This window comes from Mobula hypostoma, chromosome 21, assembly GCF_963921235.1.
Source record: "Mobula hypostoma chromosome 21, sMobHyp1.1, whole genome shotgun sequence".
Taxonomy (NCBI): Eukaryota; Metazoa; Chordata; class Chondrichthyes; order Myliobatiformes; family Myliobatidae; genus Mobula; species Mobula hypostoma.
Genome location: NC_086117.1, coordinates 41,466,586 through 41,610,764, shown reverse-complemented (window position 1 = coordinate 41,610,764; position 144,179 = coordinate 41,466,586). Strand labels below are relative to the sequence as shown.

The following is a 144,179-nucleotide window of genomic DNA, read 5'->3' as shown; positions in this document are numbered from 1 at the left end:
ATACTAGAAATTGTTGAATTCAATATTAAAGTCCTAGGGCTGCCACATGCCTATGTAAATAATGAAAAACTTACCCCTGAGAAGCCCCTTGTACCTACTTGCAAGCACCTTAAAACTATCCCCCTTCGTGTTAGCCATCTCAGCCCTGGGAAAAAGCCTCTGGCTATTCAAGGGAAACAAGAAGATGTAAATGGACACAGCCAGTCAGGAAGTAGAAGAACTGATTGTGAAGGTGTTGTGATTGGGTCCTGAATTACCCCTATGAACTATGCTCGTTTACCCCTATTAACTGTGCTTTTGAAAAGAGAGAGAGAGAGAGTTATTTAACACCAACAACTTGTTTTTAAAAGACAGAGAGAGAGAGATGGAGATTGCTCACAGGTTGTTTATACTGTCTTCAAGAATATTTGCCTGCTTGTACATTTCTTACACAGACAAAGGAAGGAAGATTTATTTGAGTGACAGTTGATGCTCAGCACAGGAAGACAAAATAGAAGGTCAGATGATAGACCTGAGGCACATGTTTGTAGACACTGAATGAGCTTTGTTGTGCCCACAGAAAAAGTGGGTTTTTGGAGGATCGATCAGGCAGATCGACCAGTGGCTCTTGCAGTGAAAAGAAAAGGGAGTGACTGGTGGGGAGTTATCCATCTGTCCACCCTTGGCTGGGTGATAGTTCCACCACAGAAAACCGGTCCTCCTTGTTGAAGTCACAGTCGGTGACTTTTAAAGGATTTCGGAGGAAAACAAGAATATCGACGGCGTCAGCTCACCTGAAGACTCAAATCTCTCCCTCTCTCTCTCTCCATCACTACTCAACTCAATACCATGAACTGAACTGAACTTTACTCATCATTGTAAGACTATATCTTTTTACCCCTAGACTTGAAGAAGCTTGATTTTCATATATATTCCACACTTACTTTTATATAATCATTGTTAACCTGTTTGATTTATCTACATTCATATTACTGTATTGCATAGTTACTAATAAATATTATTAGTTAATAGCAATTCTGGACTCCAAAGTGTTTTCTATTTCTGCTGGTTCTTTATTCCCATCACGGGGTACGTGACAGTATGAAGAACTAAGATACTGCAGAGTTTATTCCCAGGTGTGGTCCACTCCTATGCTCAGTTTTTATGGTCCTTTAACACCACCACTTCAAACATAACAGTTATTGAATAAAGATCAAAAATGGATTGGGAAATGGAGATCAAAAGACATACAAAGTCAGTCTTTTCTAGTTGACAATTGGACGAATATACATTGATTCCTGCATTTGATGGTTCAAGTTATGTAGCAGGATCAGTAATCAATCATACAGTGTTCTAGTACCAATTGTTTGGCAACAATAAAGTATAAAGTATAAAAGTACAGTGTGTGATGGCTTAGAAAAGCAGTTGTGTTTGCATTTTGTACATTGATGTGTGAGATAACTCAAGCTCAGACTGAGAAAAGTCACTGACCCAAAACGTTGACTGGTTTCTCTTCCCACAGCTGCTGCTTGGCTGGCTGCATTCTTCCAGCATTTTGTTTATGAGTCATTAGGATTTTTTCTTCAGAGTGAAAGGTTTATATAATTCACCTTAAGTGGAGCTTTTAACTCAGTCAGAAAACACAAGCAATTCTCGATCCTAAATCAGCAACAATGATAATAACTGCATGAAGAATGCAAAGCTGGGCCTTACCTTATCTCAGTATGATTACACAATCAAATATACATGTTCTAAACAAGATGCATGGCTGGGTTTCCATATCAGAAATCAAACATACTGTCTGAAAGCATAATCTTTAATTATTAGTATAAAGGATCAATTTCTAGTTGCAGTTATAGAGGTACTGAGAAGACACAAAGATGTGAACAGGTGAGTAAAAGGCAACAAAACTGTAGATGTAAATAAAGACAAGGGTCTTTCAGCTGAAATGTTAACTCTGCTTCTCCTCCCAAAGATGTGGCCTAATGTGCTGAATATTTACAGCTTTTTCTGTTTAATACAATCAGGTATCATTCCAAAATGTTAAAGGAAATCAGCTTAAGATCACACAAATGTCCAGATATACTAGAATTGATAATACATATTGTTGATATAGAACACCAAATAAGTATCCTGGTATTATAAGCATGAAAGCAATAGCCAAAAGATCAGTTTATTGACTAGATTAGATACAGATCTTGAAGATGTGGTGGACAACTCCACCATCTGTTGCAGAGCAAAGCCAGCAAAGACACCATTATAGAAATGAGTGAACAGCCTATGTTTTGGACTGTGACCTGAAGAAGGGTCTCGGCCCAAAACATTGTCTGGTCATTCATTTCCATGGATACTGCCTGGCCTGCTGAGGTCCTCCAGCGTTATGTGTGTGTTGCTTTGGATTTCCAACATCTGCAGAATTTCTTGTGTTCACCTTTGTAGAGTTGGCTTGGCTCTTTTCGAAAGAGTGCCACGTTAGTTATTGCAAGTAGTGGACCAATGGTTTCTTAGTATCAGTTGTTGCACTATGCATTGCATGTCACAACCGCGGACTCCACTGCAGAGTCTGGACATCCTTGCAGGTGGTCAGTCAGCAACCACACTTGTGAGTATGCATGTTCCAGTCAATTAGTGTTTCATTGTGGTTGTATTTAACCCCCTTCCTCTCATTTCAGTCTGGTTGAGAATTAAACAAAGCACAGCATCATCAACGCTCACTGCTTACCGTGTCCTTGTTCCAGGATATGAGACGACCATTTCGATTGGCACTGTAAAGGAGCGGTATTTATTCAGTATTTAGTTACTGCTTCTGAGCTGCAGTGTTGGCGTTAGCTTTCAGTTGAGAGTTTTCGTTAACAACCTTGTTGGCCTAGCGTTTATTATTTTTCCTTTTGTTCTGCACAGTTATCATTAAAATTCAGTGAACTGTTCATCCGCTTCAGTGTCTCTCCCTCTGCACTCTGCCCATCACCGGTCATCCATGTCAATATAAGGATGTGATTGCACTGGAGAGGGCGCAGAAGAGGTTCACCCGGATGCTGCCTGGGGTGGAGTGTTTCCATTATGAAGGAAGATTGGACAGGTTGGGTTTACTTTACCTGAAGTAGAGAAACTGCGGTAGCACCTGACAGGTGTACAGGGGCATGGAAAAGGTAGATAGAAGGAAACATGTCCACTTTGCAGAGCCAAAAGGGCAAGATTAAGGATGAGGAGTAAGAGTTTCAGAATGTATCTCAGACATCCCACCCTGCAAAAACTCATTTCAGGGAGGTAGCACCAGCAATTTGCGGGAGACTCCCGGAACGTCCGGGAGAGGTGGGATGTCTGCAATAGAGTAGCTCCTTAGCAGCTAGCCAGCTAGTTTAAATAACGTTAGCTATACTAATGAAAAAATGACGCCTGTTAAACTCACCTCAACATGTCTTTTACAGTCTTAACCCATCATGGGCAATAGAAAAGTCACTGTTGCAAACAGTGCAGAGAACAACACTGTCATTATTTTTTACCCCTATTAGGCAGGGGTACACTTTAGTGTAGTCTGGGGTAACGTACATTTTATATTTTCTTTTTTTGGAACACTCTGCCATGGTGTTCTCGTGCTCGCTCTCTCTCTCCCGCGCTCTCTCGCTCTCTCTCGTGCTCCCTTGCTCTCTCTCATGCTCTCTCGCTCTCTCTTGCTCTCTCTCTCTCGCTCTCACGCTCTCTCACTCACTCGCCCTCAAAAAAATTGATTTCCGGGATATTGTATATAATTTGCGGGCATCAGGGAGCCACTATCAATATGCGGGAGACTCCCGGAACTTCCAGGAGAGGTGGGATGTCTGGAACGAAGTAATTCAAGCAACCTGTCAGAGGCTCCTCCTAGATTCCTGGCACTTGGAGATGGGATGTTGGAGTGATATCTGAATCATTCAGTATGAAAAAAATAGAAGATTGAACTCAAAGTGTAGATATAAATTACTTAATTCCAGCAAGTGATATGCAAGGAAATACTATGGTTATGTGAATCTGTGATTTCTAAAATCTGATCCAGTGCAGGATGTGGAAGAAGTAGATTGATACTGAGGTGACTCCATCCTCAAAAGTTCAAAGTTAATAGTAACATTTATTATCAGAGTAAATGCACGTCACCACATACAACCCTGAGATTCCTTTTTCTGCACGCATACTCAGCAAATCTATAGAATAATAACTGTAAACAGGATCAATGAAAGGGCACGGACATAGAAGACAACAAACTGTGCAAATGCAAATATAAATAAATTTCAATAAATAATGAGAGGATGAAACAACATGATAAAGAGTCCATAAAGTGAGATCATTGGTTGTGGGCAACCTGCTCTTTTATACAGCGGTAGCCCGTCCTTTTCGTACAGGTCATACCTTCCCCAAGGTAAGTAGTCAGAGTCTTTTTCCCAGGGAGAAAGTGTCAAATATTAAAGGTCATAAGTTTAAGGTGAGAAAGGGAAAGTTTGAATCAAATGTGCAAGGTAAGTGTTATACACAGGGAGTGGTAGGTGCCTGGAACTCATCGGCAGGGCAGGTGATGGAAGCCCTTATGAAAGTAATGTTTAAGAGGTACTCAGTCAGACACAGGAGCGGGCAGGGAAGAAAGGAACGTGGCTCGTGCGGACATCTGGGAATAGTTTGGACTAGCAACGTGGTTGGCACAGACATTGCGGAGTAAGGTCTGTTCCTGTGATGCACTGTTCTAAAAAGCAAGACTATGGATGCTGGTTATCTGGTACAAACAAAAACTACCAAGAAAATCCAGTAGGTCAAGCAGCGTATGTGGAAAGGAAATGAAAGAGCTAAATTGCTCTTTTGTACTGCGATATCAGGACTGGGCATTATGGCTTACCCTTCCCCTCTTCCCATTTTCCTTCATTTATACATTCTGCCCTGCTGGGCAAATCCTGGTAGACCAGACTATGTAACATCAACAGATTTCAAAACACTGGCAAAACATTACATAGGGAAAGGAAATGAAGTGCTGACTGAATGGCTTGCATTATTGCAGACATTCCTTCTGTTTCAACTGTTGCCAACTCCTGTCTTTTCTGCTACCTAGACTAAATTACGTTAATTCTTTCTGCGTTCTGATGAAAGGTCTTCAACCTTTGCCTTTCCATGGTTCTGCCTGAGCTTTTGAGTATTTCCAGAACTTTCTGTTCTTATTTGTGCATTTTACTGTATTTCTGGAACTACCTACAGTCGGTTTGCAAACCAAAGCAAGTCACTGTTCAGAATACAGGGAATTAGGATCTGGTTTTATGTGCTTAATATCATAATAGAATATCTTTATTGTCATTGTTGTGGAGCAATGAAACACAGTTTAGCAGCTCAACGTTTTGCAGCATGACAAAGAATATATACATAAAATAAACTCTAAACCTCAGGAGTACAGTACAAAATTAATAATAATATTGGGGGGGGGGTAGGACTATTGCACACCTGCCATTCCTGGAAGTGTGATGCATTTAGCTGCCGCCGTCTTAGGAGGGGGGCAGGAGGAGGGAAGGGGGTGTTATACATTTCACTGCTTGTGGGTAGAAGCTGTTAAGGAGTCTCTTTGTTTTCGTCCTTAATGTTCTGTATCTCTTCCCAGAAGGTAAAGGGGAAAACAGGTGATGTCCAGGATGAGTAGGATCCTTTGAAATACAAGTAGCCTTCTTTTGAAGTCTGCCAGTATAACTCATTTGAATTGGCTTTTCAATTCTGTATGTCCCAGAGTCTTTGTGGAAGCTTATATTAAAACAATATCCTTTCATGTACAGCCACAAATTCATGGAGTAATATAGCAAGGAAACAAGCTCTTTAGCTCAATTGGCCATACCAACCATGATGCCCATTTGTCCTCATTTTGCCAATACCCCTCTCCCATCCATGTACTTATCAAATGTCTTTTGAATGTTATTATTGTACCTGCCTCAACCACTCATTCTGGCAGCTCATTCCTTATATGCCCCAGCTTCTGTGTGTAGAAGATGCCCTCCCCATTTCACTTTCACCTCCCACCTTAAGCTTATGCTCTCTACTTTTTTAGTTCCCCTTCCCTGGGGAGAAAACGACTGTAGCCATTCAAAGTATTTGCTGCTTTACAAATTAAATTAAACTGTTATGTTTTGTAACTTCAAAACATTAAACTGATTCAAAGAAGACATGGGGGCCCTGAATGTGAGTCTAACTTCATGTTTGCTTTCAGAGAGGCACGCACAGATCACATGATGAGGTATGCAATTCACATTTTTTTTACACATAACCCGTAATGAATTATTTAAAATAAACAAGAATCCTTAATCAAATAATATATATCAAAGGTTACTCAAATAGTAATGAAATATTAAATACACAGCACTCCTCCCTCCTTGACTATAAGCTCGAACACAATACAGAATACATCTCGCCTATATACATAGTATACTATATAATACAACTGCTGTATATAATACAATCAGCATGGTTTCCTTAAGGAAAAATTCTGCCTGACAACTCTGATGGACTTCTTTGAGGAAATAATGGAGGATAGACAAAGGAGAATCGATTGATATCGTGTACTTGGATTTTCAGAAGGCCTTTGACAAGCTGCCATACATGAGGCTGCTTAACAAGATAAGAGACTATGGTATTACAGGAAAGATATTGGCATGGATAGAACATTAGCTGATAGGCAGGAGGCAAAGAGTGGAGGTAAAGGGAGCATTTTCTGGTGGGCTGCCAGTGACTAGTTGGCAGGGGTCGGTGTTGGGACCGCTTCTTTGTCTGTTATATGTCAATGATTTGGATGATAGAATTCATGGCTTTGTGGCCAAATTTGCAGATGATATGAAGATAGGTGGAGAGACAGGTAGTGTTGAGGAAGCAGAAGGCTGCAGAAGGACTTGGACAGATTGGGAGAATAGGCAAAGAAGTGGTAAATGGAATATAGTGCTGGGAAGCGTATGGTCATACACTTTGGAAGAAGGAACAAAAGTGTAGACTATTTTCTAAATAGCAGAAAATTTAAAAATCCAAGGTGCAAAGGGACTTGAGAGTCTTTGAGCAGGATTCCGTAAAGTATAGCTTGCAAGTTGAGTCAGTGGTGAAGAAGGCAAACGTGATAGTAGCATTCATTTCAAAAGGACTAGGATATAAAAACAAGGATGTAATGCTGAGGCCTTATAAGGCACGTATGAAGGCACACTTAGAAGTTTGTGAGCAGTTTTGTGCCCCTTATCTAAGAAAGGATGTGCTGTTACTGGAGAGGGTTCAGAAAAGATTCACAAGAATTGATTCTAGGAACAAAAGGATTATTACATGAGGAGAATTTGACGAATCTGGACCTGTGCTCACTGGAATTTAGAAGACTGAGGGAGGATCTCATTGAAACCTATCAAATGTTGAAAGGCGTAGATAGATGGGATATGCAGTGGATGTTTCCTATAGTGGGTTAGTCTTGGACCTGAGGGCACAGCCTCAGAATAGAGGGATGTCCCTTCAGAACGGAGATGAGGATAAATTTCTTTATCCAGAGGGTGGTAAATTTGTGGTACTCATTGCCACAGATGGCTATGGAGGCCATGTCATTGGTCATATTTAAGTTCTTGATTAGTCAGGGTGTGAAAAGTTACTAGGTGAAGGCAGGAGAATGTGGTTGAGAGGGAAAATGAATCAGCCATGATGAAACGATGGAGCAGACTTGATGAGTCAAATGGCCTAACTCTGCTCCTATCTCTTGTGGTCTTATTGTCCTATGGTCATAGTTGTCCAAATCATCGAATCCATCCCCACCCCCGGTTTCCTACATGGAATAATTATTAGCTTTGGTTTGTTGGCTACCTGGATCTCTAACCACAAGAACATAGTCATTTCCTAATCCAACTGTGTTAAATTCAGAAAGTCATGTTTCTGTTTCCATGGTAACCTATGTATATCTTTCCCATGCCAACAACTCTCTTCCCCACTCCCTTCACGTCCAGCCAGTCCTTTGATCCTGAAAACTGACAGGTTGTGTTTACTGAAGAAAGTGCGTTGAGTTTACCATTTAGTTGACAGAAGTCTGTGGAACCATTGAGCGCACGCATCATGGTGTTTTGCAACCAATAAACAAGCACCTCAGTCTAGCAGAGGACCAGAGAACTCCGGGTCTTCAGAACAAGGCAGGGCATTGACATTAGGATCTGATGGAGTTTCATTCATTTAAAAAATGCTGACTTCCTTTGGACTCCTCCCTGGGTACACCATGTACCAAATAACAAGAATCTCAAGGGACCAGGGATGGGAGGGAGAGAAGGGATGATGTGTCCGGTAAATTGGGCAAAAGAAATTTGGAAAGTTTAAACATTTCAGAAACATATTTAAAAACTCTTCAAGATAATTGCTCCTTGAGTTGAACAGCTAACAAAATAATAAGAAAACAAATTAATGTTTCTGCAACAAGAAAGGGAATGGAAGAAGCCAAACTGCCTACCCAATTCCCCCTCCCTATTCCATGGAAATTCCCAAAAGCAACAGCAGTGTTGTGGCTCTGAACATTACAATAAAAAGCCTATAAAAACATAATGGAAATTAGGAGCAAAGAAATAGAGGGTACAAAGAGTTTGCTCAGTCTTCAGTTTCTTCCTTTAACACTTCACAATTGCAAATTTCCTACTGCCGTCTTTGTAATGGACCCAGCCAATAGGAACTGGATGGGGTCACTCAGTCCCTGGACCCAGCTCTGCCATTTAATGTCATGGCTTACCTGACTGAGTTCTCATCCCCACATTCCCATCTACTTGTGATAACCTTTCGTCCTCTTGCTTATGAGCAATCTCTTTACCTTTGCCTGCAAATGTTTTGAGGATCTACTTGCGCTGTTCTTCGAGGAAGAAAGTTCCAAAGATTCACAGACAGAAATTGCACTTCGCTTGTCTTAAATGGGTGACCCTTTATTTTTAAACAGTGACCTTTAAGTTCTAGGTTCCCGCACAGGAGGAAACACCTTCTCCAAATTTACTCTCTTATAATCTGCCAGAATCTCCTATGCTTCAATCAAGTGCCCTTGTAACTTAAGTTGTTATGAACTCAGCCTGTCCAAATTCTCCTCATAAGACAACCCTGCCATTCTAGATATTGGACCTCAAAACCTTCTCTGATCTGCTTCCAATACATTATCATAAGAAGGCTAATACTGTACTGAGTACTCTAGGTATGATCTCACCAGTGCCCTTTATAAATGAAGCATAAACCTCCCTAATTTTGTATTCAGTTCCCCTTGGAATAAACTCTAACATTCTGGAGACGCTTGAGACTTGCTGGTTCTGGCATCTGGAGCAAAAGAAACAAACTCCAACAATCTGTTTTTTTAACTCTAACATTCTGTTAGCTTTTCTAATTACTCGTTGTATGTGAGTACTAGCCTAGTATCTTTAGTGCTTGGGCATGTGGCCAAGTGGTTAAGGCATTCGTTTAGTTACCTCAAGGTTGTTAGTTCGAGCCTCAGCTGTGGCAGTGTGTTTGTGCCCTTGAGCAAGGCACTTATTCACACATTGTTCAAGTCTGTGTGAAGAGTGGTGCCCCACGCAGACTTCAAATCTGCACCTTGTAAGGCATGAAAATGCCCGACGCAGGCGTCTCATGGTCTGAGTTGACGTTCCCTCCCTTTAGTGCTTTTCTCTTAATATTTACTGCTGTCACTGTAGAAGGAGATCTGATAAAGGTACATGCTGACGAAATGCTGCTGAGATGATGTGATTGAACTCTGCATGCCAGTGAACTGGGTTTATCACTACTGAGTCAATTAATGCTGACTTGAAGTAGTGACTTGAGGAACAGGTTACAGCCATCACGTACTCACTGGTTCATCAAAAGATGCAAACCTAATTGACCAAAGTGGTTCAGGTACTTCCAGTCGTGCTGAAAATGTTCCCATTGCACTTGTTCCCTCTTTGCTGAGCAGGTGGCACAGCCTCGCAGTAGCTGAAATTCTCCTGCGCACATAGCCTTCGTTGAAATGCAGCTGGAATTTTCTTTTATATAATGCCAATACAATTTTGAAATTATGTTTTTAATGTTGAAATTATGCTAATATAATTGTGAAATGCCCTATAATTAATTATTATTGATAAATATAACTATAATTATAAATATAACCATAATTAGGGGATCATTGCTTACTGCCGCCTACGTGCAGGAGGGAGAGGAGCTGGGGGGAGGACTTTGGGGTTCTACTGTTTAACTGTCATTCATTTTTTGGGACATTCCTCTGTTTTTGTTGATGGTTGTGAAGAAAAAGCATTTCAGGATGTATATTGTATATATTCCTCTGATATTAAATGTACCTTTGAAACCTTTGATTATTTTAAAATAATAAATGTACCACAACCTTTACTTTAAAACATTTTAGAGCTTCAACATATTTACATTGTCAGTGTTTCAAGTGACGATGCTGTTACAAATTGCAACAATAAACACAGAATGGAAGTTGGTAGCTCAATGTTAATAAACTGCAGATGCATATTATGAAAAACAACATGTAAAGTGCAGTGCACTTTTCAGGCTGTATAAAAATTTCCTGCTCAGAGCAATAGCGAGTCCACTCAGCTGTAAAAAAAAAAGTTGAAGGGAATATTGGTCCATTGAAAGGTGACTGTTGGGAATCTAACTAATTGCTCCCTGTGTTGTGCAGCTGTGTTGTAGAAGATTGAAAGATTTAAATACCTAGTTTGGAGCATTAAAGCTCTAGTACCCCATGGAAGGAAGATGAGCTGGTCAGGAGGATTACCCATCTGCCTGGACAATGTTGCGATGTTGCTTGCTCCAAACAGTATGGAAGGGAATACCCCAGCCTCTGATGTGGTTATAGAATGGTGTTGCTCCCTAAGATACCAAAATTTAATACAAGAAAGAAAAACTGCAAAGGTTTCAGTCCATGGTTATCATCATATATTGGTTATGGAGAGGGGACACTGCCCTTTGGTCGCTGGGCGATCGCTCTGCTACAGAGAGGAGAGACAGCCTTTTTTTTTCATCACCAGAGGGATCACTCTGCTATTGAGAGAGGAGACTGCCTTTTTTTTCATCACCGGAGGGATCACTCTGCTATTGAGAGGGGAGATTGCCTTTTTTTTCATCACCGGAGGGATCACTCTGCTATTGAGAGGGGAGACTGCCTTTTTTTTTATCACCGAGGGATCGCTCTGCTATTGAGAGGGGAGACTGCCTTTTTTTTTAATCACCGAGGGATCGCTCTGCCATTGAGAGGGGAGATTGCCTTTTTTTTATCACCAGAGGGATCACTCTGCTATTGAGAGGGGAGACTGCCTTTTTTTTTATCACTGGAGGGATCGCTCTGCTATTGAGTGGGGAGACTGCCTTTTTTTTAATCACCGGAGGGATCACTCTGCTATTGAGAGGGGAGACTGCCTTTTTTTTATCACTGGAGGGATCGCTCTGCTATTGAGTGGGGAGACTGCCTTTTTTTTTATCACCGGAGGGATCGCTCTGCTATTGAGGGGGGAGACTGCCTTTTTGATTGCTGGGGAATCGCTCTGCTATTGAGAGGGAAGACTGTCTGTTTTATCACTGGTGGGATTGCTTTGCTACCAGTGGGGGGAAAGGCTACCAATGTGCCTAGAGAATGTTACCCAAGTTTTCTGCGTTTTGGATGCACTTGAAATATAGACTTTTTTCCAGTCTTATAATTCTTTTTATTTTATGTTTTTCACCTGATCTTTCTCAGGTTTTTTTGTGTGTCAATTTGGGAGTCGATGTGCCTGTTCCGTTTTTGTTCAGTTTTTTGTGCGGGGAGGAGGGATTTTGGTGTTGATGATCGTGCTGCCATCCTTTTCTTTCTTAGGTTCATGGTTAGCTGGAGAAGAAGAATTTTTCAGAGCTGTATACTTTGATAATAAACGACCCTCTGAGCCTTTGATCTTCAGTCCAGAATCTAATTAATTCACTTACATTTGATATGCAACCCATCTGGGTACCTCGATCTCAGTCCAGCACCAAGTTTACATCACTTTAAATCCCACACATTGACTCTCTCAAACTTGTTACTACCTGTAATGTATTCCCCAGCCTCCATTAAATAAACTCAGCTCCTTTTTTTGATTCTAGTTTCTTTCTCATTCTGTATCTAAGCACGTGGACCCCTCAATTATAAACCAATCCTAAAGCAATGAATTATCCCCAAACACCCCATCTCCTTCCACATAAATTGGGTGTAAAATTGCTAATTATGAGTCATTCCAAAAGCAAATGTGGGACTGGAAGCAGCAATACCCGAGGAATGTAGCTGGTGTGAATAAGGTTATTGACGATGCCGTGCAAAATATTTGTGTCACACATTTACTGCCAGGACAAATCATCGCAGCCTCACACCGTGTATAAGCATTCTGTCCATTGTGCTCCAGCTGGCCAATAAAAGAGCTATACTTAGGTTTCATTCTCTTGAACCTTTGTCTGGTCAGTTATGGCTCCTTAAGTGACCGACCAGGCACTTTCTTGATATAGTTAAGTGTTTCTACCACAACTGTCCTTTCAGGGAGTTCCAGATTCCGACTACAATTTTGGTGAAGAAAATTAGTTATCTAATTGTTTTATCATTTTATGCACGATATTCTTCCTGTGTGGTCTATCTAATCAACATAAAGAGAACAAAATGGGTCAGAAGCAGGCCATTCAGCCCATCAAACCATCTCTACCATTGCATGATCCTCATTTTCATGCCTTTTCCCATAGCTCTAGTAGCCAGAAATTGACTCTGAAATCAGTGACTGAGTTTTGTGGGGTGAAGGGTTCTGAAGATTCTCCGTACTGTGAGTGAAACACAAGCTCTTTTCAGAATCAGGTTTATTATCACTGTCATATGTCATGAAATTTGTTGCCAAGACATGAAACAATTGCTATAAGTTACAAGAAAAATAAATAAATAAAGCAAACGAGAAATATTAAAGTAGTGTTCATGAACTATTCAGGGGTGTGACGCCAGAGCAGAAAAAACTGTTGCTAAGGCGCTGAGTGTGGGTCTTCAGTCTCCTGTACCTCATTCCTGATGGTAGTAATGAGAAGAGGACATGTCCTGGACAGTGAGGGTCCTTAATGATGGATATCCCATTCTGTAGGCACCACCTCCAGAAGATGTCCTGAATTATAGGGAGGCTTGTGCCTGTGATGGAACTGGCAGCCTTCTGCAGCCTCGTTCAATCTTGTGTATTGGAAGGTCCATTTCAGGCTGTGATGCAAATAGTCAGAATGCCCTCAGTCTTAAATGGCTTATCCCTAATTTTGATACTATGATCAATGGGTCCTCCACTGGAGGAAACATCCTCTCCACTTCCACTCATTCCAGCCCTCTAAATTGTCTGTATGTTTCAGCGGAGTCACTTCCCGTTTTCCTAAACACATATTCAATTTCTCCTTGTGCAATGGACCTGTTGTTCGGAGGCCTGACTGGTGAATCTCTGTTACCTCTTCTCTTTAGCAAGTGTATCCTTCCTTAGAGAAGGAGTCAAGTTTAGTCCAGGTATAGACTCACTACAGCTCTGTATAAATGCAATAAAGCATCCCTCCTTTTTGAGTCAAATCTTCCAGCAAAGAAAGACAGCATACCATTTGCCTTTCTATATGCCTGCTAGCTTTCAGTGGCTTGTGTATAAAACCCAAGTCCATTTGAACATCCACATTTCCTGTCCCTCACTATTTAAAAGAAAACTACATCACTGTATTTCAACTAAAGTGGATCACCTCAGATTGATCCATATTGTACTCCATCCACCATGTTGTTGCCCATTCGCTCTGCTTGGCCATACCCCATTGAAATCTCTTGCTGCCTCATCACTATTCAGATTCCCTTTTAGTTTCATGTCATTGAGATGTTACTCTTGATTCCCTCAGCCAAACATGTGCTTTGATCCCTGTGGTATCCCACTAGTCACAGACTGCCAACTAGAGAATGATCTGTAAATTCTTCTCCTTTGTCCTGTTTTTGCTGACAAACTTTTGAACCACTGCAGTGTACTACCGCCAACTCCACATGTGTTAACACTGTTCACCAGCCTCCTGTGTGAGATCTTATCAAAAAAGCCTCCGAAAATCCCTTCTGGTATTTATGAATGGGACACAGTGCTCTAAGTATGGCTTCGTATTTCTGTGCATGTACGTTTATATATATGTGTGTGTGCATCTGTTTGCATCAGTACACACACACACACACACACACACACACACACACACACACACACACATATATTTGTATACATGCTTGTGCATCAGGGTGCATATGTACAGTAACTGCATGTGTTTGTGTGTCCATGCTGTTCTGTGCCTGTGCATACATGTGAGTTTAGTGTGTATGTGTATGTCCTCACTTGTGTAAGCATGGGCTTGTGTTCATATATGTACAATATATATGGGACTATGCATGTGTGCATCCGTTAGTGTATGCATGCATTATGTGCCCATGTTTATGTGTGCATTCGCATGGTGTGTACCTGTACACTCATCTGAGTGTTTATCTGAACATTTATTTATTATATCCATCCTCCATCTGGTGGAGCTGTTCCTCACACTCAACAATTTCTCCTTCAGCTCTTCCCACTTTCTCCAGACCCACGGTGTAGCCATGGGGACATGCATTGGCCCCAGTTATGCCTGCCTTTTCCTCAGCTACGTGGAACAGTCCAAGTTTCAAGCCTCAGTGGTAATGCTCCCTCACTCTTTCTGTGCTATGTCAACGACTGCATTGGTGCTGCTTCCTGCACCCATGCCGAGCTCATCAATTTCATCAACTCTGTCTCCAACTTCCACCCCGCCCTCAAATTTATGTGGTCCATCTCTGGCCTTTCTCTTTCTCTCTGTCTCCATCTCTGGAGACAGACTGTCTACTGATAACTTTTATAAACCTACAGACTCTCACAGTTATCTTGCCCATAACTCTTCCCGCCCTGTTACCTATTTTGTCCTGTTTCTCAATTGCTCGATCTCTGCTGCATCTGTTCTCAGGATGAGGCTTTCCGTTTCAGAATGTCCTCCTCATTTAAAAAACAGGATTTCCCTTCCTCCATTACTGATGGTGCCCTCACCCGCATCTCCTCCATTTCCTGGAAATCCACCCTATCTCCCTATCACTATAACAAGAATGGAGATTCCCCCTGCCCTACCTTCTGCCCCACCTTCCACCCCACGAGCTTCTGCATCCAGCTGGTCATTCCCTGCACCTTCCATCATCTTCATTGGGATCTTATCACCAAGCACTTCTTTCCCTCCTCCCCCACCCCCTGCTCCTACACTCTCAGTGACTCTCTCGTCCATGCATCCCTCACCACTGATCTCCTTCCTAGCCCTTATCCCTGCAAACAGGAAAGGTGTAACACCTGCCCCTTCACCTCCTCCCTCAACACTATTCAAAGCCCCAAACAGTCTTTCCAGGTGAGGAAACATTGTATCTGGTTTTCCCGGCGCGGCTCCCTCTGCATTGGTGAGACCTGATGTAGCATGGGAGACCGCTTCACCAAGCATCTTTGCTTTGTCTGCCACAACAGGCGGGATCTCCTCGTGCCACCCACTGAAATTCTACTTCCTATTCTCATTCCAACATATCGGTCCATGGCCTCCTCCACTGCCACGATGAGGCCTCTCTCGAGTTGGAAGTGCAACACTTCGCATTGCATCTGAGTCGCCTTCAACCTAATGGGCTGAACATTGATTTCTACTAACTTCTGGTAATTCCTTCCCCCTTCTCCCCTCTCTTTCTCAATTCCCCATTCTAACTCCTCTTTCACCCTTCCTTTCTCCTCACTAGCCCATCACCTCCCTCTGGTGCCCCTTCTCCTCCTCTTTCTCCAATGATCCACTCTCCTCACCAATCGGATTCCTTCTTATTCAGCTCTTTACATTTTCTACCTATCACCTCCCAGCTTATCACTTCATCCTACCTCCCCCTTTACCTGGCTTCGCCTATCACCTGCCAGCTTGTACTTTCTTATTCTGGCTCCTTTCCCCGTCCTTTCCAGTCCTGATGAAAAGCTTCATCCTGAAATGTCTACTGTTTATTTCCTTCCACAGATGCTGCCCGACCAGCTGAGTTTCTCCAGCATTTTGTGTGCTGCTCTGGATTTCCAGCATCTGCAGAATCTCTTGTGTTTATGAGGGTCTATCTGTTCGAATTTTTGTGTACATATTGAGTGTGTGTGTGTGTGTGTGTTTTGTGGATGTGCGTTGATCATAGAGGAATCCCTTCTGATGAGGCATTGTCATGGTCACAATAAAACACATCCAGGCTGGAAGGGAGACGTGTTAAAAATGATGGAAATAAATATCTATTGGCTTTCCCTCTGAATTTACCCTACGGACAGTCCCTTCTCTGACAAGGTTGACCACTGCTGCAGTTCAAGCTGGCAGGTGACAAGCATTCCTTAGAGCCTAGAGAGTGACTATTAATAGACTACTGGATCAGTGGGTAAGTGGGAAGGGGGGGCGGATCCATAGCCCAGGCCGGTGATATCACTGGCCACCATCCACATATGCACATTATCTAATCAAGTGGTGTCAGTTTACAGCGAACATGACGAGCCCTTCCCAATCCTTTTCCCTCCCAGCGCTTGAGCACCAAATCATGCCTTTGTTTCACATTACGTTACCGGTGTTCCCAACTGAGTTTGATTTCAGACGGAACGTGGGCCCAGCTCTCTTTCATGCCAAGAAACCTCACAAACATAGTGGTACTCCTACTCCTCGCGTGGGCCCGATTACATCAGCCCATTTTAAAAATTGACTCCATGACATAGGACCAGAATTATGTCGTTCACCCCGTCGGGTCTGCTCCATCATTTGATCATGCCTGGTTTATTTCCCCTTTCAGCCTCGTTCCCCTACCTTCTCTCCGTTACTTCTGCGGCCCGTACTAATCAAGAACCTATCGAACTCCACTTTAAATATACCTAAAGACTTTGCCTCCACAGCCACCTACAGCAATAAATTCTACAGTTTCACCACCCTCAGCTTAAAGAAATTCACCCTCATGTCCATTGTAAAGAGGTGCCCCTCTGTTCCCGGGGCAGAAATAGCTGATACCAGTGGGCATAGTTTTAAGGTCACCGGACAAAAGTACAGGAGGAATGTCAGGATTTTTGAAACAGAGAATAGTGGGTGCATGGAACACACAATAGTGGGTGGCGGCAGAGGCTGATACATTAGGGACATTTAAGAGACCCATGGATGGTAGGAAAATAGAGGGCTATGTAGCGGGGAAGAGTATAGTTGACCTTGGAGAAGATTAAACTAAGCAGAATAGTTCAGCACTGACTAACACACACAAAATGGAAAAGAGTACAGTCGACGTTTCAGGTCGAAACCCGGACTAGGTGGGGTGCAGGGCCTGTTTTGGTGCTGGAGTGCTCTATGACCCTATGACCTATAAAAGGTCAGCACAACACTGTGGGCTGAAGGGCCTGAATTTGACTGCACAGTTCTATTTTCTATGTTCTATACATTGCACTTACACCTTCTCCAATACTGCACTGCCCACAACTCCTCCTAAATTGAGTCCAGGTTACAGGAATAGCTGGAGACTATTCAGCCACTTATAACTGCTGAAAGCATTCATGTAAATGTCATTCCCAGCATCAGACTCACAGAATGGTCATCATTTCATTTTTGTTTGTAGGAGTACTGACGAAAAATTAATTCTGGTCTCCTGCGTTAAATAGTGACCATACAACAAAGATATTCCATTGCCTAGTAATCAGTATGAAAGTCCCTGAATACACATTGTATTGCGAGGATAGGCAGGAAGGCAGAGGGGGTGGTATGACTCTGTTGGTAAAAAATAAAATTAAGTCATTAGCAAGAGGTTACATAGGGTTGGAAGGTGTTGAATTGTCAATAGAACTAAGGAACTGCAAGGGTAAAAAGACCCTGATGGGAGTTGTATACAGACCCCCAAGCAGTAGTAAGGATGTGGTTGACAAGTTACAACGGGAGATAGAGAATGAATGCCAAAAGGGCAATGTTATAATAGTCTTGGGGGATTTCAATATACAGGTAGATTGGGAAAATCAGGTTGGTACGGGATTCCAAGAGGGGAATTTCTAGAATGCCCATGAGATGGCTTTTTAGAGCCCACTCGAGGATCAAAGCCAACATAAAAGCCAAAGAGAGGGCATATAATTTGGCAAAAATTAGCGGGAAGTTAAGGGACTTGGAAGCTTCTAAATATCAACATAAGGCAACTAAAAAAAGTCGTTAAAAAGGTACAGATGGAATATGAAAGTAAGCTAGCAACTAATATTAATGAGGATACCAAAAGATTCTTCAGATACATAAAGTGTAAAAGAGAAGTGAGAGTGGACAATGAAATTGTGGACAAACTAAGTAAGTATTTTGTAAACACAAGGAATTCTGCAGATGCTGGAGTCCTGACGAAGGGTCTCGGCCCAAAACGTCGAATGTACCTCTTCCTAGAGATGCTGCCTGGCCTGCTGCATTCACCAGCAACTTTGATGTGTGTTGCTGTAAGTATTTTGTATCAGTCTTCACTGTGGAAAACACTAGCAGTATGGTGGAAGTTCCAGGTGTCAGGGGTCATGAAGTGTGTGAGTTACCATAACTAGAGAGAAGGTTTTTGAGAAACTGAAAGGTCTGAAGGTGGGTAAGTCACCTGGACCACATGGTATACACCCCAGAGTCCTAAAAGAGGTGGCTGAAGAGATTGTGGAGGCATTAGCAATGATCTGGAATGGTTCCGGATGAATGAAAAATTGAAAATGTCACTCCACTCATCAAGAAGGGAGAGAGGCAGAAGAAAGGAAACTATAGGCCAGTTAGTCTGACCTCAGTGGTTGGAAGATGGTGGAGTTGATTATTAAGGATGAAGTCTCAGGGTACTTGGATGCACATGTTAAAATAAGCCATAGTCAGCATAGTTTCCTCAAGGGAAAATCTTGCCTGACAAATCTGTTGGAATTCCTTGAAGGAATGACAAGCAAGATAGATAAAGGAGAATTGGCTGAGGTTGTACTTGGATTTTCAGAAGGCCTTGTCAGGGTGCCACAAGAGGCTACTTAACAAGCCCATGGTATTACAGGAAAAATTTGAGATGGATAAAGCAGTGGCTTATTGGCAGGAGGCAAAGATTAGGAATAAACTGAGCATATCTGGTTAGCTGCTGGTGACTAGTGGTATTCCATAGGGGTCTGTGTTGGGACTGATCCTTTTACATTATTTGTTAATGACTTGGATGATGGAATTAATGACTTTGTTGCAAAGTTTGCAGACGATTTGAAGATAGGTGGAGGGGCAAGTAGGTAGTTTTGAGGAAGTAGAGAAGCTACAGAAGGACAGACAGATTAAGAGAGTGGGCAAAGAAATGGCAGATGGAATACAGTGTCGGGAAATTTATGGTCATGCACTTTGGTAGAAGAAATGAAAGGGTTAACTATTTTCTAAAAGAAGAGAAAATACAGAAAACTTAAGTGCAAAGGGGCTTGGGAGTCCTTGCGCAGAATTCCCTAAAAGTTAATTTGCAGGTTGAGTTTGTGGTGAGGAAGGCAAATGCAATGTTAGCAAGAAGACTAGAATATAAAAGCAAAGTTGTAATGTTGAGACTTTATAAAGCACTGGTGAGGCCTCACTTAGAGAATTGTGAGCAGTTTGGGGCTCCTTGTCTTAGAAAGGATATACTGAAACTGAAGAGGTTTCAAAGGTGGTTCACAAAAATGATTCCAGGATTGAATGGCTTGTCATATGAAGAGTGTTCGATGGCTCACTGGAATTCAGAAAAATTAGGGCTGACCTCATTGAAACCTATCAAATGGTGAACGGCCTTGATAGAGTGGATGTGGAGAGGATGCTTCCAGTAGTGGGAGAATCTAAAACCAGAGGACACAGCCTCAGGATAGAGGGGCATCCTTTTACAGCAGAGATGAGAAGGAATTTCTTTAGCCAGAGGGTGTTGAATCTGTGGAATTCTTTGCCACAGGCAGTTGTGGAGGCCAAGTCTTTATGTATATTTAAAGCAAAGGTTGATAGATTCTTAAATACAAAATACTCTGCTGATGCTGGGGTCAAAGCAACACTCACAACACGCTGGAGGAACTCAGCAGGTCGGGCAGCATCTGTGGAAATTATGAGTCGACGTTTCCATGGATGCTGCCCCACCTGCTGAGTTGATAGATTCTTGATTGGTCAGGATATGAAGGGATACAGGGGGTGGCATGGCAGGAGACTGGGGCTGAGTGGAAAAGTAGATCAGCCATGATGAAATGGCGGAGCAGACTCGATGGGCCAAATGGCCTAATGCTGTTCCTATATCTTATGGTCTTATGGAATATCAAAGAGGCAACTTAAAAAATCTTGTTTAAATCATAACTGATCATTAACTTAGTGGGCACTATGGTAAATCCTCTTATCCAAAACAACCCATCAATGTCAGCTATGTGATGTTTACGTCACCTCTGACCTTCACAGCATTTTGGAGAAGGATATTTCAAATGCCCATTGCCCTTTCTGGCACTGTCCATGAATGACCCAATTTTAGTTAGAATATGTCTGGGTGCATTGGGTTCAAAGATATTTGATGGCTATTTTTGGCCTTGCTGTCTCTATAATCTGTGGGTAACAAAGAAACTAAAGGCAGGAAAAACATTGGATTCTTTATTTAATGTTTTTATTTTATTGAGATATATTACTATGGGTAATATCGGATTAGAGTAGTAAACATATGGAGAGAACAGAGAATGGATGGAGGCTCCCAGACTAGAGACACTGACTCTGTTTCCCTTTACACAGATTCTGAGTGGCTTCTTGTTTGTTTTTGTTTTTACCTTACAGAGAACAGGGGACAATTTAATGAAAATACCAGTAAAATGGCCTCAGGCTATGACATTTGAAGCTTTCTATTGTCTTTGCACCGTATCGCCTTCATTCTTGTTCTCATGTCTTAATTACAATTTTAAATCTATTCTTTTACAAACTGCATAAACCAAATCTCCTCCATTATGTCTTAATTCGTGACCTTTTTTCCTGCATTGTTCTTCAGCCTCTTGGGGCTTTTATGTCCCTTTTGGAGATGAAGGCAATTCATGGGAAAGAAAATCTGACTGGCTGGAAACCAATCTGTTTTAACCTGGAGCTCAAAATCATTGTAGGAGACACACCAAGTGTGAAGATTTTGCCTTTGAAAGCTCAGTGTGCCATTAACACATTCACCCTTGGTTAAGGGGACTATACCTCCAGTCTCTTATTTGTACACTAGACAGTGTAATGCCATCAGGTTTGCAATGTCACCCAACCTGACTCAAATCTTCTGAAGAGAAGGGACCAAAAGGAGTGGCCTGCTGGGAGGGGACCTTATATCACATTTACGTGGAGTCTGTGAGGTTGCAGCCCCTATGTACCCATATGAAGGGGCTGTTCCTTGCCTTCTGGTTCTATCTTAGCCCCAGCCTTTAGGTATTTGTCCACTGTGGAGGAGAATAGGTGGGCTAGAAGGAAGACATCCTGGTTGCCTTGCACCAGGTCTGGCCAAACTGGCCACTTTTGCTCATGAGGGCCAGGCTTCAACCAAGCTGACTGCTTGACCACCTTCCAGAGTTGGGTTTGTGTCCGGGTATCCCTGGAGAAATGACACATGGTGTCCACAGGGATGTGCTGGCATTGGAAGGGTTCCAGAGGAGGTTTACAAGAATAACCCCACGAATAAAAGGTTTGAAAATATGACAAACATTTTGATGGCTCTGGGCCTGTACTTGCTGGAGTTTAGGAGAATGAGGAAGGATTTCAATGAGACCTATTGAATATTGAAAGGACTAGATAGAGTGCAAGTGAACAGGATATTTCCAAAAGTGGGATCAGAGGGCACAGCCTCAGAACAGAAGGGTGTCCCTTTAGGACAGATGTGAAGAGGAATTTCTTTATCCAGAGGGTGCTGAATCTGTGGAATTCACTACCATGAACAGCTGTGGAGGAAAGTTATTAGGTATTTGTCATTTGTGAGAGTAAGAGTTCGGCACGGACTAGAAGGACCGAGATGGCCTGTTTCCCTCCTGTAATTGTTATATGGTTATATGGTATACTTAAAGCAGTGGTTGATAGGTTCTTGATTAGTAAGGGCACCAATGGTTACGGAAAGAAGGCAGAGGAATGGGGTTGAGAGGGAAAGTAAATCAGCCATGACCGAATGGCAGATCAGCCTCGATGGGCCGAATGGCCTAATTATGCTGTTGTCCCTTATGGTCTTATTGCACTATGGAGGTGCTCTAGGATTGTTGGGTGCAGCAGGGAACCAATTACGTCCTCGATCAAGATGGTAACATTTTAATTTGGCTGAAGTTCAGTCACTGTTGTAGTTGCTGTGGTGTTCTTGCAATAAACATTTTTTAATATAAAAAAGAGTGATTTGCCTGGAAATATGTATTCATTCACAGAAGAGCAAGAGTTAATGGGAGGCTCTATTTTTAAAAGCCCCTGAGTAGCCTCTCACAAGCAGTGACTGGTGTGGCCGGTCCAATGGTCACACTGTGTGTCTAAGGCTTGGCCACCGCAGGTCTGCCATAAGGTTTAAGCTGTGCCAGGAAACTCTGCTGCCTGGTGTAAACAAGGGGAGCCAGGTACAGAGCAACTCAAACACCCAGGCAAGTTCACAGGGCTTTGATTCTGACACTCTCCAGCTGCAATGAGCAAGGTTAAATTGTCACAACCTTGCGTGAATTTCATGAAAGCATGGGATATAAATATCTTAGAGTACATACTGTGGTTTACCAACAAACAGCAGACTTGACTCAGACCTCCCAACATTCTGGGTTACACCACAAAATTCCTCTCTGCGACGCATTTTTCCACGGAACTCTTTGCAAGTCGATGTATGTGCAAAGCATTTCCTTATGTGCATCATAAAAGTGAGATTTACTTTGAGGTGTGTTTTCCCGTCCCCATTTCAGACAGGCAAGGTTACACTGAAGAATAAACAAGACAAGACCTAATGGAAAATAAACGGATGGTAGGGAAGAGACATTTGAAGCAAGGATCTCCATGTACATCCTGAGAATTACAGTGAACCAGGATAGAATATTTCTATTAGATACAAATACAGGAGTTAAGGAGTTGGTGCTACAGTATGATGTGCCCATGGGATCTAATGATATTACCTTTTACAGACTCAGACTCTTCTCGGCTATTCCCCACTATAGATGCTGCTTGGTAGCAAAATGCAATTGAACCCTGTGACAATATTTCCTCTTTACATCTCTATTATGCCATCACCCCTGAACAATATCTCCGTGACATCCTGTAATAATCCCTCCTGTTATAAAGTCACCCTGTGATATTACCTTTCTGTGACCATATCTCTCTATGATTGTATCTCTCTCTGACAATATCTCCCAGTAACAAGATCCTCGGAGGGGCCGAGGCATGCAGGAAGAACTGGCTAGAGTGGACTGCCAAGGTAAAACAGAAACTGGGACTGTGGGGAGGGTGCTCCCTATCGATAACGGGCAAGAACCTGGTCATCAGGTGTGAGGTGCTCTCAGGGCTGCTGTACTTGGCACAGGTGTGGCCCGTCCCCTGCTCCTGCAGCTCTGAAATCACCCGAGCCATCTTCAGATTCGTCTGGGGATCCAAGATGGAGCGAGTCAGACGGGCCGTCATGCACAGGTCCCTGGACAGTGGGGGCAAGAACGTCGCCAATGTCGCCCTCACCCTGATGGCCAGCTTCACGTGTGGCTGCATTAGGTTGTGCGTGGATCCCAGATATATGGGTACAAAGTACCACTGTGTGCCCAGGTTCTACCTGTCACCCTGGCTGCGAAGGATGGGTCTGGCCCCTTTCCCACGCAACACCCCAGTCAGCTGGTCGTTGCCTCCATACCTGTCCTTCGTAGAAAAGTTCTTCCAAGTCAACGCCTTTGACCACAGGGCCAGCAGGCAGTGGTCGGCACGTAATGTCCTGCAGGCACTGCAGGAGAAGGACGTGATGGACACAGTGGGGTGGTTCCCTGAGCAGACCATCCAGTTCATCTGGCAAAGTGCCTCATCGCCAGATCTCACCAACAGGCACAAAGATCTCGCCTGACTGGCGGTGAGAGGGGCCCTCCCAGTCAGATCCCTCCTGTACACCTGGAATGTCGTCTCCACACCTCGCTGCCCACGGGAGGACTGCAATGAGGTGGAGTCAGTGACTCACCTCTTTGCACACCGTGGGATCGTGAAGAAGGTGTGGAGGAGACGGAAGGGACTATGTCAAGATTCATGCCCGGCAGCTGCGTAACCGTGGACTCCCTGATCTACGGGCTGTTCCTGGGGACACACACGGAGACAAATATCCGGTGCTGCTGGCAGATCATCAATTCGGTGAAGGACGCTCTTTGGTCTGCCCAAAACTTGATGGTCTACCATCACATGGAGATGTCCGTGACTGAATGCTACCGGCTGGCTCACTCTCGCCTGCAGGAATATGTGCTGAGGGATACACTCAAGCTTGGTGCAACCACCGCGAAGGCCCGGTGGGGAAGAACCACAGTTTAAAATTCGTCACCCATGGGAGTGGGAGGGGTCGGGTGAGGAGGAGAATAACCCTCATCAGCGGTGTGGATAGATGAATCAACTTGGTGCCCCAGGAGTGACTGGAAATGTATAGACCATAAAAGAACTTTGATAAAGAAATTAGAGTCAATGCCTGGTTTTTTATTGTTAATATTTTTATTGTAAATAAGTCTTAATTCTTGACTAAGGTTTGAGAGTCAAAGAACGATTTATTGTAAACACCTTTCATTTGACTATGGACTGAAAGTCAACGCATAATTTTATTGTAAATAACTTTATTTATTGAATAAGGATTCAGGGTCAACAAATGCTTTTTTTCTATGTAAATAACTTTATTTTGTAATATTTCTGAATAAAATATACTTTTGGAAAGAGAAAAAAACACGATCCTCAGTTATGATAACTCCTTGTTACAAAATTAGTCCATTTCACAATATCTTTCTGAAGCAATATCTCCCTATTATAATACCTGCTTTTGACAAAATTTCCCTGTATCAATAGCTTCCTTTGACAATATCTCGCTGTGACAATATCTCTGACAAAATCTCCCTGAACAAGATCTTGCTGTGACAATATCTCCCTCTGAAAAATATCTCCCTTTAACAATATCTCACTGTGACAAAATCTCTCTCTGACAATATCTCTCTGTGATAATGTCTCACTGTTCCAAGATGTTATCCAAGTATGGAACCAAGCTGAGCCCACCATTGAGTTGTGGCTTAGATTAAGTTTGTTAATTGTTTTTTCTAGCTTCATAAGGATGGTTTTTGGAACAGAGAAGGGAGTTGAGGATCAGATTAGAGTTTAGAGCTGGGGTTCCCATGCTTTTTTTGCTATGGACTCCTACCATTAACTGAGGGGTCCATAGATCCTAGGTTGGGAGGCCTTGGTTTAGAAACAAGGATGGGAAGAACTAGAGGTCATGTCGGAATCTAAACCTCTGCTCTACATTCAAAGGCCAGCAATGTGGACCTGGAGATCCATGGTTGGATGTCAGATATTGGTGGGCTCCAGAGTTGGAGCTTTGTACAAGCAGTTGGACCGAGTTCCAATTATCCCCTGGATTTGAGACTCGGCGAGGCGGGAGTTTAAGGCCCAGTGTTTGGGGCCCTGTCACTGGCGAGTCCAGAGTTTGAGGCCTGTTGTTTGGTGATTGGCGTGTCCTGGGATCAATGCTGAGGACTGAGGGCCGAGAGTCGCATCGAAAGTGCTGAAGTCGAGGCCCGTTGGCCGAGCCAGATCAGCGAATCTCTGAGCGTCTACTGGAGAACTCAAAGCCCAACGTCTGTAAGTCTGAGTTTGCTGGACGCTGGAGGCCTGTCCTAAGGTTAGAGGGCTGTGTATGTGTGTGGGTTGGGAGGGAGGAACGGGACCTGTTTTGCTTTTTGTTATCTAGTTGCTTGTTTTGTTCTGTGCTGTTCTGCTGACCTTTGTGGGCATGCTATGCTGCAGCCAGAATGTGTGGTGATACTTGTAGGTTGCCCCATCACACCCTCGAGTGTTAAAGCAAATGGCACATTTCACTGTATGTTCGATGTACACATGACAAATAAACTTCAATCTTGAATCCTCTTATGTTGATATCTTTATGATATCTCCTTGTGATGGCACCTCCCTGAGGCATTCATATTCTGCCTCGAATGGTACTTTTTATCCAGCAAAAAACTTCAGATCATCTGAGGTAGTGAAGTTCTATTAATTCCTGTTCATCCATTAACCCCTTGTTGCCAGCTGGCTCCCATTTAAGTAGCAGCTTGATTTGCAGCCAAACCTGCTCAGCTGGCTCATGGCTTCACCCTTCCCAATCTCTGTTATAGCCCCCAACCTTACAGTCCTCCCGCATATCTGTTCTCCTCCCACTCTGCTCTTTGAACCATCCCTGATCATTATGTCAGCATTATTGATCTGGCCATCAACCGATATCCAAAGTTTAATCTCTAAAATTCACCCCTATCTCTGTCCCTCCACATTCCTTCTTCTTAAGCATTTTTGAGCCAACATTCTGCTCAATTGCTCCAGTTTTTCCCAACACTGCAATTTTCAGTTGATCTTCCCCCATTTAAGAGCACCAAATTTCTTGGTGTTCACCTGGCGGAGAATCTCACTTGGTCCCTCAACACCAGCTCCATAGCAAAGAAAGCCCAGCAGCGTCTCTACTTTCTGCGAAGGCTGAGAAAAATCCAAATCTCACCCCCCATCCTCACCACATTCTACAGAGGTTGTATTGAGAGTATCCTGAGCAGCTGCATCACGGCCTGGTTCGGAAATTGCACCATCTCAGATCGCAAGACCCTGCAGCAGATAGTGAGGTCAGCTGAGAAGATCATCGGGGTCTCTCTTCCCGCCATTACAGACATTTACACCACACACTGCATCAGCAAAGCGAACAGCATTATGAAGGGCCCCACGCACCCCTCATATAAACTCTTCTCCCTCCTGCCATCTGGAAAAAGGCACCGAAGCATTCGGGCTCTCACGACCAGACAATGTAACAGTTTCTTCCCCCAAGTAATCAGACTCCTCAATACCCAGAGCCTGGCTTGACACCAACCTACTGCCCTCTACTGTGGCTATTGTCTTGTTTATTATTTATTGTAGTGCCTGCACTGTTTTGTGCACTTTATGCAGTCCTGGATAGGTCTGTAGTCTAGTGTAGTTTTTGTGTTTTTTCTTACATAGTTCAGTGTAGTTTTTGTATTGTTTCATGTAGCACCATGGTCCTGGAAAATGTTGTCTCATTTTTACAATGTTCTGTAATAGCAGTTATGGTTGAAATGACAATAAAAGTGACTTGACTTGATCTTGTTTACCACTGCAGGGCGACACAGTGGATGTGCTCCCTCAGAGCTGCAGAGTCCTAGGTTCAGACTTGGCCTCCAGTGCCGTCTATGTGGGCTTGGCACGATATAGAGATGGGCAGTGGGTTTTGAAGAGGCTTGCAGTGTGTTACAGAGAGAGGGAGGGGTGGAGTGGAAGCAGGGAGTTATGAAAATAGTGAGCGTTGTAGTGGCTGGAGGGCGTTAAAGAGACAGGGAGAAGCATAGTGGCGCTCCAGTGTTAAGGGAGAAGTACAGGAGCTGGGAGGTGACAGAGATGGGGAAAGGAGTCGAGCTGGAATAGGAAGGAGGAATGGCTGGAGAGGGTTACTGAGGTGGGGAGGGGCAGGCCATGTAGGGATTTCAAAACTAGATTCAGTGTTGTAAAGGTCGAGTGTTGTTTGCCAGCACTGGACCGGAGACTGTTTTGTGCGTTGGAATAGGCAGCACTATTTTGTATGACCACCATTCATGACCAGCATCTCCTGGCCAATATTTATCCTTCTGTCAAAACTACAGCATAAACATCTGGTCATTGACAAAACACTGATTATAAGAGATTTCTACAGACAAATCAGTTACCATGATGTCTACCCTTCCCAAAGACATCAATGGTTTTAAATACTTGGGCGAGCTTAAGGTTATCCAGGCACTGGATACACCCAAGTCAGTTTCTACAACTGTCGGGCGTTGTGCTGGAACCTGTCAGAGATGCACCTTACTGCTACCTTCCACACTGAGGTGGACCTGTCAAGAGGGGTACATGGGCTTGTACTAGAGCAGGGAATGGTCTGACACACCACACAAGGGAACAGAAATCACTCGATGCTCAAAGTTCAAGGGCAGTTTGTTATCAAAGAATTTATTTACTTATTGAGATACAGCGCGGAATATTCCTTTCCGGCCCTTTGTGCCACACTGCTCAGCAATCCCCCGACTTAATCCTTGTCTAGTCACTGGATAATTTACAACAACCAATTAACCCACCAACCTGTACATCTTTGAACCGTGGGAGGAAACCAGAGGGGACCCACACGGCCACGGGGAGCATGTTCAGGCAGCGACGGGTATCGAACCCAGGTCACTGGTACTGTAAAGCATTGTGCTAACCGCTAGGCTACCGTACTGCCCCTAATTTATGTCACCACATACCACCTTATTTACCACCATATATTTCCTTGCAGGCATTCACATTAGGTCAAAGATATAGCATAATAGAGTAAATGAAAAACTAGACACAAAGACTGACAAACAACCAATGTGCAAAACAAGACAAACTGTGCAAATAATAATAATAGTACTATCAATAACAATAATAAATTAGAAATTGAAAGACTTTGGAACATGAACAAGGTATACATTTCGATAGTAATATCTACGACTGGTATCACCCCCAAAGTCACTACACAATAGCATTAAACAAGTAGGCCTACACAGCGATATCTATGTAAACCTTCAGAAAGCCACAATACTAAACACCACTAGAATAGCCCAAAGTTCCTAGCAATTGAGAAGTGAGTGTGCTTGGCTCTGCCTGTACCTCAGGTTTTACCAGTTTGAGCTGAGAAGATATAAATTTCTATAATAATAAAAAATGTACTTGCCCTCATCTGTAGCTATTAATACATATCAACTGTTTTTTTTAAATCCTGAAGAAGTGCCTAAATTTTTTACAGACAGTAAAACATATCTTTTACCTAAAGGAGAAATCACAAGTGACCCAGCAAAATATCAAACTATATATAAAATTATATCATGAATCTTGCAACTAATCACCACTCACTTAGATAACCACAATACCCTTACAGAGAGCTGATGGGATGCTGTAAGGGTATGAAAGGATGTAAAGAACATCTGATAGTAGATTCTGTAATTCTAAATCAAGCCCCACAGAAAGCAGAAATCTTTCATGTTGTTATATTGACTACCAAAAAGCAATTGATTCTGTCCCACATTCATGGTTAATAAAAGTTTAATATATATAAACTAGACCTAATATATGTAGGTTTACAAAAAATATGACATAAAACTGCACAGAATAACAGCAAAATAACATACATATTTAAGTCACTCAGTTATTCTGTTCTCCCTCCTGTCTTTGGCATTTACCCATTCATTGTAAACTCTATCTAGACTAATAGAACTTCCATCCAATTTTTAGCCTTTGATTTCATTAACATATCCAAATTACATTCACCTAAACGGTTTCTCAGCTTGTTTCTGAGTTGATTCATTAAGCTAAAACCTCGCTCACAGTCCGCATTAGACGCAAGAAAGGTTCCCCCTATGTCTATTAACTGCGCAAGGTCGCAAAACTGTTCATTTTGAAGTACAAATGCCATCATTTAAGCAAAGTTTGAAATCAGTTTGGATTTAATTTCTTCTTGTACGGAAAATTTGAAATCATTAAACTGTCTAACTATTACAGTATTTTCAGCTAGAAAATCATGATATTTTAGACATAAGGCATTAATTTGTTCATCGCCAAATGTGAAGTCAGCTAACAACACACTGTCGATAAGAACTTTGATCTCCTCTGGGTTTGATCATTGTCGCTCTTGCTCATCTGCACTCAACCGTAACGTGCGTAGCACTCCTGTAACAGGTAATGACGGGTTCTGTGGCCTGAGCTTTTGTACACCGTCCAAATGCAATTTACTTGCCAAATGACAGTTCAAAAAGTCAAATTTTCAAGTATTATCCCACTTCTTTCCACTAGCAAATTCTCCAGAAACTTTCGCATCACGACAATACAAACAGATAACTCCAGTTTCCAAATCATACATAAATATTTCTCGTAGCTGAACATTCATGACCTCATGAGCTTTCGGTGTAGCAGTTTCTACTAATTTGTTAAGCCATTCAACTTTAAACAAATTTGCAGTTCTTTGTGCTTCATGCCCTTCGCTTCTTTTGAATTCAACAGTGATTCAATATTTTTTCAATTAAAAGCTCAGTAAGCTATCTACAGGATTTGAAACAGATCTTTGAAACTTTACGATATGAACACTGTCCGCCCAAGATGGCTGCCACTGTGATGCAGCTGTACAAACCAGAACAGGAAAAGTGAGGTGACGTAAATTAGTAACGTGCATTGTGGTATTTGAAAAACGACTGATTAGTTCACAGAAACATTTAGCGAAAAGATTATTTTCAATAAGTATAATTATTAATTACTACATTATTTTAGGTAACTAACCTTTTGTGAGCACATTAATTTCCTTTGTGCGCTGGTTGAAAACGTGTGTGCGCGCGCACACGCACACAGTTTAGAGGGAACATAGCCCACCAATTTGGCCTCCACTGCAGTCTGTGGCAGGGCATTTCACAGATTCACTGCTCTCTGGCTAAACGGATTCTTCCTCATCTCTGTTCTAAAAGGTCACCCCTCAATTCTGAGGCTGTGCCCTCTAGTTCTGGATACCCCCACCGGAGGAAATATCCTCTCCACATCCACCTTACCTAGTCCTTTCAACATTCAGTAGGTTTCAATGAGATCCCCCTGCATTCTTCTAAATTTCAGTGAGTACAGGCCCAAAGCTGCCAAACGCTCCTTGTATGTTAACCCCTTCATTCCTGGAATCATCCCTGTGAACCCCCTCTGTACTCTCTCCAATGACAACACCTCCTTTCTCAGATATGGGGTCCAAAACTGTTGACAATACACCAAGTGCAGCCTGACTTGTGTCTTATAAAGGCTCAGCATTTTCTCCTTGCTTTTATATTTTATTTCCCTTGAAATAAATGCAAAAATTGCATTTGCATTCCTTACCACAGACTCAACCTGTGAATTAACCTTCCGGGAGTCTTGTACGAGGACTCCTAAATCCTTTTTCACTTCCTAATCTACCTAGTTCCTTTCCCCTCTTCCCCACTCACTCTATGTGGCCATCACCAGCACACTCCTCCCATAGGTTCCCCTACCCCTACTGTTCCCTCCTCCCTCCCCACCTCCCTCTTTTGATTCCATATTCTGCCTTCTCTTCCTATCAGATATCATTATCTGCAGCCCTTTGTTGAGTCCATCTATCACCTCCCAGCCTCTGTCACTATTTCCACTCACCCTCTTCAACTATCATCTGCTAGCATTCTTCCACCCCTTCCCGTCTCCTATTTATAATAACCATCCCCTTCTATTCTCAGTCTAGATGTCAACTATCCATTCCACTCTCTCCACAGATGTTGCCAAGTCCCTGAGTTCCTTCAGCCTCTTATTTGTTTTCTGTTCCAGATTCCAGCGTCTGCAGTTTCTAGTGTCGCAATTATAAAGCATCTTTGGCATACGGCATCAGCCCCGACGTTGGACGGGCGGCACGGTGGCACGAATGATCGAGCTGCTGACTCACACCTCCAACAACCTGAGTTCAACCCTCACCATGGGTGTGGAGTTTGCACGTCTTCCCCGTGGTTGTGTGGGTGACCAGACCGTGCCTTGGTTCCCTCCCACATCTCAAAAACCTGTAAATTGCTCCTAGTGTGCAGGTGAGTACTAGGATTTGGGGGAGGTTAACAGGAGTGGTTTGGAGAATTTAAAAGAAAATGAGTTATGGAAATGACCTTCACATTATCGTAAGGTCAGGATGTAAGCCCACTGATGACTGTACCACATGCAGGTTCATTTCGAGTTCCCCAGGGTGATAGAGCAGCCCATGCAGCCATGTAGCAAGACCTGGGTTGAGAAGTAGCAGGTGCTATCTGTGTCATACAAGCACCAGGCAACCACCATCTTAGATATGAGAGTGCACAACTACTGTGCCTTAATAATTCCACGGTGTCGTGATTGATTGCCTCCACTCATGGATAACATCCTGTGGGTTAACAGGGAATCTGCTGGAGAAATTCAACAGGCCAAGCAGTATCTGTGGGAGGAAAGGAAATGTCAACATTTTGGGTCAAAACCCTGCATCAGGACTAGTAGCACCCAGCAGATTGTTGCTCTGAATTCCAGCAACTGATGTCTCTTGTGTCTCCGTCCCGTGGACTAACATTGACCTGAGGTACCCTGCATAAGAGAAAGTCTGTATTAGGTATTCCAGAATGAGAGACTAAACTCTTGATTGCACAAGACCTGCCTCTTATCAGAAGCCAGGGTGTTGGGATTTTCCTATTGTCTGGATGAGTGTTGCTCCAGTAATTTTCAAAAATGAGACAATGATTGTGACTTAACAGAGAAACAAGTTGCATAAGTACTTCACAAGTAAGTAAGGGAGAGTTTAAATATAATGCAGAATGTAGAACATGGAACTTCACACAGCAGTACAGGCTTTTTGACCCACAAATTGTGCTGACCTTTAAACACCTCTAAGATCAATCCAACCCTCCCTTCCCCATACTCCCCATTTTTCTTTCATTCATGTACCTACCTAAGAGTCTCTCAAATTTCCATGATATACTTACCTCTACCACCACCCCAGGCAGCGTCTACACTCACCATTCTCTGAGCTAAAACCTAAATCTGACCTCCTATACTTACCACCAACCAACTTAAAATTACATCTCCTCGTAATAGCCATTTCAGCACTGGGAAAAAGTCTCTGGCTGAACACCCTATCTATGCCTGTTATCATATTGTACACCTCTATCAAATCACCTCCTATCCCCCTTCGCTACAAAAATAATAGCCCTAGCTTGCTCAACTTTTCCACATAAAACAGGCAGCATCCTGGTAAATCTTGTCTGTAGCTTCTCTAAAGCTTCCAATCCTTTCTAGGGTGAAGGGTTCAGAACTAAACGCAATGCTCCAAGGGTTTTATCACACTGCAACATTGACCCACAGCTCCTGAGCTCAATACCCTGACTAGTGAAAGCTAACTCACTAGATGCCTTCATAACCACCCTCTCAAATTACCCGGCAACTTTAAAGGATCTATGGATGCGGGCCCCAAGATTTCTCTGTTCCCCTAACTGGTTAGAATCCCGCCATTGACTCTGTGCTCTGTCTTCATGTTCGACCTTCCAAAATATATCACTTCACACTTTTCCAGAGTGAACTCCAACTTCCATGGCCCAGCCTAGCTGTGCATCCTGTCAATGTCCTGTTGTAACCTATGACAACCTTTTACACGGTCCACATCACCAATCTTGGTGTCATCTTCAAATTTACTAATCTACCCTTCCACTTCTTCATCCAAGTTACTTATAAAAATCACAAAGAATAGAGTTCCCAGAGCAGATCCCTGCAGATTGCCACTGGTCACCATCCTCCAGGCAGAATATGCTCCATCTACTACCACCCTCTGCCTTCTCCGGGCAAGACAATTCTAGATCAACACAGCCAAACTTCCTTGGATCCCTTGCTTCCTGACTTTCCCAATAAGCCTACCATGGGGAACCTTGTCAACTGCTTTACCAAAATCCATATACACCACATCCACCACTCTACCTTCATCAATTTGTTTTGTCGCTTCCTCAAAGAATTCAATCAGGCATGTGAGGCCCAATCTGCTGCTCACAAAATCATAGAAACATAGAAACATAGAAAATAGGTGCAGGAGTAGGCCATTCGGCCCTTCGAGCCTGCACCGCCATTTATTATGATCATGGCTGATCATCCAACTCAGAACCCCGCCCCAGCCTTCCCTCCATACCCCCTGACCCCTGTAGCCACAAGGGCCATATCTAACTTCCTTTTAAACATAGCTACTGAACTGGCCTCAACAGTTTGCTGTGGCAGAGAATTCCACAGATTCACCACTCTCTGTGTGAAGAAGTTTTTCCTAACCTCGGTCCTAAAAGGCTTCCCCTCTATCCTCAAACTGTGACCCCTCGTTCTAGACCTCCCCAACATCGGGAACAATCTTCCCGCATCTAGCCTGTCCAATCCCTTTAGGATCTTATACGTTTCAATCAGATCCCCCCTCAATCTTCTAAATTCCAACGAGTACAAGCCCAGTTCATCCAGTCTTTCTTCATATGAAAGACCTGCCATCCCAGGAATCAATCTGGTGAACCTTCTTTGTACTCCCTCTATGGCAAAGATGTCTTTCCTCAGATTAGGGGACCAAAACTGCACACAATACTCCAGGTGTGGTCTCACCAAGGCCTTGTACAACTGCAGTAGTACCTCCCTGCTCCTGTACTCGAATCCTCTCGCTATAAATGCCAGCATACCGTTCGCCTTTTTCACCGCCTGCTGTACCTGCATGCCCACTTTCAATGACTGGTGTATAATGACACCCAGGTCTCGTTGCACCTCCCCTTTTCCTAATCGGCCACCATTCAGATAATAATCTGTTTTCCTATTTTTGCCACCAAAGTGGATAACTTCACATTTATCCACATTAAATTGCATCTGCCATGAGTTTGCCCACTCACCCAACCTATCCAAGTCACCCTGCATCCTCTTAGCATCCTCCTCACTGCTAACACTGCCACCCAGCTTTGTGTCATCCGCAAACTTGGAGATGCTGCATTTAATTCCCTCATCCAAGTCATTAATATATATTGTAAACAACTGGGGTCCCAGCACTGAGCCTTGCGGTACCCCACTAGTCACCGCCTGCCATTCTGAAAAGGTCCCGTTTATTCCCACTCTTTGCTTCCTGTCTGCTAACCAATTCTCCACCCACACCAATACCTTACCCCCAATACCGTGTGCTTTAAGTTTGCACACTAATCTCCTGTGTGGGACCTTGTCAAAAGCCTTTTGAAAATCCAAATATACCACATCCACTGGTTCTCCCCTATCCACTCTACTAGTTACATCCTCAAAAAATTCTATGAGATTCGTCAGACATGATTTTCCTTTCACAAATCCATGCTGACTTTGTCCGATCATTTCACCGCTTTCCAAATGTGCTGTTATCACATCCTTGATAACTGACTCCAGCAGTTTCCCCACCACCGACGTTAGGCTAACCGGCCTATAATTCCCCGGTTTCTCTCTCCCTCCTTTTTTAAAAAGTGGGGTTACATTAGCCACCCTCCAATCCTCAGGAACTAGTCCAGAATCTAACAAGTTTTGAAAAATTATCACTAATGCATCCACTATTTCTTGGGCCACTTCCTTAAGCACTCTGGGATGCAGACCATCTGGCCCTGGGGATTTATCTGCCTTCAATCCCTTCAATTTACCTAACACCACTTCCCTACTAACATGTATTTCGCTCAGTTCCTCCATCTCACTGGACCCTCTGTCCCTTACTATTTCTGGAAGATTATTTATGTCCTCCTTAGTGAAGACAGAACCAAAGTAATTATTCAATTGGTCTGCCATGTCCTTGCTCCCCATAATCAATTCGCCTGTTTCTGTTTGCAGGGGACCTACATTTGTCTTTATCAGTCTTTTCCTTTTTACATATCTATAAAAGCTTTTACAGTCCGTTTTTATGTTCTCTGCCAGTTTTCTCTCATAATCTTTTTTCCCCTTCCTAATTAAGCCCTTTGTCCTCCTCTGCTGAACTCTGAATTTCTCCCAGTCCTCAGGTGAGCCACTTTCTCTGGCTAATTTGTATGCTACTTCTTTGGAATTGATACTATCCCTAATTTCTCTTGTCAGCCACGGGTGCACTACCTTCCTTGATTTATTCTTTTGCCAAACTGGGATGAACAATTGTTGTAGTTCATCCATGCAACCTTTAAATGCCTGCCATTGCATATCCACCGTCAATCCTTGAAGTGTCATTTGCCAGTCTATCTTAGCTAATTCACGTCTCATACCTTCAAAGTTACCCCTCTTTAAGTTCAGAACCTTTGCTGACTTTGCTTCTCCAAACGCTTGTAAATCCTGTCTCTGAGAATCCTCTCCAATAATTAGCTCATCACTGATGTAAGACTCAGTGCTCTGTAAGTCCAGAGCTTTCCCCATTTCCTTTCTTCAACAAAGGAATAACATTTGCCACACTCTGGTCCTCTGGTACTACTCCTCGGCCCAGTGAGGATCCAATGATAATCACCAAAGGCACAGGAACCTCTTCCCTCACTTCCTGTAGTAACCTGGGTTATATTCTGTCTGGCCCTGGGAACTTACCTATCCTAATATTTTACAAAAGTTCAACTGTGTCCTTTCTTAACATTGACATGTTCCAGCGTATCAGCCTGTTTTACGCTGTCCTTACAAATATCAAGATCCTTTTGACTGATGAATACTGAAGCAAAGTATTCATTAAGGGCCTCCCCTACCTCCTCAGACTCCAGGCAAATGTTTCCTCTTCTATCCCTGATTGGTCCTCATCTCACTCCAGTCATTAACAGTAGAAGGCCTTGAGGTTTTCATTAATCCTACTTACCAAGGTCTTTTCATTTCCCATTCTAACCCTCTGCGGGGGGGGGGGGGAGCGTCAACTCAGACCATGAGAGGCCTGTGTCGGGCATTTTCATGCCTTACAGGGCGCAGATTGGAAGTCTGTGTGGAGCACCACTCCTCGCACAGACTAGAGCAATGTGTGATTAAGTGCCTTGCTCAAGGACACAAACACGCTGCCACAGCTGAGGCTCGAACTAGCAACCTTGAGATAACTAGATGAACTCCTTAACCAATTGGCCACATGCCCAACACTCTGAAGTCCATTCTTAAGCTCTTTCTTTGCTACCTTGCAACTCTTTTGAGCCATGTCCGATCCTTATTCCTAAACCTTAAGTACATTTCTTCCTTCCTCTTGACCAGGTTTTCCGCATCTCTTGTTAATCATGGCTCCTTCACACGACCTTCTTTTCCCTGCCTCAGTGGGGCACACCTATCCAGAACCCCATGCAAGTGCTCCCAAAGTAACCTCCACATTTCCATTGTGCATTTCCCTGAGTACATATGTTCCTAATTTTCGCTCCCAAGTTCCTGCCTTATAGCATCATAGTTTGCCTTCCACCAATTAAATATTTTCCCATACAGTCTGTTCCTATTTCTATCCAAGGCAATGGTAAAGGTCAGGAAGTTGTGGTCACTCTGTCCAAAAACGCTCACCCAACTATGACGTAATCGAGAATCTAACACCTTATGAAGTGGTGATGCAGTGACTATAAGTGAGTAAGACTGTGAGCTTAATTACATTCTAACTGCCTGAGACAAAGTGTATAACTGTGACATAGTTATCTCATAATGCAGTGAGACAGGGAGCATTCTGATCCTGGAGTAGGGTAAGACAGGGAGTATTACTGAGAGAGATAGTGGTGTAACTGCACTATAATTGACAAAGGCAGTAATCTTCCTCTTGACACGGTTGACCTTGAGTGAAATCCTTCGCCAAGTTGATCAGACTGGATGACGTCATCATCAAATCTGTTCTGGGCAAGTTTCTCTGGCAACTTACACATGTTGTGATCACTAGACTGTGACTGGATAACTGTGGAAGAATTTTCATTAAGTGTTGAACAGCTTCCACGACAGGCAGTGGAGTGTAATTGTTCCATTGCACCTGACCATGGAGATGATGGGGCTGCCTTTGATGCTGTCATAGATCATCATCCTCTGAAACGCTGCATTTCAGGGGCTAGTCCTCACTCCCCACCCTCCTCAGGATTGAAGATTCGCAAACCGTTGCAAAGGAGCAATGTATAAAAAAGCTCAGAGCTAGGCAGCAGAGGGAGGTGATGTCAGGAACACTGAACGTCTGGAACCCTCTCCGACAGAACAAGGTCAACAGGAAACATAAAGAGTGAGATGGATGGATTTTTGTGAGGTTAGCTTAACCAAATCAGCCCTGATCCAACCAGTGGCAGAGCCAGTTCTGAAGATTGATGGGCCACTCCATTCCCGTGTTCCTCTGCTCCAAACTCCCTACCCTGCTCACTCAAAGTTCTTAATGATACATTCAGTTTCCATCGAAATGATACCCAAATAGACTCTCTTCCACACCTCTCCAGCAACTTGATTTATGGACTAAATTAAAAGATATTGGTGTTTGGAATTATTTTCTATAATGGCCAACTCACACACCCGTCATTGCCCGAGATCGTTACTTCTGACCACAATGGGGAGGATGCGTTTACAGTCCAGTATGATCAGGCCAGCACGGTAGTGTAGTGGTCTGTAATGCTTTACAGTACAGGTGACCCGAGTTCAATTCCACTGCTCCCTGTAGGGAATTTGTATGTTTTCCCTGTGGATTTCTTCCGGGTGCTCCGATTTCCTCCCACATCGCTCCATCCTGCTACTGAGCTGTTGGAGAGCACATATTCTGCGGCAGCACTGATTCAAGTAGGAAACAGATCCCAGCCTAACAAATCAGATCGGAGAGGTACGGGGCAGGTCATGGGCAGTGAATGGACAGCACATCGCCTGAGCTTGAGCCCAAGTAATCCCTTGCTCCTTGCAATGGGAGCAGCACCCTGAGTGAGTTTCTATATACTCATGGTCTTCTGCTGCTGTAGCCCTTCCATAAGACCATAAGGCACAGGAGCAGTATTAGGCCATTTGGCCCATCAAGTCTGCTCTGCCATTCAATCATGGCTGATCCTTTCCCCCTCCTCAGCCCTATTCCCCAGCCTTCTCCCCATAACCTTTGATGCCGTGTCCAATTAAGAACTGCTTAAATACACCCAAAGACCTGGCCTCCACAGCTGCCTATGGTCACAAATTCCACAATTCACCACCTTTTGGCTAAAGAAATTTCTCTGCATCTGTTTTAAATGGACACGCCTCTATCCTGAGGCTGTGCCCTCTTGTACTAGACTCCCCCACCATGGGAAACATCTTTTCCACAGCTACTCTGTCTAGGCCTTTCCACATTTGAAAGGTTTCAATGAGATCCCACCTCATTCTTCTAAATTTCAGTGAGTACAGACCCAGAGCCATCAAACGTTCCTCGTATGATAACCCTTTCATTACTGAAATCATCTTTGTGAACTCCTCTGAACCCTCTCCAATGCCAGCACATCCTTTCTTAGATGAGGGGCCAAAACTCTTCTCAATACTCAATGTGAGACCTCACCAGTGCCTTATAAAGCCTCAGCATCACATCCCTGCTCTTGTATTCTAGACCTCTTGAAACTAATGTTAGCATTGCATTTTCCTTCCTCACCACCAACTCTACCTGAAATTTAACCTTGAGGTTGTTCTGCACAAGGGCTCCCAAGTCCCTTTGCATCTCAGATTTTTACATTGAGGAGGGTGGGGTATCAGAGGGTATCACAGTGAGGGGGGAAGGGGATCAGAGGGTGTTACATTGAGGAGGGTGGAGTATCAGAGGGTGTCACAGTGCGAAGGGTGGGGTATCACAGGCCGTCACAGTGAGGAGGGTCATGTATCAGAGTGTTACATAGAGAAAGATGGGGTTATCAGCGGGTGTTACAGTGACCAGGATTGTTGTTTCACCCGTTCTGTCTCCCTACCCCACCCCACCCCCAACACCACCCGACTTATCACAATCCTCTGTTCTGATTTGGGTATAGCATGCAGGTAAACCATTGTAAAATAAGAAACTTTAAAAAAGCTCCGCGGTAACTGAGGGGCCGCCGCGGTCCTGCTCCGAGACCCGTGCTCGGGGTCCGCAGCTGTGTGGAACAGCGACGCCCAGCGACGCCGGGGGGTATCGCATCTACCTGCGCCGGAGCTGCGTCGAGAAAGCTCGTCGGAACTGCGCTGCTGGCTGCACCGGCTGGTATGCCTGGAATTCATGTTATCTGCAAAACACATTCAGTTGCTTCGGAGACTAGCAATTATAGTGATGTATATAGGGAGCGATGGCTTTTGTTTTTATTTTGCTTGTTTTGTTTTCTATTTTATATCTACTTCTAATAGTTTGCGTTTTAATTGCAAATTGTATTTAGATCTGAAACAGTAGGTGATAATTGTGACATAACTCTACTCTCCCAGATTCTTTTAGTGAACTTTGTCACTCATGCTGACACTTATTTAAGTCAAAGCAAGTCCCGTTTTACATAATAAGCATCTTATTTTTAAAGAGTTTAATCTTTTGGCGGAATTGCATTAGATAATCGCGTAATTTCAGTTTTAGAAAAAAAGTGACAGTGTACAAAATGTCTACATTGAATTGTCCTTTACAAAGAATTAAGGTACATCTTCGTCGAAAATTGTAAATTATTGATTTAACGCGGATTATTTAAAATTGGTAAAAATAAAATCTTATGTGGAGATTTGTGACAAATATAAATATATTATCTATATGCACAGTGTCTGAAATACATCTTACGGAAATGTCTGATGATGAATTTCAATAAAAAATAAATTACAAAAAATTTGGTAAAATACATTTTAATGAATAAGCTTAACGAGATGATTTGTGTGAGTTAAATAGAGCGAACTATTCGGGAAACCTGTTTGTTTAAAGATTCCGTTTCTCGCTCCTTGATGATGGCGTTTTTTTGCCGTTCTATTTCCTTTTTCTTGGCTGCGTTTCATGGTGGAAGATGTTTGGGTCTGGCGCCGGAGATCTGTGTTCTGAGATCGGCCAGGCAGTGACGCGGGGCGGTGGGCGGGGAGAGAGAAGGGGAGGTGACCAGCCCTCCTCGTTATAAAAATCGGCGAGATTTCACTGCGGCTCAATGAATCGCGACGCGCGGTGTTGGAAGCTTGACACCGCCTAGACAGACCAGTGACAGCGGCGCTTTGAAGTAGCAGAGACCGAGAAAGGCACTTCAGATCTGGGCTGGTGCGCACTTTAATCCCAAAAACGACGAAGTTTATTTTCTTCCCCAGTAATTTATAGAAACGAAGTGGACTCGCGCCGCTGAAACTTACCTGAAATTAACAAGACCGACTAGACTTGGAGGACAAGTTTAGAATTTTTTTCCGTTTGCACAAGATTTTTTTAAAAAAGTTGTTTATATATCAGTAGATAGGGAACTATTTTGTTTATTATTTGACACTCTTTGGTGTAGGAGATGGAAGCATTCGTGTATCTGGTCCTTGTGTTTTCCATTACGGCGGGGGTAAGTATCTACCGTTAAGTTAACAGCTGTGTGTGTGTATGAGTTTGAGAGAGAGAGAGTTACAAGCTACATCCTCTACACGCCGCTTATCATCACTCAGACTGTAGCTTAAAGGTTCTGTGAGTTTGCGTGCACGCGTGGAGTGTGAGACGAGGTTCCTAATTTATCTAGTCTGCCAAATGAGATTAAATATTTCTCCTAGTTATTGCGGACAGGTTCCCTGTTAAAATACATGTATTATCTTCAACTTTGTGATTATTGAAATGTTAAGGATTGCGGTACCGATTTGCAATGTGTGCAGTGTCAGTTCAGAGAGGAAGTGGGAGTCTGTGGCGGGAGATTCTTTTACTGAGCTGTCAGCTGCACCTCGCCGGGAAAACTCCTCACCCCGAGTCTTACCCTCAATAGGAAGCACTCTCACCCCCGAATCCAGCGGCGGTGGTTCCGAGTTGCAGTCCGGAGCCTTCAGCGCATAACTAGAGGTGGGAGAGAGAGCCCTTGCCCGTGGCGCTGAAGTCAGACCTCCAAGATGAGGTGGTGATAGGAGACCTGACAGTCACTGTGTTAAAGAGCAGGGAGATTTATCCCTTCAGACAACATTATCAAAGGCGTTGTCACGTTGCACGGCACTGATTCCTAGATAACAAAGCACAAGTTTCAAAAGTACTTAGTTGGCTATAAAAGGTCGTGCGGTTCTGAATGGTGATATATTTACATAAATCCTGTGTTCACGATAACATTTCTCAGGGCAGTCGCGGTGTGGTGGGGTGGGATTTACTAGACCGGTCGTTGTTGTGCGGTTATTAGGTTCTAGTCAACTTCTGAACTGCTGAAAGTGGCGTCCCTACCGCCGACCCGGGTCCGATCCTGACCTCGGGTCCCGTACGGAGGTCGAAGCAGAGTCACTTTTTCTCTGCAACCGTGCGCATGCCCTCCGGGCGCCCTGGTTTCCTCCCACAGCCCAAGGTCGGGTAGCTTAGCAAACAGCTGTAAATTGTCCCTAGTATGTGAGTAAGGGTAGAATCTAGGAGTAAGGGATAGGGAAAATAATGAGTGTAGAATTGTTCTGATGAGCTGGCACGGAGTTGATGGGCCAAATGGTATCCTTTATATTGCGAATCTAGAGTCGTACAGCATGGAAACGTCCCTACTCAATCCATGCTGAGCAAGGTGCCCATCTCTCTCCATGTACCTGTCTAACTGTTAGGGAGCGTGGTCCTCGGTACTGCCCCTGACTGCTGGCTGGTGCCGACCAGATTTCGTATTGGCGTTATTCTTGAGTTAATATTGTCACATAGACCAAGGTATTGTGGAAAGCTTTTGAGGCAACATCATGACAACGGCTGATAAAGGGGCGAGGCAGCAGGAGCTACAGCAAGGGCAGGGGTCCGGGGGTGCGGAGCTCACACATGAAGATCAGGGGGACTGCAGGGTCAGAGCTGGCAGATGCTGGGTGGGTCCGATTCCACTCGAGGCTGACCCACCAGACTTTCCAGATCTACAAAGCACCTTCGCCAGACTTAGCACATCTCAAAGTACACCACAGGATGGCACAGAATGTCAGCAGCCTCTGCTGTGATCCCTGAAATGAGTGCAGCCAGTTTGTAGATGACAAGATCTCACATGCAGCAACGTGGTCGCGACCAGATGGTTTTGGTCGATTGGCCAGAATGCAGAAAGGTGCTCCATCCAAGTTGGCAAAATGCCAACATGGAATTTGTCTCAAGACTTTGAACCAGGGCTTGGACGTGCAAAAGGTGCTACTAAACTAACCCTGCAGACTGCTGAAGTTGTGAGCTTTGGATAATCCACAGCAAACCCAGCTACTCATTCCTCTCCTTCACCACTGACTGGCTGAGTCACTACCTCCTATGTGGACTGACAGCTCCTGTCAGTGTTGATTGGAACGACAGGTCACTGGGCAATCCCAGAGGCAGCTCTGGTCTACCAGTCAGCTGCCGACCAAGCGATGGTGATTTGAGCTCCAACAGCACTTGAGCAGCCGGAGCAAAATGCATTTGCGTGGCTCTTCGGTGACATTGGTGGGACCCTTTGTAAATTGGGGGACCGCTGGTCGAGCACCTCCGCTCCCTTTGCCAAAAGTGGAACTTCCCGGTGGCCAAACATTTTAATTTTGATTCTCATTCCTGTTCCAGCATGTCAGTCCACTGCCTCCTCTTGTGCCAAGATGAGGCCACCCTCAGGGTGGAGGAGCAACATCTTGTGTTCTGTCTGGGTAGCCTCCAACCTGGCAGCATGAATGTTGATTTATCTTTCCAGTAAAAGAATATTTCCGCCCCCTACCTTTACCTCTTCTCTCCTGATTCTCATTCCCCCCGGGTCTCTTCTCATTCCCCTTTTCCTATAGTCCTCTCTCCACTCCCGTCAGATTCCTTCTTCTCCAGCCCTTTATCTTTCCCACTCACCTGGCTTCACCTGTCATCTTCCAGCTGGCCTCTTTGCCCTCCCTCCCACCTTTTTATTCTGGCATCTTCCCCCTTCCTTCTCAGTTCTGATGAAGGGTCTCCACCTGAAACGTTGACTGTTTATTCATTTCCATAGATGCTGCCTGATCTGCCAAGTTCCTCCAGCATTTTGTGTGTTGCTTTAGATTAACAGTATCTGCAGAATTTCTCAATTCTCATGTATGTGGTCTGTGTGGCAACTTTTATGCAGTGGTTTGTCTATAGGTGTTTCATAGGACCAAAAAAAACCTGAGTCATGTAACAGGGTTTTGGAGCAGGTGACTGAAACCTTGTAGGCTTAAAGGAGGAGGAAGATGGGTAGTGTGGAGGCACAGGAGGTAGCTTTGATGCCCAGCTCTAGAGAACAGGGTTCAATCTTGAACTTGATGCTGTCTCTATGAAGCTTGCATGCTCTTTCAACCAACGTACTGCAATTCCTTGTGAGGGTCACTAACGAATTCCTGCAAGAATTACAGGGGCTTCAGCAATTTAAACACAACTAAAGATTTATTATGGAAATTAATGAGAAAAACTAACAGGAATTCAGGCAAACTATTCAAAATCTTGTTGAACTGATATCTCTGAAGATACACAGAAAAATCTGGTCTGATTTATGCCAGATAAGGAGCCACAACGACCCAGCAAAGTGGGGTTGGTATTTTCCCCTGAAATACACCCTGGAGCACAACTAATCAGACAACAAAGGTGTCCAGACAAAGCAATAATCCCCAAAGCCAACAGCTACAAAACAAGACATTGCAAATACAGTGCTAATTAAATTAACCAGAATTGAGTAAAAGTGATAAACAAAAAGAGAGCTTAAAAATTTTCATGATTGCCAATGATACACTCGATAAACCAAATGATCTTGCTCTGTGCAGTAAGGGAAATAACACTGAGCTTTAAAGAAGGAATCTCAGACCTTGGGAGTTAAATAGTCTCATTTTTGGTCATTGGTGATGTGGATAAGCTCAATAATTTAAAATTTACACTTTACTCATTATACATACAGTAAGTGCAATTTGGGACATGGCTGTCTTTACATTCATTGTACCATCGGCTCAATATATGCTCTGATCAATGCCTCTGGTCTTCCTCCTTAAATCACGTACCCATCAGATATTTGACGGTCTGGTATACAGGGGCTGTGGTAGTAGGTCTGTAGTCTCTGTGGTGTTTGCATCGGGCTCCAGCAATTGGCCATCCTCCGTGACCACACTTGGGGCATGACCGTGGAGGTTCAGGGTCTGGGCTGGCAAGGCGGATTCCAGAGGACCTGGACTGCTGCTTGCCGCGACTGAATTCCTAGGATGCCAAAGACCCTGAGGTGCGCGCAGGACGCCAGACTGCAGGACTGAGTGGCACTGTGTGGGAGCGTGAGCCTGGGCCTCACGGTAGTGTAGCGGCTAGCGCGACGCTGTTCCAGTTCGGGGTGTCAGAGTTCAATCCCGACGTCTTCTGTCCTCCCAGTGTTATCTCAGGGTCCTCCAGTCCAAAGTCATCCCGTTAGCAAATTAATTGGTCATTGTAAATTGTCCTGTGATGAGTCTAGGGTTAAATCGGGGGTTGTTGTGCGGTGCGGTTCGAAGGGCTGCAATGCACTCTATCTATAAATAAATAACAATAAGTAAACAAGTAATAATCACAACCAGTGACGGAGGCTGCTTTCTATTTGGGAAGGGCTCACTCCCCGCTCACTACGTGGACGTTGGAGGGAGGGGAGGGGAGGGGAAAGAGGGGTGGAGGGCAAGAAGTCGGCAATAAAGGAACTGCAACCTGATCTCAGTGCTGGTTACAATGCAAGGCTATAAATGTCCTTAATTTCCACAGTTTATCAGAATCAGGTTTGTTATCACTGACGTATATAAAAGGCAATGTGTTATGTTCACAGTTGGTTTAATTGATCGAGCTATGGTTGTTTTCTTGAGAATTACAGCTGCTCACTCAGAAACAGCAACCTTCCCTCCTGCAGTTCCGCCCTTGCGTCAAACATTTCCCCTGCTGTCCAACAGCACCCCTAAAGGGTTAACCACGGTGGTTTCTGCCATGCAGTCTCCCGTGACCCAGCTGACTATCACTGCCATCTCAAAACATCCCCGCTGCTGTAGTCTGAGTCTGATTGCCGGAAAAATAGGAATACACAACATACACATTTTTCCGAAGATACAAATCCAGGTGAGACACCAGTTTTAATCTGGCCAGCAGCCGCATTAAAAAAGGGTGCTCGGTAGTTGGAGTTAAAGCTGCTCAGAGAGAGAGAGGGGAATAAGAGGACATAGGAAATTGAAGAAGGTATGGGCTGTTTGTGCCTTCTTTCCCATTCAGTAAGATCATGACCAATTCTTGCACTAACCCCACATCTTCTGATTCCCTAATATCCAGAAATCTCTCCCTCTCTCTCTTACAAATACACAGCAAATGCGCCTCCTCGTGTACAGAGAGGTTTGCAAAAATTTCCCACCACCTGGGTGAAAACATTTCTTTTCCAAAGAGTCACTATTAACGTAACACCCATTCGCAGTCCCAGATCATCCCAAGGCATGTTGCAGATTATACGAAGTGCAGTCCCTTTGGTAGGGAGTAAGGCAGGTTGTACAGACTCTTTGGAGGGAATGAGGCATTGAGTGCTTAGGCTGCATATTGATGTAGGTTTGGGGATTAGCTTCTTCCTGATGGGGCCTCTGTTTTACATTTTGTTGCCAAATACAACATCTCAGTCAGTGTAGCGCTAGAACGTCAGCGTGGATTAAGTACTTGGGTCTCAAACAGCAAAAGTTGACTAGGCAGTGGTTGTCCTCCCAGTCACAATTGGCCCCCTGTTTACAGATGTTCCTCCTAGATGCCATGGGTAAGGAGCAGCAAAATGGTGTGGGAGTAACATCTTAATGCCAGATCGCCAAGGAGGTAACACTGACTTTGTTAGTGGTACCCCAAAAAGTGCATAAATAATACTCATTGATCTAGTGTTGTAGATAGCTCATGTACTTAACTTCCCTACTGCACTGTTCTCAGAAGGAGACGTTGAAGATAGGTTCCAATGAGATAATCCCTCTGTTCTCTGTCTTGAACCTAGACCCCTCTCAGGAATAAGAAATTGGGGACTCTACACAGATTGTCACAGGCACTTTGTGTAGGAGTTCCTGAGTTGTGCCAGAGGACAGTGGGGACACTCAACTTGATACTTTGGACCCACTGGTGCCAGAGGCAGAAGATGGCACCAAACTTTCCACTTCATATTTTCCTATTACTTCCTGCTCCAGTTTCTTGTTCAGTTCAAAGGAAGGTTCGGCTTTCTAAAACAAAACTCGTATTGAAGTACAGTGAATAGAAACAATGGCCAAGAGAAAGTTGTGTCAACGTTAGCAACATCAATATATTTTAATAATGTTTATTTAATTAGAATTTGGTGGTGTTTATTTTAGCTATCAATCTCTAGCCAAGGTTTGAATGCATTCTGTTAACAATGTAAGTCAACATCGTTCTCCATAAAGTTTGAAAACATGTAAGCTGTAAAAGAGAATCAATAATTCCATAGACCTGTCAGGGTTAAAAGGCAGCAAAGAGTTTCACAACAGAGCATTCTAGAGGGAATGTAATTGTAAATCATGTAATGAAGCGTGCCAGAGGTCATTAGTACCCCTGACAAGTCTATTTCTAGCTGGTGCTGAGTCATGTTTTTGAGTACAGGGTCATAATGAGCAAAGAGCGTGTTTGGGCAGAGTCTGGAGTGACAGGTTCAGTGTCTCACTGCCTCCCAGAACCCCTCATCTCCTGTGTCAAGTATGGCTTGGTACAGAAGTGATTCATATCATGAGGTTTTGGCAAGCTGACAATTCCCAGCAGTGAGAGTGGTGATGATTAGACACCACTCTCTCAAGTGACCACAAAAGCATCCCTTAGCACCCTCAAAGTAGGGGGCTTGGGCACGAAACTCCTTCAGTCATGGGGCAGTGAATCATTGAATTATCTCCCCATGAAGTCAGCTGCTCAGTGTATTCGAAGACAAGAGATTGGGAGTTTATTTACATGGGAAGAAGATCTGGGGTAAAAGTTGCAGAACAATTGAATGACAGAGCAAGTATAAGGGACTGATTCTATTTTCTTTGTTCACCATCTCAAGGGCTCTGCTCAGCTCCAAAAGACAGCACTTCCAACAACCAGAGCTCTCTCTTGGTGGTGTGGGCTGTGAGGCTTCTGTACCTTCTTCTTGATGGCAGCAGCAAGAAGAGAGCATGTCTGGGTGGTGGGGTCTTTGATGATGGATGCTGCTTTCCTGCAACAGTACTCTGTGTAGATGTGCTCAGTGGTGGGGAGGGCTTTACCCGTGATAGACTGGGCTATATCCATTACATTTTTCAGGAGTTTCCATTCAAGGGTGCTGGTGTTTCAATACCAATCTATATAAACACATCTTTAGAAATTTGTCAAAGTTTAGATGTAATGCTGAAACTTCATAAACTTCTGAGAAAGTAGAGGCACTGCCTTGCTTTCTTCGTAATTGCACTCACATACTGGGCCGAGGACAGGCCCCTTGAAATGATAACAGAGAGGAATTTAAAGTTGCTGGCCCTCTCCACCTCTGATTCCCCAATGAAGACTGACTCATGGACCTCCAGGTTCCTTTTCCTGAAGTCGATAATCAGCTCTTTGATCTGAATGCGAGGCTGTTGTTGTGGCACCACTCAGCCAGATTTTTAATCTCCCTCCTATATACTGATTCTTCACCACTTTTGATTTGGCCAGTGACAGTGGTGTCATCAGCAAAGTTAAATATGGTATGGAGCTATGCTTGGCCACACAGTTATAAGTGTAAAGCACATAGAGCAGGGCTCTAAGCAAATAGCCTTGTTGTGCACCTGTGCTGATGGAGATTGTGAAGGAGATGCTGCCAATCCAAATTGACTGGGGCCTGCAAGTGAGAAAATCAAGGTCAAGGTATTGAGGCCAAGGTCTTGGAGCTTACTGATTAGCTTAGAGGGGATGATGTTATTGAACGCTGAGCTGCAGTCGATAAACAGCATCTTTGCTGTCCAGATGCTGTATTCCATGGTTGAGTGAAGAGCCAATGAAATGACATCTGCTGTGGACCTGTTGCGCCAGTAGGGAAATTGGAGTGGATCCAGGTCACTTCTCAGGCAGCAGTTGATATGTTTCATTACCGACCTCTCAAAGCATTTCATTACAGAGAATGTAAATGTTACTGGACAATAGTTATGGAGGCAGGTTACCATGGTTTTCTTGGGCATCGGTATAGTTGAAGCCTGCTTGAAGCAGGTAGGTACCTCAGACTGTCAAAGTGATCACTCCAGCCTGTTGATCAGCACAGGTCTTTAGTTCTCGGCCAGGTACCCCGTCTGGGCTGAATACTTTCCATGTGTTCACCCTCCTGAAGGATGCTCTCATGTTGGCCTCAGAGACAGAAATCACAGGGTCATCGGGGACTGTGGGAGTTCATGAGGGTTCCTCCATGTTTTGATGGTCAAAGCGAGCATAGAAGCCGTTGAGCATCTGGGAGGAAAACCTTGTTGCAAACTCACTTGGTTTCACTTTGTGTTGTCAGTCTTGCTCTCCTAGTCAATAATATCAATAATATCCTTCTGGATAATTAGTCTTGCTGTGGAGTTTTGCTGTGTAGTATCTTGCACTCCAGCTGATCAACATTGCAACCTTCGTCCCACTTTAATCTCTGATATGTGAGTCAGAACACAGAACCATATGCTTATCAACATAGACTTCACTGAAGCATAATGAAAGTTTGTTTAGATGTTACTACATAGCTTTAATCTTTATTAAATATTATTATAAGTCGATCTCCAATCTCCTGTAAGTCAAAAATGTTTTGTGAAAAGGAACTGAGCTCTCTGAACACTCTTACTGAGTGATCATGCTGCCTGTAAGCTTGCAGTGGTAATGAATACGTTTATTTTCACAAATTTAATTCCTCTGTCTGTATAATTGGTTCATTCACAAATGGCATGCTGAAGAATTTCAAAAATGTCACTGCGACACTCTAACCGTAGGCCTTCAATATACAGTATGTTCAAACAGTGATTCTTTACAAGGCTGGATTGGTATTTAAATACATCATTGTGCACACACACGTATACTCACACTCACGCGCGCGCGCACACACACACACACACACACACACACACACACACACACGCACACACGCACACAGACTCACATGCACGTATAGTAAACAGCCAAAGTAATTGCAAGAAAAGATAATTGGCTGCGCTTCACTCGCCCTTTCTCCAATGTGAAAACTAATTTTTTAATTTACACCTATCTACTTATAGAAATATATCGAAAGATCATCCCACCTCCCGAGGCAGAGCCTGGTCGGCCCATGAGGTGATCACAGAAGAAAGGGATCCTGTTAAGTCAGTCTCCAATAGGCACGCACAGCTGAATCTCTAACTGACAGCTATATTATGCTCTGTGTGTAACATCCAGCAAGCCTACAAGCTCAAAAAGCAAAGGCACAGAAAATTATCCCATATCATCTCCCAAAGATGCATCTTACTCTCTATATTTTATATTAAAATTAATTTATAATCTGTCCTATAAATACATGCCCAACTGTCCATATGTACTTGAGTATCCATTTCACACTTTCTGTTTATTGGGTACTGCATATACACTCATTACTCAGGATATTTATTATGTGCTGCCTATTTTATTGCCCTGTTTACTATATTGATCTATAACTCTATGTGCATGTCTGTTTTCTGTCTTTATTGAAGTGATAAGCCTTTCTAACACTTTAATTCTGAAACTTCCTCCTGAACATCACTACGTTATGCTGTTCATTTGATCCAGTTTTGGAAAAAAGTTATTTTGTTAGACGTGAGTGTTTCTGGCAAAGTACTGATTCCCCATCCCAAGTCGGTGCTGTGAAGCTGGCCGCTTTCCTGTGGTGAAGCTTCCTTGCAGTCCATTTCAATGATTAGGCTTTACAACAAGGAAGAACCAGTGAATCTGTATGTTTCCAATCAGAAGTATTGCGTGTCTTGGATTGCTATTGCCAGTGGCTTACTATTGTCACATGTATCAAGATACAGTGGAAAGCTTGCTTTGCATACTGTTCCGACAGATTTATTTGTTACACAGAGCATTGAGGCAGAACAAGGTAAAACAATAACAGTGAGAGGATAAGGTGTAAGTGAAACTGAGAAAGTCCTGTGTAGTTGAACAATAAAGTGCAAGGTATGAAGGTACATACACGTCACCAAACACAATCCCGAGATTGGATTTTCTTGCAGGCATATACAGTAAATCCAGGAAGCACAACAGAATCAATGAAAGACCACACCCAAAAGGACAAACAAAGTACCAATATGCAAAAGACAACAAACTGTGTAAATACGAAAGTGAAATAATAATAATAATAACTAATAAGCAATAAATATGGAGAACATGAGGTGAAGTGCCCTTGAGAGTGAGTCCATAGGCTATGGGAACAGTTCAAGGATGAGGGGAGTGAAGTTGTTCCCTGTGGTTCAAGAGCCTGATGGGTGAGGGGCGGTGTAAGTCCTGAGGCTCCTGTACCTTACAGCAGCGAGAAGAGAGTGTGATCTGGGTCCCTGAGGATGGATGCAACAAACCATGTAACCCAGTGGAGGGGAGGGCTTTACCCGGGGTGGACTGCGCACCACCTTCACGCACCCTGTCTGACGCAGGCAGCAGCACGATCCGCATCATCGAGCTCCTTCAGTTTCTGCGCCAACAAGCAACTGCAGTACTTTAAGTTCTTAATGTCCAGCATTGAGAAAACCATTGATAGATAAATACATGCATAGGAACAGTTTAGAGGGATATGGGCAAATGAGATGTGTCCAACGCAGGCACTTTAGTCAGCCTGGACAACTTGGGCTGAAGTGTTTGTTTCAGTGCTGTATTACCCCGTCGCTCTAACTTGACAGCAGCAGTGTTTAAGTGTCAATGTGTTCATTATTCAGTTTGGATCACACTCTGTCACTGACTTGCATCCAGCGTTATTAGTGTTCCAGTTTGAAATAGCCGTGGTAACCAAAGCTGAAGCGCAGCTGGAGGCTGACTGATGTCTGTCTTGTCTGATCCAGGTGAAGGGCAGCTGTGGGCCCGAGTGTCACTGCCCCGAGACCCCTCCGAGCTGTGCGCCGGGCATCAGCCTGATGACCGATGACTGCAAATGCTGCAAGGTCTGCGCACGGCAGTTCAACCAGGACTGCAGTGCCATGGAGCCGTGTGACCACGTCAAGGGGCTTGAGTGTCACTACGGCTTGAGCGACGGCGCAGCACGGGGCATCTGCCGAGGTAAGCTGGCCATCCGGCCGGGTAGCGGAGAGGAAGAGCCACCTTGCTCACTTGCCAGTGGTATCGAACTGGGGCTGCGCCGAGGCGCTGCTCGTAAGCTGATTCCTCACAGCTCCAGGGTCCAATCCTGACCACTGCGGCTACCTGTGTGGGGGGGGGGGGGTTGCACATTCATCATGTGACTGGGCGAGTTTCCTCTGGCTTCCCCTACCCCCACCCCACCATTCCCAGGTTTAGTGAGATATGGGCCACACTCCACCTCAGGTAGGCAACTTGGCGAGCATGGACAAATGGGGCTGAAAGGACTGTTTCCACGACACCCACCCAAAGGCATGCTGGGTTTTTTCTGTAAATTGCCCCAAGTGCGTAGATGAACTGTGGGAGAATCCAGCTGGTGCGGATGTGAACGTGGGGAAGAATAGGTTTCTGGTAAAGATATGGTTAAGTAGGATGGGAATGCTCTGAAATTTGGCCCAGTCTTGAAAGCTCCCCTTCTATGTTGTAGCAAAACATGAGATCATCCAAAAGGCACTGGGCATACTCAATGGGTGAAGCAGCATCTATGGAAGGATATAGAAGTCAACATTTCAGATTGAGATCCAAAAAGTCAGCTGGTCATCTCCACACTTCCCTCTCCCCCATGGATGCTGTCTGACCAGCTGAGTTCCTCCAGCACCTTTTGTGGTGCTCCGGATTGAAGCATCTGCAATTTTCCTGTCTCCAAATGCAAGATAATGATGCCACAAGGATCATCTGTAACTAGTGACCTGTAGTAACCTTCCTGATCATTAGTTACCCATACTTATCCTCACTACCTGCAATAAACTTGATTATCAGTAACTCTTATGAACTACATTGAATGTTCTGGTTCATGAAGGCCTTTTCAATCTTTCTGGTTCTTAGCAACTGGTATTAACCAGCAGGATCCTTGTCATACTTCCTGAGGTCTGGCTTATATAGCTGAACTGGTAGAAATAGGTGAGGACTGGCCAAGATATCATCCCTCCAATTATTTAAAAATTTTTTTAAGCCCTTATCTCCAAGTGGAGTCATCAGGGACGCCATCATGACGGTCAAGAGGAAACCGGTTGGTCAATTCTAGTTGTGCTGGTATTTTGAAAGCTCTATCCAATCGGAGCTGCGCTTCAGCTGTTGCTCTGTAACCCTGTGCCCAGTTACCTTATTGCTGCATCAGCTTCTTTGGAAAGTGTATGCCTGCAGTAAATGGTTTATTCGATATTCAGTCCTGTAAAAATTTTTAAGCTTAGGAGATTCTTCTGTGTGTTGAAGACCGCATTTTTTTACTTTTCTAGCAAAATCCGAAGGGAGGCCTTGTGAATTTGCTGGGAATATCTACCAGAATGGAGAAAACTTCAAACCCAACTGCAAGCACCAGTGTACATGTATCGATGGTGTGGTGGGTTGCATGCCACTGTGCCCTCAGGAGTTCACTCTCCCAGCCATGGACTGCCCCAAGCCTCGGTTGGTCAAGGTGCCAGGCCAGTGCTGTGAGGAATGGATCTGTGACACCAACCATATCGGCGAAGACTCTGGAGACAGCACTGAGGAAGCAGAGGACTCCATGAGTTATGAGGAGATTGGAGACCAGCCAGATTCAGAGCCGCTGTCGAGCAAGGAGCTGACCGATCTTGTTCGAGCGGGCTTACAGATAGAACCAGGTGAGAACAGCTGATGTTTCTTCCCTCGCAACACACGCAGTTTCCAGGGTCTGCAGGTTTTCTCTTGTTTGCTTCTTCCCTCTGGTTTCTTTGCAGCTCTGGGGTGCCTGCACTTGTTGGGCAGTGTGAGCTCAGGTTTCAATGGCCTAGAAAGCCTCAGTTTTATTGTTATTATCATTAGCTGATTATCGTACCAAGATACAGTGTAGAACTTAAACACAGGAGATTCTGCAGATGCTGGAAATCCAGAGCAACACACTAAATGCTGAAGGGGCACGGCAAGTTAGGCAGCATCTAGGAAGGGAAATTATCAGTCGACGTTTCAAGCCGTGACCCTTCATCAGGACCTGAGTATGTTCCTCCAGGACTTTGTGTGTTGCCTTTGCAGGTTGTTACAGAATGGCTTTTGTTTGACGAGCCATCCAGACAGACCAGACCAAACATAAGTCTATGGAAGTACCTGTAATGAAAGGAGAGCAGATTGGGAACGCAGTGTTGTAGTTAGGGAGAAGGTGCAGAGCAGGTTTGGCTCTGTGCTTGTGCTGGCAAGTCTCAGCTGTGGCAGATAATGATTTCCACTGAGTCTAAGCCAGGAGAAGGAAACTGATCCTCTGCAGAAGCTTGACTGACCACTCCAATGAGTATGTGCTACCACTGCCTACTATGCAAGATCTAAGAAAGATCTATAAGGTGTACAATCAATAATCCATTGTAATCCTCATGGGTATTAGTTATGGTAATTGTCATAGTCATTAGAGTGTCCAATAACCCTTGGCGACTGCTCTGTCATAAGAACCACAGTGAAGATTCTGGTTCTCACCCTGAGTATCTTGTTACTGCTGTCTCGTATTAACCAGCAGGGCTGTGTTTTTGATGAAGGCTTGTTTGTCTGTGCAGCCTGGAGAGTACAGGGCCACGGCGGGAACTCGAAGTGTCTGGTACAGACCACCGAATGGTCGCAGTGCTCCAAGACGTGCGACATCGGGATCTCCACCAGAGTGACCAGCGACAACCCCCAGTGCAAGCTGATGAAGGAGACGCGCCTTTGCCAGCTCCGCCCCTGTGACCTGCCACTCAATACCAACCTCAAGGTGAGGACTGCATACGACATGGGGTCATGAGCGGCGGGCACCCTCCTGAACCTATCTACCACAGAAAGTAGTCATCACCAGCTGGCAGACACTGTGATTTTGCAATGGGATGTAGATAAATTGATGATTTGGGTGAAAACCTGGTAATGTGGAGAAGAGTGAGGCATACGACTCGGTAAGAGGAAGCAAAGGTGGATTATTATCTAAGTGGAAGGGATTGCAAATGAGTGAAGTTGATTGAGTGGGATTCTGGTATTCAAGAACATGAATCATTAAAAATTAACAGGCAGATCCAACAAGTAGAGGTTGCAGTTTATGAATAAAAAGTGCACAGGGTACACCTCTACTTGGAGGACTGTATACCGCTTTGGTCCTCTTGTCTAAGAAAAGGATGTGGAGGCTGTCCAAAGGAGATTCACCAGGCTAATTCCTGGGATGAGAAGGTTGTCCTGTCAAGAGAGGGTAGACAATTGAGGTATATGTGTCTTGAAGTTTTAAAGAATGAGGTGAACTTATTCAACCACGTAATATCCCTGGAGGACTTGACAGGGTAGGATTTAGAAAAGTCACTAGTAGAAGAGCCATGAACAAGGAGATGTAACTACAAATCAAGCAGCAGGTCACTTAAACAGAGATTTCTTCCCCTCTGAGAGTAGTGGATCTCCACAATGCTATGCCACCAAGGAGCGTGGAGACCTTATGTATAAGGTGTAGATAGAGAAGAATTTGAAAGACTGAGGAACAAACAGTGATGGGGGACTGACACAGAAGAGAAGTTGAGGCCAGCGTAGATCACCCATGATGATTATATTAAACAGCAGGGTAGGCACGGCAGGTGGTGGGGATCTGGTGACTTGCTCCTGTGCTTCTTGTGATCGTATTATGCTCAAATTGACCTCAAGACTCCCCAAATCATTTTATACACCTTTGAACCCATTCTACTCCCCTACTGACTCCTCCAGCACCACACACACCAGTGCCCGTTAAGAACTGTTCTGAATTTTCTGGCTGAGAGAAAAGAGACCGACTGACTGAGCAACAGCTGGCAGTCAAACGTCTGCTTTGCTCTTTGCACTGTGGACATTGATTGGTAGAATTATTTGGCTCCTGTCTGTACTCCAAATCCTTTAAATACATGCACGAGAACAGCCTTACTCTGGATGTATTGTTACCATGGCAACATGGCGAGAAGGTCTCAGCTCACTCAACACAATATCTTAATATTGCCTGTCTTTTCCCCTGAATTGGCTGCTAAACAGCTCACTTTGCCTTAGCTAATTAGATTTGTTGATTTTGACAATCTCCCAACTACCATCCTTTGAAAACTGCAAAGCATCTTCACTCCTGTCATAATCCGCCCATGCTGACCCACACTGGCCCCTGATCCAATAAACTAACAGTATAAAATATTTTCAAATCTCTCTGTCTCCTTGTGTCTGTCCAACCTCTACAATCTTCCTCCCAATTCTGCCATTCTTCATTGTCCTCCAACTCTGACCTGTTGCTTATGCTGGACTTTCATTGTCAGGCCATTGGTGACCAGGCCTTCAGCTGTCGACCTGTACTTAGCCAACCTGCGTCTCCATTATCGTTTCTTCTGGAAAGCCGGTCACTATGGTGACCTACTCTAATGTCACCCTGCATGCCTTAGTGTAGATCAGGGTGCCATAAGAATGAGTTATACTTGTTGAAAAACTTAGCTGAAAGGTGATGACCTCCTCACCCCAGTGTAGGAACTGCAGATAGGATGACCAGGCCAAAGTACGCCAGAGGAGAGTAGTATGAAGTTCCAAAGGTCGCTGTTCAACCTTGTGCTTCAACAGTGTTTGAATCCCACTTTCTCAGTCTGTGCATTAGCTGAGGTTCAAGGGTAGTTCAGAGGCATGATGAGCAGAACTGCTGTTTCGCAGCTCCAAAGACCCAGGCTCAATCTGACCTCTGGTGCTTTCTGTGTGGAGTTTGCAAGACCTCCCTATGATTGAATAGGTTTCCTTAGGGTGCTCTGATGCCTCCCCACGTCCCAGAGTTTTTGCAGGTTGATGGGTCACTTGGCTGCTGTAAATAGCCCCTGGTCTGCAGGGGAGTGACAGGACCTGGGGGTGGAGGGGAGATGATGGGAATGTGAGGAGAATAAAGTGGCCTCGGGTACAATTAGTTAGGTTTAAGGCCATAAGATATAGGAGCAGAAGTAGTCCATTTGGCCCATCGAGTCTGCTCTGCCATTTCATCGTGGCTGATTCATTTTCCTCCCAGCCCCAATTTTCCCCCTTCTCCCCATATCCCTTCATACCCTGACTAATCAAGAATTTATCAACTTCTGCCTTAAATACACCCAGTGCCTTGGCCTCCACTGCTGCCTGTAGCAACAAATCCCACAGATTCACCATTCTCTGTTTAATGAAATTCCTCCTCATCTCCATTCTGAAAGGACGCCCCTCTATTCTGAGGCTGTGTTCTCTGGTCTTGGACTCCCCCACCTCCTCTCAACATCCACTGACTGGTGGTCAGCACGGACTCTGGGCCAAAGGGGCTGTTTTGATGCTGCATCTCACTCTGATTCTTAGGTTGTCCACATGGTGTTGGGATGTGAATTGGCCATTGCACGTCTGAGAGCTTGTTGTAAGGGTGTCCTGTCTCTTTCTGTGTCTGTAGAAGGGCAAGAAATGCTTCAGGATGAAGAAGGCCAAGGAGGCTGTGCGGTTCACCTACGCCGGATGCACCAGTGTGCAGAGGTACAAGCCGCGCTGGTGTGGCTCCTGCACGGACGGGCGCTGCTGCACCCCCTCGCAGACCCGCACCAGCCACGTGTGCTTCCACTGCGAGGACGGCAAAACTTTCTCCAAGAGCATGATGTGGACGGACCGGTGCCAGTGCCATTACAACTGCGCCTATCAGAACGAGATCTCCTACCCTTACTACATGCTGCATAATGACATCCACAAGTTCTCCGAGTAGGCAGGACAAAGGAAAAGGAAACTGCTGAATTGTCCAGACTGACACCAACTTGACATGTCCACCACTCAGCTTTGCTGCCTCTTCACCGGCAGCTATACCTGTCCAGTTTATTGAACTATTTATCCAACCTTAAAGACTTGACTGATGGCTATTGGCAGCATTGGCTCCTGCAGCACATTTAAATTTTTATCGTCTGGTTTAGGATTGGCTAGCTGTCGTGCCTATTGACTGTTAGTTCCAGTGGTCCATGCACAGTACACCTCCCATAGTTCTCCAAGACTCATCTTTAGCTGGTCTTTTGCTCCGTTCCATATCATTGTCCTGCAAACCGGCTGGCCATTTGAACTAGAAGATTGTACTAACCAGAAAAGACATGAAAAATTGCAAAGTCTTCCATTGATTCAAAGAATGGAATCAGCTGTTAAGATTTGCACCTCTGAAAATTATTTTTATTTTTAAAGAATCGAAGACACAGATGCCATCTAGCCAGGAAAGAAAAATCTTCAAACAAGAATTTAATAGGTTGGTTTGTGACTTGAATCTCTTCTAAGCCAGTTTTTAGATTTGGTTTAGAAAAGATTAAATTAATTGTAACAAAACAAGTTCATATTGGCATTTCTACTTGCCTAATTTAATCAGAGTTAGTGTTATTGTAAATAAAGCTGCAGATGTTTTTGTTAATGTTATTTAAGGTCATTGGACATAATTTCTCCTTGAAGTTGATAACAGAATCGACATGTCTATCTGGTGGATATTTGAATGTAGTGCCAACAAAATAAGGATTTTTTGTTTCTGTATTGTGGCTTGTTCCTCCTCCAGAACAATGCAGAAACTATCCAAGACATATTGAGGGGTTGTCGTCTCGGCTTATGACTGCATCCGCTCGATGTCAATAACGGTTCAATTTTGCTCTCCTTGAGGAGACTTAAGATGGTCAGAGCTCAGGTTGACTCTGCGAAGCCTTGATTTAACAGCAACTTCTGAAAATATGTCCAATGGTACCAACAACTTTTGGTGGGTTCTAAGACATTCTGCATAGCACTTCTGAACGAGTTGATGAGCTCTGCGTCAAATGGAGATTCGGGGTCTGACTGGTTTTCCATTTGAGAAGCCGAAGCTATCAGTGACTGGTGTGAGTTATTGAAAGTGACTGAGGGAAAAGTATGAGACAACTTAACCCATGCTCCAATCTCTCTCTGAGATTTGCATGAATATTTTATTCATTTGTCCTTTCCCTATATTTGTGTTCCCCTGCTCGCCTCATGCCACACCAGGCTTCGGAATTGTGCTGCAAACTATTGGCACCAACTTTCAGTTTTAACTCTCCTTGCTGGCAAGAGAAGAGTGGTTTCAGACTGAATTGTCCAAGGTAATGCTGTTAGAACAGAGATAAGGAGGAATTTCATTAGCTAGAGGGTGGCGAACCTGTAGAATTCATTGCCGCAGGTGGCTGTGGAGGCCAAGTCATTGGGTGTACTTAAAGCAGAGATTGATAGGCTGTCGATTAGTAAGGATGTAAAAAGTTACAGGGAGAAGGCAGGGAAACGTGGTTGAGAGAGAGCTAATAAATCAGCCATGACGAAATAGCAGAGCAAACTCAATGGGTCGAATGGCTCAAATCAACTCTTATGTTCTTGAAGTCAATGCAATTGAATATAACCCATTCTATTATGTTGGCCTGGTTAGAGCTTGGCTTCAGTTGTTGATAGCATTGATTTATCTTTTAAAAACTGCCAGCCCTGAATTCGAGCAATTAGTGTATGAGAAAATTACAATATATGACAATGCTCGAGTGCAGTAAAATACTGTATCCCCTAATAGACTGTTCGTACCTTTCAACTGCCACATAAATGGGAGGTTCGATGACTTTAAGAAACTTTGAGAGAGCAGTCATCAACTACCCTTTAACCCCGTGGCGACAATTTTCCTCTTGTTTTGCACAATTGGAAATCTATTGCATGGAGACTGTTAACAGTTAGATAGATAAGCGGAATCTCTTTTAGAAGCTAAGAGTAAAGGGAGATCTCCTTGAAAATAGAACAGCACCATTGAGGAGGAGGTCTGGAAACCTCTCACTGAAATGGAAATGGATAATGGATCAATTAGGTCATAAGTGGGAGTGACAATGACTTTCTAAATGAGGGCATTAAGTATTATGGTAAATGTACAGATCGTCCAAGATCCAACTGAGTGATAGGGCAGACTTGATCGGCTGAATGGCCTGTTCCTCTTGTTCGGGACTTAGCTTTCTTTCCAGGTGTGAGAGAATCAGGAACTTCATGGAAAGCAGTTGGCAAATGTTTATCTGAGATAGTTAATATTTTCGTGGGAGAAGAACAGAAAGGTAACTTTTGCACAGAAGTGTGTTACGTTGGAAACAGATGGAGAAGGGGATCTGCCAAACACATTGACTGTGAAGTCAATGCAGTAGCAATAAAGTCTATTATTTGTGCTTTTAGTGGGGTGAACAGTCATTTCTGGGTATCTTTTCCCTAAATTTCTAAATGCTGCCTGAGTGTGGGGAGATAAAATTGGAAGTTTAACAGTGGGCTATTTCATTAGAGAGGGTCTTTAATGTGGGCTATTGAAATCCACACAGGAGAGCTAAGCATCCCATTACAAAGCAGAGCCCTCTGTCGTTAAGAGACCATTCTAAAAGGCCCAGGCCTTGGAGCTGGAGTAACACACGCACTCTATCGATTAAGGCATTAGAGATTAACTCTTGAATGTGCACTGTGCAACATGAGATGTGAATATTTTAGTTTCGGGCAGCTATTGCCTGTGCACTGAGGTGAACCTTCCTACAGAAGCTCTATTTAATTTGTACTCTTGTTACTTACTTCCTCCTGAAACAAACTTCACTGTAGTGGAGTGATCCAAACTGAACCTGCTTCATTGTTGAAGTGCGATCAAACAACTGTAAAGGGTCATGTGTCGTAAATATTCTCTGTGTCTATTTAAAGACTTTTTTTTTGTTCTGTCTTGTATGTGTTTTAATATATTGCTCGGTGTCTGCCAGTATTACTGTTGCGTGGAGATGTGGCTGTATCGTTATCTAACCAACTTTAGAATAGATATGTGTGCAATCCAGCGCTTGAGTGTGGGTCTACACTTTACCAGAATAGAACAACCTTGCCAGGTAGAATGTGACCTTGGTGTGTTTCAGCTGGTCCGGGTGGCAGGAGCTGCCGATGAAGACTATTCAAGTGAAGTAACACACTGGCTTAATTAGGAGCTGTTTCTCCCCGGGTAGCCTATAGCACACATGCCTTCCATCGCAAGGCCAATAGTACTTTAACGATTTATTTTTGTTTGTTTTAGATGTGAAAGGACGTGGGAGTTTGGAAACTTTGAATGCACTTGTCCTGAGCTTGGCACTGCATCAGTGTCTCTCAGACACTAGCCAGGAGGTGTCAGTCTTGAGGCCTGGCTTATCGAACAACTCTGTTCACTCTCTTCTCATGGGTCAGCCCCAGCATCAGAGACAAACCTATTCCCAATACAAAGTGACTCAGCTCTTTTATTTAGATAAGCTTTAGTACCTATCCCCATTCCCCTTTCTCAGGCTCAGGAGAATGGGACAACTGGGACACAAGGATGTTAGTCCTCTGAGATCCAAACTAAATGAAGCTTTCCTTGAGGGAAGTGCTTGCTACTCGTTCTGTCATCTACTTGTAACAGGCTGAGGAGAAGTCCCAGGTAGTGAATCCTCAGAGAGGAATCTTGTACAGTACTTGAATCACCCAGTGAATAATATACAACAATGACACCTAACACATGTCTTTAATGAAGGTAAATTTCGTAGCAGTGCGGTGGCATTGTTAATGATTAATGTTTGGATTTGTACACCAGGCCGATCCACTTTCATCTCCGCTAAAAATCCGAATGGTCTGAAAAAGCAAAGAAAGTGAAAGCCCTTCTGAGAGCAGACGGGCAGCACCAGGACAGCACAGGGACCTCGGCAACGAGCCCTGTCCAGGGATTGGTGCACCTGCGTCAGAAGTGCAGTGGATTGGGAACACTAGAGTAGACGCAGTGGCCTTTCTCCTCTTCAGTATTCATCTCCATGGGTCGACTGAGAATGCAGCCCCAGCTGCTTAGCTGTTTCATTGGCTTGGACTAGATCCCTGATGTAACACCTCCCTGATTCTGAGAGCGATGCCTATAGGTCACCATGTTCTCAAACATTCTGCAATTGATCTGACACTAGGGAGGGGGGCATCAATAAAATCTATTGGGATCGCCAGCCTGGAACTACTTTATAGTCAACATGCCAACATTTAACTTGCAACCCTAGTGTGTCTGTGTGTGTGACCACACAGGGCAGGCCACCAGGACAAGAGAATCAGATCCAGTGTTTACTGTATACTCCTGAAGTAGGAAGCAAGGTTGGCTGGGCAAGTGAGAACACCAGCAAAGTGGGATGGGAGCCTGCAGACAGGAATTATCCTTCAACCCACCTCACTGCCCCCAGGGATACCTCTTGCAGTGTTGGAGGTACCCTACTAATAAAGACAGCCCAGTGCAAACCCTGGGTCCAAATTCCAGATGTACATGGGGTTGAATTTTTTTCTGCCTTATACTGAATGCAGCCACGTTGTGTCTCTCTGGGTCCGCCTGCAATCTTTTATCGCTCTCTTGTTGATATCTTATTTCAATATGTTTGCAGATAAATAATGTATATACTGATGTTTTGCACATATTGTAATTAGAATAATGCCTTTATGGAAACATAAATACTTAATTTCTTAATAAATATTTTAAACATTTTATAATAAAGGATGAATCTTGTTTTTTTTTGAAGTTGCTTACTTTTCCTCTATTCGATTTGCTATTCTGCAGTTTTCTTAACCCATACCTGTTCCCGTTCAAAAACTCACTTCTTGTCTCAACCTTTGCTTCTGCGCCAACATTTCACATTGTTAACTGCAAACTAAATCTTTCCCTTTTGAATTGACTATACCCACAGTCACAGGCGGCCATGTGTTGTGAGTTTACAAAGCCTCAGCCCAGATTCCATTATAAGCGAACGAGGGCAGAGAAGTGTGTATGAGAAGCATGAAAACAAGAAAAGCAAGCAAATGGCATTCAGAACTGGAGTCCACCCACAGACCTCAGTTCAGCGCAAAGTGTCGTGGAGAAGGGAGCTGAAATGGCCTGTCGGTTGCCTAGAGGGCCATCACACCCTGACCTTTTCAATCTAGCTTGGCGCTTAAGCCTTCACCCAAACATTGAGTTCAGTCGCTTTGATATTCTCTGGGGCCTGGACCCCACCAACCTCGATTTGGCCTGTATTTGACATTTCCAGTTCAGCCTGGCGCTTAAATCATAGCGTCGAGTTCAGTCGCTTTGATACCCTCAGGGGCCTGGACCCCGCTGCCTCGATTCAGCTTGTACCCAACCTTTCCAATTCGACCCAGCGCTTAAATCGTCGCCCAAAGATCAGATTCTGTTACTTCAATACGCTCTGGGACCTGGATCCCGCCGCCTCGAGTTGGCCTGTACCTGACCTTTCCAACTCGGCCCGGTACTTCAGTCAATCGAACCTCGGGACTTTCCTCAGTCTCGGTGACGGGCCCACTGCCGGCCTCAGTTCTGCCACTTCGAATTGCCTGCGCTCAAAGGGAAGTTACACACTATTGTTTGTGGTGACTGTGTACCTGAAAAAGTGTGATTACTGAAGTATTTAGTTGTTTCCTTTGTTTCACTGGCCACCAGCTAGTAGTCGCTGAACTTCACCAGTGCCATCTTAATCCGGAACCCCTAGCTGGTATCAGGACTATGGGGATGGTCACCTGCCTGTTTCAGAAGGCTCAGCCCTATGTGTTACAAGTTGGGCTGTCATTGGGAAGACAGTCTAATTTGAAACACAATAGGAAATTAGGAAATGCACTTCCACAATGGATGAGAATATCTCTGTTAGTCTTCTATCAATGGTAGCATTGGGTGAGAATTAGATGTTGACAGTGATGCCAGCTACCTGTCACTATTGTGCATTTAGAGGGCCATGGAGTCCTGAGGAGATACTACATGAAGGTCTTTCAAACCACCAAGTCCATCCATTGTAATCCACCATGCATTTCCACTAATCGACCACGTGCTTACACATATCCAAAAGTAATCCCACTTTTATTCTCTCCAAATTCTCATCCCCCAGGTTCTACCACTCACCTGCACACTAGGGGAAATTTACTGTGACGAGTTACTCTAACAACTTGCTTGCTTTTGGGCCACCAACTCGAGTGTCTTTGGGATGTGGAAGGAAGCCAGAGCACCCCGAGGTAACCCACACGGTCTCGAGGTTGGAACACTACACGGGCAGCACCTGAGGTGGGAACTGAGCCCAGGCATCCAGGGCTGTGTGTTGGTGGCTCTGCCAGCTGTGCCACCGTGTTGCGCCTCCTAACCACTGACATTGAGTTACCCTGGTGGTGGGGGCACCAGATTAGGAGATGCTGCCATATAAATTGGCCGAACTGTAGTGGTACATAGTATGGACGGTAAATACCGCAGCCATGTGATGGGAGGTATGTCAGTCTAGTGTGTTTGGTGGGCTGTCAGTCAAATGTCTGGTGGTGACAAGCTTCCTGATCACTTGCTCACACTCCTGACCAGTGCCTTGGTGGTGGAAAAGCTACAAGGAATGTAGATGACACAAAGATTGGTGGTGTGTAGAAGGTTGCCATGGGCTACAATAGGACATTGACATAATGAAGAGCTGGGCTGAGAAGTGGCAGGCGGAGTTCAATCCAGAAAAGAATGAAGTGATACACTTTGGAAGGTCAAACTTGAAGGCAGAGTACAGGGGTTAATGGCAGGATTCTTAGCAGAGGGGTCTTGGGGTCCACATCCATAGATCTCTTGAAGTTGCTGCGCAAATTGATAGGGTGGTTGAGAAGGTGTATGGTGTGTTGCCCTTCAACAGGTGGGGTGTAAGTTCGAGAGCCGCAAGGTAATGTTACAGGTCTATAAAATTCTGGATATACCTCACCTGGGGTATTGTGTTCAGTTCTGGTCGCCTCATTATAGGAAATGTGTCGGAACTTTAGAGAGAGTATAAGGAAGATTTACCAAGATGCTGCCTGATTAGAGAACATGTCTTATGAGGATAGGCTGAATGAGCTAAGACTTTTCTCTTTAGAGCAAAGGAGAATGAAAGGGATGTGTTAGAGCTGTACAATATGATAAGAGGAATATATAGATTGGATATATCTTTTTTATATATGTTTATTGGATAGATCTTTTTCCCAGGTCAGAAAATGGTTAATATGAGAGGGCCTGATTTTAAGGTGATTGGAGGAAAGAGTAGGTGGGATGTCAGAGGCAGGTCCTTCCACAGAGTTGTGGGTGCATGGAGTGTGGAATGTGCTACCAGAGGTGGCGGTAGAGGTGAAAACATTAGGGACATTTAGATAGGCACATGGATGAGAGAAAAATGGAAGATTATGTGGGAAGGAAACATTAGATTAATCTCAGAATAGGTTAAATTGTGGACCAAGGGGCCTGCACTGTGCTGCACTCTTGTATGATTATGTGTTTATGTTCCATGTTTCATACAGCCTCTAGTGTACTCACAAAACATTGTTACTACAGTAACCATCAAAATGCAGCAGTCAGTACAAGAAGCAACACTTAAATTGCAATGCAATAGTGACTAGATAATCTATCTGAAGTGATTATAAGTGAGACAGGTTTTGGCCAGGACATCGGATTGTCACGGTATGCGCTGGCAATGACAGACTCCTATGTAGAGAAGTCATACATGGGAATTGCAACAGAACATCGGTGGTTTGACTGAGCAACACCGCGAGCCGAATCATTCTCAGAACATGGATCCCATGATAAGCACTAATTGGGACTCTGCTTTAAGTAATCACAGTACATGGAAAACTCGTGCCAGTCAAAATAAACTTGACAGAATTAAACAGAAAGCACAAGGGTTTAACAACGCCAGTTAAGAGAACAAGTAATAAACCTTGGAGCCAAACACTCTACAGCTCACTCCACAGCCCTACGGGGCGCGTGACAGTACCTCCCTCTCTGAGGCTGGCACCTAAGAGATGGAACTGGTAAACTTGGGAACATTGTATATAACTCAGGAACATTGAATATCATAGGATTCCTAGCTAATCATGTTGACTTAGAGAACCTTAGAAAAAGTCTTGAATGTAGACAGGAGAGTCTCGGAACGTACACTCAGAATGTAGACTTGGGACGTGAAGTGAGTATAGAAAGTATCCTCACCTCCAGCCAACTGATGTCCTGGCTGCTGATGAGCCTCCACTGGGTCCATTTATCGTGGGGTTCTTCTGTCATGGGGTGCTCTGGCAACGACTAAATCCAGTTGCGGAAGAATGACAGACTTTCATGTACAGATGGAAACAGAGTCTATACATGGGAATTACACAGAATATTGGTGACACGACTGAGTGACCCCACAAGACTAATCATTCTCAGAACAAGGACCCCACGATAAGCAGTAATCAGGAGTCCACTTTAAAATAATCATAGTTTGTGGAACACCCGTGGCAGTCAAAATAAACTTGATAAGATTAAACAAAAAGCATAAGGGCTTAATGACTCTAATTAAGACAACAATTTACAAATAGAGATGCTCTGGAAACCATGGAGCCCAATGCTCAACGGCTCACCCCACAGGCCTGCAGGGCTCATGACACAGAGAGACCCATGCATGTCCTCATGACTAGTGTAATGGGATTTTTGTTTATGCCTGTATGAGTAAGCAAAAGGATTTATTGATTTCCTCTCCAGACTCTTCATTGGGAGCACCAGGATATGTGCTGAGATTCTTAAATGGCATTTGAAGCAAGTGTTCCTCCTGACCTAAGCCTGGGAAATATGGTGGCATTTGCTATTTGGTAAATCCATAGAGAAATACAACACAGATACAGGGCCTTGGCCCAATGAGTCCATACCAAGCACAGCACCCACCCAGCTACCCCAATATCCTGCATTCAGTGATAACCCTCTGGGCACCGCCTCTCCACATTCCTATTCAAGTACTTTTTTATAAGATACTACTGTACCTGCCTCAACCATTTAAACGCTCATTCCATATACTCACAATGCTCTGTATAAAAAAGTTGCTACTCAGGTCCATTTAAAATCTTTCCCCTCTCCCCTAAATCTATGACCCCTAGCTTTGGATACTCCTACCCTGGGGAAATGACTGTTACCACTCTCCTTATCTATGCCCCGATGAAGGGTCTCGGCATGGCCCAAAACGTCAAATGTTTATTCATTTCCATAGATGCTGTCTGACCTACTGAGTTCCTCCAGTGTTTTGTGTGTATTGTTCCTTAACTATACCTTTTATGATTTTGAACATTTTCTAAGGTCACTCCTCATTCTCCCACAATGCAAAGAATAAAGAGCAACCCTGTCAACCTCTCCCTTTCACTCAGGCCCTCTAGTCCTGGCAACAGCCTCATTAATCCCTTGGGCACTCTTTCCAGTTTAATCATGTCTTTTTCCAATAACCAGTACTCTAACTGCTTGTGCAGAGGGTGGGGGGGGGGCGGTCTTAGGGGCTTTGACGTTCTATCATTCATTGTATGGGGTCTCTTGTATTGTGGATGTCTGTGAAGAGTACGAATTTCAGGTTGTATACCGTGTACATTCGTAAATATTAAATGAACCAAAATAAAATGAATTGCTGCCTTACCAATGCCTTATATAACTGCAGCATAATACTGCTGCGTGGCATACTCATTGCCCTGACCAATACAGTGCAAAAAGCCTCTTCCATCACACTATCTGTCTATGATACCATTTCCTTTGAATCATACACTTGTACTCCTAAGACCCTCTTTTTTATTACTTACCCTTTTTCACTTACATTCGTAGTGTACATCCTTTGCTAGTTTGATTTTATAAAATGTGTCACTTCACATTTATCTATATTGAAACCCATTTGCCTGCTTCCCTAACAGATCACGGTCTGTTAGGAAGAGTAAGATGCATAAAATCAGGATGGTACTCCCTCGGCGAGCTCCAATTACAAACCAGTCACAAATAAATCCTGAGAGATGTGTTTACATTCAGCGTTCTAGGGGAAACATGTCACCAAGTGAACACGGTGTCACATATCCGCTCAGTGACCCGAATCTCCGGTCTGTATAGCAATCTGTGGCAGTGGAAAACTTGTCACCTTATTCTTGGCAGTGACCAGATGTCATGTTCCTGAAAGATTCTCCTGTGTTCTTTATAAGTCATCGAGCAACAAACAAACAAACAATTTGCAAAGCAACTTTAATCATTCAATGCCGCACTGGAATCGGGGTGGTGGTGGGGGAGCTGAAGGAAGTATGGCCAAGGGGAGGCACATGGAAAGGTGTATTGTGGGAGGTTGAGACAACACAAACTTGAGTTGGAGTTAGAGAGATTATAGGAAGAGGTGGCAGGGTAGGGGGCCACAGGGAGGGGGGGGGGATTAGAAAATAAAAGTGTCAGGTTGAGGCGATTAGAGAAGGGGGTAGGAGGATGGAGATATTAGGGAGGAGGGGCCAGAGTGGGGGGTTAGAGAGAAGATTGCAGTGGGGAGATTAGAGCAGAGGGTTAGCAGGGAAGGGGTTTATAGGATGGGTGGAAAGATGGGATGATTGGATTGGCTGGGTGGAATGATTAGAGGAGACATTGATAGGCAGGGAGAATTAGAGATAATAAGTGTGGGGGGTGTTCGTAGTTAGGACGCATCTGGAATTTCCAGTTGGCGGATGATTTCCCTCCACGCCGCTCTGACATATTGGGAAATCATGTATGTGGCAGGTTACAGCAGTGGTTTGCCTTTGCTTTCTGCCGGGTGAGTTTGAAGAGGTCACCACCTCTTGCAGTGGATGACCGGGACATCTAAGTGCCTTGTCATGCTCTTAGCACTCCACCAACGCCTGCTGGCCTGCCTTCTTGACCATTGGACCATTAATCAGTCTCTTCCGCTCAATCCGCCATGGCCAGACTTCACACGCTGGGATAGGCGTGTTGGGGGCGGTTAGAAAGGAGAAAGTAGGCCTGGGAAGATTAGGGTGTCAAGGTCTGTCTGAGGCCTCTATCGGTCAAGAGTTGACCATAGATATAGCAGCCTAGATGGCTAGATTCACAAGCCTGGACAGTACGTTATGGAGAACAAGCTGTTGCCCATGTAGCAAGCTCCATCTCTCCACACATCTGGGAACCCAAAGGAACGGCAGAGACCGATACAGTTTGGTACCAACAGTGTCGCAGGAGTTGCCAGTCAGCACTGTTTACCCTCTCAATGCCAGATAACAGAGAGGAGCAAGTTCACAAGGATCTTTATTCAGGAATTTGTTGAAGTCAATACAACTGAATTCTGGTATTGGACCCTATAAGAGAGGTTCCCAAACTTCTCTATGCCATGGACCCTAAGTTGGGAACTGCCGCCCTATAATATCCTGTCCTTACTACATTAAAGTGTTTAGTAATGTTTTGCAAATGATCTAACTACTTACCATAACAGCTGAAGCATGGCTGTCTTCTGCTATGTTATTATTTGCGTAATGTTGTCACCAGAGCATCTTAAATAGTTGACCAAATGTCTGACTGTAAATCTGCCATGGTCTCTGACCTCCTGTGCAGAGAGGATCACAGACACATTATATTGCATGTCTCACCGGGGCACAGCCACGTCGGTGCTCAATGAGTTATGTTTCAGCTGCCTTGCTCCGCCATCCTACCAGCGTGAACGCAAAGCCCCAGCTGGCAGTAAGGTTTATCTGAACTCCTTCTCTGCGAATACTCCGCACTCTGTCTGTCCAGCGGACATAGCTGTCATGATTGCTGCAACGGTTTACACAAGCACGAGATAACTTTATTTGTAACTGTTTGATTTTTGATAAAGATAGAATGACAGCTGGGATATCACCGCCTACTTTAATCTAGCTGCGACCCGTAACGTGTAAAAACTTATTTCATCCAACTTGTCAGTAAAATCTCTGTATCTCCTTTGCCTGCTGAGCAAATCAGGAAATCACAGTCATCTGCTGTGAGCCTTTCTTTCCAGGTCAGCAAACTCATTGCTTATTTGTTCCTATATTTTCTTTTTGTTTAAGTTTTTAAAACTTAACGTAGCACAAGTACCAAATTACCACTGTGATGTACCATGTGGTGGAATTAAAAATGGCACCAGAGGGCAGCTTTTCCCAGCCCATCAGCAGAACAATTTAAATTCTTCTTTCTAATACCTCTTTTTCCCTTTTCGAGGTGGCTGGGGCTCTGTTGCAGTCTGTGATCTGCAGTTGCGCTCAAACTGTGATTCTGCATGGTGGTGTGTTTCCATTCTTCGAGCTCTCCAATCAGCTGCATTTTTGATATCTCCAGGAGCGGCCTGGAAGATGGGCGCCTTCGGAGTGTGGCGTAGTGTGGCCCTGTGGATCTGATTCCTCGCTGGTGTCGCGACCTGAAGTGTTGTAGGGAGCTGGAACATCAAGGCATTGAGCACAGCTATCGGAGGCCCCTGCACTCAGGTGCTCTCTCTACCCCCTCTCTCTCTCTCTCTCTCTCTCTCTCTCTCTCTCTCCCCCTCTCTCTCTCTCTCTCACTCCCTCTCTCTCTCTCTCTCTCTCTCTCCCCCCCCTCTCTCTCTCTCACTCCCTCTCTCTCTCTCTCTCTCCCTCTCTCTCTCTCCCTCTCCCTCTCTCTCTCTCCCTCTCTCTCTCTCTCTCTCTCTCTCCCTCTCTCTCTCTCTCTCTCTCCCCCTCTCTCTCTCTCCCTCTCTCTCTCTCTCTCGATGGTGAGCGAGTGTTTGCTGTTGACTCTTGTGTTGGGGAGCTCAAAATAAAAGTGGCACTACAGACTGTAACATCGAAAACTGTTTGTCTCCCCTCCCGCTGTGGAAAGAGTGATATCTCTCACTCTGGAGGTCCTGTCCTTTAATTTAGCACCTAACTCCCTGAACTCGCTTTCCAGGACCTCATCACCCATCCTACCCATGTCATTGGACCACGACCTCTGGCTGCTCACCATCCCGCCTAAGAACACTGTGGACTCGATCCAAGTTGTCCCTGGTCCTGGCGCCCAGAGGCACAGAACCTCCGTTCTGTTCCCCTAACCAATGAATCCCCTATCATCACAGCTCGCCTCTTCTTCCGCCTCCTTCCCCTCTGACCCACAGAGCCAGATTCAGTGCCAGAGACCTGCTTGCTGTAACTTCTCCCTGTCGATCATTCCCCACAACTGTATCCAAAGCAGTATATTTATAATTGAGGGGTAGGGCCACAGGGGTACCCTGCACTGGCTGCTCATTCCCTTTTCCTCTCCTGACAGTCACCCAGGCACATGCCTCCTGCAACTTAGGGGTGACTACCTCCCTGTAGCTCCTATCACTTCTTCACCCTCCAACATGAGCCGAAGGTTGTTAAGCTGCAGCTCCAGTTCTTTAACAGGGTCTCTAAGAAGCTGCAGCTGAGTGCACTTCATGCAAATGTAGCTATCAGGCCTCAGTAAAGCAGCCAGTTTGATCAAAGATCTCATCCTCTTCAGTCATTGCCCCTTCCCCTTCCTTCAGGCAGAAGATACAAAAGTCTTAAAACACATACCATCAAACTCAGGGACAGATTGTACCTAACTGGTTTCGGACAATTGGTATGAACCTCTTGTAGATGAGATGGACATTTGATCTCACAATAAGAACTTGAGTCTTATTGTCTCCCTGCACTTCCTCAGTAACACTCCGTTCTGCATTCTGTTATTTCTTTTCCCTTGTGTTACCTCGATGCACTAATGCAATGAAACGATCTGCATGGATGCCATGCAACACAGTTTTTCACAGTATCTTGGTGCATGTGATAATTAACCAAATTAACCAAACCATGTAAACTAATTAACCAAATTAATTTACCAGTTTAATTCACGGATTTCCAGTCCACAAATTAGTGTCCATTATCACTATCTCTGAACGGTTCTCTTTCTGAAGGACAGAATACAGAATTATATCGGGTGTGACTCTGAAGGACAGGAGGGAAAGATGAAAGTCTTGACCCAACTTTTGTTAATGACTTTATTGCTTTTCAAATGGGATTACACCTTTGCTGGAGGAACTCAGCAAGTTTGGCTGCATCTATGCAGGAAAATAACAGTCAATGTTTCAGGGTGAGTCGCAATGAAGGGTCTTGGCCCCAAAGATCAACTGTCTTTTTCTCCTCAATTAATGCTGCCTGGCTTGCTGAGTTCCTCCAGAATTTTGTGTGTGTTGCTCAAGATTTCCAGCATCTGCAGAATCTCTTGTGTTCAGGTTATGCCTCTGTGAGTTCAGGTCAAGCATAAGATTCCTGAGCACCATTCACAAAAGTTAAAGCACTAGGGGATGTCCTGAGGCCTGAGAGAAACGTAAGTTCTATCTTAACTACTTTTCTATTTATACACAGACAGTTCAGTTCCAGGGAGACACTTGAAGATCCCCCAGACACAAGCTGTCCTTCCATCTGTCTCTGGTCTTCTAACAGCTGGATGACGTGGAGTGAAGATGATTCATTTACAAGTCTGCTGGCTCTCTGAGAAATTCCACACACACATTTTGCATCAAACATAAAATAATATGATCTGTCAACAAACGTCCTTGCACTCAGAATCAAAATCGGGTTTATTATCACTGACTTGTCATGAAGTTTGCTGTTTTTTGGCAGCTGTACAATGCAATACATAAAAATACTATAGGTTACAATAAGAAATATATTTTTTTAAAATTCAATCGTGCAAAAAGAGAGTGAAATGTCAGGAAGTGTTCACGATCTGTTCAGAAATCCGGTCGGGGAGGGGAAGAAGCTTTGCCTAAAAGCTGCGTATGTGTCTTCGGGCCCCTGTGCCTCGTTCCTGACAATTGCAGTGAGAAGTGGGCATGTCGTGGATGATGAAGGATCTTAATGCCTGAGACTCCGCCTTTTAAAGATGTCCTTGATGGTGGGGAGCTTTGTGCCAGTGTTGGAGCTGGCTGAGTTTACAACCCTGTGCAGCCTTTTCCAATTCTGTATATTGGAGCCTCCGTACCAGAGTCCATACCATAACAGACTCCATGCACGCAGTCTGTTCTTCATGAAATTTGCTAGGAACTTTGGCGACATATCAAATCTCCTTAAGTTCCTAATGAAATGTAACTACCGGCGTACCTCCTTCATTACTGCATCAATATGTTGGACCCATGATAGATCTTCAGAGATGTTGACACCCAGGAAGCTGAATCCACTCACCCTTAACGCTGCCAATCGCTCAATAACAACTGGCACGTATTCGTCTGACTTCCCCTTCCTGAAGTCCACATCAGTTCCTTGGTCTAACTGACCTTCAGTACAAGGTTGTAGCTGTGACACCACTCGACCAGCTGATCTATCTCACTCCTGTGTGCCTCTTCATCACCATATGAGTAGTTGTGTGGTCAGCAAATTTATAGATGGTGTTTGAGCTGTGCCTGGCCAATGTAGCTGTAGGTGTAGAGAGAGTAGAGCCGTGGGCTAAGCACGCGTCCTTGAGGTGCAAATGCGTTGAGTGTCAGTGAGGAGTAAATACTATTTCCAATCTGGACTGATCGTGGTCTCCCAGCTAGAAGCCCTAGCTGTACGCAGGCAGAGGTGTGCTCCCTATTAAAAGCCTGGGGCACTGCCTTCAAGTCTGGAGACAGAACAGCTCTCAGTACAGCCACGAAAAACCTTATCTAGGCATCAAGAGGGCAAAGATCACCTATGCAGAAAAAATTTTGGAGCACCTGTTCAATGACATCCTTGGGCGTATGTAGTTGGGTATCAAGGAGTTATGCAAAGAAGAACAGCAGTGACTATCAGTCTTGTCTAAGCAACTGATGCACCGATGCACTCTACAACTTTTATACTCGCTTCGAGGTATGCAGTGCAACACTGGCCACAAAACTTACCCCTCTCCCAGGTGAGCAGCCACTGGCTGTGACTGCAGCAGATGTGAGAAGGACTAGGCAGCGAGTCAACCTCAGAACGGTGGCCAGGCCAGACAACATCCCAGGCTGAGTACTCAAGGAGAGTGCCCAGCAGCTCACTCATGTCTTCATGGACACTGTCAACACTTCACTCATCCAGGCTGTTGTCCCCACATACTTCAAATCAGCCACCATCATCCTTGTGCAAAAGAACTCTACACCTTCAGGACGAAGTGCCTTCCACCCAGTGACCAATCATTATGAAGAGCTTTGAACGGCTGGTAATGGCACGCATCAAAAACTCTATTCCTGCCGCATTGGACCTTCACCAATGTGCTTACCGACAGAACCAATCTATAACAGATGCCACAGCATCTGTCAAGCACCTGGGCCTGACACATCTAGAAAGCAAAGACACATGCTATTTCTAGATTTCAGTTCGGCATTCAACACTATCGTCCCACAGATCTTGGTGAACAAACTCCTACTCCTCAGCCTAAATATACCACTGTGCAATGGGGTGTTGGACTTCCTAACCTACAGACTTCAGGACGCCTAACCGCTCCTCCTTCCCCATCCTCCTCAACACAGGTGCCCCCTAGGGCTGTGTGCTGAGCCCACTGCTGTACACTTTTCTCACACACGACTGCACGGCCAAACACACGAGCAATCACATCATCAAGTTTGCTGATGACACAACAAAGGTGGGACTCATCATCGACTATGATGAGACAGCCTACAGAGAGGAGGCGGGAGAGCTCGAGGCCTGGTGCCTGGTTGTTAATCTCCTCCTCAATGTCACCAAAACAAAGGTGACGGTTATTGAGTTCAGGAGAACTTGCACCACTCACACCCCTCTCTACGTTGGCGGCACAGCGGTGGAATCTGCAGGCAGTTTCAAACTGTTGGGAGTATGCATCTTGCATAAACCTCTTATGGTCCCAGAACACATCCGACATAATCAGGAAAGCACACTATCGCCTCTATTTTCTGAGGATGCTGAAGAGAGCCGGACTATGCACATCTATGCTCACATCATTCTGCAGATGCACAATGGAGAGCATCCTAACATGCTACATCATCGCATGGTACAGAAACTGCACTGGGACAGGCAGGAAGGCTCCACAGCAGATAATCAAAACTACCCAATGCATCACCGGCACCAGCCTACCCACCATCAAGGACCTATAGATAGAAAAGTGCCAGAAAAGAGCCCGTAACATCATAAAGGATCTCACTCATCTTACTCACAGACTGTTTGTCCCACCCTCATCAGGGAGGAGACCATGTAGCATCCACACCAAGATCACCAGACTCAAAACAGTCACTTTCTCCCAGCAGTAAGGCTGATCAATACTCTTACCCACTAACCCACCCCTCCACACCCTCCACCACTTTATCATTTCCTCTTAGTCACCTAATGTACAGACACTCCTGTGCCTAGCATCACTTCTATTGACATATAATCGATCTATGTGTAACTCTCAGGTTCTGTCCGTTGTGTACGTCTAGGGAAGACAATCTCTGGCCGCACCAAACGCAAGAGTTTGCGGTGCAAAACCGCCTGTTTGTGTGGATGCTGTGTGATGCGTCACCCTGTTACAAATCATTCCAATGAAACAACAGACAGTACACCAAATGCAATTAAATGACTTAGCTTTATACTTCTTAATTTGACTAAATGGTTAGTAAAGTAAAATAAAAAGAAAGGGGCCCACTTTGATGAAACTGTCTAATGTGCACACATTGGAGCTCACGGTTTCGCTTCCACTGGTCCTCCATCGATTTCCCCGGGCTTTGTCGACTCCCGGCCCCACTGCAAGCCCACTTGTGTCTACAACCTCTCCTTTCTGGCATCTTCTCTCTCCATCTTCTGTCGAACAAAAGACCCAGATCACTTCGTTCTCAGGCACGCAACAAGAAAAAAACACTCCCTTCATTGGATGGCTCACATTCCAAAGCCCCCTTTATCTCTAGTCATAACCCAAACACTGCTGCTACAGAAAAACCATTACATTAGCAGTGAAACCTTTTCCAGAGTGCTACCTATGTATACAAGCAAGAAAAGCTCTATTCAAAAGGTTCAAAGGAACATCTAAAAAAGCTTGATGCATTTTGGAAACAAGTCCTGTGGATGGATGAAGTTAAAATAGAACTTTTTGGCCGCAATGAGCAAAGGTATGTCTGGAGAAAAAAGGGTGCAGAATTTCATGAAAAGAACCCCTCTCCAACAGTTAAGCACGGGGGCGGATCGATCATGCTTTGGGCTTGTGTTGCAGCCAGTGGCACGGGGAACATATACTGGTGGAGGGAAGAATGAATTCAATTAAATACCAGCGAATTCTGGAAGCAAACATCACAAAAAGCTGAAGTTGAAAAGAGGATGGCTTCTACAACAGGATAATGAACCAAAAGACACCTCAAAATCCACAATGGACTACCTCAAGAGGAGCAAGCTAAAGGTTTTGCCATGGCCCTCACAGTTCCCTGACCTAAATATCAACGAGAATCTGTGGATAGACCTCAAAAGAACAGTACATGCAAGACGGCCCAAGAATCCCACAGAACTGGAAGCTTTTTGCAAGGAAGAATGGGTGAAAATCCTCCAAACAAGAATTGAAAGACTCTTAGCTGGCTACAAAAAGTGTTTATAAGCTGTGATACTTGCCAAAGGGGGTGTTACTAAGTACTGCCATGCAGGGTGCCCAAACTTTTGCTTTGGACCCTTTTCCTTTATTGTTATTTTGAAACTGTAAAAGATGGAAATAAAAAAGTTTTCTTGCTTAAAATATTAAAGAAATGTGTCATCTTTAACCTTATGCCTTTTGGAAATCAGTTCATCTTTTACTTGCTTAGCTATTCACAGTAACAGAAATTATGACTGGGGTGCCCAAACTTTTGCATGCCACTGTAAGCTATATTATGTATTTATTGCAATTTTTACTATTGTGTTCTTTATCTTATTGTGGGCTTTTTTTGTACTGCATCAGATACAAAATAGCAATTATTTAATTCTCCTTTACACCTATGTAGTGGAAATGACATTAACCAATCTTGAATCTTGATCTTGTTGCAGAGGGAGGTACAGAGGCCCAGGTTTTGAAGCTTGTTGATTAGTACCAAGGGGATGATGGTGTTGAACTTTGAGTTGTAATGAATACACAGCAGCCTGACGTATGTATTGCTGTTGTCCTGATGATCCAAGGCCAGGTGGAAAGCCAGTGAGATCGCATTGGCTGTAGACCTATTGTGGCAGTAGGCAAATTGAGTGAGTCCAGGTCTTTGTTTCGGCAGGAGTTAATTCTAGCCATGTCAAACCTCTCAGAGCACTTCATCACATTCGATGTGAGTTCTGCTGTGCAATAGTCATTCAGGAAACTAACCCCGCTCTTAAGACCATAAGGCATAGGAGCAGAAATAGGCCATTCAGCCAAATGAGTCTGCTCTGTCATTCCATCATGGCAGATTCCAGATCCCACTCAACCTCTTTGCCTCTTGGGCACTGATATGATTGATGCCCTTTTGAAGCAGTTGGGAATCTCAGTGAAGAATCCCTTGAACACTCCCACCAGTAGGTTGACCTGAAACACTTTGACCCTAAAAACACTCAGTCAATGCTCCAGTGGCTCAGCTGCTAAATGCCCATCCCTAGTCTACTGTTGACCCTATGCACATCAGCATGGGTACGTTCAATACACGGCCAGCACTGAATTAGTTAACTTCAGTGGTGGAGGAGCAAAGAATATTGGCAGCAACCAGATGAAGCGAATAGACCCAAAAAGCCTATTTATTTATTTACTTATGAAATACAGCACGGAATAGGCCCTTCAAAGGGTGTTGCCCAGCAATCCCCACAATTTAATCCTAGCTTAATCATGGGGCAATTTACAACGACCAATTAACCTACCAATCAGTACGTCTTTGGACTGTGGGAGGAAACCCATCGGTCACGGGGAGAACGTACAAACTCTTTACAGGCAGCAGCAGGAATTGAACCCGGGTCTCCTGTACTGTGAACTGTTGTGCTAACCACTATGCTACCGTTCCACCCCCAATGACTGGCAGTTTCCCTCCGTAGCTCCTCTGGAAATAGAATTGGAAGTGGTTTATTATTGTCACATGTACCAAGATACAGTGAAAAGCTTGTCTTGCATACTGTTCATACAGATCAAATCATTGAGATAGAGCAAGATAAAACAATAACAGAATATGGGATAAAGTAATACAGAGAAACTCTAGTGCAAGTAAACAATAAGGGTGCAAGACAATAGTGAGGTAGACTGTGAGGTTAAGAATCCATCCTGTGGTACTAGGGAACCATTTAATAGTTTTATAGCAGCAGAGTGGAAGCCCCTCCCTCCACTTTCTTATTCTGGCATCTGCCTCCTTCCTCTCTGCTCTGTCTATGAAGGCTGTCAGTCATCCAGCTCACTGTAGAAAGCTGTTCAGGGATGGGTTTTCCAGTTTGACAAAGATGACTTCTATTATCCCTCTTTCAAACTACCTGTCCATCCCCGAACAGAGGAGATGGTGTCCGACAGCACCTATCAACTATTTATGATGTAATCCTAATCCCGGCGTCCCCACAACAGTTCACACCTCCATTCATATAAGACTAATGACCCTCTCATTACCTCTGTGACTCTTAATGACCCTCATGTGATTGCTAACTTTTAAACAACTCACAGAGTTTCTAAACCGGAAGGGTGCCCACCGTGGATCAGAACTGAAGAAGCCCAGCAGATGCGTGGTGAAACGTCTTGCAGACAACACAGCAACTCCAGTTGCCTTGACTTACTACCGCCTGATATTCCTTTCCAGTCCTGATGAAGAGTCGCAGCCCAAAACACCAACTGTCCATTTCCCTCCATAGATGCTGCCTGACCTGCTGAGCTCCTCCAGCACTTTGTATGTGAAATAAGAGTATTGTCTTTTTATTCCTGATTTTATCTGAATACTGAATTTAAATTTCTCATCTGCTGCGGTCGGATTCATGCTCATGTCTTCTCTGGATCAATGCGATTTCTTAATTTTTTTTTAATATATATGGATACAACACGTCTGGACTTGGGGGTTCCTCCTCCCTGAGAGATTTTAGAAACCCGCAGATGCTGGAATCTGAAGCCAAAAAACAAGATGCTGGAGGAACTCAGCAGATCAGGCAGAATTTGTGGAGGGAAACTCACAGTAAATATTTTAGGTCAATACCCTTCAGCTGTCCAAAATTAACATTGTCTATTAAATAGGAACTTTGTGAATTGCACAATCTTGGGACATCAGGAGGTGCTATTGCTTCACAGTTCCAGAGACCCAGGTTTAATCCCGACCTTGGGTCCTGTCGAGAAGGAGTCTGCACATACCCTGTGTGACCACACGGCTTCTCTCAGGAGATCCAGTTTCCTCCCACACCCCAGAAACACGCTGGTAAGCTAATTGACCGCTATTAACTTGTCTTTGGTAAGGGGACAGGAGGGTGATGACAGAGTCAGGCGGGAGTTCGTCATTCTGTGAGAGAGAATATCTTGCAGTGGGAGGTAAGTGGGAAGAATGAGACTGAGGACCATCATAAACCGAATGGACCGAATGGTATCCTCTGTCATAAGGAAACATGAGAATATTATTTGTGCTTTGGGCATGGCTGTATAGTATAACGCTGTAAACTCTTCAGCGATATTAACACACACAAAATGCTGGAAGAACTCAGTAGGTCAAGTAGTATCTATGGAGAGGAATAAAGAGCCGATGTTTCAGGCTGAGATCCTACTTCAGTCTTACAGAAGACAAGCTGTATCGCGGTTGACTGAAGATTTCTGCGGCATTCATGAACTCAGGATTGGACTATGTTCATTGGAGAGGGTCCAGAGGAGGTTCACAAGGATGATTCCAGGAATGAAAGGGTTATCATACGGGGAACGTTTGATGGCTCTGGGTCTGTACTCGCCGGAATTCAGAAGCATAAGGGGGGATCTCATTGAAACCTTTCGAATGTTGAAAGGCCTGGACAGAGTAGGTGTGGAAAGGATGCTTCTCATGGTGGGAGAGTCTCGGACAAGAGGGCACAGCCTCAGGATAGAGGAGTGCCCTTTCAAAACAGAGATGTGGAGAAATTTCTTTAGCCCAAGAGTGGTGAATTTGTGGAATTTGTTGCCACATACAGCTGTGGAGGCCAGGTCATTGGGTGTACTTAAGGCAGAGATCGATAGGTTCTTGATTGAACATGGCATCAAAGGTTACGCGGAGAAGGCCAGGAACTCAGGTTGAGGAGGAGAAAAAAAAAGGATCAGCCGTGATTCAATGATGGAGCAGACTCGATGGGCCGGATGGCCTAATTCTGTTCCTATGTCTTATGGCCTTGTGTCTTATGTGTGGCTGTATTGTACTGATATCTTACATGTGCTTGCTATCTTGTATGTGTGCTTTGTGCTGTGTGTGACTGTTGGGACTGTGTTTTGCACCTTGGCCCTGGAGTAACACTGTTTCATTTGGCTGTATTCATGGGTATTCGTGTCTGGTTGAATGACAATTAAACTCAAACTTGAATTTAATTGAATTTTGTGTATCTTACCCTGGATTTCCAGCATGTGCCGAATCTCTTGTGTTTCACTAATAACGTACTTGGCATAAATGCTGTTTTTCTATTGTGTATTAAATGGGCCTGGTAACGGCCATAATGTTATTAGCTATTATGAGCTGTGGACATCACAACAGGAGTTTCCTTGGCCACTGTTGTGGGCAGCGATTATCAACACAGCCCCATCCAAGAATCCACCCTGTGCTCAGATTGCAGATATTCATAGTTTAAAACTCTCATGTCTCCACAGCATTCGTTTTAGTGCCACTTCTAAATCAGTACAGACATGCGGGGCAGCCGATGTCCGTCCCCACCTTCCAGAGTCCAATTACTGCGCCAGTTAAATCCCTGGAAGCCGAAGAACGTGTTCGATTATGAATGGCGCATGATTATGACAGGCAGACGCACTTCACCCCGAAGGTGAACGTCGTTTAGTTGTCCACGCTTTAATCCAGGATCAGCAATAAGGACCTCAGAGATTGATTGTATTCGATTCCCAGTGCCAATTCTGAAGGACTTCCGTAACCAGAGCCGACCTTTCTATCCGTGTTTATTTTACTTTTTATCCTGTTAGAGCCCATTAATTAGATTAAGGCCCACAGAATCAAGTCAATCTTAACCTGACATCAAACATTTCTTAAAACTTACCGCATTAACCAAATATTAACTCAAGTAATGAAAGTTTTCCTTTGATTATTAAAAGATTGTGTCGATTAGTCCTCTATTCTTCAGAAGTTAGAAGAATGAGAGGTGACCTCATGTAGATGTAAAAGTTATGTTATAGTTGAAGATATCACCCACTGTCCATACCAATTATCAACCACCTATTAATACTAATTCTACTTAAATGCCACTTAATTCATCCTACGTTCCCCTGAGATTCTATTGCTCAGCTACACACGAGGGGTTGCCTACATTTGGCCAATTAACCATGTCCCCGGGATGTGGGAGGAAAGCGGAGCACCCATTGGAAACTCATGAAATCCCATGGGGAATGGGCAGACTCCACACAGACAGTATCAGCGGTCCGGATTGATCCCAGGTTGCTCGGGCTGTGAGGCAGCATCTCCGTTAGCTGCACCACTCGTAAATCTGAGAAGCGTCGATGGGGTAGTTGCGGGGAGCACATTCCCGCTGGTGGAGGAGTCTAAAACAGGGCTTCCAGTTTCAGAATAAGGGGACAGCCATTTAGAACTGAGGTGGGGAGAGTTTCTTCACTCAGAGGGCGTTGGATCTGTGGGATTGCCTATCTCACTTAGCTGTAGAGGATCAGTCATTGAGTTCATTCAGAATGCCACTGGATTCAGAATCATTTAGTTATCACGTATACATTAAAACATACAGTGAAATGCGTCGTTTGGAACAACCTAAGTACATGCTGGGGGCAGCCCACAAGTGTCCCCACATATTCTGGCGCTGATATAGTATGCCCACCATGTTCGCAAAACAAGTAACAACATCAACAACAGAATAACAGCAAAACATGTCTCCTACCTCCATCCCAACCATTCATCCACCCACACACATACACAGACAGTCCCCTAATCCCAGTATAGGCCATTTCCAGGCCTCCAGTTCGTTCACTGTTTTCTTCCCCAGTGGATTTACAGTCCCAGGACTTCACCCATCAGGCCGTGACTTCCGATCCACTTTTCAGGCTTTGATCTTTGGTACTGACCCGGGACTCACTGATGATGACAAACAAGGACATCAGCTCCAGGCCTCAAACGCCAAACTCACCGATGACCGGGATCCCGAACACTAGGCCTCAAACTGCAGCCTTGTTAACTCGCATGTCTAGGGAGTCACCGGCCTTTGTGCCTCCTGCCCACACAGAACTTGATCCTAGAACCATTAACCTGGGGGTGTTTGTGGGGAGGGGGGTCGCCAGCCCTCATCCTTGCTGATCTATTAGCCCAACATCCAACCACAGATGTCCTTCGTAACACGTCGACATCACCAGACTCAGGCCCAGGCCCAGTCTCTGGCCTGACTGCTAACTCCCTCACATCCCTGTCCCTAAGCCCTAACCTGACCTAACTCTGTTCTCTAACTCCAAAACCATCCCTACGATCCTAAGAAGGCAACTAAGTCTGAGCCATGACTGCAACGGAGACAGCAGCTCTGCATCATCTTGCCCAGAAGCAATATTGATCAGATATTAAAGGAATATAGAGTTAGAGTTAGAGTTAGGAAGAGGATATGAGGCAAAATATCGGCATGTTTAAAGAGTCATATAATGTTCCTGCTCCTGTTTCCTATGTTCTTACCACTTTTGACTAGGTGTAGATTTTAACAGATAAGATTCTGAGGAATTTTTGATTTTTATTTAGAGAGGGCCCCTCAAGCCCCTACTGCCCTATTCCACCCATATGACTAGTGAACCGACTAACCTGTATGTCTTTGGAACGTGGGAGGAAACCCACGCGGTCCTGGAGGAAAACACACAAACTCCTTAGAAGCAATTTCAGCCCCAGGATCAGCTGTTGCCTACCATAATATAAAATCCACTATTTTAGTTTCGTAGTTCTCTGCCATCACAGAAATCAGCCAATTTGATTCATTTACATTGATATCAAGAAAAAAAACTGAAGGCAGTGGAAACAGAAAAGGTTGTGGAACCCAGTTGTAGCATTGCAAACCTTTGCTCCAGAACTAGCTGCACCTCTAGTCAGGCTGTTCGAGTACACCTGCCTATGCAGGTATTTGCCCAGGTATGTCCTATTCACAAAAATCAGGACAAACCCAATGTAGCTAATTAGCATTCAACCATCACCAAGATGAATGGTGGGACAATGTTACTGAGCAGCACCTAGTTACCAAGAACATACTCACGAGTCACCAGTCTGGGCTTCACCAGATCACCTCTGCCCCAGACTTGCCCCTAATGTGGGCCAAAGAGCTAAGTTCCTGAGGGGAGGTGGGAATGACTGCCCTTGGCTGAGTGTGACACCTCGCAGCCCTGGTAACACTAAAGTCCAGTGGCTAGACTGGCCCCTGACACAACAATGCCTTTGGGATTAACCTCAGCAGACAGATGACTGCTGATCAAGGTGGTGCTCATTAGCTGAAAATGTGTTATGAACTAGGGGTCTGATGTCAACTTTCCCCAACCACATGAGTAAATCTCCCTGAAAAGACACAACCCTGTTCCTCTTGAGTTGTGTGCTTTTCATTTTGAACTGATTGCTTCTGTCCTAGAGGAGGAGCTTAGGAGTCGATGGCACCTAATGGCGACTCCTTTGCTTGCATCTTCAGAAAGAGCTTGATTTCTGTCTTTAATATCTCTATTTTCCCTTTCAGCGTTCTTTTGAAGACCCTGACCTGGAGTTACACGCTGACTTCAGTTCTTTGCAGGAATGGGACCCACTCTCGGGGTTTCGCAACTGGCCGCTATTCAATATACCAAGGACGCGGCCTAGAAGACTAGCGCGCCTTCAGGGTCCCAGGATTTCGTGGTCCTGGAGGTGGGCGGACCCGAGGTTGGTGCCACGGCAGGAAATTGGTGTGTCGTGGGAGACGGAAGATTGAAAGCAGCAAGCTGGCTCACTGTGAAACGGGGACATCTCTTCTTCCCCTATTAAGGAGTGAGCTTGTGGCTCGAATTACTGGGTGAACGAGTGGTCTTTGGGGTACTGCAAGTCTGTGTCTTTATTGATGCTTTGCTGCATGCTTGAGTGCTTGGAGGGGGGGTGCCGATGCTTTTTTTGCTGGTGGGGGAGGTGAAGTCTGTGCTCTGCTGCTCCTTATGCATTGGAGGGGGGAGTTGGGGGGGGTACTTTGGGATTCTGACATCTAACAGTCGTTCATTCTCTTTTTTGACCGGTCAGGATTGTAAGTCCCAATCTGCATCCCCATACCTGGAGGACCGGTGGACCACTCCTAGTCTGGCCTTTGACCTGTTTGGCATGGGTGACCCTACCAAGAGCCAAAGCACAGGGCCCTGACTCCAGCCAACATAGCTCTGTGGGTCATCGAGGCACGCAAGCCTCCAAACCCTACAGCAAGGTTGTGGTCCTCTCAGAAGATGCCAACTATGACAGTTAAGATTTACTGAGGTGAATTTCCTTCAGATTTGCAGGAGACTCACCTCAATAAATCTGAATATAAACCATCTTGTTGATTGAGCTTATTAATTTGTTTGATCTGATATTCACTGCATGATAAAGGGAAAGGGTCATCCTGCACCTCCACAACCCTCCCCCCACAAGTCCTGCTTGAAGCATGTTTGACCACTGGATAGTCCTTTTTTTCAGATTTTCTGTCTGTCTATTGTCTCATACTTTCTCCATATTCACTTTATTTCTAAGCTGGTGGCCAATTAAAACAGCTACCATTTGTCATCAATTTGTTCACACTTGATCTGAGCAAAAATTTGCTAATACTTCTGCCAAAATCCAACTCATTATCACATATCATACAGTTATATTTCAAGGATAATTATTTAGCATGAAATTGAAATTAGAAAGTAAGCATTGATTTCACCGGAGGTTCTAACACTGCTGAGTACTGGAGAAGTTCCAAAATACTTAACCTACGCTTTCTGGGGTAGCAAAGTCTTAATCTGTTCATTAACTCTCCAAGCTATAATCGTATCAGATCATTGAGGTAGCCAGTTACGTTACAGAGCAAAAAGGGTATTTTCTGCAGTTGTTGAGGGATTTTGACATGAAATTAGAATTGGCTGTATGTAGAGGCAGCATACGTCCTGACAACAATGATAACAACCCTCTTCAAATCAGCCCTGGAGATGTATTGGTGGAATTAGAGTTCACAGTTCATTGCATTTGGGAATCAATCCGGCTTTATTCAAGAGACTCAGCTGTAGTTTTGTCATGAATTCAGGGACCGTGTAAAGTTGTACCCTACCTGCTAATCACCTGCTTGGTACTCCCAATAGTAAGTAGATTTCTTTTCATTCTGTGTCTAAAACATGCCTTCCCTAATTTTGGGGTGTCTGGTTCAACACCGTAGATGGTGGAAAAGGAGGAGGAGAAGATGGCGGCGCGACACAGCGCGCGCGGCCACTCTGGTGAATGATATTTGTTATGTGTCAAGTAGGGGACCGTGCACAATTCTGATTTGATGGAGACAGACATGAGAGTATGGAGGAACATCTGGAGAAACCTCTGAAATGCCCGCTTCACTGCCACTGCTACTGTGTGGTCCGGAATCTCCAGAGGAGAAGGCCCCGAATCCTTGGCTTTGCTTGTTTCAGCGGCTGGGGCGAGGTCGAAGGCGCTCGGCAGAAGATGGCGCTCCGGAAGCTGTATCGGAGGGGCTGGTCGGAGGCTCGAAGTTTTCGGATGGACGGACTCAGTGTCGGCTGTGGTCAGGTGCTTCCAATGCATCGGCAGTTGTCGGTGCCTGGATGTTTATGGCAGGGAGTTTCTCCCTTTTGCTGCCTGCTATCGGGGACTCAGGAGTCGATCGGGACTTTAAGACTTTTTTTTACCGTGCCCATGGTCTGTTCTTTATCAAATTATGGTATTGCTTTGCACTGCTGTAACTATATGTTATAATTGTGTGGTTCTGTCAGTGTTAGTCTTTGGTTTGTCCTGTTTTTCTGTGATATCACTCTGCAAGAACATTGTATCATTTCTTAATGCATGCATGCATGTCTAAATGATAATAAGCGAGGACTGCGTGTTCTCATAATCTTTAAAAAAATCTGTACCTAAACCATCTGGATCCACCTAATGAGATTATGCCGATGAAGTCTCATTCTAGATATAAGCTACTGCAGTTGCATAAAGATTTATTCATGCTGAGGATTCATAAGAACAAGTCATCTCGCTTTAAAAAAAACAATGACATTACTTTGTAGTTTATGAATAAGGCCCTGCCTAAATCATAAAGTTACAGTCAAGATGCAGAGCAGATAGATAAGATTGAGGTAGAGTAATACTGACTTTTCCAACAAAAGCAGTAACTTACAAAAATCAGTGGTGTACTTGCTTCTGAAGGGCAATAGCTGAAGCCATAAAAAAAACCCTGCACCTTCTCCAAACTAATGATAGTGGTATTGTTGGGGAGCTCCTGCGAGCCTGGCCTGCAGTCCTTCCTGAACCGTTATCGGAGAGGGGGGTGTGAGTGGGGACAGCAGTGGATGTTGGGCACTGATAGCCTGGAGGGTAGGCTAACCTTTCACACAGGGGCTTGGGGAGATGATGCCCCAGGACTCAGCTCGATGCAGCCTCAAAAGCAGAACCCAGGGGCCCAGTGGTTGCTCCTCCTTCACTGGTGGGGTTGTAACTCCCAGAGACCGCTGTGGGCTTCACAGAACACACAACACTCCTGCTCTCCGATGGCCATTGACCCTGGCCTGAACGACACAGCTTGGGAACTTTGTATACTAACACCAACATCACACTTCCGAGAGAGAGAGAGTGCCTGTACATGTCCGCATGTGAGTAGTATGTCTATATGAGTGTATGTGTGAGAGTTGTATTTAAAATTTCAGTAATATTTGAGTACTAATGTAAATATATTATTCAATTAAGCATTCTTTGTTTTAATAATTCATGACAGATTATACGTTAACGACCGTGAATAGCATACATCATCATGCACCACGTTAGAAGTGCATGTATCATTTAAAGTAAAAACAAATATAGATATGAGTTATCACCAGCTCTCCTGTGTTTTCTTATGATTAATTTCTGGAACCACAAAATATAACTGTGGTGATGAGTAAGTTTTAAGCAAACCTGAGATGACCACTGTCCTGTTGAAGTGCAGCAAGAACTGTGAGTTTAAAAAAATCACGGCTTCTATGGAAAAGGAAAGATGATCAAGTTTTTTAAAAAGGCAGAAAATAGACAAATTCTCAGATTTATAAATAATTACTGGGTGATAATAATCATAAATAAAAAAAAGTAAAAATGGCTGGCTATATTGGAAAGATGGACACGTTTAATTGCACAAGAGATGTGTATACTGAGCAAATTGAGCAGTATTTTGAAGCAAATGAAATAGCCAATGAGAAACAAGTGCCAATTTTTTTGAGTGCTTTGGATTTAAAGACATGCAATTTGTTTCAGAGTTTAACTGCCCCAATCAAACCAGCTGAAATGAGCTTTGCTGATATCGAGAAAGTAATACAGGAACATTTAGAACCAAAACCACTGATGACTGCAGAAGGCTTTAGGTTTCATTGTCACAACCTCGGATTCGGCAGCCCAGCAGATTCAGCAATTGCGCTCATGAATATGCACGTGTCAGCTAATTATTATTTCGTTGTTATAGTATTTAACTCCATTCATTCTGTCGTAGTTCTTGTCGAGACTTAGACATGGACATAGCTCCTCTTCACTGTCTGCATTCTGCCTTGCTGAGAAATTGGACTGTCAAGTCAACTGACTCTGAAGACTAGCAGTATTCATTTTATTCTTAGTTGTTCTTTACAGCCGCAGTGTAGGCTTCGTTCACCATTTAAGAGCTTTAGCTAACAGTTAGGCCTGGAGTTTATTGTTTTATTTTCCCTTTAACACTGTTTACATTAAAGTCTGTGAAATATCAACCCATTTCAGTGTCTCTCACTCCGCACTTGGGCCATGAACGAACCTGGTGACAGCAAGTCTCAACCACGCAAAGATGGACCCAGCGGAGAGAGAGCAGCTGACCTTGGCCGTGAGATTCATCGGTCAGAGTGACTCATCGAGGGAACAATGTTCCTGTCGTTGAATTCCTATGTATGAACTCTTGTTTCTGCCTCCAGCGTGACAGAAGGATCTTGCCAAGTAATGGACCCAGCAAAGTTTGAACAGTGACGTTTTGACGTTGGTGGCTTGAGGAGAGAGTGCCTTCTATTCTCAGTGAATCTCCTGACTCAACATTCCGGGAGTCCCAAGTCTACATACTGAGCTTCTCTAGTCTACATTGAGTTTCTCCAGTACCCATTCCAAGCTTTTCAAGTCAGAAGTGCCCAGATTCCCAGCATTGTGGTCCAGTGACTCAGATCTGCATAACAAATGAACACTTCAAGCAAGCTTTTCAATTTATTCAACATTCAAGTCAAGTGTTAAATCTGGAACAGTCCTACTTAAAAGCTGATCCCTGGCTGGAGTGTGCAAATACACAAGTAAAGTAACCCTATCAAGAATATTTTTAACCTCTTGATGAAAGTTATGGTACAGACTGGGAAGATTTGAACTTTCATGTAGCAAATTAAACAGATCTACAGAGAACACCTAGCTCGGCGATGAATGAAACCTGTCTATGCATTACCCGTTTCTGTGTCTCTCACTCTGCACTTGGGCCATGTCCCAACCTGGTGACATTCATAAGCAGAATCAAAAGGAAGGGGAGTCCATTTCAACGTATGTGGCTGAATTGAAGTTGTCTGAGCCTTATTAGTTTGGTTACGGGCTTAATGATGCACAGAGAGGTTGTTTAGTTTGTGGAATCTTACAAGAAAGCATTCAAAAATGGCTCCTAACTGAAGTCAACTTACATTTAAAAGAGCAGTTGAAATAGCTTTATCAATGGAAACAGCAGACAGAAACACAATTCAGGAACGAAACAGCGCATAAACAAATTTACAACAACTAAGCAGAAACTGGCCTAGCTGAACAAGTGTTTTATCATTATGGCAGGGGCTCACATACACAGAGCCCCTGTGCAGGGTTAAAGGTGAAACTTGCAGAAAATATAAAAAAAAGTAGGACACATACAAAGCGCATGCTGGGCAGATAGAAGTAAGTAGAAAAAGGTAAAAAGTAAAGTTGCAGTTTCAAAAAGAGCACTAATCTGCATGGTGAAAAATCTGATGATAATGAGAATGATACATGACTGAGTAGCCTTGAGATTTACAATGTGAAAATTAACAATATGAGTTACACCAGAATTGAATGGCAAATTAACTAAAATGGAATTGAACACAGGTCTGGCTGTTTCAGTCATTCCACAAAATGAGTTTGAATGGCATTTCAGAGATACTAAACTGAAGCCTGCAGACTTCCAACTAAGAACTTACAATGGAGAAAAGATCATTCCTGTGGGAATGACATTCATAGCGTTGAAATACAACAACCTACAAACCACATTGGGCTTCTATGTGGTAAAAACAGGAAAGCCATCATTGTGGATGAGAGAACTACAACTTGATTTGTGATCGATCCACCATTTGCATGTCACTTCCTCTGCAATAGAGTCAGATTAAGAAAGGCACTTGATACCACAGCAGTCTTCAAGGATAGCATTAGAATACTCAAATATATCAAAGGTAAAATTGTTTTAAGTGAAAATGTCACACCCAAGTTTTACAAAACCCTGATCAGTTCCTTACACCATGCATCATAAAGTAGCCAGTGAGCTAGATCACATGGAGGCTGAAGGAATTCTTTCCCAGGTTGAGTGGAGTCGATGGGCAACACCAGTGGTCCCAGTAGCCGAGAAGAATAGGTCTGTCAGTAGTTGTGGTGATTTTAAGATCACATTCAACCCAGTGCTGAAAGTAGATCAAAACCCTCTGCACAGGGTTGAGGATATTTTTGCAAACCTTTCTGGAGGAAAACACTTCAGCGAAGTGGACTTAGCTGAGGCCTGTCTACAGATGGGGATGGAAGAAGAGTCCAAAGTGTTTCTCACCATAAAATTCACAAAGTGCATTATCACTATAATAGACTTATTTAGCATCTGCTCCTACACTCCACTGCAAGGCTGCCAAGCACTCAGTGGTCCAAAATCTCAAGACAGTGTTAAAAAAAAATTAGTACATTACGGGCTTAGAGCATGACACAACAAGTGTGAATTCTTTAAACTAAGTATGACATACTGTGGTCTCACCAATGACACACAAGAATTAACAGGTGTGCTGAGAAAATTCAAGTAGTAGTGGATGCCTCAAGGCCAAAGGACATGTCACAATTGTGGCCCTTTTTATGATTTGTCAATTGTTATATCAGATTCCTGCCAATCCTGGCTACGGTGCTGCACCCCTTGAACTCATTACTACAGATTGGGAAGAAATGGCAATGGACAAAGCAGTGTGAGGTGGCTTTCAAAAAGGTAAAGGAAATGGTGGTGTCGGACACTATACTCACACATTATGATCCACACCATCCAGCGATGCCTCACCTTGTGATTGTTTCGTATGTTGCTTCATGTGGCATGGCCTGGGAGGGACAGGTGCCATGTGGTATAGGTGCAGTCATGTCACACGCTGTGAGTGATGACGGTGAATGTCCCATAGCCTTTGCCTCACGTTCCCTTACCACTGCAGAGAAAAATTGCACACAGATTGACAGAGAGGTCTTGAGTCCGTTTTGGGGTGGGAAACGTTTTGACCAGTACTTGTGTGGGAGAGAGTTTGCCCTCATCACTGCTCATTAACCACTCGTGTTCATTTTCAATCCATAGCAGGGTGCCTCACTAACAGCCGTAGCGCACCAGCAGAGATAGGCTCTGTTTCTGTTTCCCTAATGCAAATCAAAAGACTCCCTATTACAGCAGAGGTGACGCAAAGGGAAACCAGAGAGAAAAACACACTGTCTCAGGTCTACAGGGCCACCCAAAATGGCTGGAACGTGCAGCAGAAATCCCAGCTCCCCCATTTTTACCAGCGCTGGGATGAACTTGCCCTTGATATGGGGAATTGAGAATTGTTGTGCAAGGGGTTTCTTCTTTTATGTTACTGCGTAGGCTAATTAAAATGGCTTCTTTGTTATATTATAATTGAAATGGCTTCTTTGTTATGTTAACTGCTGAGAAAGTCCTCCCACTAGCAGTTTGTTTGGATTATGTTATTGATAAGAGGATGAACGACCCAATTGGGATAGATGTTATTCTTTCTGTGTGTCTGTAAGTTACTGTGATGCGCGGGTTTTTGGGCAGAAGGCGCGAGAGAGAGAGAGAGAGGACGGACAAGGTGCTATGAGTCGGCTAAAGGGGTCGGGCCCTGAGCAGGAGTCCAAGGTCCAAGGTGTTTGGCTAGGAGAGGAGACGGAGATGGATTTGTGTGGTGCGTCTGGTCGATCACTGTTGTTGGTCCAGGCGGCAGGTCGAGGTGGTCCGAGGGGATTGCAGGGTGAAGAAGGAGGGTCCCGAGCTCCAACTGTTTGTGCACGAAGAGATTGAACTTTGTTAAGTGTGGTGCCTTTTATCTTCCTTTTATATTTTATCTCTATTAATTATATAGTACCAGTAATATCTATAAACTATAAATCATTTAATTGTATTTGGAGTATTGTCTGTTATTTGGGCGGGGTGGGGTACATCACACAGCATCCACACAAACTAATTACCCAGTTTGGTGGGGCCAAGGGCTGTTTCCCTAGACGACAGCGAGCTGAGCGACCCTGAGGCTGGCCAGGGGGGCTACAGTTGCATCATCCAAGCTGAGAACTAAAGTCTTGGAGGAGCTACATGCCCGTCATTTAGGTGTGGTCAGAGTCAAAGCATTGACTCAAAGCTTTGTCTGGTGGCCTGGGATAGATCAGCAGATCGAGTGGCTTGCCCTGCACTGATTGCGATGTCAACACGCCCAGAAGAAAGCTGTCCAGTGCTGTCGGAACCACTTCCTGCAGACCCGGAGTCAACTTCTGCGACCAGCACAGAGGAGGCCCCAGAACCTGAGATTGTTTCACAGCTCAAGACTCACTTGCCAAGCAGAGTGTTAGGATAGATGTTATCTACAGCAATTAAATCTTTAGGCCTGAATGTGTCAATTTAAAATTTACTATGCTGTGGACGTCTATATAGTATTGGTATTTTATAGCATACTTTGTACAAATTAGCCAGAGAAAGTGGCTCACCTGAGGACTGGGAGAAATTCAGAGTTCAGTAGAGGAGGACAAAGGGCTTAATTAGGAAGGGGAAAAAAGATTATGAGAGAAAACTGGCGGGGAACATAAAAACGGACTGTAAAAGCTTTTATAGATATGTAAAAAGGCAAAGACTGGTAAAGACAAATGTAGGTCCCCTGCAGACAGAAACAGGTGAATTGATTATGGGGAGCAAGGACATGGCAGACCAATTGAATAATTACTTTGGTTCTGTCTTCACTAAGGAGGACATAAATAATCTTCCAGAAATAGTAAGGGACAGAGGGTCCAGTGAGATGGAGGAACTGAGTGAAATACATGTTAGTAGGGAAGTGGTGTTAGGTAAATTGAAGGGATTGAAGGCAGATAAATCCCCAGGGCCAGATGGTCTGCATCCTAGAGTGCTTAAGGAAGTAGCCCAAGAAATAGTGGATGCATTAGTGATAATTTTTCAAAACTCGTTAGATTCTGGACTAGTTCCTGAGGATTGGAGGGTGGCTAATGTAACGCCACTTTTTAAAAAAGGAGGGAGAGAGAAACCGGGGAATTATAGACCGGTTAGCCTAACGTCGGTGGTGGGGAAACTGCTGGAGTCAGTTATCAAGGATGTGATAACAGCACATTTGGAAAGTGGTGAAATGATCGGACAAAGTCAGCATGGATTTGTGAAAGGAAAATCATGTCTGATGAATCTCATAGAATTTTTTGAGGATGTAACGAGTAGAGTGGATAGGGGAGAACCAGTGGATGTGGTATATTTGGATTTTCAAAAGGCTTTTGACAAGGTCCCACACAGGAGATTAGTGTGCAAACTTAAAGCACACGGTATTGGGGGTAAGGTATTGGTGTGGGTGGAGAATTGGTTAGCAGACAGGAAGCAAAGAGTGGGAATCAACGGGACCTTTTCAGAATGGCAGGCGGTGACTAGTGGGGTACCGCAAGGCTCAGTGCTGGGACCCCAGTTGTTTACAATATATATTAATGACTTGGATGAGGGAATTAAATGCAGCATCTCCAAGTTTGCGGATGACACGAAGCTGGGTGGCAGTGTTAGCAGTGAGGAGGATGCTAAGAGGATGCAGGGTGACTTGGATAGGTTGGGTGAGTGGGCAAACTCATGGCAGATGCAATTTAATGTGGATAAATGTGAAGTTATCCACTTTGGTGGCAAAAATAGGAAAACAGATTATTATCTGAATGGTGGCCGATTAGGAAAAGGGGAGGTGCAACGAGACCTGGGTGTCATTATACACCAGTCATTGAAAGTGGGCATGCAGGTACAGCAGGCGGTGAAAAAGGCAAATGGTATGCTGGCATTTATAGCGAGAGGATTCGAGTACAGGAGCAGGGAGGTACTACTGCAGTTGTACAAGGCCTTGGTGAGACGACACCTGGAGTATTGTGTGCAGTTTTGGTCCCCTAATCTGAGGAAAGACATCTTTGCCATAGAGGGAGTACAAAGAAGGTTCACCAGATTGATTCCTGGGATGGCAGGTCTTTCATATGAAGAAAGACTGGATGAACTGGGCTTGTACTCGTTGGAATTTAGAAGATTGAGGGGGGATCTGATTGAAACGTATAAGATCCTAAAGGGATTGGACAGGCTGGATGCAGGAAGATTGTTCCCGATGTTGGGGAAGTCCAGAACGAGGGGTCACAGTTTGAGGATAGAGGGGAAAGCTTTTAGGACCGAGATTAGGAAAAACTTCTTCACACAGAGAGTGGTGAATCTGTGGAATTCTCTGCCACAGGAAACTGTTGAGGCCAGTTCATTGGCTATATTTAAGAGGGAGTTAGATATGGCCCTTGTGGCTACAGGGGTCAGGGGGTATGGAGGGAAGGCTGGGGCGGGGTTCTGAGTTGGATAATCAGCCATGATCATAATAAATGGCGGTGCAGGCTCGAAGGGCCGAATGGCCTACTCCTGCACCTATTTTCTATGTTTCTATGTTTCTATGTTTCTATATATAAGGTGAGATGCATTCTATATTGAGTAGGAGTTTATAGCTGAGCAGGGAGGAATGTTGTGTATTTAATATTTCAGTAGTATTTGAATAATATTGTAAATATACTATCCGAATAAGCATTCCTTGTTTGTTTTAATAATTCATTACAGGTTATATATTAAAGTACATGAATGACATACTTTATTACACAACCATTTCAGAAGTGCCTGCCTCACTTAAAGTAAAAATGAAACTAGGCATGAGTTATCCCCAGCTCTCCCGTGAAACCCGATGCAGATTGGGGGACCGGTTCGTCGAGCACCTCCGCTCCGTCCGCCACAACAGTCAGGATCTCCCGGTAGCCACCCACTTGAACTCTGCTTCCCACTCCCACTCGGATATATCCATACATGGCCTCCTCTGCTGCCATGATGAGGCTAAACTCAGGTTGGAGGAGCAACACCTCCTGTACCGTCTAGGTAGTCTCCAGCCCCTTGGTATGAACTTTGAATTCTCCAACTTCCGGTAATTCCCTCCCCCTCCCTTCCCCTATCCCAGTATCACTCTGCCCCCTCCCCCAGCCACCTATCACCTCCCTCATGGTTCCGCCTCCTTCTACTACCCATTGTGTTTTCCCCTATTCCTTCTTCACCTTTCCTGCCTATCCTCTCCCTGCTTCCCCTCCCCCACCCCTTTATCTTTCCCCTTACTGGTTTTTCACCTGGCACCTACCAGCCTTCTAACAGTCCTGACGAAAGGTTCCAGCCCGAAACGTTGACTGATTGTTTCCACGGGTGCTGCCTGACCTGCTGAGTTCCTCCAGCGTGTTGTGAGTGTTGATAATAAGAGTGTGTGTGCTTGTGTGTGTGCAGGCGAGAGTGTGTATATGTGAGTGTGTGTGAGCATGTGTATGTATGTGAGTGAGTGTGTGTGCGTGTGTGTGTGTGTGTGTGTCTGTGAGTGTGAGTGTGTGTGTGTGTGTGTGTGTGTGTGTGTGTGTGTCTGTGAGTGTGAGTGTGTGTGTGTGTGTGTGTCTGTGAGTGTGAGTGTGTGTGTGTGTGTGTGTGTGTGTGCGCACGCGCACACACACATATCTATGAGAACAGGTGAACCTGCAGTTTCTTGGATTTGGGTATGGGGTGCAAAACCCAAGGGAAAAATAGCTGAGCTGTCCCATTGCACCCTTTCACCCACCACCATTGTTTCCCACTCCCAGTCGGTGTGCTCTCTGCACACCCCAACTCACAGCAAGGGCCTGAGTGGAACTGTGCCCATACACAGAGATGCACTGAATCTAAATTAGAGAGCTGGCAGATCGACAGGCGTGCATCCACTGACACAAACAAGCAGCTACAGGGTTGACAAATTTAGCCATGCCTGAGAGTGTAATGACAAGTCAGAAGAGATGCCGGTTAAATTCAGATACTCCCAATCTGGTGATGTTTCCTTTCAAAGCTTTGGGTTCCTGTGTCATTGCTGAATGGAAAGTTTCCTTACTGTCCTGAGTGATAGGCCCTTAATTAAGCCTCAATTAAAATACATTGTCCAGTTTCCTGTTATAAACTTTGCAAACAGAGGCATGACATTTCTCAGATTAGCTCGGTATAGAATATCACCACTACAAACAGTTTATTGGAGTTCACCAGGAATGCTGGGATCAACATCACACTTGTAATAAAATCTACCACACTGATCTCCACCCTACACACCTGCTCACCATATGGATATAAATTAGACCTTGACGCATGGTGGAACAGTTAGATTTTCATAGATGGTCAGGTCAGGTTTCAAACCCATATTAGAACCATTGAACCATAGAACACTACAGCACTGAAAACAGGCCATTTGGTTCTTCTAGTCTGTGCCGAAACATTATTCCGCTAGTCCCATTGACTTGCATTCAGTCCATAACCCTCCAGACCTCTCCCATCCATGTACCTATCCGATTTATTCTTAAAACTTAAAAGTGAGCCTGCATTTACCAACATCAGATGGCAGCTCATTCCACACTCCCACCACTCTCTGAGTGAAGAAGTTCCCCCTAATGTTCCCCCTAAACCTTTCCCCTTTCACCCTAAAACCATGCCCTCTCGTATTTATCTCTCCTAATCTAAGTGGAAAGAGCCTATTCACGTTACTCTGTCTATAACCCTCATAATTTTGTGACAAAGGGATGCAGTTGGTAGAGGGGCTGTCTCAAAGCCCCAGTTTCCTGAGTGTCCTGATTTCCGGTGCTGTCTGCGTGGAGTTATGGAGTCACACACAGTGATAGAACGTGGAAACAGGTCTCTTGGCCCAAGTCGCCCACTGAGCTCAGCGAGCTAGTCCCACCTGCCTGCGCTTGGCCCATAGACCTCTAAACCTCTCCTATCAATGTACTTACCCTGATGGCTGTTACTAATGCGCCCGCTTCAACCACTATTCCTGGAAGCTCATTCCAGATATGCATCACGCCCAGTGCGAAGCAGTGCTTGATGTCACCTTTAAGTCACTCACCTCACCTCTGATCTTAAACCGTTTCCATCTTGTTTTTAGCATCCACTCCCTGTGGAAAAGACTGTGCTTTCATCCTCTTTATACACTCTGATCTTATGTACATCTATCAGGTCACCCTCAACCTCCTACGTTCCAGGAAATAAAGTGCTAATCTGTACAACCTCCCCTTGTAACTCAGGCCCCCAAATCCAGGCAACATCCTGGTACATCTTTTCTGCACTCTTTCCAGTGTAGTAACATCTTTCCTATAATACAGTAACCAAATCTGTACATAATTCTCTACCTGCAGTGTTAACATTGTCTTATATACAACAACTGCAACATAACGTCTCAACTCCTACACTCAGAACCCTGACTGATGAAGGCCAGTGTGCCAGTTAAGTTTACACGTTCTTCCTGTGACTCCGTAATTTTCATCTGGGTGCTCCAGCTTCCACTCACATCCCACAGATCATAGATTTTTTCTTGTTACTGCCCATTACCCTACTGGTGTTTAGGGCAGCAATGAAGGTCCTTCTTCTCTGGCAGTGTTCAGGGCTTCCTCTCAGTTTTCACTACTGTCAGTCACTGCTATCAGTTCAAGGTCGCGTAGCCAAGTGGTCTGAGGCGCTGGATTAAGGCTCCAGTCTCTTCAGGGGCATTGATTCGAATCTCACTGCTGCCAATGACTTTCCTGTTGTCATAATATTTATTATAAATTACTATAATTGAACATTGCATACTTGAATGGAGATGTAACGTAAAGATTTTTACTTCTCATGTATTTGAAGGATACTTTATACTTTATACTTTATTGTCACCAAACAATTGATACTAGAACATACAATCATCACAGCCATATTTGATTCTGCGCTTCCCACTCCCTGGATTACAAATATTAAATATTAAAAATAGTAAAAATTAGTAAATATTAAAAAAATAAATTTAAAATCATAAATAGAAAATAGCAAAATGGAAAGTAAGGTAGTGCAAAAAAACCGAGAGGCAGGTCCAGATATTTGGAGGGTACGGCCCAGATGTGAGTAATAAAGTTAATTCAATTCAAGTCCCTGTTGGAGACTCTGGAATACTGTCGCACACAGATGTAGAAAGATTCTTTGCTGTCTCTGTAACAATTTTGTTTTACCAGTCACGGTTGTTAGCCCTGAGCTGAACCCCCGAACCTGGAGGACCGGTGGACCACTCTTAGTCTGGCTCTACCCTTTGACTTGTTTGGTATGGCTGACCCTACCAAGAGCTAAAGCATAAATCCCTGACTCCAGCCAACATAGCTCTGTGGGTCATTGAGACACGCAAGCTTCCAAACCCTATGACAAGGCTGTGGTCCTCTTGGAGAAGCAGGTTAATCAGGTACTCTAAGTTGTCCTTGGTGTGTAGGTGAGTGGTACAATCTGGGGCAAGCTGATGGGAATTTGGGGAGAATGTAAAGGGATTTGCATAACTTGATGCTAATGGGCATCTGATGTTTTGCCCATGGTACTTTAGGGAGACCTGATTGAAGCTTATCAACTTAGAAGCAGCATTGATCATGTAGACGATCAGAGTCTTCTTCCCAATGTAGAAGTGTCAAGTACCAAAGGTTATGTATTTAAAGTGAGGGAGAGAGAAGTTGATGTACAGGGTATATTTGTTAAACAGGGTGTGGTAGGTGCCTAGAATGGACTGGCTGTAGTAGTGATGGAAACTGATACGACAACAGAGAATAAAAGGTCATTAGTCACATGAATATGCAGGGAATGAAGGGATATGTATAAGCAGAAGAGATTTAATCTAAATTGGGCAGACATCATGGGCCGAAGGGCTGATTCCTGTGCTGTGCTGTTCTACATTCTACCGTCTATGTTCTTGATAGTCAGGACGGACCTGGTGAGCCGAGGGCCTGTTTCCGTGCTGTATAACACCGCCTGCTTCTTCACTCACACACCTGGAGTTCCTTGTGTCTGACAGACACAGTCTGAGCAGTGAGGTGAGGTGTCTGAACCCCAGCTGCCTCAGGAGCCCTGGCAAGAACCCAAGCAATACCCAGTCATGGGGCACTGGTGAAGATCCCTCATAATTCTCTTCAAATTTGACCAAAGCCCTGGGTCTAATGTGGGGAATTCTTCTTCAAGTTCAGTGTCACGTGCACAAGTATGGTGAGGCACAGGTACAACGAAAAACTTGCTTCTGTGGCATCACGGCCAGGTGGGTATAGACAACACACAGAATATAAATCATACAAGTCAAGTCAAGTCACTTTTTATTGTCATTTCAACCATAACTGCTGGTATAGTACACAGTAAAAACGAAACAACGTTTTTCAGGACCATGGTGCTACATGAACAATACAAAATCTACACTGAACTACGTAAAAAAAACACAAAACTACACTAGACTACAGGCCTACCCAGGACTGCATAAAGTGCACAAAATAGTGCAGGCATTACAATAAATAATAGACAAGACAATAGGCACAGTGGAGGGCAGTAGGTTGGTGTAAAGCCAGGCTCTGGGTATTGAGGAGTCTGATGGCTTGGGGGAGGAAACTGTTTCATAGTCTGGTCGTGAGAGCCCGAATACTTTGGTGTCTTTTTCCAGATGGCAGGAGGGAGAAGAGTTTGTAAGAGGGGTGTGTGGGGTCCTTCATAATGCTGTTTGCTTTAAGGATGCAGTGTGTGGTGTAAATGTCTATAATGGCGGGAAGAGAGACCCCGATGGTCTTCTCAGCTGACCTCACTATCCACTGCAGGGTCTTGCGATCCCAGATGGTGAAATTTCCAAACCAGGCAGTGATGCAGCTGCTCAGGATGCTCTCAATACAACCTCTGTAGAATGTGGTGAGGATGGGGGGTGGATTTTTCTCAGCCTTCACAGAAAGTAGAGATGCTGCTGGGCTTTCTTGGCTATGGAGCTGGTGTTAAGGGACCAGGTGAGATTCTCCGCCAGGTGAATACTAAGAAATTTGGAGCTCTTAACGATCTCTGCGGAGGAGTCCTCGATGTTCAGTGGAGAGTGGTCGTTCCAAGACAGTGAAGGGAGAGAGAGGGGGAGAAAGACTGTGCAAAGACAAGGGCTTAGTGCAAAGGAGGAACACAATCAGAGGCAAGTCCAGGATGGTGCAAGAGGAGACCTGTCGTATTTACATTAACTCACACACAGTCATTGTCCACAGAAAAATAGTAGCAAGCCATTCTGATCCTCAGGAAGCTTTTAAAGTCAGCAATGGAACACTACAATCACTTCTGATTGATTCTTGCTTCCTGCACTCACCCCGTTTTCAAAGGTTTGCCTGGTCCAAGAGCCCTCTGTTGTAAACTCCAGCCATCTCTTGGGCTCGGTGATTCTTACGTCATGCTCACCACCGATGGACTCAGGAAATGGGGTCAAGGGCCGTTTTCGAACTGGCACCCTCTCACTCTGACAAGAGCCAAGAGCCACGATTGCTGGAATTGAAACACAGCTAAGATCTCTGGTGAAACTATCGCTCTCTGTCACTGAGGCCCTCCATTAATGTTGTGTCCTAGCTGTCTACATGATACGAAAGCCAGGCCAGTACGATACGGAGAGTGAGCTGTTGCCCGTGCAGCGGGCTCCCCCTCTCCCCCTCTCTATGCAGCCGATGAATCCAAAAGGAACGGCAAAGATCAATAAAATTTGGTACCGGCAGCATCGCAGGAGCATTGAACTCGACAGCCATGGAGACTCCAGCTCCAGGTTTTTCCCTGGGGGTTTACTCCCAAAGCCTCCCCCATGAGTGGATATAGCCACAAAGCAGCAGAGGTTTGAAATCAGAGCTTTCCCTCTCTTAGATGAGCTGCCAATCGTGCCTGATGAGCCCTATCTGCCGAAATGACTAGTTTTAAGGCACATTGCACATTTGAATGGAGATGTAACATTAAGATTTTTTACTTCTCATGTATTTGAAGGATACTTTATACTTTATACTTTATTGTCACCAAACAATTGATACTAGAACATACAATCATCACAGCCATAGTTGATTCTGCGCTTCCCACTCCCTGGATTACAAATATTAAATATTAAAAATAGTAAAAATTAGTAAATATTAATCAAATATTAATTTGATCAGGTGAGCTGACAAAAACCTCTTTAGCATCGGTTCCTCTGTCTTCCTTTCACGTTCAATCAACAATAACTACCCAATTCAAATGTATATCACAGGAGCATAATCAAATCGTAACTGATGCAAGCTCCAAAAAGAGAGTGCGGAGTAAATATTTCCGTGTCTTCCATAGTGTAGAAGGATGTCATTCAGCCCATCAAGTCTTTGCCTGTTCTCTATGCCAACAATCCTATTCTCTCCACTTTTCTCTGAAAACTTTTCTATCTTGGTGGCCAATTAACTTATCGACAAGCACACGTCTGGGACACAGCAGTAGCCTGAGTGAATAATTGCAAATGTGGTCTCTATATAACAACCCATGGTTCTGTGCTCACATGGCTGTCACTGTAAAGTTGCTTCTTTTTAATACAGCAGCTTGCAGGCAGGATAAGGTATTGATCCCAAAGTAAACCAGTCAGAAAAACTGAGAGAGAAGCTTGTTGGAATCTCCTTAGGGATAAATTTAATGGAAAGTACAAAGATTCAAAATGCATTCATTATCAAAGTATTTGTGCAATATACAGCCCTGGGATTTGTCTTCCCACAAACGGCCACGAAACAAAGACAAGCATGGAATCCGTTCAAAGAAAACCATCAAACCCCCAACGCGTAATAAAAAACAAAAGCAAACAGCAAAAAAAGAGCGAAAAACACAGACTATAAGACACCCACCACAGAGTAATTGAAAGAGTCCAGGCGTATTCAGTTTAGCTCTGTTCAGCTCAATCTAGCGCTGTGTCATGCAGTAACATGAGGTTGCAGTGCCAGTCCGCCCCGATCAAAATCACACAAAATAGCAACAAAAAGAGGAGCAACCAAAAGACAGAAACATAAAAGACATAATATGAACTGCAAAGTCCAATACACAAACCACATTAATTAACACTTTGGCCAAGACCCACGACTCCAGCACCATCCTCTGGCAGTATCGAGTGAGAGCGAGAGGGAGAGCGAGATCATCACACACAGACACCTTCCTCCAGGAGCAGCGAGAGACCGGACACATGCAGGTAGACAGGACTGAGAACACACCCACCTTCCACCCTGTTGTTCAGAAAACAGATGCAGGTTCACCAAGCAGCCATTTTCCAAGTCCTCTCACAAGCTCAAAAGACTTCTCCAATGACACCATTGACAGAGACACTTGGACACAAGACAACATTGACCCCAGCAGAGTGAAAAGAGTTGTCCTAAAGTCCATGGACAAAGGCCAGTTTTAACAGACTATTTTTAATATGTCAATCATTAATTGGCAAGAGCCAATTCTCTTTTGAAATGGTGCAATTAACCTGGAAGGGAAGGGAAGAGAGAGAATAGGGGAAGGGTTTGCCAGAAAGCATCCCTTTCCTTCCAATAGATATGACTTCAGGTGTGGAACTTGGCAGGCTTATTACTGGAATATGGCCAGACAGGAGCAACCTTTGTATCTTGGAAAGGTTGATCGCAACATTTTGTCTCATATTCTGATCAGATTATTTAATCACCATATACACTAAAAAAAATTCTTAGAAATGTCAATAGATAATAGACAATAGGTGCAGAAGTAGACCATTCGGTCCTTCGAGCCTGCACCGCCATTCTGAGATCATGGCTGATCATCTACTATCAATACCCGGTTCCTGCCTTGTCTCCATAACCCTTGATTCCCCTATCCATAAGATACCTATCTAGCTCCTTCTTGAAAGCATCCAGAGAATTGGCCTCCACTGCCTTCTGAGGCAGCGCGTTCCACACCTCCACAACTCTCTGGGAGAAGAAGTTCCTCCTCAACTCTGTCCTAAATGACCTACCCCTTATTCTTAAACCATGTCCTCTGGTACTGGACTCTCCCAGCATCTGGAGCATATTTCCTGCCTCTATCTTGTCCAATCCCTTAATAATCTTATATGTCTCAATCAGATCCCCCCTCAATCTCCTTAATTCCAGCGTGTACAAGCCCAGTCTTTCTAACCTCTCTCCGTAAAACAGTCCGGACATTCCAGGTGTCTTGGTGCTATGACTCATAAAACTTACAGTCCTGTGTAATCCATATTCTATTGCTCCAGGTTTCTTTGGAAGAGTGACATATACTGGTTTTTTCATCTCTTCTGGTATTATTTCAGTCTCATAAATGTCATTGATTAAATCAGTAAGTTTTTCAATTCCATAATCTTCAAGGACGATAACTTGTTCTATTGCTAATTCATCAGGACCTGCTGCCTTTCCTTTCTTCATCATATTTATTGCATTACAAACTTCAGATTTTAAAATACTTGGACCTTCAATGTTCTTCTTAATTTCTGGGTTTTCACCTCAATCGTCTTCAAACAATTCCTGAATATACTCAGTCCATCTGTTCATAATCTCATCTTATTCCATGATAATGGTACCGTCCTTTGCTTTCAAACATCCACCTGAAGAACAGAGGAGCTTTTTACCAGTGATAGTCCTGATTTGTTGATGTAACCTTTTTGGATCAGTAATAGGGGTTCTTTCTAGTTGCTCACATTCCTGGTTTATCCCTCACAGACTGGAATAATACCAGAAGAGATGAAAAAAATCAGCATTTATCACTCTTCCTAAGAAACCTGGAGCAATAAAATGTGAATTACATAGGACCATAAGTTTAATGAGTCATATCACCAAGATACTTCTAAGAATTTTGATAACAAAAGCTATAAGTAAGATACAAGCTGAAATAGGTAAAGAACAATGCGGTTTTGTGAAAGACAAAGGTACAAGAAATGCAATATTGATGTTAAGGATACTATCAGAATAAGCTATTCAAGTGCAAAAAGATTTGTTTGTTTGTTTTATCGACTACACAAAAGCATTTGATGAAGTGAAGCTCAATAAGTTTGTTGAAGTATTACAGGAAACTCTAGATCTAGATTTGAAAGACCTCCGCCTAGTCAGAAATCTGTACTGGGAACAAACTGCCACTGTAAGAATAGATGGAGAAGTGAGTCAGTTTACAAAAATCAAGAGAGGCGTTAGACAAGGGTGTGTTTTCTCTCCTGATTTGTTTAATGTGTACAGTGAAACAATATTACAAAAAATAAGAGGCATCTTGGGAATCAAAGTTGGCAGTGAAAACATCAAAAATTTCAGATACGCGGATGACACTGTGAGTACGGAGGAAGAACTACAAAACTTAATTGATTTAGTTGTTGAAGAAAGTGCAAAAATGGGTCTGTCTATCAACTGCAAAAAGACAGAATGTATGGTGATATCCAAAAAGAAGGAGAATCCTATCTGCAGGCTGAGAATAAATGGGGAAGACATAAAACAAGTACAGAGCTTTTGCTGCTTAGGAAGTGGGTGACATCAGATGGCAGGGCTGGATTGACTTCACTAGAGGTACAGTAGAAGGGCCATAGGGTGGGGCAGCTGGTTTCACATCAACAAAGGTTGATGGAGGCAGGTAAAATGGATGGTTAACTGAGAGTGTTAGGAATGTAGATGAACACCAGTGGTGGTATCATCAATAACAGGACACTGAACAGAGTGACAGTGTGAGGGAAATTATCTGATAACATTGAAAGTGTAGTGACTGAGACAAGGAAGTAAGCAATGTAAGCTACTTAGTAACTGAAGGAAGTCTATGGATTAATATTGCTCTTTAATATTATTTACCAGTGTTGCTGTTAAGCCATATTTATGGTGGGTTCACACTCAGTCTTTAAATGATCCTTTATGATTCTTGTATACAGAAGTAGTCCAAATGAATGTATATTCTTTAAAACACACTATGGTGAGCACTCTCATAAAGCAATGAAAGTTAATGACAGCTTCACACATGAATGAACTTTAACCTGGTTGATCGAAATGTTTGATGTGCTACCTTTATTATTTTATTTCCCTCATCTTGATGGAAACTGTGTTGGGGTCCAAGATAAATTGTAGTCACCGAGATCACATGGACTTGGCAACACCATAGTAGGAGTTTACTCCCTTTAGCTATTAGCTGAAAATACTTTTGGAAAACATTAGCCAGGGCTTTTATTTTAGTGAAAGGCAGACAATAGTCAAAAAGATCAAAGGCTTAACTGATGGCCAGTCTCCCAAAGGGATGATATTTCAACCATTATATCGGACATCTTGCTCCAGTAGGAAAGTTGAGCAATTGAGTGATGAACCTTCCTTGGTGCCTTGTGCTGAAGGAGGTGAATCTCCCTCAGCTGAAAAATCTAGATCCCGGTCTCCCTCCTTAACTTGGAGTTTGAAAGTGTTGGCTTCCATTGCAACATGGTGGTTGGTGTGATCCACCTTGACCTACCTTACATGGTGGGACAATATCCAAAAAGGATTGTGTATAGTGCTTTTCTTTCCCAGCAGAAACTCATTGGGCTAATCGATTATGAGTATTTCTCCATAGTTCTGCAGGTTTTCAGGTTCACTTCACCTGTTAACATGCTGCTGACTTTCTGAGTTTGGTTAGCCAACCTCTGACCCACCCACCATTTTCTTAGACTCGGCCATTACCATCATGGGTACAGCTCTCCTCACCATCGAGGACATCTACAGGAAGTCATGTCTGAGGAAGGTGGCATCCACCATCTGGGCCATGCCCTCTTCTCAATGCAGCCGCACAGGAGGTACTGGAGCCTGAAGACCCACACCTCAACGTTCAACGACAGATTCTTATCCACTGCCCTCATGTTCTGGAAAAGACCTGAGAAACCTTGGCACTGCCTCAAACTATACTTTGCTTTTCTCCCTCTCAATCTTTCAGCTTCCCTGTGTTTATTTTGTGCACATGAAAGTTATGTATATATAATTCATGAAAATTTAAGTTTATGTTAATGTATGTTTGTCCTTGTCTTGTAATATACTGTGCTGCTGCTGGAAAAAAAGCAAATTTTCATGGCGTTTAAATTCTGGATATGTTTGCCTAGGACAATAATAAACCTAATTGGAGTATGCTGGTGAAGGCATTTCTAATATCTGACCAGTTACCCAGAATCTCCAAGGAATCTTTGCAGAACTACTTATAAAGGAGGCTGCTGATTTGGGCGTACTCATGTCTGGTGTTGTCTTCTGAGATTCTGTTAATGACCTGCGTCTTGTGATCGTGGATCATTTTGAACCATGAGGGCAGCATAGCAGGTTCTGCAACATGCACATCAACAGGGAACGCAGTCAGATCCTGGTATGTCTCTGAATCCAGCCTTCCTGCCTTCAAACCCTGAAGCAAAAGCTGCACACCAAAGAATCACGTGCACTCAGAATCTGAAGTAGCGAGTGGGAGAGAGAGTTGCAAGGCAGGAGCCATTTGAAAAGAGCAAGTCTCGTTGGGAGTGAGTTTTATTTGAGCCAATAAAAAGAGGGAGGCGTAAGTGGAGTGGGCATTGCATGTGTGGGCCAGCGTTAAGAGTGGGGGGCTTTGGCTCAACAGACTTTGGCAAGAACGGGCTTGGCAAACGTAGGCAGAGATTCTAAGTAAATTTTAATTAAGTTTTGTTTTCTCTTTCTTTGTCTATTACAGCATAGCTTGTGTGCTGAGAATGGGTCCAGAGTTAGCGGTGTTTTCTTTGTGTGAGATGCAGGGACTCTGGAGAACTCCAGTCTCCCTGATAACCGCATATTCATGAAGTGCATCGAGCTGCAACTCCTTGGAGACTGTGTTAAGGAACTGGAGCTACAGCTCGATGACCTTCGGCTCATATGGGGAAATGAGGAGGTTATATATAGGAGTTACAGGGAGGTAGTCACCCCTAAGTTGCAGGAGGTACCTGGGTGATTGTCAGGAGAGGGAAAGGGAACGTGGAGCCAGTGTAGATCACCCCTGTTGTTCTTCCCCTCAATAATAAGTATACTGCTTTGGATACTGTTTGGGGGGGGGGGGGGGCCATTAATCCACCCAGGAGAACTGCAGAGATTAGGTCTCTAGCACTGAGTATGGCTCTGTGGCTCTGAAGAGAAGAGGGGGACAAGAGAAGAACAGTAGTGATAGGGGATTCCATAGTTAGAGGAGCAGACAGGAGATTATGCAGATGTGGAAGACAGCTGGATGGTATTTTGCCTCCCAAGTGCCAGGATCAGGGATGCCACAGATCGGGTCCACAGCAGTACAATGTGTGAGGGTGAGCAGCTAGAGTGTGGTACCTATTGGTACCAATGACATAGGGAGGAAACAGGAGGAGGTCCCAAACAGAGAATATAGAGAGTTAGCTGCAAAGTTGAAAGGCAAGACCTCCAAGGTAGTAATCTCTGGATTGCTGCCTGTGCCACGCCCCAGTGAGGGTGAGAATAGGATGATTTGGCAGATGAATTGTTGCAGAGGGCAGGGTTTCAGATTTATGGATCATTGGGTTCTCTTCTGGGAAGGTAACACTTTACAAAAAGGAGGGGTTATGCCTGAACACGAGGGGGTCCAATATCCTTGCAGGCAGGTTTGCTAGAGCTGTTGGGAAAGGTTGAAACTAACTTGACAGTGGGAAAGGAACTGGAATATTAAGGCAGAGGATGCGGCAGTTGGTATACGTGACTGTGAGGGACACAATATCCCAGTATTGTCCCAGTATTTGGGACACAAACTACAATGGGAAATAGAAGAAGCATGTAAACAGGACAATGTTATTATAGTGATGGTGGGGGTGGGGGGGGTGGATTCAAAATGCAGGTAGATTGGGGAAAATTGGGTTGGTGCTGGATCCCAAGAGAGAGAATCTGTAGAGTGCCTTAGAGATAGTTTTATTAAAGCAGTTTGTGGTTGATCCCACTGGGAAAAAACAGTTCTGGACTGAGTGTTAGGTAATTAAAACAGATTTGATTAGAGAGCTTAAGGTAAGGGAACCTTTAGAAGACAGTGATCGTATGTTTGAATTCACCCTGTCATTTGAGAGGGAGAAGATGTATCAGTATTACTGTATAGTGGAGTAAAGGAAATGACTGAGGCATGAGAGAGGAGTGGGCCAAAATCCATTGGAAGGGACATTAGTAGGGGTGGTGACTAAACAGCAATGGTTGGAGTTTCTAGGGGTAGTTTTGGAAGGTACATTCCAAAGCTGAAGTATTTTAAAAGGGAGGATGAGGCAATCAAGGCTGACTAGGGAAGTTCAAAAACAGCATAAAAGGAAAAGAGAGGGCATATGATATTGCAAAAATTTATGGAAAGTTAGAGGATTGGGGAGCTTTTATAAACCAACAAAAATAAACTGAAAAAAGCCATTAGGAGAGCAAAGATGAAATATAAGGTTAAGCTAACCAATAATATCTAAGGGAGGATACCAAAAATGTTTTCAGATAAAGAGTAAAGGAGAGATGAGAGCGGATATTGGACCACCAGAAAATTACGCTGGAGAGGTAGTAATGGGGGACAAACTTAATAAGTATATTGCATCAATCTTTCCTGTGGAAGACACTAGCAGTTTGCCAGAAATTTGAAAGTATCAGAGGCAGAAGTGAGTGTAGAAGCTATTATGAGGGAGAAGGTGGTGGGGAAGCTGAAAGATCTGAAGGTAGAAAGTCACCTGGACCAGATGGACTACACCCCAGTGCTCTGAAAAAGGTAGCTGAAGAGATTGTGGAGGCATTAGTAATGATCTTTCAAGAATCACTACCATTAGATTCTGAAATGGTTTCAGAGGTCTGGAAAAATGCAAATGTCGCTCCATTTTTAAGAAGGGAGGAAGCAGAAGAAAGGAAATTATATGTGAGTTAGCCTGACTTCAGTGGTTGGGAAGATGTTGGAGTCCATAATTAAAGATGAGGTTTCCGGGTACTTGGGGGTACATGATAAAATAGAACAAAGTCAGCATGATTTCCTTAAGGAGATATCTTACCTGACAAATCTGTTAGAAATCTTTGAGGAAATAACAGGTAGGATAGTCAAAGAAGATTCAGTAGATGTTGTTTATTCAGATTTTCGTAAGGCATTTGACAAGGTGTCGCTCATGAGGATGTTAAACAAGATAAGAGCCTGTGGTAAAGATACTAGCATGGATAGAGCATTGGCTGACTGGCAGGGGGCAGAGTCAGAATAAAGGGGGCCTTTTCTGGTTGGCTTCTGGTGACTAGTGGTATTCTGCAGGAGTTGGTGTTGGGACAGCTTCTTTGCATGTCTGTAATGCCCTGGTTCATATTTTTACTGTTGTTCTGTTCTTTACTAGTCAAATTAAGAATTATAAAGATAAATCTTTTAATTGTATGTGGTGTACTGCCTGTTATTTCTTGGCACTAATTTGTAACAGGGTAGCAGATTACACGGCATCCACACAAACCGAGGGTTTGGGGTAGGATCGCACCTCAATCTCACAAGTTTGGCAGGCCAGAGATTGTCTTCCCTAGACTTATGCAGCCAAGGAAACCAGCGAGTTTCATGTCAATGATTTGGATAATGGAATTGATGGCTTTGTGGCCAAGTTTGTGGTCGATATAAAGATAGGTGGAGGGGCAGGTAGTGTTGGGGAAGCAGGTGGATTTTCACAGATTGGGAGAATAGGCAAAGATGTGGCAGATATTTGTGGCAGGGAGAAGGAAGGAGAATGGGATTGAGAGGGATAATAAATCAGCCATGTTTGAATGGTGGAGCAGAATCGATGGGCTGAATGGCCTAATTCTGCTCCTACAGTATGTCTTATGGTCTAACTCTCTTTCTCTTTCTCTGTACCGCCTGAAATATGCAGGAACTTTCATTTCACTGGACAGAAGTGGAACATGAGGAATAAGTACTTATTAAGGACATTTTGTACACAACCTCTGTGCAAACTGCTTCGAAACTGACCTGGAAAGGACTGTTGAATGGATTTCTGAAATAACATGCCTTTAAATAATAACAGCTTGTCAGCTTGGACAGGAGACTGAAAAACTGTGGAAAAAATGTTATGCATGTGCTTCAGAGAGCATTCCATGTTCTCGAGCTGGCTTCGCTGGACTTAAGGTATGAGAGTACATCACCAGGTTTTAATACCATGGCAGTGAGGCACAGTTTAGAGGCTGCTAGCCAAGGGACCGCAACCCCCAACAAGGAATCTGGAATCTTGTTCAAACAGGGAAAGTGTAATAAGAAACTGATCCAACATCTCCTTTAGAATGTACAGTGCACACGAGATTGTGAAGCATTCTTATGTACAACAGTAATTGAGAGGATTGGTAAATTGATCAGCCTCTGTAAGTTGCCCCTTGTGTGTGGGTGAGTGGTAGAATCTGGGCCTAGTTGATAGGAATGTAAGTGCAGTTGAGAAGAAAGCACAACAGCGTCTCTACTTCCTTTGGAATCAGCGGAGATTCTGCAAGACATCTGAAACTTCGACAAACTTCTTTAGGTGTGTGGTGGAGAGTATACTGACCGGCTGCATCACGGCCTGGTATGGAAACACCAATGCATTTGAACGGAAAATTGGCCCGGCACATCACGGGTAAAGACCTCCCAACCATTGAGCACATCTACATGAAACATTGCTGTAGAAAAGCAGCATCCATCATCAAAGACCTTCACCACCCAGGCCATGCTCTTTCCTCGTTGCTGCTATCAGGGAGAAGGTGCAAGAGCCTCAGGACTCACATTACCTGATTCAAGAACAGTTACTACCCCTCAACCATCAGGCACACGAATAAAAGGGGATAACTACGTGCCCCATCTTTGAAATGTTCCCACAACCAATAATCTCACTAACGACTCTTTACCTCGTTATCTCATATTCTCATTATTTATTGCTATTTATTTATATTTGCATTTGCACAGTTTGTTGTCTTCTGCACTTCGATTGATCTTTCATTGATCCTGTTATAGTTATTACTCTATAGATTTGCGGAGTATGCTCACAAGAAAATGAATCTCGGGGCTGTATGTGGTGATATATGTATACTTTGATCATAAAACTTACTTTGAACTTTACTTTCCTGAACTTTGTGAGAAGAATGAAATGAGGTGAGTGTAAATGATGGTCATCACAGACTCAAGGAGTTGAAGCACCCGTTTTTACGAAGCCGTGAGACCCTTACTAAACTGGGGAATGCGAGATCTTGCAATGCACCTGATGGCAAAAGATGGAGGGGAGAAGTAAGGGCTTTCAAAGTTTTTCAAAGTCAGGTTTATTATCGTATGCACAAGTGCATCTATGCAGGGTTGCAATGAAGAACCTGCAGTAACATCGAGTGCCCATAAAATCAGAGACACAACGTACACAAGAAAAACGTAAACATAAATTATACAAGAGACAGAACTAGAGCAAAAGAAATCTATTGTAATGTAAAGCAGTCGAAGTGGTCATGGTGTTGCTGTCTTGAGGTCATGTTTAATGCTATGCAGATTGGTTCAAGAACCAAATGGTTGAAGGGAAGCAGCGATTCTTGAACCTGGTGGTGTGGGGCTTTGAACTTCTCTACTTTCTGACCAATAATTGATCTGACAAGATGGCACAGCCCGGATGGTGGGGATCTTGTTTTTCCGTTTTTGTGTGTAGATTTGCATTGACTTTTGTATTTCTTTGTTCTGCTGTGAATGCCTGCAAGTAGATGAATCTCAGGGTATTTTATGGTGATAGATACGTACATTCTTGGGCAATAAATTTACTTTGAACTTTGAACTTTGATGATGGATGCTGCCTTCCTGAGGCAGTGCCTCATGTAAATACGACCAATGGTGGCAAGGACTGTACCCATAATGCATCGGGCTGAGTCTATTACTCATTGCAGCTTCTGGCAATTTGAATTGCTGCACCAGACCAGGAGATGCAACCAGTTAGGGTACTCTCAACAGAACATCCATGGAGGTTTGTTAGAGTGCTCAGATTGGTAACAGAGAGCAGGTTTGGGGGTGATTTATACATAGAAAGTGACGGATGCCATTGTGATTCAACCTTTGATGCATTCGACAGAGCCAGGGCAGGGTGGGGCAGAGAGGGAAGCATGTGAAGTGGAGGGAAGGGAAAAAGCCACAAGTAAAACCACATCCCGTGCTGGCAGGTAGAAGAATGTTAGAAGAAAGGTGTCGTCGAGTCAGCTGTGGGCTGTACAGTTGGGAAATGAAAGGGTTTTTCCAAACACTTCACCCAAGGCTGAATTCCTGACAGGGAGTTTCAGCACTGTTATAGCCAACTTGCACTTCAAAGACACCAAAGAACTGTTAACATCCCTAAAAGCACAAAACTCTTGGAAAACAAGAACTAAACACAGCTGGAGATATACTTTTTAAATGCCTTGAACCTGGTCCATTCCTTTAAACTGTGTTCTGGCAATTTAGTTAAAATGTAGCAGGAACAGTTATTTGGCATTTAGGCTGCCATGTTACACAAGAAATCATGATCAGCAACAAGCATGCATCTGAGCTTTTCAATGACGTAACAGAGATTGAATTACAAGTTAATGGGCAGAGACATGGCAAGTTGATTCCAATCCAGACAACTACGAGCTCCAAACCAGAAAATCTGCAAATGCAGAAATTCCAGACGCACACATAAAATGCTGAAGGAACTCGGCAGGCCAGGCAGCATCTATGGAAAAGAGTAACCCCAGTCAATGTTTCGGGCTGAGATCCTTCACCAGAACTGGAGAAAAAAGATGAGGTGAGAGTAAGAAGGTGGGGGGAGGGGAGGAAGAAGTACAATGTAGTAGGTGATAGGTGAAACTAGGAGAGAGGGATGGGTGAAGTAAAGAGCTGGAAAGTCAACTGGTGAAAGAGATAAAGGGCTGGAGAAGGGGGAATCTGATAGAAGAGGACAGAAGGGCATGGAAGAAAGAGAAGGGGGAGGAGCACCAGAGGGAGGTGATGGGCAGGTAAGGAGATAAGGAGAGAGAGAAATGGGAATGGGGAATGGTGAAAGGGGGGCCCAATTACCAGAAGTTTGAGAAATCAATGTTCAGGGAATTACCAGAAGTTCAGGAAAATGATGTTCAGGCAATTATCAGAAGTTCAAGAAAGTATGAGCTCTACCTTGTCAATCTCAAGACAGACAGACACCAGCCCTTCCCAAATGGAGAATGGTAAAGGTTGAGAGAGAGTTGATGGGGAGCCTCAGGTCAGCTGCCGGATGAGTGGTTAATTATAAAACTTGAGGTTAATAGATTTTGTTAACTGAGGAAAGTAGGCACGTGCCTTGATTAAACAGTGAAATAGGCTTGTGGGACTGAAGTAATTGTTCCTGTTCACGTGGCTACGAGTAATTTCAGGACCCTCAGCAACAGGATGCATTGAATAGACATCAGAGCAGTTTTGCTGAATCAGGGACGTCTGGGAAAAGTTCCAAGCAAATCTTTGCACTTCCTAAAATACCAATAAATGCCCAGCTCTCTTCTTTCACGGTGCTGAGGGATTTCTGACTGAAATGGAACGTGCTTCTCTGTCAAGGCGACAAAAAAACTCGTAAGCATTTTGTCTTAACAGCAAGTTTATTACTGAACCTTACCTTTCTTTAAAGTGACCCTGGTGTTGCATCCATTCAATCAGTTACTAGTAGAGCTGGCAAAACTAATCAATAAGCTCCCCAAGACCTTGGCTCCAATACCTCCTTGTGCAACTGGATCCTCGATTTCCTCACTTGCAGACCCCAGTCAGTTCAGGTTGGCAACAACACCTCGTCCACAACCTTCATCTAAACAAGTGCACCACAAGGCAGTGTGCTTAGCCCCCTGTTCTACTTGCTTTATACTTATGAATAGGACAGAGATTGAAATTCAATTTCAATGGGTTCAATAGGTACATTTAATGTCAGAGAAATGTATACAATATACATCCTTAAATTCTTTTTCTTCACAGACATCCACGAAAACAGAGGAGTGCCCCAAAGAATGAATGACAGTTAAAATGTTAGAACCCCAAAGCTCCCCCACCACTCCCCCTCCCACACACAAGGCAATGGGCTGCCCCCCCATCCCCACCAGCAAATAGGCATCAGCGCCCTCCACTGAGCACTGAAGCGTGCAGCGAGCAGCAATAAAGACACACACTTGCAGTGCCCCAAAAACTACTCATTCACCCAGTAATTTGACATACCACAATCTCTCTCTCTCTCTCCCTAATAAAGGAAAAAGAGGTTTCCCTGTTTCACAGCGAGAAGGGAGACGTAACAAATAACTCACTGATTTATGATGTTAAAACCCTCTTATGTCGCTTTTCTCGAGCTCTGCGCTTTAAGAGTCAGCACCAAAAAGGCACAACTCTCAGGACACACAAACCCCGGCAGCTAACCCACTGGTTCCGATGTTCCGTGTTCTCCCACGACGTCTCAGTCAGGGACAGCAGCCTAGAATCAGCACGTCTCCTGAGCCATGAAAATCCAGAACCCTGAAGGTGTGCTCGCCTTCCAGGCCGCATCCTTGGGATATCAAAATGCAGCTGGTCGTGAGGCCCTGAGATCGAGTCCCATTCCTGCAAAGAACCAAAGTCAGAGTATAACTCCAGGTCAGGGTCTTCAAAAGAACCTTGAAAAGGGAAAATAGAGTTATCAAAGATGGAAATAGAGCTGTTTCCAAAGATGCAGGCAAAGTGGTTGCTGTTTAGCGCCATCTTGACTTTACTCCACTTGCTGAATGGTGCCACATCAACAATCTTTCACTCAATGTCAACAAAACAAAGGAGCCGATTATTGACTACAGGTGTAGAAAGCCAATGGTCCGTGAGTCCGTCCTCATCAGGGGATCAAAGGTGGGGAGGGTCAGCATCTTGAACTTCCCTTGGCTTTATCATTTCATAGGTTCTGTCCTCGGTCCAGCACATAGCTGCCTTTACAAAGAAAGCACAGCAGCGCCTCTACTCTTTTTTTTAGAAGTTTGCACATGTTTGGCATGTCATCTAAAACTTACATAAACTTCTCTAGTCGTTTGGTGAGGAGTATATTGACTGTTTGCATCACAGCCTGGTATGGAAACACCAATGCCCTTGAACGGAAAAGCCTACAAAAAGTAGTGGATACAGCCCATTCCATCACAGGTAAAGCCCTCCCCACCACTGAGTAAATTTACACAGAATGGTGTTGCAGGAAAGCAGTGTCCATCATCAAGGACCCCCACCATCCAAGTCATGATCTCTTTTCACTGCTGCCATCTGGAAGAAGGTACAGGAGCCTCAAGTCCCACACCATCAGGTTTGGGACCAAGTATTACCCCTCAAACATCAGGCACTTGAACTGATCGCTGAGGGGATAACTTCAATCGCGCCAACACTGAACTAATTCCACAACTTAATGACTCACTCTTAAGGACTCTACAACTCATGTTCCCAATATTTATTGCTTCTTCTTCTTCTTCTTCTTCTTATTATTATTATTATTATTATTATTATTATTATTATGATTATTATTATTATTTTCTTTTCTTTTTGTATTTGCATATTTTGTTGTCTTTTACACATTGGTTGTTTGTGCAGTTTTTCAATGATTCTATTGTGCTTCCTTCTATTTACTGTAAATGCCTGCAAGAAAATGAATCCCATGTTAATATATGGAGACATACATGTATTTTGATAATAAATCTACTTTGAACTTTGAAATTGCTAGAATGAAAGTTGTACAGATGAGTTTGTATTTAATACTTACTACTCTTTCACCTTGTTTATTTCAGTGTTGTTGAAGACCTTGCTGTGTAGAGTAAAATTTGCCCCTAACTCTAAACAGGAACAGTTAGTGGCTCAGTTCAAAGTGGCCAAGGTGTAACATTGGCTGTTGTAAGTGCTTTGTCTCTTGTATGTTAACAGGAGCATTTATTGCCTGTCCCAATCTTCCACTTCAAGCCTTCAGCATTATCAAAACATGCCAATTCTCATCAGCAGAGGGAGTTCCCGCTTCACCATTTCAGATGTCCAGGCTTTGAAACTTCTTCCAAGGATGCTGCCTGACCTGCTAAGTGCTCCAGATGTGTCCTGTCTTTACTTCAGATTTCCAGCAACTGTACCTTTTGATTTTCATTTGCTGCCCTGTATCTATGGGACTTTTAATTAGTTCCCATCTTATATCAAATGGAAACAAGACAAATGCGATTCATGCATCAATCCAGAGTAAAGTACAGCTTCCAGACCTGCACCTCAGCAGTGCTGAGGAAAGCATCATGGTCAATGACACCATGATTCATCTGAGATAAGTTAAACAGGGGGAGCATTTTCCCACTCAGTCACTTGTAAAAGATCATATGGGCTTTCTCAACACCTCCACAATTTCTCATGTCCCAGTCATTAAGTTTCTTTGATAATTTATTTAACTACTATTAGTAGACCTTCCTGTACGTCTTTCCTTATACTGAAAAATTACTACTCTTCAGAAGCACTCACTTTAGCCATCTTTAGAAGCTTAATGGTTATGAAAGGTGCCTTAGGAGAGGACATTTCTATATTTCTATATACGCCCAGTGGCCACTTTGTTAGGTGCAGGAGATACCTGATGACGTGGCCACTGATTGTGTTTCTGTATGTTCATGGTCTTCTGCTGCTGTAGCCCATCCATATCAAGGTACAACATGCTCAGAGATGCTCTTCTGCACACAACTATTGTAAAGCATGGTTACTTGTGTTACTGTCACCTTCCTGTCAGCTTGAACTAGTCTGGCCATTCTCCTCTGACCTCGCTCATTAACAATGCATTTTCGCCCACAGAACTTTCGCTCACTGGATATTTTTTGTTTCTCAGACCAATTTCTATAAACACTAGAAACTGACTCTAAGGTCACTTAGATCACATTTCTTCCCCATTCTGATGTTTGGTCTGAACAACAACTGAACCTCCTGAGCATGGCTGCATGCTTTTATTTATTGAGTTGCTGCCACATGACTGGCTAATTAGATTAAGAAGCCGGTGTACAGGTTAACTTAATAAAGTAGCCACTGAGTGTATGTTTCATATAGGATTCTTTAGATGAAGTCTCATTAATCTAGAGTTGAACAGAGGTCTCAGAAGTGAAAGGCAATGTATCACACAGTACCAAAACTCCCATGAATTTCAGCCAATTTTGTGGCTGAGATAACAGAAACAATAGTAAACATCCAGAGATTCATAGGACTGAGCTCTTGTCAGGAATCTGACACCCTTACTCCAAGGTGAAACTTTGTAATAGATCCAGGACTGGTGCGCAACCAAATTCTTAAAATAAATATTTCTATCCTTATGCCTCCAAGAATCAACACATATGTGAATCTAACAATAACTGACCTTTATCAGAACTCAAAACCAACCATTGGGAATGGAAAAGCTTACATCATGAGAAAGATTAGCAGTTTCCAAAGAAGAAAACATGCCTATTAAAGACTCAAGAACATCACTGCTATTTTGATGGAGGACACCATTGCCCCAAATATGATGAAATGATTGGTGAGTAGGTAAGTGGGGAACATTTGTGAAGTGTCTAATCCAGACAGGACATGAAGATGGACAGTGAAAATGTGCAGCTTTCAACAATGTCAGCATCTTGCTGTAAACTGAGTTGAACATGGAGCTTGCAGCCACCTTCCCGGTTCTTATCCTAGGCTGACCCTCCAGGGCAGGGCTGAGCTGGACAATGCTGGGCACAGTGCCTCTTTGAGCTGAGGCATTGAACCAAGGCCTCTTTCTGCATCAGCTGGAGCCAGAAGATCACGACAAGTTACTATTAAGAAGACCAAATTTGTTGTTCCCTGTCTCCTGGCCAATATTTACCCCAATACTACAGAAAACACAGATTATCTGGTCAATAATACATGCCCATTTGTGTAACATCACTGAGTGAAATTTGCTGGCCACACTTCCTGCATCCAACTGTGACTATGCTGTGAAATTCTATTGTCAGATATAAAGTATCTTTCACCTGAGGGTGGGATTTGAACATGAATCAATGGCAAGTAGAGGTTGATAGGTTCTTGATTGGTAAAGGCATCAAAGGTTATGGGCAGAAGGCAGAAGAATGGGGTTGAGAGAGATAATATATCAGCCATGATCGAATGGCAGAGTAGACTTGATGGGCTGAATGGCCTAATTCTGCTGCTATATCTTATGGTCAACTGTTTACTTTGGTTCAACTAAGGGAGCACAACTATGCTGCATTATCTGTGGATAATGAGAAAGAACAGGTAAGGAAGTTGATGGGTTCAGGATATATGGCAGCTTTCTCACAGTGAAATTCCAATAATCCACCATTGGCCTATTTGGAAATCCCAATGATTCAGCATCTGATTGCAAGGTGAAGTTTCCACATACCCTTCTCACTCACCAAAGACCTGGCTTCCCGCTCCTACTCAACACACTCCCTTTCCACTCATCTCACATCCTTAATTTTAACTGACCAAGACACTGCTTCGTGCCAGACGTACAAGAAAATTAAATATAATACTGTTTAACATCTAAAAGTGACTTAAAATGGGATTAACATGCAAAAGTCCAGAAAATATTCAGGTTTGCATCAACCACACATCAAGGGAGCCAGGCTCACAGGGCTCTCCTGCTCAATAATTCTTCATCAATGAAATTTGAAGCCACATGAAAAATGTTCACGTGCCACCCTACTTGTTGAGGAGGAAGAAAGTGATTCTGGTAAACTTGAATTCTTCACCTCAATACTTTAAATATTTAGAGTCATTCCCACTTTGGTCAAGATTGATCTGCATTGCATAGATACCTCTTCTTCTTCTTCTTCTTCTTCTTCATGGCCCCTGAGCTCCCAGTGGAGCATAGGCCATTGATGACCTCCTATCTCCATTGTCCAAAGTCGATGGTCTGGTTAGAGTTCATCAAAATCTCTATAATCCATTGCATCCACTCTATAGGGGATTGGTCAATACTGCTTTGCCATAGCCCTGTTGGCCAGCCTTACCCATTTCTACTGCTCATTTTGGGGATGTAGGGTTAGATTTTGAGAGGCAGATACACACCTCAGTCCCTGGCAATGTTGTCCAAGTCAACTTGGTCAATGAAGGAAAGTAAGGATGGGAAATCTGGGCTGGGGCATGAGTTTCTGATCAGAGTGTTGCATCGGTAGAGAAAGGAACATGAAAATAATAAATGGGAGGGGCCTAAGATCCATCAAATTTATCTCCAGCCATCCTAATTGATGACTAACTGTGGAAACAATCTACTTTGTTAAGGGTGAGAAAGTTAACAGAATCTTTATAAATTAATTAATAATTCTTTTTGAGAGAACCAAGGATACTGGAGGAAGCAATAGATGTCTCACAGGTCCACTTATGTGGTTCAATCCTAATCTCCGATGCTGTCTACATGGAGTTAGCACGTTCTCTGTGACCATGAATTTCCCCCGGGTGCTCCAGTTTCCTCCCACAGCCAACTGGCTGCTGCAAATTACCCCCAGCATGTAAGTGAGTGGTAGAATCTTTGGGAGCAATTAAAAAAAAGTGGGGAGAATGGGATTAGAAACAAGAGAAAATCTGCTGGAAATCTGAGCAACGCACACAAAATGCTGGAGGAACTCAGCAGGCCAGGTAGCATCCATGCAAAAGAGTACAGTCCATGCTTCGGGCCAAAACCCTTGGAGTAGGATTGGTATAGATGGTCGGCTGCTGGTCAGCGTGGGCTTGATGGGCTGAAGGGCCTGATTCCCTGATGTGCCTCCAAGACTGTGAAGGGTTTACTTGTCTTAGTTTCTTTCTCCAACACACTATGTCTGCATTGGATGAGACGAAGACTGCGGGGATGGGGAGGGCAGAGTTGGAAGTTCCTATTTTCAGTCAAAAGGGCATATAAATCTTTGTCTATGAGGTGCAGGTCAGGACGAAGTTCCTATGAAACAGTAGGGTCTGTCCACCACACGAATACACTGGATGAATACGGTCCAGTTATTTCTTCCCATAATGAAAAACAACAAATCGTCCGGCTGCAGAAGTTTCATGATCTCACTAAGGTTTCAAAGGTACATTTAATGTATACAATATACATCCTGAAATTCTTTTTCTTCGCAAACATCCATGAAAACAGGGGAGTTCCTCCAAAGATTGAATGACAGTTAAATGTTAGAACCCCAAGGCCCCCCCCAGCTCCGCCCGCACCAACAAAAAAAGCATCGGTGCCCCTCCACCGAGCACTCAAGCGTGCAGCAAAGCATCAATAAAGACACAGACTTGCAGTACCCCAAAGACTACTCGTTCACCCGGTAATTCGACATACCACAGGCTCTCTCTCTCTCTCCCTAATAAGGGAAAAAGAGATGTCCCCGTTTCACAGCGAGAGGGGAGACATCATTGATTTATGGTGTTAAAAGTCTGTTACATTGCTTTTTCTAAGCTCTGTGCCCAAAGAAGTTAGGTCTCTGGGCACACAGCCAGCTTGCCGCTTTTGATCTTCCGTCTCCCACAACACAACGATTTCCTATGGAGGCACTGACCTCGAGTCCACCCGCCTCCAGAGCCACGAAATCCCAGAACCCTGAAGCCGCGCTAGTCTTCTAGGCCGCATCCTTGGTATATCGAATAGCGGCCAGTCGTGAGACCCTGAGAGCAGGTCCCATTCCCACAAAGAACCGAAGTCAGCGTGTAACTCCAGGTCAGAGTCTTCAAAATAACCCTGAAAGAGAAAAATAGAGATATTAAAGGTAGAAATTGAGCTGTTTCCAAAGGTGCAAGCAAAGGAGTTGCCGTTAGGTGCCATCGTCCTCCTGAGCTCCTAAGCATGTGAAAGTGATCTGCACTCCATTGCTATACGCACAGGATGGAAATCCTAAAGAAAGTATCGTCCATGTGGTGTTTTGAGTGAGATTAACTCCATGAGGAGGTGTTGAATCGAGCCATAGAAGTAGATGGAGCAGGGATCAATTTATTTCAGCATTTTATTCCGTTCAGCATGAATGGGACGTTATGAATACCTGGCTCCTCGTATTCCCTTAAGAGGTAAAAGAAAATCTCTTAGAACATCTGGTCTATGCCAACTTGCAGATTTTCCTATTCCACGCTCCCCCAAACTATTTCCCTGTGATTGAATCTCCCACACACGCCATGGAGTTGTGTGGCAACAGTACCAACTGCTGCACCACTGTGCCACCTGAACCCGGTGTTAAGGATTGGAATGAGGAGAGGGTCCTGACTTGCACTGGGAATGTTACCCTGCAGCCGGTAAGAGTGCCCATGTGGACAGTGCCTGGTTCCTTCGCTCATCCGGGAGGTGGGACTGTTGATTCACCCCACAGACAATTGCAGTTTGTAGCATGGTGGTTATAGAACCTAGAACAGTATAGCACAGTGCGAGCTCTTCAACCCACAATGTTGCTCTGACCTTTTACCCTACTCCACAATCAATCTAAACTTTCCCTCCTACAAAGTCCATAACTCTTCATTTTTTCTTTCCTCCATGGGCCTATCTAAGAGTCTTTTACATGTCTTCAATGTATCAGCATCTACCCCCATCTCCTAATGGATTATAAAATGATATAGATGCAAAATACAGAGTAGAAGTAAAAAGATATTCTTTACATTGGCAAAAGATGGCAAAATGGATTTCCGCAAGGATCCAAATCTCTCTCTCTCTCTCTCTCTCTCTCTCTCTCGCTCTTTATAGGAAGTGAAAGCATTCTAGCTCTGCTACAACCGTCAAGCATGATAAAAGGTCTCTGCCTGAAATGTCAACTGTTTATTCCCTTCTATAGTTGCTTTTTGACTTGTTGAGTTTCTCCAGCATTTTGTGTGCATTGCTCTGGAATGCCAGCATCTGCAGAATCTCTTGTGTTACGTCAAGCATTCTTTGGTGCTTCAAGTTTAGTCCAGAATTGCCACCGCACATGTGAGATGGCTTTCCAGACCTCATACTTGGACCTCTTGAACTTTCCTGGGTTGCCAGAGCTGAGCACCACTGAACTAGCCCTCAGCAGGTTGTGCAAATCTTGGTTCACATAAGGTTTCAGGTTGGGGAATACTCCGAATGATTTCACGGGTACACACTTGTTCATGAGTGTCTTTATAAAGTCTGTGACAACCATGGTGTATACCTTCAGGTCCTCGGAGAGTCCCTGAACGTGGTCCAGTGCATCGACTTGAAATGATTCCAGAACCACTACTCTGTTTCCTGTGACCACCTTTTCATTGTCCTTATCTCTGGAGTCTTGCTCTTTAGCCTCTGTGTGTATACAGGTAGGAGGAGGATAACAGATGATCAGATTTCCTGAAATGCGGTCTACGGTCTGTTATATCACATGTTTACCGGCAGAATCAGAATAAAATCACTGGCATACATCGCGAAATTGGTAGTCCCATAGAGATCTATGCCTTATTGTTTCACGTGCTTGCCCAAACAATTCTAAGCATTGAGAGAACTTAAGGGGAATGTGGAAAAGGGCTTAAGCATTCTTGTCTCAATTCATCCCAAACAGCTGCGTATTGGGGAACTCTGATCTACGGGTTGTTCCCAAGGATACACACTAACACAGACATCAAGTGCTGCTGGAAGATCATCAACTGGGTGAAAGGCGCTCTTTGTACTGCCGGAAACTTATTTGTCCCGCAGCAGAACGAGATGTCTGCAAGGGGGTGCTGCCAACGAGCACATTGCAGGCTGCAGGAGTACGTACTGAGCAATGCAATGAAGCTCGATGCAGTCACCACAAGCACTCTTTCCTGCACTGCACCGAGTATGTGGATGCAGGATTGGCCTTAATAGTCACCAGATGAACCACATGTAGACGTTCCTTTATAAGAACATCATACTTGACTCAAGTGATTGTATTACATTATGCTACGTCTGCAGAGAAGGACCACAACACAGGGTCCTACCACTATTGCACATAGAGGGGCTGAATCAGATGAGAAACCCCCTCAAACAATGGAATGATGTATCATCCCAGGGGCCACATGAAATGGCAAAGGTGCTATAGTTTAAAACAAACTGTTAACACTACTAAATGTATTGACCATATGATCCTAGGAATGTAAAAGGTCTTTCACACATGCTTATATTTATTCTTGTTTTTTTAATATTTCAGTAATATTTGAGTAATTCTGTAATTGTTTGACTATGCATCCTTTGATACCTAATGCATTTCAGGTTATCTGGCCACTTCATTTACTTTATAATACTGCTCAATTAGCTCAATATACACATTACAGTTATCCATTATGCAATCAAACGCATCAATCTTTCCAATGTAGTTAATCATTTCTGCTCTTTTTAAAAATGTATTATTATAGTATACTGTATGTATATACTGTGTATGTGTATATATACATATAAAAAAGTTGAGGTGCATTGTATTTAAATGCAAACAACAGGAATTCTGCAGATGCTGGAAATTCAAGCAACACACATCAAAGTTGCTGGTGAATGCAGCAGGCCAGGCAGCATCTGTAGGAAGAGGTGCAGTCGACGTTTCAGGCCGAGACCCTTCTTCAGGACTAACTGAAGGAAGAATGAGTAAGGGATTTGAAAGCTGGAGGGGGAGGGGGAGATGCAAAATGATAGGAGAAGACAGGAGGGGGAGGGATAGAGCCAAGAGCTGGACAGGTGATAGGCAAAAGGGGATACGAGAGGATCATGGGACAGGAGGTCCGGTATCCCCTTTTGCCTATCACATGTCCACCTCTTGGCTCTATCCCTCCCCCTCCTGTCTTCTCCTATCATTTTGGATCTCCCCCTCCCCCTCCAACTTTCAAATCCCTTACTCACTCTTCCTTCAGTTAGTCCTGACGAAGGGTCTCGGCCTGAAACGTCGACTGCACCTCTTCCTACAGATGCTGCCTGGCCTGCTGCGTTCACCAGCAACTTTGATGTGAGGTGCATTGTATATTGAGTTGGAGTTTATAGCTAAGTAGGGAGGAGTGTTGTGTATTTAGCATTTCTGTAATATTTGAGTACTATTGTAAATATCGTGAGGAAGGGTCTCAGCCCCAAATATCGATTGTTTATTCGTTTCTGTAGATGGCACCTGAGCTGCTGAGTTTCTCCAGCATTTTGTGTGTGTTGCTTTGGATTTCAGGTATCTGCAGCATTTCTTGTGGTTGTAAATATATTGCTTGGTTAAGCATTATTTGTTTACATAATGCATTGTGGGTATCTGTAAAAGTTTGTAAATTGTATACTTCATTATACCACCACGTGATATGTCCACACCTCGCTTAAGGTAAATAACAAAGCTAGACTTGCATTCCCGGCTCTCTTCTTTTCCTTTCAATTAGTGTTTATGTTTGGAGTTACAAAACATAACACTTTTGTATATCTATATAAATATATAAATATATATATATTTCTATTAATAGTAAACTCTATTTTTTTTAAAAAAGTAAAAGGCAGTGTGTTGCCAATTGCATCTAAGCCTGTCCAACCCAGCGCCCAATTCCACCACACTCTGGATCAGCGCCTGTATCTCCCGTTTAATTGGAGTGTTTAACTGTCAATCATTGAGTGGATAGTGCTTTGTTTGGCTAATAAAAGTGTCAATCATACTAAGGGACATTCAGGACTGACTCACAAAATTGTAGTTGAAATTAAGGCAGCAGCAGGTTGGTTCTGTTTTGATCTGATCCCAAGAGGAGAGAAGCCAGTTGGAGAGGCAAGGGTGCATTGAGTAGTGCAACCGGTTCAGTGTGCTGGGAACTGTGTGCCATGATTTATGTTTGAGAAAAGTCAGTGTGTGAGGTATGAAGCCTTAAATGAGATCAATGCGAGGATGTATCAGTGTTAGACACAGTGTTGTGTGTCTGTATCGTTAGTGCAAGTTAAGAAATTGGATGTAACAACTGAGCTTAGAAACATAGTGCAAAGATTAAACAAATGCCCTCTGTTCCCTCTTTGAAGCTCGGGAGATGATTGGACAGATATCCACTATATTTGTTTTAATTTCAATGATAGACTTTATTCATAATAAAAACATAAAAAGGGAAGAAACTGTTTTAAAAACTTTTACACTCATAGTCATTACATTCAGTAATGTAATTTTTTTTTAAATGTTGCCCGATAATCATTTATGTTGTCCTCTGGGGTAAATCACCCTTTTATTGTTTATGAGGCTTTCCCACCCAGCTCATTGTAGAATTTTCTACTGGGTAGAGCAATGGTCCTTAGGTAGCTTCACCTATGCCCAATGTCTGGTCTTACACCGGAAGCATACTTGTGTAGAAAAGGTGACTGGCACCTGTCCCACCATCACTTTTTCTTTGATAACCCTTGAAGTGTCTTGGGCAGTTTACTAAATTAATGTTGCTAAATTAATGTCGGTGCCTGGAGGTTTATGGCAGAGAGAGTTTCTCCCTTCTGCTGCCTGCTATCGGGGACTATCGGGAGGCAATCGGAACTTGGAGACTTTTTTTTACCGTTTCCATGGTCTGCTCTTTATCAAATTATGGTATTGCTTTGCACTGCTGTAACTATATGTTATAATTATGTGGTCTTGTCAGCGTTAGTCTTTGGTTTGTCTTGTTTTTCTCGTGATATCACTCTGGAGGAACATTGTATCATTTCTTAATGCATGCATGCATTTCTAAATGACAATAAATGAGGACAGAGTTTCCTCATAATCTAATCTAATCTAACCTTTATAAATGTAAATTGATGAAATCTCTTACTGTGCATCAAAGTTAAGAATGGAAATAAACTTTACTCAATTGCTCAAAGTCAAGTCAAGTTTATTGTCAGCGTTAACATTCTTGGGTGTTAACATTTAGAGGATCTATCCTGGGTCCAGCATGCAAGTGCCCTTACAAAGAAAGCACAGCAGTGCCTCTACTTAGAAGTTTGCAAAGATTCAGCATGTCATCTAAAACTCTGACTAACTCCAACAGATATGTGGTGGAGAGTATATTGACTGGTTGCATCATGGCCCGGTATAGAACCTCCAATGCCCTTGAATGGAAATGCTGACAAAAACTAATGGATATGGCCCAGTTCATCACAGGTAAAGCCCTTTCCACCTTTGAGCACATCCACACAAAGTGCTGTCGCAGTAAAGCAGCTTCCATCATCAGGGACCCACACAACCCGGGCCATGCTCACTTGTGTCACTGTTGCCATCAGGAAGAAGGTACAGGAGCCTCAGGACCCACACCACTAGGTTCAGGAACAGTTATTACCCCTCAACCATCAGGCTCTTGAACCAAAAGGGATAACTTCACTCAACCTCACTTGCCCCATCATCGAACTGTTCCCAGAACCAATGGACTCACTTTCAAGGCCTCTTTGTCTCATGCTCTCGATGTTTATTCCTTATTTATTTATTATTATTATTATTATTTATTGTTGTTTTCTGTTTGGATTTGCACAGTTTGTAGTCTTTTACCGATTGGTTGTTTGTCTGTCCTGTTGCACGTGGCCTTTGATTGGTTCTATTGTGATTATTGTACTAACTTCGAATGCCCGCAAGAAAACTGAATCTCATGGTTGTATATGGTGACATAAATGTTGTTTGATATTAAATTCACTTTGAATTCTGAACTTTGAACTTTGTATACACAGGTGCAAGAAAAAACTTGCAGTAGAACCAGAAGAACGCTGCATCATAAAAGCAGCATTCACAAGAAAAACATAAACTGCACATAAATTATACACAACTTTCAGAATCAGGTTCATTATCGCTATTTTATATGAGGTGCAATTAGTTGTTTTGCAGCAGCAGTACCGTGCAAATAAATAAAATTAGAATAAATTACAAAATGAATAAATAGTGGGAAAAAGGAATAATGAAGTAGCAACATGGAAACACAGAAAACCTACAGCAAAATACAGGCCCTTTGGCCCACAATGCTGTGCTGAACATGTACTATTTTTCTAAGCTCCAAGTACCTATCCAAGAGTCTCTTAAAAGACCCTATCATATCCGCCTCCACCACCATCACCGGCAGCCTGTTCCACGCACTCACCACTCTCTGCATAAAAAACTTATCTCTGACATCTGCTTTGTACCTCCTTCCAAGCACCTTAAAACTGTGCACTCTTGTGCTAGCCATTTCAGCCCTGGGGAAAAAGCCACTGACTATTCACACGATCAATGCCTCTCATCACCTTATACACCTCTATCAGGTCAATTCTCATCCTCCACCACTCCAAGGAGAAAAGGTCAAGTTCACTCGACCTATTCTCATAAGGCATGCTCCCCAATCCAGGCAACATCCTTGTAAATCTCAAAGTAGTGTTCATGGGTTCATGTACCAATCAGAAATCTGATGATGGAGGAGAAGAAGTTGCTCCTGAACCACTAAGTGAGGACCTTCAGGCTCCTGTACCTCCTCCCTGTCAGTAGTAATGAGATGAGAGCACATCCCTAATGGTGAGAGTCCTTAAAGATGGATGCCACCTTTATGAGGGACCCTTTCTAGAAGACGTCTTTAATGGTAGGGATGGTTGTGCCCATGAGGAAGCTGGTTGAGTCTACAGCCCTCTGCCTCTTCTTACAATCCTGTGCATTGGAGCCTCTGTACCAGGTGGAGATGCGAACAGTCAGAATGCTCTTCACCATACATCTGTAAAAATTTGCAAGAGTCTTTGCAAGAGATACAAAATCTCCTCAAACTTCTCATGATCCGCGCTTTGGCATGCCTGCTTCAGGAGTGTAGTTTTTACAAGAAAGCACACACACCGTCTTCCTGCTACAATGGACCCTTTCCGATTTGCTTATCATTCAAATCAGTCCACCGATGATGCCATAGCCTCTGCACTCCACTCCATCCTGTCCCACCTGGAAAACGGTGGCTCATGTGCCAGGACACCTCTCTCTGCAACTCAGTTCTGGACTTCTTGACAGAAAAAGATGGCAGCTAGCCCATTTTTGCAGAAGCATCTCTAGCTCCATCACTTGGAGCACTGGCGTTGCTCAGGACTGTGTGCTTAGCCTGCTGTTGACACATGACTGCATTACTAGGTCCTGGTCAATCTGAATATTCAAGTCATTAATGACACAACAGTGGCTGGCCTCATCAAGAATGACAAAGAGACAATGATCAGAGAGGAGGTAGAGCAGCTGGCAGATGGTAGATCAACTTGAGTCTCAACGTGGACAAGACCAAAGAGATGATTGTGCATTTTAGGAAGGTGCAGGCTGACCAGTCTTCACTGCACATGCGTGGCTCCTCTGTGGAGAGAGTTAGGAGCACCAAGTTTCTGGGAGTGCACATAATGGACGATCTCAAGTGGTCCCTCAACACCTCCTCTTTGGTCAAGAAAAATTAGCAGAGTCTCTATTTCCTGATGGATTGAGGTGAGTGAGGCCCCCTCAACCTTTTTACCCAATTTTTACAGGAGCCCCATCAAGAGTGTCCTGACCAGCTGTATCACCATCTAGTATGGGAACTGCAAGGCATCAGACCACAACTCCCTACAAAGGATGGCGAGGATTATTAACAGGATTACTAGGGTCTTCCTTCCATCTATTAGAGGTATTTATCAGGAGCATTGTGTACAAAGAGCCCTTAACAATGTCAATGATCCCTCCCATTCGTCCAACAACCTCTTTGACCCCCTAACATCAGGCAGGAGCTATCATAGCATTAGGACAAGAACTGTTGGGAGGGCAAACAGCTTCTTCCACAAGGCAGTGAATCTACTGAACTCCCTGCATCCACATATGAGTCATATTATATGATCTCATCATGTATGAAGTGCCAGTAGCATTATACTGTTTACTTTTAACTTGAATCATATAAGCATGTTATTATTTGTTAATTTATTCTGGTAATACTACTTTATGGGTGTGTGATATGTACTGTGTTGTGCACCTTGGTCCAGAGAAACATTGTTTCATTTGGTGGTATACATGTGTACAGTTGAATGAGAGTAAACTGAACCTGGACAAACTGAGAACAAAACTAAAAACAAAATCCATTTAGTGTAAAGAGATCAAAGTGGTCAGAGTGTGGCTGAGCTGTACTGATTAGGGCTATTCTGGTTGTTTCAAGAGTGAAATGGTTGAAGGGAATTAGTTGTTCTTGAACCTGATGGTGGGGGTTCTTCAGGTGTCTACTTCCTGCCGATGGTGGCTATGAGAAGATGGCACAGCTAGATGGAGGCGATCTTGATTAACAGATGTTACTTTGTTGAGTCAGCGGCTCACGTAGACACTACCAATAGTGGGGAGGGTTGTGCCCGTGATGTATTGGGCCAAGTCCATGACTTACGTTCCTGCACATTCGAACTGCTGCAGTGGACCATGATACCAGAAGTCAGGATATTTTCAACAGTAAATCTGCAGGAGTTTGTTAGAGTGCCTGGTAACATGCTGAATCTCCTTAACCTTAGTAAGAAAGTAAAGCCGCTGGCATGCCTTCCTTGTGCAGGGCCCAGGACAGATTATCTGATACATTAAAGCTTGTGTTGGTGCGTGGCCAAGTGGTTAAGGTATCGGTCTAGTGGCCTGAAGGTCGCTAGTTCGTGCCTCAGCTGAGGCAGCGTGTTGTGTCCTTGAGCAAGGCACTTAACCACACATTGCTCTGCGACGACACCAGTGTCAAGCTGTATTGCCCTAGTGCCCTTCCCTTGGACAACATCGGTGGTGTGGAGAGGGGAGACTTACAGCATCGGCAACTGCTGGTCTTCCATACAACCTTGCCCAGGCCTGCACCCTGGGAACCTTCCAAGGCGCAAATCCATGGTCTCGCGAGACTAACGGATGCCTATAAAACAAAAACCTCAGGACTTTAAAGCTGATGATACTCTCCACCACCGCTCCCTCAATGCATATTTGCCCTCCCACCCCGTCCTGAAGTCAACAATCAGATTTTAGTTTTACTGATGTTGAGCGAAAGGTTGTTGATGAGGCTCTACTCAACCAGGTGTCCAATGTCGGTCTTGAATGCTGACACATCGCCACCTGTGATCCGTCCAGCAACAACAGTTTCAATAGCAATTCCCAGGTGCGTGGTAAGTATTAAGAACCCAATTATTCCCTTACTTTGATAACACTGATCCTTCCAGCTGTGACTCATTGCATAACTCCAAAAAGCCCTTTCACTCAAGCCTTGTTAATATTTTTATCAGCTTGCTTTAAAGGACATTATCATCTTTTCTAGATATGTGGTAATTTTCATTGGGCTGAATGAAAGGCTATGTGCTGGTAATTATCTGTGCCTTGTAAGCATTTAGTTATATCATTTGCAATTTGATCTCTGGCAGTCTGCGTAATAGCAGTCCCGTCTAATAAGCTGCCAGCGTTTGGGTTATCGCTGACTGTCACATGTGCTTTCAATGATTGGTTTAATTACCTCCACCATAGAACTCATCTGATGTCAACAAGAGTTGATTCATTTGGTTAGTGAAATCATGAAAGGTCTGGCCTGAGTTCAGCAACAACTGTAATCATTAATATTGGTAAACAGGCTTGGAAGCATGCTGGAGACAGACTGGGGGGTGTTAAGATCTCCCACATGGACATGTGCACATACATGCTTATATATGAGTATGTGCATATGTATGTACGGAAAATATGTATGTGTATACATATGTTTAAAAATTGTTCTCAGCCCTTATGTAAGTATTTTTCCCTCAATCTTGGGTCCTCTACCAGACCCTGGGGTTCGGTGCAGTATCCTTGCCGTTCCTAGTAGTGCACTCTTCTGCACCGGGATCTCAGATGTTGTTCCCAGGATTTGTTGGAGCCACTCTCCTGTCCAGGTGTCACAGCTCCAGGTGCTCCTATCATCACTGGGATTACTCTGTCTTTAACCTTCCACATCCTTTCTATCTGTGTCTTCAAGCTTCTCCAGCTTCTTATATTCTTTCTTCCTGATGTTACTATCATTCAGGATTGCCACTGTTGCTTTCTTCAGTTCCCTGTCCAGTATTACTCTGTCTGGTTGGTTGGCCAGTACCTGCTTATCACTCTGGATTTGGAAGTCCCACAGGATCTCAGCTCTGACGTTCTCCACTACCTCCTCGGGTGTTTCCCATTCGCACTTGGGAGTGTCCGATCCATACTCAGCGCAGATGTTCCTGTACACAATTCCTGTGACTTGGTTGTGCCATTCACTGTGTGATGTCCCTGCCTGCATCTTGCACCCTGCTACTATGTGCTGGATGGTTTCTGCAGATTCCTTGCACAGTCTGCATCTTGGGTCTTGTCCGGTGTGATAGAACCCTGCTTCTGATGCTCTTGTGCTCAGCGTTTGTTCTTGTGCAGCCATGGTCACCGCCTCTCTGCCGTCCCTCAGCCCTGCCATTTCCAGCCATTGGCAGGACTTCCTTATATCAGCCACTTCTGATACCCGACGACGGTACATCTCGTGCAGGGGCTTGTCCTTCATTGCCTCTGGTCCTTTGGCTCTGCTTCACCCATTTCCATTTCCATAGCCCCTGCCTGCTGTCTGAGGTATTCTCCTAACAGGTCAAACTTAGGGGCCACCTTTCTGACATACTCATGGATATTTCACATTTCTTCCAGGACTGTGGCCTTGACACTTCCAAGTACCCATCCTCCTTTAATGTTGGTGTACAGTCACTCGACATTGGACTTTGGGTGGAATCCTCCATGTATTGTTAGCAGTTTCTGGGTCTTAATGTCAGCGGCTTCCAGTTCGTTCCTTGGCTAGCGCACTATTACGGCTGGGTATCTGAAGACTGGTAGGACAAATGGCTCTGATATTGTTCTTCCCATTCAGCTGGCATTTTAGGACTTGTCTCATTCTTTGGAGGTACTTCGATGTTGCAGCCTTCGTTCTGGTCCTTCGTGACTTCCATGTGCCTGCCGGACGCCAGGTATTGTAGTTGTCCCGTACATCTGGTATGTGGCCTTCAGGTAACTCGACACCTTCAATCTTGTTGAGTTTGCCTCTTTTCACGACCATCTGGCTGCTCTATTCCAGTCCAAATGATATCCCAGTGTTTCTGCTGTACATCCTTGTCAGGTAGATTAGTGAGTCAATGTCTCTTTCATTTCTGGCGTACAGCTTGATGTTATCCACGTACAGGAGGTGGCTGATGGTCACTCCACACTTGAACCTGCACCCATTCCCATTCTTTGAGATGATCTGACTTAGGAGGTTCAAGCCTATGCAGAGCAGCAGTGGGGACAGTGCATCACGCTGGTATATTCCGTGCCTGATGGGCACTTGTGCTATTTGCTTTGAGTTAACTTCTAGCATTGTCCTCATTGACTTCGCTATGATTGTCATTAGTGCCTCGTTGACCTTGTACAGAGACAGGCAATCCAGCATCATTTGTGGGGCAGTGAGTCATATGCCTTCTGGTAGTCGAGCCAGGCTGTACTTAGGTTGGTTTGCCTGGTCTTGGAGTCTCACATGACAGCTTTGTCCACCAGTAGTTGGTGCTTGGAGACTCTGGCTCCATTACTCGTCCCCCTCTGAGCAGGGCTCAGGAATGTGCACACGTGTTCCTCCAGCTTGGTGACAATGATGCCTGACGGGAGCTTCCAGGTTGTTGACAGGCAGGTTATAGGCCGGTAGTTTGACGTTGTTGCTCCTTTGTGAGGCTCTTTCATTATGAGTACTGTCCTTCCTTGAGCCAGCCAGTCAGGATAGGAGCCTGCTTCAAGCAGCTGGTTCATTTGAGCTGCCAGCCATGTATGTAATGCTGTTAGTTTCAGCAGCCAACTGCGTGAATCACTTCAGGCCCTGGTGGTGTCGAGGTCTTCATACTTGCTACCCCGTTGCTGGACATCTGCTGTTGTGATGGTGAGAGATTGCAGAGGCTTGCTTGTAAGTCTCTCAGCCTCTGCTGTTATGTGATGCTTCTTTCTCCCATATACTCTTCAGTTGCTGTTTTGGTTGGTTCAGGCACTGGCACGCTGTCGCTCTGGAACTGTGCGAATACTTTTCCTGGTTCTTTGGAGAAGAGTGCATTTATTCACCTGGCCCCTGCGTCCTCAGTGTACCTCTGTAGTCTGGTAGCCAGAGCTGTTAACCATTACTTGGCAGTTTCCAGGGCTTCAGCTATTGACATAGTACCTCTGTATTTCCTTAGTAGCCGAGTTGAGGCTTTGATATTCACACTTTTCTGCAGCTCAGTTAGTCTGCTGACCTCTGCCTTGTGGTTTTCATCCTGGCTTCCAATCATCGTCTCCTGGGGAGTTATGACAGCACTCTCCACTGTATTTCATTTTGTACCCGGCACTTCGAGGATTGCTGTTGCCAATGCATACATCAGGTTATAGGTCTCAGTTCTGTTGGAGGTTGCAACTGTGACTAGTACTTCATTGGCTGCTTCCAGAATGCTGTCTGATGGAATTTTATCACCAAGTCTGCAGAGCCTGAGTCCGCTAATTGACAGTCGCCAGTTTAGCCATGATCTTCTCTCTGATTGCAGCAGGCAGCGTTGATATGCTCCGGGGTGAAGTTCGAACTTGCATTTCCTGAGTACAAGGTGGTGCTATTAACTTTGCACCATCTGTGAGCTGTGGAGGTAGAGTTTGAACTTGTGTTTACCGATCGGCTCAGTTCTGCGGTGATGTTGCTGTGGTGCATCGTGATAATGTGTATCTATCTATCTATCTATATATCCTCAAATATCCATGAACATTCTCAACCACACAGACACACATCTGTACCTGTTCATAAACACCCAGCCACCCCCACCCCCAGATATTGACACACGCTCATGGACACCCTCTTCCACGTACACTTTCATCCATAGATATCCATACCTACTCTTATGCCTTTACACGGACATGCGCTCTCACACCAACATGCAAGTATTATTATATAGCTGAACTCATGGACTCTCAATGCCCATACGTGCCCGATCCTACACAGTCACTTCGTACACGCCGTCAGGTGGTGCAAAGCCTAGTTTTCGAGTTGAAGATCCCTGCTGAACCTCCATCCCGGTTCCTGCCCTCACTCTTTACAATAAAATAATCTTTTCTTTCCTTCACACTTGCACTTCTGATTGACAGCTTGGGAAAACAGCAAAACCTCCTTCAGGATAGCAGACCTGATGCAGAAGTCCTCAGCTTCAGAAGAATCTAAAGGAATAATCATGACTCATTTCAGGAAACTTTTGCAGAGACAATGGGCCTGGTTTGGGTTTAATTTTAGAATGTTAAAGAAAACTATAAATTCCATTTCCCATCACTAAGATACTCCCTGACTGTAACTTCACAGGCTTTGAAACTGCACTTGGGCATAATTAGGCACTTAATCAGAAATAGCACTTCATGGCCGGCCCTCCTTGACCTCCTCGATTGACCTTTGAGGAAAACAAACTCCTCGCATTAAACATAGCTGCTGGTCCTGACATATGGACTCCTTTGTGATTACATCAGTTATTTTGAGCGATTTATGCAGGATAATTGCATTAGTCATTTGGCCTTGAAGAAAATAATATTTTGCTGGGATGATTTCCCACACATCTTCAAAGGGAGATTGAAGCTTGCATAATGGGTGCCTTTGTAATCTGGACAGGACTGATCCTCACTGTAATGTGGGTAGAACTGACCTTCACTTTAATGTGACCGAACATGAGGACAAATACCGTTTGTTTGACATTTTTATACTACCATTCCCTTTTATAAAACAAAGACTAATTGAATTCTTGAGGTTACATCAATCACACACTGACTGTACCTGTTTTAATTGGAAACGCTGCTTTACTGATCATTCCCTCAAGGTACAATGCCATTTACAGATTGGTTTCAATGGGATATGAACATCCTGTTGTGGACACCTGGGTTTGTCTTTTTTCTGTCAATGTTCATGGGCAAAGATGAAAGAAGGTGGAAGAAGCCAGAGAGTGGTGGTAGGGAATTGCTTCTCTGAGTGGAGGCCTGTGACTAGTGGTGTGCCACAGGGATCAGTGCTGGGTCCATTGTTATTTGTCATCTATATCAATGATCTGGATGATAATGTGGTAAATTGGATCAGCAAGTTTGCTGATGATACAAAGATTGGAGGTGTAGTAGACAGTGAGGAAGGTTTTCAGAGCCTGCAGAGGGACTTGGACCAGCTGGAAAAATGGGCTGAAAAATGGCAGATGGAGTTTAATACTGACAAGTGTGAGGTATTGCACGTTGGAAGGACAAACCAACGTAGAACATACAGGGTTAATGGTAAGGCACTGAGGAGTGCAGTGGAACAGAGGGATCTGGGAATACAGATACAAAATTCCCTAAAAGTGTCGTCACATGTAGATAGGGTCGTAAAGAGAGCTTTTGGTACATTGGCCTTTATTAATCGAAGTATTGAGTATAAGAGCTGGAATGTTATGATGAGGTTGTATAAGGCATTGGTGAGGCCGAATCTGGAGTATTGTGTTCAGTTTTGGTCACCAAATTACAGGAAGGATATAAATAAGGTTGAAAGAGTGCAGAGAAGGTTTACAAGGATGTTGCCGGGACTTGAGAAACTCAGTTACAGAGAAAGGTTGAATAGGTTAGGACTTTATTCCCTGGAGCGTAGAAGAATGAGGGGAGATTTGTTAGAGGTATATAAAATTATGATGGGTATAGATAGAGTGAATGCAAGCAGGCTTTTACCACTGAGGCAAGGGGAGAAAAAAACCAGAGGACATGGGTTAAGGGTGAGGGGGGAAAAGTTTAAAGGGAACATTAGGGGGTCTTCTTCACACAGAGAGTGGTGGGAGTATGGAATGAGCTGCCAGACGAGGTGGTAAATGCGGGTTCTTTTGTAACATTTAAGAATAAATTGGACAGATACATGGATAGGAGGTGTATGGAGGGATATGGTCCGTGTGCAGGTCAGTGGGACTAGGCAGAAAATGGTTCGGCACAGCCAAGAGGGGCCAAAAGGCCTGTTTCTGTGCTGTAGTTTCTATGGTTTCTATGGTTTCTATGGCTGAAAGTGTTCAGATAGAGCACATCTCACCTTAACAATGGCTATAGAACATAGATCAGAACTTTGAAGAGTACAGAGCAAGAACTGGCCCTTCAGCCCACAATGTTGTGCCAAACGAATTATATTAGCAATCAAATGGCTAACTAATCTCTTCTGCTGCACAATGTTTATATCCTTCCATTTTCCTCACATTCATGTGTCTATCTAAACATCTCTTAGAAGTCCCTAATGCTTCTGACTGTACCACCTCTGACTCTAGAACACAGTGCTAAAGTGTAAAAGCAAAGATGTAATGCTGAGGTTTTATAAAGGCTGATTTATACTTGTGCGTCAAATGTACGCCGTAGGTACGGCGTAGCAGCGTGCCCTACGCTGTACTCTATACCAACCCTACGCTGTAGCCTAATGCGCACCTCTCCCAAAAGGTAACTGCGCGTCGCGGCGTCGCAGACCACAAACAACTGTGATTGGTCTGCTCAGTAGCATCGCATTTCCTCCTGCGCTGCAATAGCTTCCCATTGGGCGAAGAAGGGCAGGGAAGGAACTCTGGCTGCAATGCTTTCCATAAAGCTTTACAGACCTCCGAAATTATGGAAGATCCTGTGCTTGATGTTAGTTTGTAGCTAGCTGCTACAGCCTGTTGACTTCCACCTGAAGCTAAAACTCGAATGGTGATTGCCAGTCTCTGAGTATACTGTGCATACACTGATGCAAAATAAATGGTTGGAGACGACGAACCAAATCGTCAAATCTACCTGCCAACATCCGAAAATATTTGAAATGCATTTCCTCGTCCATGTCTCTCAGTGGCCAGACGAGCACAGAAAATTCACCCTCCTTCATTGTTTGAAGTTTGAGTTTCTTCGTGTTGAGTTTCAATATGAAGAAACTCAACACAGTGGCATAGAAACCCCACCGCCAACTAGCGTTTTGGCGGTGAATTGCAGAGCGACGCAGACACACCAACGCACAAGTATAAATGCTCACAACGGCGTAGCCCACTTGTGTAGGCTACGGTGAAAGCTAGTATGCACAAGTATAAATCAGCCTCAAGGTATTGGTCGGACCACACGGAATACTGTGAACACTTTGGGCCCCTTGTCTAAGAAAGGATGTGCTGGCTTTGGAGAGGATCCAGAGGAGGCTCACGAGAATGATCCTGGGAATGATAGGGTTAACATATGAGGATCATTTAATGGTTCTGGGCCTGTACTCTCTGGAGTTTAGAAGAATGAGGCATAGGGAGAGGATCTCATTGCGATCTATCAAATATTGAAAGACCTAGATAGAGTGAATGTGGAGAAAGTATTTCCTACAGTGGTGGAGTCTAGGATCAGACAGTACAGCCTCAGAATAGGATGCCTCTTTAGAACAGAGATGAAGAGGAATTTCTTTAGCCAGGGGGTGGCAAATTGGTGGAATTCATTGCCATGGACAGCTGTGAAGGACAAGTCATTGGGGATATTTAAAACAGAAGTTAATAGGTTCTTGGTTACGGGGAGATGGCAGGAGAATGGGTTTGCGAGGAAAAATTAATCAGCCATGATGGAATGGCAGAGTGCACTTAGTGAGCTAATTCTGCTCTCATGCCTTATGGTCTGATGTAGTGATGCTTGACATGGCTGTCAAAGAGCAGCTCCTACAGCCCAGGCCATCATTGCAGGAGCTCTTCAAGAAAGAGTCACTCCCAGTTCAACTTGGACCTGGTTTATCAATGACCTTTTCTTTAACCTAGGGTCAAGATGGAGCTGTTTGCAGACACATCCATTCAAAACCACTGGAGTTGTTCCAGCAAGCTACAGGGGATGCAACAGGTAATGCTCAAGTTGAGAACAGACATGCAGCTGTATTCGCAGCCTTCCAAGACAGTTATTGCCAGACCCCTTTCTCTGGGGACACACCATTGATCAGAAGCAAAATTGATCCAGTGCTGTGGACACGAAGTGTCAGGACAAAGGCTGGGTGTGTTGCAATGTCCTCCTGATTTTTCAAAGCTCATCCACAGTCCATAAACCTAAAATTAGATTTAATCACAAAGTAGTTACGGCAAAGAAGGAGGCCGTTTGGCCCATTAAGCCCACACCAACTCCATGCAAGAGCAATCCAGCTTGTCCCGCTCCCCTGGTGGAATTATGATGAAGCAATCTTCACTCAACTGAAATGGAGTCAAGATATTTAACACTTCCCCAGGGAAGGGAATTTCCAGTTTAAGATGGTGCTACTGAAAACAGGTGACGACTTACCGACAGTTCATGAAGCAAGACATACAACTAAATATACAACCAATAACACTTTTTCTGTGGAAACCCGCAATGATCCCGCAAACATTGAAGAGGTGAGTGAAGGCATGGCTGACTCCAGAGTTGAGGCACGCAGACGTGATGCAAAGTCGGAACGAGGTCGAGGCATGGTCAAGATGGAGTCGCGGTATGCAGAAAGGAGAAAAATCGGAGCAGAGGAGTTTCAGAGCCCGTCCACCTTAACTGATAATGAGGTCTGGTCGATCTAAGCGCCAGGCTGATTTGGAAAGGTCAGGAATGGGCCAAAATGTGGTGGTGGGGTCCAGGCCCAGAGTGTATCGATGCGACAAGGCCCGTTTCCTGGTGTGAGGAACAAGCCAGTGTTTGGACGATCTAAACGCCGGGCCAGATGGATTGAAAAGGCAGAGTGTTGGGACTGCAGGCAAAGGTCAGGCCGGCTCTACTTGATGCTCCATGACGTTTGCTCCGCTCTCCACTGCACTGAGGTTGAGGCTGAGGGCCTGCTCTGAGCTTCGTGTCTACAGACTCACTTTGGCTCTGAGTGCTGTTGCTTGCTTTTGTTGGTTGCACAATCTGTGTTTCTTCCCCCACTCTCTGCGCATTGGGTGTTAGTTGATTTTTTTTATGGGTTCTTTTGGGTTTCTTGTCTTGTGGCTGATTGCAAGGAGACGAATCTCAAGGTTGTATAAAAATTTATATATGCTTTGATAATAAATGTACTTTGAACTTTGAAGAGCAGTTGTTTCTATGTTTCATCCTCAAACTTGTGCATCAGCGGAGGGGCTGCTGCAAGGTCTGCTCTTCATACCTAATGGTGGTGTCACCCAAGCTGAGGCAACACCTCTTTGGCAAAACCAGCCATCACAGTTGAGAGAAAGAACATTCCTGCCGTTGGATGGAATACATTTCAGTCAGGTTAAGAAGGCGTGTGCTGCAGTTTGACCTAATATGGATAAAATTAACTGAAGTTTTATTGCAGATAAAAATGGTCCTGTCACAATCAACTAATGAGGTGAGGGACAACATAACACTGAAGGAAAAGCCGTATAAATGCAAACATTGGCAGGGATCCCAGCAAGGCAAGTCAAGCTGCAGAATAGATGACAAAACAGATCTTGGAAGCAACAGAGGTTGAAATCAATAGAAATTCTGTTTGCCATTATATTTGGATGATTAAGGTGAGCAGAAGAATATAGGAATTATATAAAATAAATATAATCCTCTAAAAATTCTCAGAATTCAACGTCAGTTCCTCAAGACGGGGAAATTGCAAATGCATTCTTGTACTTGGGAAGAACCTCATCAGCATTTGGCCTTTTCTCCTTGGAGAGACGAGGGTGAGAGGTGACCTGATCGAGGTGCATAAGATGATGAGAGGCGTTGGTTGTGTGGATAGTCAGAGGCTTTTTCCCAGGGCTGAAATGGCTAGCACGAGGGGGCACAGTTTTAAGGTGCTTTGAAGTAGGTACGATGGGATAGTCAGAGGTAAGTTTTTCACACAGAGAGTGGTGGGTGTGTGGAATGCACTGCCAGTGATGGTGGTAGAGGCGGATATGATAGGGTCATTTAAGAGACTCTTAGATAGCTACATGGAGCTTAGAAAAATAGAGGGTTATGTGTGAAGAAATTCTAGGCAGTTTCTAGAGTAGGTTATATGGTTGGCACAACATTGTAGGTCGAAGGGCCTGTAATGTGCTATGGATTTCTATATCTCTATGTTTCTAGAACTGCAGTCAAGTGTTCTAAATTGAGCCTCTCAAAGTCCAAACCTAAGTCCCTGTAAGGCTGGCCAACAGGGCTCTGGTGAAGCGGTATAGGCCAATCCCCGTACAATGGATGCAATGGATGATGAACTCCAACCACACCATCGACTTCAGAGGATGATGGGGATAGGAGGTCATCAGTGGCCTATGCTCCACTTAGGAGCTTAGGGCCCAAGTAAGTAAATTCTAAATTGAGTGACGCAGCGATTACTCCAAGGGCCTGGGTCTAACCCTGAGCTTGGGGATTGCGAAGAGTTGGCACGTCTTCCTGATGACCATATGTGCTTGCCCTGGTGCTCCAGCACCCTACATCCAAAGGATATGCTGCTGGGTTGTCTTCTGTAAATTGTTCTCTTGGGTAGCTAAGTGGGAAAAAAAACTAAAGAGGTAATTACAGATTATGCAAGAGAAAGAGAATAATTGTCAGGATGCAGGAAATATAAAAGGGATTATGGGGCTGATAGGATTATTCAGTGTGGACCTCATCTATGTAGGAAAAATAAGAAAATTCCTAATGTCCTTGCTTCAATATTCAATATTATTACCTTAATAACCTAAATTCAGAGTTCAAAGTCATTAGTTCAAAGTTCAAATTCTTTATTTCTACATTTTCTGCCATGTAATGGAATTAACTATTTTGATGCCACAGTCTTCAAGGTCTGGCTATGGACTGTCTGGGTATCTGCAGCAATAGTTATCACCTCTTCCTTCTCCAAACCAGTGAGCCCATAGACACTGGACTGTTCCATGCAGACTTGGTGCTGCTGATACTGACTATGCCCCAGTGTGTCGGGCAGAGTGTTACAATATGCCAGGAATTGTTGCTGGGTAGGTGACAAAGGCAAAGGGGAGCCATCCTTGAGGCTAATGGATCCGACTTTCAGACTTGGACCTCCATGGTGTCTTTATTGACTGTGGTTGTATGAGACCATCCAATGCCTTGTAGTACTGTGCTCCCACAGCTGCCTCACCAAAAACCCCCCAGGGCCTCCCTGGGCCCCAGCAAGCAGAGGCATTCTTCTCTGTAAACCATCCAGCAAAGTGCTCTCAGCTGAATCTGAAAACCAGTGTGCTGCTCTCTGTCAAGATTTGCTTCTGCCTTCCAACGCTATGAAACACCTTCCACTGCCAACTGCAAGTTGAGCACCTCCCCCTTAAGAAGCCCAAATATGGTTTGAGTCAGCACCAGCTTGCGATGAAATCTCCATACCCTTGTTCAACATCCCCGTTCACACCCCACCGTACAATTAGTTCAAATAGTCCTTTACTCTCAAACCTTTCATATCCTCCCTGTTCGTCCAATGTGAGCAGAATTTTGGATGAGCAATTTAAAATCTTTTGTTTTCTCTTGCCTACTTTTCATTTTGTTTGGGTATCGTAGGCAGCCTTGATTGTGTGGATGGTGTCCGAGCTGAACATGCCATGGTGGAGTTAACTTGCTACCACGGGGCAACAGTGCCCCTTGCTGCCCAAGTGCAAACCTCAATAAAATTAATGAAGTGCAGATCACTCTCCATGGTGTTCCTGGCAACCCTCTAGTTACCATTAGGATGTTTATACTGAGAGGATAAACTGACAGTAGTTTCGTCTCCACACATTATTTTTCAATTTGGAGTAAGTGTCTCACCTCTAGAATATGAACACAGAAAGAAAAAGGATTAGTGTACTATAATGGCTCTTTGAATCCACCTTATTTCACTAACACTTTAATACTGAATGAAGGTTTAAACACACACTTGAGTTAGAGACACGGGAGATAGGACAGGCTGGAATCTGGAGCAAGAAGCAAGATGCTGGAGGTACTCAGCAGGTCAGGCAGCATTTGTGAAGGGAAATGGACAGTTGACGTTTCAAGTCGAGTTGCATTAAATTTGGCTGCATGGTGCTCGTGCATTCTAATAACTTTCTGTGCATAAAACATTCTGAAGTGTTCATACTGCGCATTTTTCCCAAATGAAGTCTGGTTGACACAGAAGGTGGAGGGGTTATGGACAGGGAATAGAGAGGGTACAATATCATACCCCAGAATCCTTACTTGTCATCCTTACTGCCCTAACCTTTGATATACTGGTGGCGGAGTTAGTATCCATCTGTTTTATGTTAGTTTGCATTTCTGGGATTTTTCAACCTTCTCTGGCAATGGGAGTTCTGCTGATGGACTGCTAACTTTGTACTGCTGTTTAAAAAGAGGAAGGTATAAGAGTGATTAAGTGCAGTCAATTTAGCTTTCTTACTGGGAGGCTCAATGGAATTAATCCTGAAGGAAAGTACAAACATATTGAAAGAAGCAGATTAATCAAGGACACTGACCTGGATTTGTTAAGCAAGAATTGTGGCAGACTAACTTGATTGAAATGAAGAGGGAGTATCTCTTAAAGAGAGAGTATCTTGAGAGCAGTGCATATAGTGTAGTCTAGAGTCATAACTAGCAAAGCGTTTGACAAGCCAAACTTGGCAAAATGAGAAAGCCCTTGTGATCCAAGGAAATGTGGCAAATTCCAACCAAATCTGATGGGAGGGAAGTTAATGGATTAAAAGAAGTTTGTGTAACTGGACAACTGTTACCATGCTCAATAGTTAGTTCCTTGGTGGTTGTAGAATATATTAATAGCTTAGACAAACAAAAACTGGGTGTTGTGGTTATTGGGGATGAAGGAGTCCATCTGTGGGAATACGGGTGGTCTGACCAGTTGAGCAGAACCATGAGAAATGGAGAAGTGTGAATGTAGTTTCCAAGCCACAATATTGTGGGGGGAAATAGAACAACTGGAAGAATAGTAAGTGGTGAGGAGGAGCAAAGAATGTGGGAGTGTCTGAAAGTAATTGGATAGGTTCCGTTTGGTGAATAATGAGGTTCACAGGATGCTTTCCTTCATCGACTGAGACATAGAATATAAGTTGAGTGGATGGATGGAGGTATGTCTCTACCAAAGGAGGTGTAAGGTACTCCTTCCCTCCACTAGCCTGCAAGTCACCTTGGGCAGGGTGTAGTATCTGCTTAGCGCCCCCACCCCCGATCAGGGTCACGTGAGCCCATGGGAGCAGGTGGTGGATGGTCACATGAGCAGCTGGTGTGTATCACAAGTCCAAGTTATGTGAACACTGACATCAGGCACACAATCTCTGAAGAGTATTGATAATGACTGGGGTCACCGGCCTTGTAAAGACACTGCCCAGAAGAAAGCAAAGGCAAGCTACCTTTGTAAAAAAAAAATAGCCAAGGTGTAATCATGCTCATGGGTAGAGAAAAGAATAAGAACAACAGAGTGAAGAAGGCGTTAAAGACAGATTGAAGACCATGATCCCCTATGTTATACGACACGGCGCATAATGATTATGATCATGATAGAATATAAGAGCAGGGAAGCTAATCTGGAATTACTTACTATGCTAATTAGATCTCATCTTATGCATTACCTACAGTCTGGTAATGGTAATACCCCATGCTTGGGCCATCTGTACTGGAGCATCTCCTCCATCCTTATACTGGAGCACCTGCTCCGTGCCTGGACCATCTCCAAGCTTGGACCATCTCTGTACTAGAGCACCTCCTTCGTGTCTAGACTATCTCTATGCTGGAGCACCTGCTCCATGCCTGGACCATCTCCTCCATGTCTAGACTATCTCTATACTGGAGCACCTGCTCCGTGCCTGGACCATCTCCTCCATGTCTAGACTATCTCTATGCTGGAGCACCTGCTCCATGCCTGGACCATCTCCTCCATGTCTAGACTATCTCTATACTGGAGCACCTGCTCCGTGCCTGGAACATCTCCATCTTGGAGCACTTTCTCCATGCCTGGACCATTTCTATACTGGAGAACCTGCTCCATGCCTGGACCATTTCTATACCGGAGAACCTGCTCCATGCCTGGACCATTTCTATACTGGAGAACCTGCTCCATGCCTGGACCGCTTCTACCCTGTAGCACTTGCTCCATAGAGGACTATCTCCATACTGGATCACCTGCTCCATGCTTGGACAATCAGTCATTGACACCGAGGACAATGGTTGTAGAGCTCCCTGGATAACTTAAAGCAGGGAGGGCATGACATGAACATGACTGAAGCATAGGCAATGTCCATTCCTATTAACTTTGTGCTGAGGAGGCTGTTAGTGTCACCCATATTAGTGGTTCAGGAGTCACATATAGACCAGTACAGGAAGGATGAAAGAATTTCCTCTCCAAAGACATTAATGAACCCGATGGCCTTTACAACTACCAAAAATTTCATTCTGATTTATGAAGCAATCTAATTTTACAGAAGGGATAATTTACCGTAACCAATTACCCGACCAATCAACGTAGCTTCAGACAACCCAGGGAAATCTGTGCACTCACAGCAAGAGCACACAGAAGTCACAGCGAGGGCAGATCAGACAGTAAAACTGTTAACCTCACAGCTCTGAAAACCCAGGTTCAATCCTGACCTCGGGTGCTGTCTGCGTGGAGTTTGAGTTCTCCCTGTGAACGTGTGAGTATCTCCCAGATGCTCCATCTTCTCTCACTTCCCAAAGATGCACAAGTCTGGAGCTTAACTCATTGTAAATTGCTGTGTGTGTGTGTGTGTGTGTGTAGAGTTGATAGGAATGTGTGGAAAATAAAAATCGTGTGATTAGAATAGATGGATGCTTGCTGGATGGTATCAAGTCTGTAAGAGTTGCAGAGATTTGCATGACATCTAAAATTTTGACAAATTTCACTATGTATGTCGTGGAGAGTATATCGACTGGCTGTATCACAGCCTGAAATGAAATACCAATGCAGCTGAATGGAAAATCCTACAAAAGGTAGTGGATTTGGCCAGGTACATCACAGGTGAAGCCCTCCCAGCCATTAAGCACATCTACATGAAACACAGTCATAGGCAAGCAACATCGATCGTCAGAGATCCTCACCACCCAGGCCATGCTCTCTTCTCATTCTTGCCATCAGGTAGAAGGTACAGGCGCCTCAGGACTCACACCACCAGGTTCAAGAACAGTTACTACCCCTCAACCATCCGGCTCTTGAATAAAAGGGGTAACTAGACTCACTTGCCCCATCATTGAAATGTTTCTGCAGCCAATTATCTCACTTTAAGGACTCTTTATCTCATGTTCTCATTATTTATTGCTATTTATTTATATTCCTACAACCGATGAATTCACTTTGACTCTTATACTTTATTGTCACCAAACAATTGATACTAGAACGTACAATCATCACAACG

General features: G+C 44.1%; 1 protein-coding gene and 1 long non-coding RNA gene across 5 annotated transcripts; one reads left to right on the top strand and one right to left on the bottom strand.

Moving 5' to 3' along the window:
* The first annotated feature begins 40,752 nt into the window (after nucleotides 1-40,752).
* LOC134359942 (CCN family member 1-like) lies at nucleotides 40,753-62,390 on the top strand. Of its 3 annotated transcripts, XR_010021223.1 has the most exons (6): nucleotides 40,756-41,120; nucleotides 51,673-51,886; nucleotides 53,200-53,565; nucleotides 54,463-54,656; nucleotides 57,309-58,133; nucleotides 60,933-62,390. XR_010021223.1 is itself a non-coding variant. In XM_063073813.1 (5 exons), the coding sequence occupies exons 2-5, from the start codon at nucleotides 51,745-51,747 to the stop codon at nucleotides 57,609-57,611; spliced, it is 1,005 nt and encodes a 334-aa protein (XP_062929883.1). In that variant the 5' UTR covers nucleotides 40,753-40,840; nucleotides 51,673-51,744; the 3' UTR covers nucleotides 57,612-62,390. The 3 variants fall into 3 exon arrangements, 2 of the variants coding, with proteins under 2 accessions (XP_062929883.1, XP_062929882.1); XM_063073813.1 differs by having other exon boundaries at nucleotides 40,753-40,840; nucleotides 57,309-62,390; XM_063073812.1 differs by having other exon boundaries at nucleotides 57,309-62,390.
* On the bottom strand, nucleotides 43,863-101,578 carry LOC134359943 (uncharacterized). Of its 2 annotated transcripts, none has more exons than XR_010021224.1 (3): nucleotides 101,441-101,578; nucleotides 90,142-90,314; nucleotides 43,863-45,192 (listed from the first exon to the last, which is right to left on the bottom strand). It is a non-coding gene; the product is annotated as an uncharacterized LOC134359943 (long non-coding RNA). The 2 variants fall into 2 exon arrangements; XR_010021225.1 differs by having other exon boundaries at nucleotides 90,176-90,314.
* Nucleotides 101,579-144,179: the final 42,601 nt, after the last annotated feature.

Excerpts from the sequence above, each read along its gene's own strand:
- LOC134359942 (XM_063073812.1), top strand. The coding sequence starts at position 41,073 with ATGGAAGCATTCGTGTATCTGGTCCTTGTGTTTTCCATTACGGCGGGG. Across the intron at positions 41,121-51,672 it reads TGTTTTCCATTACGGCGGGG|GTGAAGGGCAGCTGTGGGCC; the intron begins GTAAGTATCTAC and ends TGTCTGATCCAG. Across the intron at positions 51,887-53,199 it reads AGCACGGGGCATCTGCCGAG|CAAAATCCGAAGGGAGGCCT; the intron begins GTAAGCTGGCCA and ends TTACTTTTCTAG.